Source organism: Phaseolus vulgaris, chromosome 7 (genome assembly GCF_051622355.1).
Source record: "Phaseolus vulgaris cultivar YP4 chromosome 7, ASM5162235v1, whole genome shotgun sequence".
In the NCBI taxonomy this organism is placed as follows: domain Eukaryota; kingdom Viridiplantae; phylum Streptophyta; class Magnoliopsida; order Fabales; family Fabaceae; genus Phaseolus; species Phaseolus vulgaris.
The window spans coordinates 56,051,031-56,193,353 of NC_143504.1; the positions used below are offsets into that span (position 1 = coordinate 56,051,031).

General features: G+C 31.0%; 16 protein-coding genes across 52 annotated transcripts in view; 9 read left to right on the forward strand and 7 right to left on the reverse strand.

Moving 5' to 3' along the window:
• FU (kinase family with ARM repeat domain-containing protein) overlaps positions 1 to 2,166 on the reverse strand; it is a 13,170-nt gene extending 11,004 nt beyond the window's left edge. The window contains exons 1-6 of the mRNA XM_068637785.2: positions 1,912 to 2,166; positions 1,755 to 1,829; positions 833 to 925; positions 593 to 667; positions 393 to 485; positions 1 to 25 (exon numbers count right to left, since the gene is read on the reverse strand). The exon at positions 1 to 25 is cut by the window's left edge and continues 39 nt beyond it. Of these exons, the coding sequence (XP_068493886.1) occupies positions 1 to 25; positions 393 to 485; positions 593 to 667; positions 833 to 925; positions 1,755 to 1,829; positions 1,912 to 2,001 (451 nt within the window). The 5' untranslated portion in view covers positions 2,002 to 2,166. The remainder of the gene's footprint in view (positions 26 to 392; positions 486 to 592; positions 668 to 832; positions 926 to 1,754; positions 1,830 to 1,911) is intronic.
• A 10,392-nt stretch (positions 2,167 to 12,558) lies between these two features.
• Positions 12,559 to 17,753, forward strand: LOC137828347 (polycomb group protein EMBRYONIC FLOWER 2). The gene is made up of 9 exons (XM_068634871.2): positions 12,559 to 12,692; positions 13,691 to 13,793; positions 13,986 to 14,041; positions 14,761 to 14,866; positions 14,987 to 15,152; positions 15,238 to 15,315; positions 17,038 to 17,171; positions 17,340 to 17,402; positions 17,525 to 17,753. The coding sequence occupies exons 2-9, from the start codon at positions 13,782 to 13,784 to the stop codon at positions 17,618 to 17,620; spliced, it is 711 nt and encodes a 236-aa protein (XP_068490972.1). The 5' UTR covers positions 12,559 to 12,692; positions 13,691 to 13,781; the 3' UTR covers positions 17,621 to 17,753.
• Positions 17,754 to 21,481: 3,728 nt separating this feature from the next.
• Positions 21,482 to 42,792, forward strand: EMF2 (VEFS-Box of polycomb protein). Of its 19 annotated transcripts, none has more exons than XM_068637803.2 (24): positions 21,522 to 21,679; positions 22,204 to 22,281; positions 22,464 to 22,590; positions 22,693 to 22,816; positions 22,983 to 23,038; positions 23,747 to 23,852; positions 23,964 to 24,129; positions 24,214 to 24,291; positions 26,249 to 26,382; positions 26,576 to 26,638; positions 26,767 to 26,888; positions 27,551 to 27,583; positions 27,842 to 27,873; positions 29,758 to 29,810; positions 29,899 to 29,952; positions 30,035 to 30,094; positions 31,013 to 31,059; positions 31,154 to 31,263; positions 32,329 to 32,458; positions 33,151 to 33,199; positions 39,210 to 39,293; positions 39,973 to 40,052; positions 40,221 to 40,310; positions 42,469 to 42,792. In XM_068637803.2, the coding sequence occupies exons 3-24, from the start codon at positions 22,556 to 22,558 to the stop codon at positions 42,587 to 42,589; spliced, it is 1,827 nt and encodes a 608-aa protein (XP_068493904.2). In that variant the 5' UTR covers positions 21,522 to 21,679; positions 22,204 to 22,281; positions 22,464 to 22,555; the 3' UTR covers positions 42,590 to 42,792. The 19 variants fall into 19 exon arrangements, 15 of the variants coding, with proteins under 15 accessions (XP_068493898.2, XP_068493900.2, XP_068493904.2 ...); XM_068637809.2 differs by having other exon boundaries at positions 33,154 to 33,199; XM_068637802.2 differs by having other exon boundaries at positions 21,537 to 21,756.
• A 1,605-nt stretch (positions 42,793 to 44,397) lies between these two features.
• On the forward strand, positions 44,398 to 45,868 carry LOC137830455 (Integrase-type DNA-binding superfamily protein). Its single transcript, XM_068637811.1, has one exon. The coding sequence runs from the start codon at positions 44,773 to 44,775 to the stop codon at positions 45,577 to 45,579; it is 807 nt and encodes a 268-aa protein (XP_068493912.1). The 5' UTR covers positions 44,398 to 44,772; the 3' UTR covers positions 45,580 to 45,868.
• A 7,577-nt stretch (positions 45,869 to 53,445) lies between these two features.
• LOC137829452 (uncharacterized) lies at positions 53,446 to 54,351 on the forward strand. Its single transcript, XM_068636256.1, has one exon. The coding sequence runs from the start codon at positions 53,446 to 53,448 to the stop codon at positions 54,349 to 54,351; it is 906 nt and encodes a 301-aa protein (XP_068492357.1).
• An 11,340-nt stretch (positions 54,352 to 65,691) lies between these two features.
• LOC137830456 (ethylene-responsive transcription factor ERF107) lies at positions 65,692 to 66,787 on the reverse strand. Its single transcript, XM_068637812.2, has one exon. The coding sequence runs from the start codon at positions 66,462 to 66,464 to the stop codon at positions 65,829 to 65,831; it is 636 nt and encodes a 211-aa protein (XP_068493913.1). The 5' UTR covers positions 66,465 to 66,787; the 3' UTR covers positions 65,692 to 65,828.
• A 5,860-nt stretch (positions 66,788 to 72,647) lies between these two features.
• Positions 72,648 to 78,493, reverse strand: LOC137830450 (alpha/beta-Hydrolases superfamily protein). 8 transcript variants are annotated; one of them, XM_068637789.2, is made up of 12 exons: positions 78,260 to 78,493; positions 77,815 to 78,170; positions 77,559 to 77,626; positions 76,847 to 76,917; positions 75,948 to 76,190; positions 74,530 to 74,693; positions 74,376 to 74,431; positions 74,235 to 74,287; positions 74,031 to 74,148; positions 73,129 to 73,226; positions 72,928 to 73,018; positions 72,648 to 72,812 (listed from the first exon to the last, which is right to left on the reverse strand). In XM_068637789.2, the coding sequence occupies exons 2-11, from the start codon at positions 77,940 to 77,942 to the stop codon at positions 72,947 to 72,949; spliced, it is 1,071 nt and encodes a 356-aa protein (XP_068493890.2). In that variant the 5' UTR covers positions 77,943 to 78,170; positions 78,260 to 78,493; the 3' UTR covers positions 72,648 to 72,812; positions 72,928 to 72,946. The 8 variants fall into 8 exon arrangements, with proteins under 8 accessions (XP_068493890.2, XP_068493888.2, XP_068493889.2 ...); XM_068637787.2 differs by having other exon boundaries at positions 72,892 to 73,018; XM_068637788.2 differs by having other exon boundaries at positions 72,892 to 73,018; positions 77,815 to 78,015; positions 78,260 to 78,426.
• Positions 78,494 to 82,044: 3,551 nt separating this feature from the next.
• LOC137829454 (mitogen-activated protein kinase kinase kinase 20) lies at positions 82,045 to 82,941 on the forward strand. The gene has a single exon (XM_068636257.1). The coding sequence runs from the start codon at positions 82,045 to 82,047 to the stop codon at positions 82,939 to 82,941; it is 897 nt and encodes a 298-aa protein (XP_068492358.1).
• A 610-nt stretch (positions 82,942 to 83,551) lies between these two features.
• LOC137830452 (cucumisin) lies at positions 83,552 to 89,812 on the reverse strand. Its single transcript, XM_068637793.2, has 10 exons — positions 89,694 to 89,812; positions 88,438 to 88,526; positions 87,381 to 87,475; positions 87,043 to 87,277; positions 85,785 to 86,304; positions 85,367 to 85,470; positions 85,055 to 85,276; positions 84,542 to 84,653; positions 84,243 to 84,456; positions 83,552 to 84,118 (listed from the first exon to the last, which is right to left on the reverse strand). Exons 1-10 carry the CDS (start codon positions 89,778 to 89,780, stop codon positions 83,595 to 83,597), a joined length of 2,202 nt encoding a protein of 733 aa, XP_068493894.1. The 5' UTR covers positions 89,781 to 89,812; the 3' UTR covers positions 83,552 to 83,594.
• Positions 89,813 to 92,113: 2,301 nt separating this feature from the next.
• On the reverse strand, positions 92,114 to 95,658 carry LOC137830457 (serine carboxypeptidase-like 45). Its single transcript, XM_068637813.2, has 10 exons — positions 95,133 to 95,658; positions 94,915 to 95,016; positions 94,732 to 94,827; positions 94,468 to 94,560; positions 94,318 to 94,388; positions 93,945 to 94,235; positions 93,558 to 93,682; positions 92,892 to 92,984; positions 92,529 to 92,646; positions 92,114 to 92,443 (listed from the first exon to the last, which is right to left on the reverse strand). Exons 1-10 carry the CDS (start codon positions 95,380 to 95,382, stop codon positions 92,285 to 92,287), a joined length of 1,398 nt encoding a protein of 465 aa, XP_068493914.1. The 5' UTR covers positions 95,383 to 95,658; the 3' UTR covers positions 92,114 to 92,284.
• Positions 95,659 to 102,271: 6,613 nt separating this feature from the next.
• On the forward strand, positions 102,272 to 104,126 carry LOC137830460 (protein RADIALIS-like 2). Of its 2 annotated transcripts, XM_068637817.2 has the most exons (3): positions 102,272 to 102,372; positions 103,325 to 103,570; positions 103,843 to 104,126. In XM_068637817.2, the coding sequence occupies exons 2-3, from the start codon at positions 103,329 to 103,331 to the stop codon at positions 103,865 to 103,867; spliced, it is 267 nt and encodes an 88-aa protein (XP_068493918.1). In that variant the 5' UTR covers positions 102,272 to 102,372; positions 103,325 to 103,328; the 3' UTR covers positions 103,868 to 104,126. The 2 variants fall into 2 exon arrangements, with proteins under 2 accessions (XP_068493918.1, XP_068493917.1); XM_068637816.2 differs by lacking the exon at positions 102,272 to 102,372 and having other exon boundaries at positions 103,190 to 103,570; positions 103,843 to 104,095.
• A 563-nt stretch (positions 104,127 to 104,689) lies between these two features.
• Positions 104,690 to 112,157, reverse strand: LOC137830458 (amino acid transporter AVT1C). 2 transcript variants are annotated; one of them, XM_068637814.2, is made up of 13 exons: positions 111,968 to 112,157; positions 111,287 to 111,487; positions 109,922 to 110,220; positions 109,262 to 109,476; positions 109,140 to 109,163; positions 108,522 to 108,702; positions 108,056 to 108,290; positions 107,311 to 107,446; positions 107,147 to 107,170; positions 106,703 to 106,844; positions 105,997 to 106,040; positions 105,846 to 105,908; positions 104,690 to 105,056 (listed from the first exon to the last, which is right to left on the reverse strand). In XM_068637814.2, the coding sequence occupies exons 2-13, from the start codon at positions 111,460 to 111,462 to the stop codon at positions 104,958 to 104,960; spliced, it is 1,638 nt and encodes a 545-aa protein (XP_068493915.1). In that variant the 5' UTR covers positions 111,463 to 111,487; positions 111,968 to 112,157; the 3' UTR covers positions 104,690 to 104,957. The 2 variants fall into 2 exon arrangements, with proteins under 2 accessions (XP_068493915.1, XP_068493916.1); XM_068637815.2 differs by lacking the exon at positions 111,968 to 112,157 and adding an exon at positions 111,607 to 111,852.
• A 7,462-nt stretch (positions 112,158 to 119,619) lies between these two features.
• Positions 119,620 to 125,071, forward strand: LOC137830464 (phosphopantetheinyl transferase). Of its 3 annotated transcripts, none has more exons than XM_068637823.2 (6): positions 119,620 to 119,796; positions 120,202 to 120,252; positions 120,942 to 121,180; positions 122,435 to 122,606; positions 123,113 to 123,288; positions 123,703 to 125,071. In XM_068637823.2, exons 1-5 carry the CDS (start codon positions 119,701 to 119,703, stop codon positions 123,284 to 123,286), a joined length of 732 nt encoding a protein of 243 aa, XP_068493924.1. In that variant the 5' UTR covers positions 119,620 to 119,700; the 3' UTR covers positions 123,287 to 123,288; positions 123,703 to 125,071. The 3 variants fall into 3 exon arrangements, with proteins under 3 accessions (XP_068493924.1, XP_068493925.1, XP_068493923.1); XM_068637822.2 differs by having other exon boundaries at positions 119,622 to 119,796; positions 120,202 to 120,334; XM_068637824.2 differs by lacking the exon at positions 120,202 to 120,252 and having other exon boundaries at positions 119,621 to 119,796.
• On the reverse strand, positions 123,835 to 130,311 carry URED (urease accessory protein D). Of its 6 annotated transcripts, none has more exons than XM_068637820.2 (9): positions 130,218 to 130,300; positions 129,894 to 130,057; positions 129,169 to 129,234; positions 128,994 to 129,068; positions 128,462 to 128,506; positions 127,943 to 128,176; positions 126,146 to 126,228; positions 125,891 to 126,062; positions 123,835 to 124,091 (listed from the first exon to the last, which is right to left on the reverse strand). In XM_068637820.2, exons 1-9 carry the CDS (start codon positions 130,297 to 130,299, stop codon positions 123,966 to 123,968), a joined length of 1,047 nt encoding a protein of 348 aa, XP_068493921.2. In that variant the 5' UTR covers position 130,300; the 3' UTR covers positions 123,835 to 123,965. The 6 variants fall into 6 exon arrangements, 4 of the variants coding, with proteins under 4 accessions (XP_068493921.2, XP_068493922.1, XP_090160995.1 ...); XM_068637821.2 differs by having other exon boundaries at positions 130,157 to 130,296; XM_090304869.1 differs by lacking the exon at positions 130,218 to 130,300 and adding an exon at positions 129,665 to 129,732 and having other exon boundaries at positions 129,894 to 130,034.
• Positions 130,312 to 131,756: 1,445 nt separating this feature from the next.
• LOC137830462 (protein trichome birefringence-like 36) lies at positions 131,757 to 135,120 on the forward strand. Its single transcript, XM_068637818.2, has 5 exons — positions 131,757 to 132,370; positions 133,206 to 133,377; positions 133,450 to 133,631; positions 133,899 to 134,057; positions 134,691 to 135,120. Exons 1-5 carry the CDS (start codon positions 132,042 to 132,044, stop codon positions 134,989 to 134,991), a joined length of 1,143 nt encoding a protein of 380 aa, XP_068493919.2. The 5' UTR covers positions 131,757 to 132,041; the 3' UTR covers positions 134,992 to 135,120.
• A 2,641-nt stretch (positions 135,121 to 137,761) lies between these two features.
• LOC137830465 (Ubiquitin-like superfamily protein) overlaps positions 137,762 to 142,323 on the forward strand; it is a 4,564-nt gene continuing 2 nt past the window's right edge. The window contains exons 1-6 of one of the 3 annotated variants that reach the window (XM_068637825.2): positions 137,762 to 137,897; positions 137,994 to 138,054; positions 139,346 to 139,531; positions 139,742 to 139,781; positions 141,890 to 141,996; positions 142,095 to 142,323. The exon at positions 142,095 to 142,323 is cut by the window's right edge and continues 2 nt beyond it. In XM_068637825.2, the coding sequence (XP_068493926.1) occupies positions 138,052 to 138,054; positions 139,346 to 139,531; positions 139,742 to 139,781; positions 141,890 to 141,972 (312 nt within the window). In that variant the 5' untranslated portion in view covers positions 137,762 to 137,897; positions 137,994 to 138,051 and the 3' untranslated portion in view covers positions 141,973 to 141,996; positions 142,095 to 142,323. Of the gene's footprint in view, positions 137,898 to 137,993; positions 138,055 to 138,226; positions 138,308 to 139,345; positions 139,532 to 139,741; positions 139,782 to 141,889 lie in introns of those variants that run through there. The other 2 variants (XM_090304872.1, XM_090304871.1) reach the window with 2 other exon arrangements.

A 142,323-nucleotide genomic window follows, 5' to 3' on the forward strand; every position in this document is an offset into this window, starting at 1 on the left:
CACGTGCAAACCCAAAATCACAAAGCTACAAGATATTCACCAAAAAAGAAAAAAAAAACAAATATTAGACCATTGTTGAATGTACTCATTTGCAGGAAAGTTGAACTAGCTTCTCATGTTTCTTTACAGCTTCCAAGGACAAATTTTGAAAACAGAAAACAAATATTTCCATGAAAAAGCTGAACCAAACATGCACAAAGTGCCGCCTAGGAGGGAAATGTGCTATTCAAAAGGTGTGCCGGACTATTGAATGAAACAAAGCTTTAACTCGGTTATAATGCATACCATAACAATAGATAGTGAATTAGTGGCAAAATTCTGCTACAGCTAGCTATAAGACAAAAATTTAAGTTTATGTTTCACCATGTGAACAAAGTAGCAGTTAAACCAACCTTGACAACAGATCCAGCACCAATCAGAATATTTTGGGGCTTCATATCGCGATGGATGATCCGATTGGAATGCAAATAATGCAAAGCTTTTACCTGCATAATCCAAACTAAAAATGAAATTCTGCTAAGATGATAATATATATATATAGCACACACATTCATACAAAAGACAGTAGAGATCACTGAATAAGAGGAAATACCAATTGCTTTGCAATTGCTTGAACTTGCTCTTCCGGAAGGCACTTATCATCCTCAAGAATCTCAAATAGCTCACCCTGCAAAATAAAATAATCAGCATGGCAACATTTATATTCAAAGTTCTGTCCCACAATCTTTTCACTCTCAGCTAGCTGAGTACGCTTAGATCAACAATTAATGCGTAAGTGTTAACTTTCAGATACTGAAGTATCAGTCTGGAAACTGAAAATACGGATGATTACTTGTGCAAATTCTGTAACGACACAAAATTCTTGCGGGCTTTCAAAGGAATCAAGCATTTGAATAATATTTCCATGCTTCAACTTTCTTAAGATCTGCAAAGTTTATTAATATCAAATGTCACCAGTCAGCAGTCAGCAGTCGGCAGTCGGCAGAAACATTTAAAGCAATCAATAATCATATCAATAAGTAGCAAGAACAATTACAAGAAAATCCTTATACTCTACAAGGTAAAGTCAGGTATATTCATCGATTAAGCAAATGGGCAGTACATCAACAAATCATTTAAAAAACTGTAATGATAGTTTCTACTAACGTTACCTCATGACTTAACTATAACATGACAACAGGCATGTAGAACATGGGTTACAAAAGAAATAAATCACAATTTTCCAGGGTACAGATTTGACATTCTCGATACCAGACCAAAAATAATAATGATAATAAAATTATTAATTTATACTAATCGATAAGTGATACTACTTTTCGTAAAGGCTTTTGCTATCCACAATTTCATACCATTTTACCTTGTTATGATAAGGGAATGGTAGTAACTATTACAGTAAGTGCCATAGTAACTATCTTTGATAACTTAATAAAAAAGCAGACACAGATGGGTCTTTTTGTCCGCGGATAATAATAATAATTACTGCAGATATTATACTTAAAATTGAAAAATAGTAAAAATTAACAACAAGCTTCTTAACAAGATATTCCTGATGATCATACCTCTAAGGCAACATGTTTGTTCCAAACTCATACATTAGACACTAAAGTGGGGACAAAAATAGAAATTCAAGCCACAAAACAGCAAGCTACACGAAATCCGTGACCAACGCTTCTCAAAATTCCTAACAACTAGAAATCCATAACAATGAGATTCAAATAGCGTAAAAACAATAAAGGAAGAAATGAATGAATCACCTCGATTTCCTGCCTTAAATTGTGAATGTCCTTCTCAGTTTTCCCGTGCTTCATTATGAATTTCATCGCAACGGTCTAATGATAGAAAATCGGAAGTAAGATAATAATCGTAAAAGATCGAGACTCTGAAGAAACCCTACTCAGAAGCGTAGCGTACCTGCCCCGTGTGCTTGCGCCTTCCCTTGTATACCTTCCCGAATGAACCTTCGCCTACCAGTTCAATCACGTGGTAGTTCTCAACGCCCATTGCTGAATCCGAAGAAGAAGAAGAAGAAGAGAAATGTTCAAGAGTGAAAGGGATTTGAAAAAGCTGTAGAAGAAGAGAAGAAGAAGAGAGAGAGAGAACAGAGCAGAGAAATTCGAATTTCTCTTCCCGCTCCACTCTTTCTAATATTTATTTTATCAAGAAAACGTAAAAAAAAAAAATAGTCTAACAAGTTTAGTAAAGTTAAATATGTGTTAGATTAGATCAATGGTAGATTAGTAGATGTTGTTATCAATTGATCTCTGATAATTTTATTTTATTTTAATCTTTTTCCCTAAAAAAATTTACATTATTTTTCCCAAAAAGAATAAATGAAATAGTATTTTCAAGTTATTTTAAGAACCAAAAATAAAATAAATAAAAAATTATCTATACCTATATTTAATGGGGATTTTCCATTATAATTGTTTTTTTTTACAAAAACATTTTCTAATTCTATCATTATTTAATATATCTCATTTTATTAGTATAATGAAATATTTTGTCATTTCTATGAATTACTTAAAAAATAAAATTATTGTTTAATTTTTAAAATTAATATTAATGTTCAGTTTTTATACACAAATTATCTTCTTCCCTCTTTCTCTAAATATTTATTTCAAGGCAACAACAGGAAGAAAGAGATAATATATTATCACTCGTTCTCACACCAAATCTCACATATCAAATAAAATAACTTCTATTTTTTCTTCACTACATTTCAAGCAATTATATTCTCTAGTAAGATCATTATTATTTTGTATCTACCATCAAGTCAATCTTAACCTTGAAGTGAATATCATCACACTTTTCGATCCCAAAACCAGAGAAAAAGAAAAAAGATATTGCTTAATCAACTCATCATTTTTTTTAATGTTACTTTTTGTTTTTCAATTTCAACTCATCCAAATTTATCTTTGTATGTATGTTAAATTATTATCATTGCAAAATATGAGTAAAAGAAAAAAAATATGGATACACCGACGTAATTGCACTTGTTCCGCTAGTAAGCATAAAAACAATTTGTTAAAAATAAGTAAATTATCAACAAAGTAAAATATATTTAACTTTGCTTATTTAGTAAAAAAAAACAACTAAAGACGTGATTTCTCTTATGCCTATTTGCGTGTTATAGTATTTCAAGTTTATTCGCAATTTATTTATAAAAAAACTAAAAATATTATTGATAAGAAATATTTATCGTATTAATTAATTAATAACCAATTAAGAAGATGAAACTTATGATGAGTTAAACACTCAATGTAACAGACCATCAACGGTAACACTAGTTAATTAATTAATTAATACTAAAATTAAGAAGATAAAACATTTGAAAGCAGGGAGCAAGTGAACAATCCTAGGCATAGAGTAATAGGGAAAAATTATTAATTAAAGTAAAATTTGGGAACAGATATAAAAACTTTTAAAAAATATTTTGATTCGTAACTAGAAAGAAAAAAAAAAAGTTATTAGCACGATCTATATTATTGATGGAAAAAATAAAGAATTAACAGAAATTTATTAAAAGTTACAAAATTTATAAAATTTATTTTTATTTTATAAAATTCATTTGTAATTTTATCATTTTTAATTCACATTAATGAATATATAGCTTATCACATTTCAATAAACTTCTTATCTTAGCAGACTCGTTTATGTTCTTGAATTCTACGTTTTGGTTCAACTTTATTTTTAATTTGAAAGGATTTCTAATTTAAAAGTTACAATTTTAAAAAATAAGTATAAGTTGTTTGTAAAATTTCATTATTTTCCTTTAGGCTTCGTTTGGATCCAGGGGTGTCACTGTTGTCGACGACGGAAGTCACAACAGCACCCGTTTGGATCCATGCATGCTTGCAGGTGAGTGTGGAAGGAAAGATCAAGTTGAGTGAATTCTCGTTTTGCGCAAAGATGAAGAGAAAGTTGCACTGTTGAGTGGGAGTGCCAAGTCATCCGAAGGAAGTTACAAAGTTGCCCTTACTTTCACTGGAGTCAAGAGCAACAGTGGCTCTGCATGCATGCCACATGAAGCCATGAGATTCCTGACTTGGCTCAGGAATCGTTTGACTCTGTGTGAAACTGTGAAAGGAGAGTGAATGCAGTGGGTGAGGTAGGTGGGCGTGAAGCTGGCTATATTAAGAGCACGAAGGTGGTTTCTCCATTCACAAAAAACCAAAGAAACCGAGCCATCAGAGAGTGTATTGTAGTGTGGTTGGAGAGATTCCTATAAGCCATCATAGTTTGTGTTAGGATACCTTGTTCATCTCACGTCCTGGGGTTGATCTGTGTGATTCATCTGGGTTCGTCTGAGGTGAGAGCTTTTTTTGGAATGGTGCATAATCGATTATGCCTCAATTAGAATCAGTCAGATAATCGATTATGGTGCAGATAATCGATTTTTCAAAGTTGGTAATCGATTATCTGGAGTGTTGAAAAAGGGCCATAATCGATTATTGAGTGCCATAATCGATTATGCTGTATTTTTGCCTACCTACATAATCGATTATCCATGGATAATCGATTATCCTCTGTGTATAACTGAGAGCATAATCGATTATGTTCTAAATTTTTTTGGAATTTTGTGTTTCTTAATTTTTTTTATGTGATTTTCAAGCACTGTTCTTCATCCTATCAGTCATCCTAAATTGTGGTGTTCTTGCTTATCTTTAGGTTTTTAATTTTTTTTATGTAAAGTTGTTTTTTATTTTTTTTTTATATTTATGTTTGGATGATTATGATTTTGTAATATAATTTCTTTAGAATTTAGTTTAGTTAATTATGGTAAGGAGTTAGTAAATTAATGTTATTATTTGATTTATTGTTTTAATTTTTGTAGATAGTTATAATTTTTGTAAGATTTTAAAAAAATATTTATTTGTATGAAATGAATGATTTCTAGAATGGAAACAAAAATTTAGTTAAATATTGTTTATAAGAGAATAGGTTTATTTATTTAAAATGATTGGACAAAAATTATTAATATTATCATTAAAAGTATTAAAAAAATTGTTTTAGTTATTTTTGTTATAAGATTTAATTGTTTATAAGAATAAAATTAATGTTTTTAAAATGAATATTTTTACAATTTGAAATAGGAATTTGTAATTAGTGGGTTTTTTAAAAAGTAATTGATATTTTTAGAAGTTGTATTTTTAATTCATATTTTACTAATAAATGTACAAATTTATTATTTATTTAAAAATGAATTGTTTATAAAAAAGATTTAAAAAATTTAATTTAAACAGAATAAAATTCAAAATTTTAAAAATATTTTTCTAGGGTTTTCATTTTTGTAGATTTAACATATTAATGTTATAATTAAATAAATAAATAAAAATGTTGTAGTAATTAAAAAAAACAGTCAAAGTATTAAGTAAAAATATGATTTTGACTTAATTTGTTTTAATTTGTATTTCACATTAATTATTGGTGTTAGAATTAAATGTTATAAAAAAAATGTTATAGTAATTTAAAAAGTCAGAAAAACATTACATAAGAAATATGAATTTTTAATAATAATTTTAGATGGTTATTAGTGTTTCAAAATTAATTTGTTTATAAGAAATAATATTTTTACAGAATGTTGTTGTAGTGATTAAAGAATAAAATTAATGATTAAGGTATAATGAATATTTTTACAATTTGAAATAGGAATTTGTAATTCGTAGGTTTTTTAAAAAGTAATTGATATTTTAGAAGTTGTATTTTAAATTCATATTTTAATAATAAATTTACAAAGTTATTATTTATTTAAAAATGAATGGTTCATAAAGAAGATTTACAAAATTTAATTTAAACAGAATAAAATTCAAAATTTTAAAAATATTTTTATAGGGTTTTCATTTTTTAGATTTAACATAATTTATTAATATTATAATTAAATAAATAAAAAAATGTTGTAGTAATTTAAAAAAACAGTAAAAGTGTTGAGTAAAAATATGATTTTAACTTTGTTTTAATTTGTATTTCACATTAATTATTGGTGTTAGAATTAAATGTTATAAAAAAAATGTTATAGTAATTTAAAAAGTCAGAAAAACATTACATAAGAAATATGAATTTTTAATAATAATTTTAGATAGTTATTAGTGTTTCAAAATTAAATTGTTTATAAGAAATAATATTTTTACATAATGTTGTAGTGATTAAAGAATAAAATTAATTATTAAGGTACAATGAATATTTTTACAATTTGAAATAGGAATTTTTAATTCGTAGGTTTTTTTTAAAATAATTGATATTTTAGAAGTTGTATTTTTAATTCATATTTTAATAATAAATTTACAAAATTATTATTTATTTAAAAATGAATTATTCATAAAGAAGATTTACAAAATTTAATTTAGACATAATGAAATTAAAAATTTTAAAATTATTTTTATAGGGTTTTCATTTTTGTAGATTTAACATAATTTATTAATGTTATAATTAAAAACATTAAAAAATATTTGTAGTAATTTAAAAAAACAGTCAAGTGTTAGTATATTTTTTGATATTGTACATAAATTATTTAGTTTGTTTATATTTATTTGTTGTTTGATTAAATTATGTTATTGAATGATATAGTACTTTTTATTAATTTTTTATTAAAATTAATTAAAAGCACGTTTTAGGATAATTGTATTGGTGTACTTTTACACCGATACGGTAACCGCATTCGGTATGAATTCGGAAAGAAATTATGACGAGGCAGAGATGGTACATTTTGAGGAAACAGTTGCAATTTATGACGATCTTGTTGCGGTGAACATGAATTTAATTTCACAAATCGAAGAACAAATAAAAAAAAGAATGAAGGTGCATCAGTCATGATTCTTTGTATGATTGCTTTTGGATTGAAATTGTTAAGCACGGTGCCTACTACAAGCAACTGTATTAGTGAGTCTCAACTAAGAGCGTCGCAAACAAGAATTGATGGAGTACTTGGTTCACACTGAACAATCTCGTCACATTATTCGCATGGGACCGGAAGCTTTCATTAAATTATGTGAACGAATACGGGGAACTGGACTTGTTAAATATGCATATCGATCAACCGTGGAAGAACAAGTAGCGAAATTTTTGCACATTATTGGGCATAATGTGAAGAATCGAAGTGTGTCATTCTTTTTTCATCGGTCTGGAGAAACAGTTTCCCGTCACTTTCATAATGTTTTGAGTGCAATTTTAAGGTTGGAGGGGGAATTCTTAATTTAACCAAATGGAACGGTTGTAGAACCACACATCCTTAACAAAAGTCGATTTTTCCCCTACTTTAAGGTTTGTTGATAAAAACATTACTTGAAATTATGTGTAATGTCTTCTTTAGTTTGTGGTTAATTAAAGTTATGAATTTTTGTTTACATTAGGATTGTTTAGGGGCCATAGATGGGAGTCATGTACGTGCTAAGGTTGCACGTGCTGATGCGCCTCGTTTTCGAGGGAGAAAAGATTGGCCAACCCAAAACATATTTGCAGCCTGTGACTTTGACCTGAAGTTCACATATGTCTTAGCCGGTTGGGAAGGAACTGCCTCCGATTCAAGGATATTGAAAGATGCTTTGGTACGAGGCGATCCTTTGGTTATTCCAGAAGGATATTGTGGACAATTTGCTGTTTTGAGAATAACGACAACACAAAAAAATGCTGGAAAAAAATTTTGGGGTTGTCCCAACTACAAGGTAAAATTTATTCAATTAGGTTTCAAACAAACTTAAGAATGTTATTTTAAACTTATTCATTGTTCAATTTTATTGTTTTCTTCAAAACAGATTAGAAGTGACATGGTTCTAGGCTGTAATTTTTTCAAATGGTGCATTGAAGACGTTGCCGATGAAAAAGATGAAATTATTATCATACAACGGAATAAGATATGTCTTCTAGAAAACCGTTTGAAGGTCCACACAAGAAGGATTCAAATGTTATTACTAAGAATGTCTTTTCTTTTTCTAATTAACATTATTATGTTCTTCATGTAATGACTTTATATTATATATTTTGACACCTACTTAATATTCATGTTATATTCTAAATTTCTATTTTCTTTTTAAAATATATTCATTTTGCTATTCATAATAATGAAAATTATTATTAAAATTAATTTTATATATATTTGTATATATATAACATAACATAATTTATAAAATCATTTATAATATTAAAATTATGTAAATAAATTAACTTAAATAAAAAATAATTCTTAATTAATAAAATGTTAAATAATATAATTATACTTTAATTTTAAATTATAATTAACTAAAATATGAAATAGGATTAATCATTATTTATTCTTTTTTTATATACAAGGGTAAAATTGTAATCTCACAAACTTTACTATTCAAATTAATTTATAATATTCTTACAACTATCACATCACTCACAATTTTCAATAAATTTTATCACATCACTTACAACTATCACATCCACTCTAACATACCCCAATCCAAACAACCTCAACTTTCTTCACACTTCCACTCCCACCCACCCTCAACTTTCCACTCCCCCACACCCTCTAATCCAAACACACCCTAAATGTTAGTCTATTCAATATTATTTTGTTGTCAGATAAAAAATATATTTATTAAAAGAATATTGTGTAAAATTAATTTAATTTACATAAATTAATTATACTAATAATAAAATCAAAATATTACAGTATAGTTTTGTTATGGATATTGATGTGTATTATCTTGAGATACATGCATACTTTGATGTCTGTGAGGTCGACTTAAGCCATTAAATAATGTTTATAAGCATTGAGATATGCACGTGATACGTTTGGTACTTGGGAATATACAACTTGCATTTAGGTTGTGTTTGGATTGGGGAGTGGACTTGTAGTGATTTGAGAGGAAAGTGTAAAGAAAGTGAGATTGTTTGGATTAGGATATATTATAGTGAATTTATGAGAAAAGTTTATTGAAGTTTGTGAGTGATATGATGGTTGTAAGAAATTTTTTATTTTTTTTAAATATGTAAAATATAAGTTTACAAATTTACCCTATCTTTAAAAAATATTTAAATAAAAAACTATGAGATATTTTTATGCTAATTTTAGTTAATTAAAATTTTATAAATACATATAAAAATTATTTTCATAAAATCAAATCAAAATTAAAATTAATTTTTATTATTGTTAATATTATTATTTAATAATTTTATTTTAATTATTATTAAGTATTAATTTATATTTATTTATATTTATTTTTTATTATTATTATTTTATTTACTGTTATTATTTATAATTTTTAATATATACTATTTCTATTTTAAATTTAAAAAATTAAGGGTAATTTAGACTTTTGTAATGGTGTGATGTATTTTTCTTAAGGTTTTCTTGCCTTTCTTCGCTTGGCAGAGAAGATAGCTTTCATCTCTCTCCCGCAAATCACCGCCCTCTATTTTGTGTAATTGAATGGAAACAAACAAAAGAAATTCGTGCATTTCAATCCAAATGAACAGTGTTCACTCGGATGCAAACAGAGCATGAGTGTGGTGGCTATGCTATTGCAGATTTAGTGAGATTATAGGTTCCACTAGTACCATTCAAGTAGAATAAGGTTTATGGTTTAGAGATTGTTTGAGGCTTTTCCTACGGCTACAGGGAGGTATGCTAGGACGGGTAGAGACGTCAATAGTTACACCATGTGGGTAGGGTATTCAAAGTGTTGTCATAGTTGGAGATACCAATATAGTAGTCGACTACAATGTTACCCACAAGTGTTAATTTATGAGTTTGGAAATAGCAACCTTACCTTTCGAAAAGATACCTTGATTTCATTATACATGGTATGGATGATTTGATTAATGTTGATGAGAATAATGTGATTATATATGAATGTGTAAATGACTACCATTAGTAAGTTATTGTTTTTGAATAATTAGCTTACTCTTTCATTGTCTGTTGTTAGACCCAATGATTGTGGTGTTTGCATGAGAACAAATATCTTAACAAATGATTCTAACGAGGATACTTCTATATGCCAAAACTAATCCAAAAGAGTTTTTGTTTTAATTTGTCTTTATATATGTATTTTGTATCTTTGGTAATCGAAATTCCATACTAGTGGAAATTCTTGATGTACAATGGATATATATATAATATGTGTATACATGTCCATTATATACATGTCCATTTCAGCTAATGTGAATCTACTACCAAGTCATGCATGTAAGTCTATGTGGAGGTGTCAAGCAATCTTTCGAGAGGAGTTGTTGGTGTATGTAAGCTTTAATACACTATTTGAGAGGTCTTTGATGATGAAGTTTTTAAGAGATCCTCTTAGCGATTAAATGAAAGAACATTTTTTTTCCGCATAAATACAGTATAAACATTTATAAGTTTTGAGATGCACTATGTAATACTGAAGAATGCATATATTTGTTTCATCAAGCACTTACCATTATATCAAAGTTATAACTAAAATTCAAGGTATAACTTTTTTTACTTAAACGCATAACAATCCAAATGTCATGATTTGAACATGACTTGACCCACCATGTGCCTCTTTCACGAAACAATTGTTGCAACATGCAATAATCTTATCATTTGTTTAGGCCAAGTTTTTTGGTGTTTGTGGATATTATACGAAAACATTTGTTGAAATCTAATACTTAAAAATACTAAAATAAAAACAATTTAATAAAAAATGAATATTAATTAGTGTTGTTTAATTTTATTTTTAATATAAATTATTATTATTATTAATGATTTATTTTTTATTAAATTATAATTTTATTATATTTCCTTAATATTTATATAATATATAACTTTTCCTTTCATATTATTATGTTATTTTTTTTAAATATGAATTTGGATTTAAAATCCAATCCAAATATTTAGATTGATAACAATCCAAATTATTTTTAGATTTAAAATTTTATCCAAATATTTGAATTTGTATTGAAATTTTCAAAATTCAATCGATGACTACAACCCTTAATTATCACAAATACCAATAAGGATGGTTCGATACATCTAACATAATCGAAGTCAATGACAATTTATATACTCCTTCCTCCCTTAACTCACAAAAACACCTTTTAATGTTGTGTTTGCATCGGAGAGGAGATTTGTGAGGAGGGGAGGGGAAGAGAGGGAGTGAATTTGTGAGGATGCATGTCTCAAACTTATATATGATCATGAAATTTTTTATTCAAATCTTAAGAAATACAAAAAGGCAGTTGATAAGTTAAATTACCTCACAGTGATTCGTCTTAACATTATCTTTGTAGTGAACATAGTAAAATAATTTGTAAACTCTCATCATTAAGATCATTGGAATGCATCTTAGGAATCATGCAATATATTAAGAAGGATATTAGGTTCTATTGAAAATTTAAACTCGTTTCCCTTACTTGAGTTTGAGTAGGTGCTCACTAATAGCTTCAAACCTACCAAAAGCTTTAAGAGTAGTTTAACTTGCACCACAAAGTCCTGATAACAAATCTAACTATATCACTAAGACTTTGAGCTAGCAAAGACTAATCCTATAGCCAAAAGAGTGACATGCATAAAATTAAATCGAGACAGACCTACAAGTTCAAAATTTGACTGAAAGAGAAGAGAAAAATTGAAACTGATGAGCGAGGAGGTTAGATAGAGGGCAGAGGAAAAGAAAATGAAACTTCTAGAGATGATGGTTATTTTAAAACAAGACCTCAATTGAAATTTGTATTTATATGATCTTTTCATTTTAATAATAAAATATTCAGGTATCATTTAAAATATATCACTACTACTCTAAGGTTATTTTCTGGATTCTTACATAGAAATTAATATAGATACAAATAATTTTGTAGTTTCTAAAATATTATTTAATTTAGTCAATATAGTGACTAATTATTTTTTGTCTTTAAATTTGATTTTTATTTAATAATTTTCTTGTAGTGTTATTTAGTTTGTAAGTTATCTTTAATAATTTATTTTTACTTATTATTAATATTTTTCAATTATATATTAAAATGTTATATAAATTATCATATTGTTTTTAGTATTTATTAGGTTTTTATTAATTTTTTGTGTGTAATTCAGATTAAAAAGAATATAACATTATTATAAATTGAAGTAACTAATTTTTTATTATATAATTTTATGTTAAGAGTACACTTATACAGAATTGTTAAAAAAACTTAAGTAATTTTCCAAATTCTCTTGAGTATTTTTATACTCAAAATTTAAAAAATATTTTAATTTATGTTTTAATATATACTATATTTATTTTAAAACTAATAACGTTAACTTTGACAGTGTCTTATAATAATACATAAACAAAGGACCAAGATAATTGTATATTAATGTTAAATCAAGTAACTATTAAGATTTAAACTAATATATTTATTATTTAAAACTAATATATTTATTACATCTGACGTATATTAATATTAATTCAAGTAACTATTAAAATTTATATTAATATATTTATTATATGTGATAAATTTAATTGTATATTAATGTTAGTTAAAGTAATTATTAAACTCTAAATTAATAAACTTATTAATGTTATATTTATTGCATTGATGATTTTTGTAAATTTTATTTAATTGTCAAAAGCGTTTCCCTGACTTTGCGTTTCTTTCTTACCTCACTTGCTTGCATTTCACACTTTCACTTCAACTCTGGTTTTATATTAACCAAAGAGAAAGAAAGACACAAAGAGGGAGAGACAGCAACATTGGTTTTTCAATCTCTGTTTCATTTTGAGTTCAATTCTGAGGTACTATAGTACATCAATGAATGATCACAAACTCCACACACTTCACTTTTGAACCATTCTTCTTTGGTTCTATATTCTTTCCCTCTCACTCTTCTCTTTTACATTCACTCCTACTTCTCTTCTCCATCTCTTTCACCCCTTTTAGTTCATTCAAAGTGAGAACCTTGCAGTTTTTTTCTTCTCCTGTCCATTTACTTTTTTTCTGTCAAGATTGTATTTTTCTGTTCAGGGTATTCTCTATTTGGTTGGTTTTGTCTGCTTTGATCCCTTTTATGTTTTTTATTTTCTAATTCTTTCTTTGTGATTGATGCTTGTATGATACTTTGTTATTCCATTCACCTAGATATACCAGTCTTGTTTCCCACAATTGGAGAAACCATTGATGTTTTGTTTTGTTTCCCACAATGGGAGAAAACTAGGCCTTGACTTGTGATTGACATTTTCTGCTTATGTGAGTTACTTTGATACTTTGATATCTTCTTGTGTATGCTTAAAACAATTTCAAAGATTAATGAGTATAGAAGCATGCACCTATACAATTTTATATGATGCTTTTTACTCCAATCACTGCCTTTATGCTATCATCACTTGGTATATCTCACTTGCTGTGATATAACTAGTTATATCAGCAATCTCAGTGGTTTTCAACTTTATACAAGCTATGAGTGTTTTTTTTTCACCTGTTGACACTCAGGCTGTGGCATAGTTACAGAGTCTAATCCATTTATGAGTACCATGTCTTCAAAATTTGAATAATTGAGGTTTTTATAAACTTTTGCATCATTATCAATTGCATTTGTCAATAGAGAAAATATCACATTTTTAAAGATTCAGAGTTTCAGATAAATCTCATATGAATACGAGACTTCTCTAATAATAAGTATGAATAAGCATTCCTGGTGCAACTTCCTATCTTTCCTTTCTGACTAGGCTCACATTTTACGTTTGACATAAGCATTCGTGACATAACCAGTGATTATATATGTTTTTCCCTGCAGAAGCCATCTAGAAGAGGAGCTCACAGCCAACAAGAGTCTTTCTATTAATTGCAGGCCTGTAGAACTCTGCAACATTATTCAGTGACGTACTATGATGGGAAATGTACTCTATCTTATTTGCTAAAATTATCTGCCATTGTCATAATATTCTGTCGTTGTTTCTATCATTTGATTTAGAATATGTGTGAGTTGTTTCTGTCATTTGATCTAGAATATGTATGAAGATATTGGGCTGCTGATAAACTATTATTTATGGCATGTTGTATTACTAACAGAATTGGTCTTTGTTATGCAGCCAATATTCCTTCGGAGATGCTTGCGCTACAAGATACTGGAGAAGCAGAGGAAGAGGTAAAAGTTATCATATATAGATTTCGTTCTCCAAATTGCTCTCTAACAGATTTACATCAGTTACATGCCTTATGTCCATGAGTTTATATATGCTATGTTCAATTTTAAATTAATTAGAATATTTTTTTAGTCAAGTTTCTGTGCGTTGACTGTTGAAATGAATATTTTGTGGTTCAGATAGACATATATTTACTATCACATGTGAAACTTGAGAGTGGAGAAACCAAAAAAATGTGTTTTCTTGCCATTATGACAAATTTAGAGGCAACTCAAGTCTCTGATACGAAGAAGAGGTGTACTTAGTTGAAAGATCAAGTTTCAAAACCTACACTTTGTTCTTTAGATTTTATGCGATTCCAAAATGAATTAGGATCATTCAGGAGTATTAAATCAAATTGTTCCATTAAGTGTATCTAAATGGTTTTAAGAGCATATGTAGTAATCATGTTCCTTTTGTCTTGATGGATTTCTTATTTATTGTTTAAAGAGAAGAAAAAATCTTCTTCTGTTTGAAATGATGAAGATAAATTATGTTTCTTATTTTTGTTCAAACTTTGCAATTCCTTTTTGTTGCTCTATTATGGTGTTTGCTTTTACTCTTTCAGATATGCTACAGTAATGAGACATTGTTTTTCATTCTGTTTTATCAGAATATAATTTACTAAATATAAATATTGATTTTGGTATATGCTAATGAGATGTTTTATTTGCATATGTAGAATACAAATGACAGTTACCGTAATGAGGAACATCACTAATAGGACAAATATCTTTCCTATGTATATCTGTCTTGGTAGGCAGATTTCTAAGAGTGGAGCTCCAATGGTAGGAATATTGCTTCTTAAAATCTCATTCAATTGCTTTTCCTTATGCTAACCAGTTTCTTACTTCTTAGTGTAAAACTGTATGATAATACCTTTTTTTAACTTTCCAAAAACAAAAAAGGATCGTATTGTTTATCAACTCGGTCGGATTTTCATCTTCCGAAGGTCCTCTGAAGTTGATATGAGTATTGAAGTCAAAGCAGAGTTTAAACTCCCAGAAATCAATAAGTTAGCAAAGGAAGCTAAATCTGGCAAAATTGATGTCTTGTTTGTCAGCACACCCACTGGTATATGTTTGTGCTAATGTGATTGAATTGTGATGGAAGTATCCACAATTTTGCCAAGTTCCTTATTATGACTATTTACATGCAGTTGAAGACTCATATTTCTCACAAGGAGTGAATTCAAACTCGTCGCCTCTGGATCTGAATCATCTGCCTTTTCCTGAATGTGAGATGTGCTTTAATTGCTAATTTTTTTGAGCCTACACCATGGTCATATTTTATATACTAATAATTAGGTAAAGTACTGCTATGGTTTCACTAACACTAGTATTGACAATATTCTCTGGTACATAACATGCAACCTGATGAAGTTTTGCTGTGATACCAATAGTGACATAGTGAAACTAGTTTTGTATTTTGAGAGGTTACTAGTATTGACAAGATTTCTACATTTCAAACCATCAAAGTGAATCTTGCTTCATATTTTGAGAGGTTACTTACTAGTTATTACAAAGTGGACTTTAAGCCTAGCTCAATCCCATAAAACCGGCTTATGGAGTAAGGTTTGCACTCACATATATAATGGAATATTTTCATATCTAGTCGATGTGAGATCTCTAACACACCCCTTCACGCCGAGAGTGACAACTCGTGCATAGGACAACATATTATGAGTGGTCCGATAACGGCCCGATAGGCCCAACAAGCACTCGCTAGGATAGGCTTTAAATGGTTCTGATACCATATTACAAAGTGGACTTTAAGCCTAACTCAACCCCATAAAACTGGCTCATGGGATGAGGTTTGCACCCACTTATATATAATGAAATATTTTCATATCTAGTCGATGTGAAATCTCCAACACTAGTATTGACATGGTTTTTACATTTCAAACCATCAAAGCGTGTACTAGGTTTGTCTACAATTTCATAGGGAATTTGTGAAAACCAAATCACAAAAGTACCATGAATTGGTATGCCAACACTAATTTGTGGTTTGCAAGGGTGAGTAGCAAATTATTTATCTATGCTCCTGACACCTTGAACAAGGTATTAAATTATGAAACACAATGATTAGGTAGGAAGTACCTCCTAGGATTGCTTCCCCAATTTTATGAACACTTTAGTCCACAATATATTATACAAATCAGATAAGATATCCTAAATTCTTAAATATTCAAACATAAAATAAAGATAATATGATCATTGTTTTGAAGTGCTAGTTGGCAATTTCCTGCCAAATGATTATACTCAACAAGAACTAAAACTTATCCAAATATGCTTCAAACGGCAAATAAACTTGGAAACTCAATAAACCTAGAATAAATTTAATGTTGGTGAGTCACAACCAACTTAACTCATCATTGGGATGATTGTTGGCGGTGAGAGAAGCTATGATTTGTTGAAAATTTCCACATTACATACATCAATTATTGGGGTGAAGTTTATATAATTGTTGGGCAACTTCACTTAATGTCATGTGGATTTAAGATAGAATCTAACATAGTATTGGATCCTATATTCAAATTTTGTTCCCTTTTCAGTTTCAAGGTAAATTCTAGCATGATATTAGAAATAGATATTATTATTGGCCCACCTTAACTACTATGGTGTCGTTTATATATCTGTTGGACTACTTAACTTTGTGTTAATTGGTATTAAAATGTAATCTAGCATCACAAGGTAACAAATTGATGAACGCTTCCTTGGAGGATTTGATAAGAACATGTGTAGGAAAAAGATCAGTAAGCAGGACACAATAGCACAGGGAATAATCTCTCAATTGGTTAACTAATTTATTCATTGTATTCTCTTCAAATTCTAAGATACTCAAATACACAATAAAGCTATTATAAAATATTTTGCTGATGAATGGTAGTTATAGATTAGTTTTCCCAAATGATTTTTTAGTGAATGATGGAATTTGTTCTACATTTTGTGCTTGACAGTGGGAGAATTCTGTCTTATGGGGAAAATGTCTTTAGAATCACTTTATAAGTCTTGGACTTATTTTCCTACTTTTCGTTTGGGAAAGCGTGCTGAGCTTTTCTCAACTGTGGGTATGCATCCATGTCTTCTGCAGGTATGCATCCATGTCTTCTGCTTCCTTTTATACAATTTATTTATAGTATATGATATGATATGATATGCATGTCACTATATATTTGGTCAAATAATCCATTTCAAGCTCCATTATCTATTCTCCATGGTTCCATAGATGTACTAGTTCATATCTTCCTTCATGTTGCAGTCGGTATTTGAAATTGACGATGCAAAATTCACCATTCATGTTCCACCAAATATTAAAAATATGGTTAGTACCAGCTTCAAAGTCATTTCCCACTGAGCAAGAAAATCACACACCTAAACTCCACAATCAGATATCAAATGTATTGACTGCTGTTTGTTTCTTTCCTTTTCTTTGTATTTCTAAAGAATGCATCAAGGGAGTTACATGTCAGAATTTCTGCTGAACAGTTTGGGTTCAAAGAAACATCTTCCGGGCCTCATCATTTCCTGCGCAGGATATGAAGTTTCGTTCTCATGATTTCTCAAATCGTTGGCTTTTTGACAAAAAAACTCAAAAAGGAAGCACAGTGATTTGGATATCATTGCAAATTTGAATTAGCTTTTATCTCAGTGTACTTTGGCTAAGCATAATTGATTGCATCCACCTTTGGTAGTTGTGCATGCAGTTACTCTTCAACTTGTTTCTTTTAGCAACTTTGGCTTTGTCTATTTTTCTATATGGATGGTTTAATATTGAAGATTCTGGATTATTAGCTTTCTTGGATTTTTCTATAAATATACTTTCTGAGATTCATAGCTGAATTGTATTCATAGTTATCAATCCCAAAAAGTGGTGGCATGGTTGCTATAACCGCATTATATTAGACTTATATAACTTCTTAATGGGAGTTTGTGTGAAAGAGCACTAAAAAATGAGTTTTAGCTGCTGTTGACAGATGTTGAAAGCCTTGAATATATGTGACTTCTGGTGCAGTAATGGGACTGACACCAAAGTGAAATGCTGTGACTGTATTTCTGGTCACTTCTCAATATATTGAATGCTTTTTGGATTCAAAATTCTATAAACATTTTGCAAAACTATACTTAGACTTCTGAAATGCACATTTCATAATTGATTTTTAACTATTCTGAAATATTGTATGATAAAAAAATTAATTATGGACTGATGTTTGTGAAATGATTTAAAATATATTTTGGAATGTTGATTTCCAAAATGTGAAATTTAAAACCTTTTGAAATGCTTCATCTGGAAAACTTTTTGAAACCTTTCGAAATGCTTCTATTCCAAAGTGTAAACTTGCCTAGGCTTACAAGTAGAGTTGTCAATTTGGTCAAGTATATAGGGTTTGGTCTTGACTTACACGAGCTACTGCCAAAAACGATTGTAAGACCAAAAGGCCAATAAGTAGAAGCCTACAAAGTCAAAATAGCCGCAAAAAATGTCATGTGTCTTTTTAAAGTAAAAGGTCTTCTTTAAAAATGGAGTGAAAAAAAAAATTACGTAAACAAATGTTTACTCACATGAAAAACATTTACTTACTAAGTCCAAATCCAAACCTAGGTTTAGTGAAGATATTATTGGGTTGGACTTAGATCAAGTTAGGCGAGGTTGAGTCAATGTCAAATTGAGTCGAGTTGGATACTTGTTAGGACAGGGCAACCAAGATTCAGGTTAGGCCGAGTTTGATTTGATTAAGTTAGGTTAGGTTAAGTCCAATTTGAGTCAAGTTAGGTTGGACCGACACAGACCCAATTCAAGTCTGGTTGGACTCACATTAGGTCAAGTCGAGTTAGGTTAACTCAGGCAAGGTTGGTTTGAGTCGGGCTTAAGAGAGGTCAGGTTGGACCCAAGTCAATATGGACAGGGTTAGGTTAGACTCATGTCAAGTTAGGTAAGGGTGAGACCATGTCAAAGTCAAGTCACATTGAGTCGGGCTATGTAAGGCTGAGACGAGCCAACTTTAGGTCAGGATGGGTTGGGTTGGTCCCAAGTCATACCAAGTCAGGTTCGGCCTAAAAAAAACGTGACAAAAAAAGGTGGAATTGCTACCAAACTCTATTTTAGTTGGATCAAGTTATTCTAAAACTTTATAATTATGAGTCTATTAAAGATCCAACCATGCATTTTTAGAAAAATTGAAAGTTCTATCAAAGTAATAAAAGTTTCAATGCCACTAGAGGCGCCATTAACGGCTAAATGTGATAATTTGACCTAAGAAATATATAACAATAAAGGTAAAAAGTGGGACATAGGTATGTTAGACATGTTCTCCTAAATGTAGACATTTTAGACATCCATCATGTAATTGTTAATAGATAATGTGATTTTTTTTTAAATTAGAATAAATTTTGAGTCACTCTCCGTGAATACCAACTTCTCATGAATTGTTTCAATATATTTAAAAAAATAGAAAGTAATAAAACATCCGTCAAAGAACTAATTTTATCTTTAAACTTCCATCATTAGTAGACAAATTGGGATCTCCATAAGTTGCATAATTTGTGTTGTACTTAACAAAACCAAAAACTTGCAATATTTACGAGCATGTATAAGATAAATTGACACATTGAAATTTTTCAATAACAAAATTCATTAATATCATTTAAAACATTATCTTTGGAAATACTACTTGTCAATGCATTGACTATTTCTCATATAACTCAATCTTAGATAATATGAACTACTACAAAGGAAGCAACATCATGCAATTTCCTACTATGTTTTGAAAGCATGTGTGAAATGGTTGATAAATCAATACAACATTGAGATATACATTGGAGACATGGAAATAAGAGTTGAGCTATTTGACAATTCAAGAATAAGCGCAAAGATGTTCAATTTTCTTCTACTAAACTACACATTGAAACAATAATGCAACCATATTTATGAAGATTTTCATTTGTAGTCATTTTTTTTATGAATAAGATCCCATAAAAAAAAAATACTAAAAAGGATAGAGGAATATGTTCCCTCTAAATCAAATATCAATGAATGCACTTTTCTAACATAGGAAAAAACTTATTTTGAATATAAAACTCCATCCCTAGTCAATCTCCATACAAGATAATTCTCTATATCATTATTTTATAAATGTTAGAGATTCCATATCAACTAGTAATAATGACATTTCTTAGTATATAAGTTGGTCAAACTTCACCTTATAAGCTGGTTGAGTTAGATTTAAAGTTCACTTCTTAATATGGTATTAGATCCATTTATAACCTATCATGGAGATCACACATCGACTAGAGATTATGACATTTCATTGTATATAAGTGGGTGCAAATCTCACCTCATAAGCCAGTTTTATGGGATTGAGTTAAACTTAAAATCCACTTCATAATATGGTATCAGAGCAACCTCATTCTTTGTTTCATGATAATTATTCTTTGTTTAGTATAAGGTTGATGGTTTTAAGGAATCTAGCACCTTAAAAAAAAAAAAAAAACTATGACTACTTTTCTTGTAATAATACCCCCAAATCATACAAAATTATACGTAACTACTAATTTAATTCCGTATGCAAATAGTAGGTCATTCCTATATGTGGAAGCTATACAAAAACATATCCAAAACTATTGAACTAACTAATTGAATCGCTAATAAATTAGATTCGTCATAAATTGTTGACAAAAATGTTTAGTGAATTTTTAGTTTATGTTTAATATAACTTGTTAGTAAAAAATCTAAACTATAAATCCTTTTTAAAGAAATAATTAGTTTTTCATATTCGTTTAAGTTAAGCAATTATTATTTAGTTTTCATATCTTAAGTTTTTGTTTAAGTTGAATAATTACTTATCATATTCTAACTTTCATTTCAATTGATGTTAGATAAGATGCTTAATTATTATTTGTTTATGTTATTCAATTTGGTCTTATTTGTTAACAAGCTAATAAAATGTTCAATAATTTTTTTTTTTAATTTTTAAAACTGCAACTCTTATTAGAATTGTTAACAAACAAATAATAATAATTTTCATTTTAATATTATATAATTTATAATAAACCCATAATAACAATTTGTAAAACTAATGATATTTATTTCATCATAAGAAAATGTATTAATTTTTAAAAATTAAGATACTGAATTGAATATTAAAAGAAAGGGTTTAATTTTTTTTTTAAATTTAAAAATGAATTCGATATTTTATTAATAAAAAAATAAATGGATTGGGATAAAAAATTAATAAAACTAAAAGGATAACTAAGTCTAGATAATATTACAATATTAATTCCTTATTTAGAATAAACTAATTTATATATGTTATTGAGTGTTGAAAATAAATTATTTTGTTTTTTAGTTATATTTTTTGATATTATTTTTAGGTTATAATGCTTTAATTATTTACATGAATTTTCAGTTGTTGTAATAATTTTTTGTGTTTCAAGTTTCTTACTTACCTCACTTAAGTTCGCCAAACTCTGCACAAAAATGTGTTTCTTTTTAGTAATCAGAGAGATAAAGAGAGAGAGAAACAGCAACTTTGTTAGATTTTAATAATTTCGAGAACATTCGATTTTCAATTTCGCGTCTTCAATTCTGGCTTCAATTCTGAGGTTCGATCACACTCTCATACTTCACTTTTGAAGCAAGTTTCTAATCAATTTTGGATTCAATTGCTGCCATTTGTTGGGTTCGTATCACACTGAGAACTTTGAGGTTTTTTTCTGTTACCCATTTGGTTTCTTGCTGGCAAGATTATTGTGTTTTTCGTTTCTTATCATTGTGCTTACCAGAAAACTTCTTCTGGGCATTATCTGTTTTTTTTTTTTGGTTCTTTGAACCCTTTACTTGTTTTGATGCTTTTGTTTTATGTTCTTTATTTGTTTTTCTTGTTTTGTGATCGATTTTTGTGCTGTACTTTGTTATTCCATGGAACTGGATGTGCCATCTTGTTTCACACAATGGGAGACACCTCTGAGGCTTCTGTTTCCCACAGTTGGAGAAAACAAGGAGTTGGCTTGTGGTTGGCATTCCCTGCACATGTGGAATATTACAAAAAAAGAAACCCGAGTTTGGGAAAAATTTGTGATTTTGATATCTTCACGTGGGTGATTAAACAATTTCATTAACTTTTCAGTCATCCGCAAGGACATCTAGCCCCTTTCAAGTCTTAATGAGCATAAAAGCAGGCACCCTACATTTTATGTTATATGGAGTATGTGTAATTTGGAGCATTTTTTCATTTATAGGCCCAGTGGTTTTCAACTTGATAAAAAAGAGTTATTTTTTTCTCACATTTTGATGTCCAGGCTTTGATGATTGAAGTCTAACCATTTATGTCTTTAATATTTGAATCATTAGGGTTTTGATGATTTGTTGTGCCATTTTCGATTACAGGTTTCTTACAAGCAAGAGAAAATATCATGTTCTTGAAGATTCAGAATTTCAGTTAAATATTATATGCATCTGAGACTTGTTTAATAAGAAGAATGCCAGGCATTCCTGTTGCCGCTCGTGCAACCTCGTATATTGTCTTTCTTACAAATACTACCTTTTGTTAACTTTTACTTTTTTTACAAAAGAATTTTGTAACATAACCAGTAATTATATCTGTTTTTCCCTGCAGAAGCCACCATGATGCTTGTGAACATTTATCTGCGGAAGAGGAGCTTGCAGCTGAAGAGAGTCTTTCAATTTATTGCAAGCCCGTAGAATTTTACAATATTCTCCAGCGACGTGCCATGAGAAATGTACTCTATCTGATTGGCTAAACTTATCTGCCTTTGTAAAAGTATTGTCATTATTTTTCAGGCATAGGGCAAACTGTATTCTTGTTGGCTCTATTCTCTCAATTTTATTTTACCTATAAACTACTGTCGCATGTTGTATTGCTAATATAATGTCTCTGCTATGCAGCCATCATTCCTTCAGAGATGTTTGCACTACCAGATAAAGGAAAAACACAAGAAGAGGTAAGAGTTTCATACACAATCTTCCTTCTCCAACTTGCTGTCTTTAACTGATTTACATCATTTGTCCATTTGTTCATACTTGCTTAGTTCAGTTTAAAATTAAATAGAAATAATTTTTTAGTCATATCTCTGTGTGTTGACTGCTGAAGTGAACATCTTGTGATTGTATTTAATAACACGTGAAACTTGGGAATGGAGAAAGATTAAATGTGTATTTGCTTGCTACTATAATAAAATATGGCAACTTAGGTCTTTGTATGAAGAAGATGAATGGACTCAATTGAATGAACAAGTTCTACATTTACACTAAGATTTTTGGCCTTTTTATGATTCTAAAATGAATTAAGATTAGGATTTTAAAATCAAGTAGTTCTTGCAGATTTATAGAATCTGTCCTCAACAATGTTTTGAGTAAACTTTTTCCTTTTGTCTTAATGAATTTCTTATTTCTTCTTTCAAGAAAAAAGATAAATCTTGTTCTGTTTGAGACTGTGAGGATTAGTTTTACGTCATCCTTGCAATTCCTTTTCTGTTGGTTCGCTGGAGTTTCTTTATTCTTTCATATAAGCTTGAACTTTCTGTAATTTCTAGTGATTTCATGTGAGACATTGTGTTCAGTCTGTTTTATCTGGAAATAATTTAGTAATATATCATATATACAAATATTAATTTTAATATGCTAATGATATATGATATTTGCATATTTAGAATACAAATGACAGTTTCCTTGATGCGAACTATTACGGAAAGCCAAAATGTGTTTCCTATGTCTATCTGTCTTGCAAGGCGGGTTTCTGATTATGGATCTTCAAGGGTAGGAATCCTGCTTCTAATAAGTTGATTCCATTATGATTCCTTAGTTAAAATGCTGTATATCTAATAATTATATAATGCCTTTTATTTTACTCACCAAAAACAAAAAAAGCAATCTGCCGTGTATCGAATCGGTCGAATTTTCATCTTTCGAAACTCCCCTGGAATTGATTTGAATACACAAGTCCAAGCAAATTTTACTCTTCCTGAAGTCAACAAGTTAGCTGACGAAGCTAGATCTTGCTCACTTGATATCTTGTTTGTCAGCACTGCCACTGGTATGTATATGCGAATGTTTTTCAACTGTGATGAAAATATCTATATTTTTTGCTGTGTTCCTCACTATGACTATTTACTTGCAGTGAAAAACTCGAATTTATCATCTGGAGTCAATTCAAACTCTATGCCTTCGGATATGAGTCATCTAGCTTTTTTTGAATGTGAGCTATGCTTTAATTGCTAATTACTGTCAGACAAAAAAATGGCTTTGATAACCTTGTTACGATGTTATTTGAGCCCCCTCTTGTTTTTTTTAAATATATTCACCTCAAGGGGTATTGGTTCTGATGCTTCTTCTATTGGGTTCAAACCCTTTACATTTGTTGTAAAGGCCCCTCACCTGGAGTTCTGTTAGTGTACTGAAGCACACCTCATGGTCAATTGATATACTTCTAATTTACACTTCTTTATGCTAATTTACTAGTGCTAATATGATTTCTTCATTTCTAATGATTAGGAGACTTCATAAAAGTCAACTCTTAACAATCATTATCATTTGTATGGTACATACCATCCAAAAGACTAAGATGTAGGGAGTTAAATCGACAATGAATACACCCTCTTCTCAAAATTTGAAGAGCTTAACAATCCCATCCCATCGAAAGCCAATAATGCTTCATGCCTAATCAAGTTCTAATCCAACAAGCTTGTCACTCTAATGAAGCTCGTACCAATGGGTTTTGTGATGGTTCCATTACCATCCAACAATAGGAGCACCTATTTGTTGACCTTGAGATCCTTGTTCCTCATCTTCATCAGGAACACATCATTCGCTAATTGCATGCAATAGAAATTTTGGAAAAGTACCACAAATTGGTATTCAACTACGAATTTGTGGTTTGCAGGGATGAGGAGTGAATTATGTTTCTATTCTACTAGCAACTTATTAAATACAGAAATAAATTAGGAAACATTGTGAATATGAAATAACAAGGATTACTTTTTGAATTTGATGGAACAGTTCATTCCACTAAAGATCACTTAAGATTCTAAAAACATAAATATTCAAGTGTACAATAAAAAATAATATGAAATATTTTATAGATATTTTACACTCCTTATGCTTCATTTTACTAAGCTTAAGATTGTTACAAACACTCTTAAATAAAATAGCATATGAAGTTGGCTCATCTACCCACCTAGGTAAACTATGTAGAGATGCTGGAGAAATTAGAGGGATCATACATTATTGAAAAGATAACATAGAAAGATAGGTGAATGAAATAATCATTGTTGTGAAGATTTGGTCTGAACTATGGAGACAAGGCATTGTTGTAGTGGAGTTATGTATTTTTGTGAACTAATGTAACCCCAACATACCCCAATGCCAAAGGAAGCTACATGTTATGGAGAGGTATGGGGGAGGGTCATTGTATGCAGTCTTATCCTTGCATTTATAATACCTGAAAAAGGGAACAAATTCAGCAAGGATGGAGATTTCTTAAGAACATACGAAGAAAAGAAAAAGATCACAAAGCAAAACATATTAATCATTCTCAAAAGTTAACTCTTTGGGGGATTGCTTATGTATTATAAGGACTATTTTGCCCATATGCCTAGCTGGCGGGGAACATTTTAACAATAGCTATGGAGAGTAGGCATTGTTGTAGTGGAGTTACATATTTTTTTGAACTGGGTGACATACTGATGACAGGAAGATGGTTTTGTTGTTCTGATATCATGTTGGAATTATTGGATTTAAGGAGTAAATTCTGAAAGGAGGAAAGTAAATAACAGAGTAATAATTAGATTGATATGCTGTCTTGACAATATTATGTAAAATACTGATCCAGCTTGTACTTGTACTGATAACTAGACCAAGTACTGGGATAGTATTACAATCCCACTAATAGAATAAAACTACGAACGCTCCCTCTTTAAATAAGGAGAATTTTTGGAAACATAATGAATAGTCCTAGGATTAATTTCTCATATAATTGATTTTATTGTATTTTCTACAAATTGTGTAAGATATTCTAAAATAGTCAAATATGCAATAAACTTTTTATGAAATATTTTATAGATATTGTGGCTCTAGTCATGGATTAATTTTTCCAAATGATTTTTTAGTGCATGGTGGAATCCATTTTTCAATTTTCTTCATTCTGTGGTTGACAGCTGGAGAGTACTGCCTTTGGGGTAAAGTGTCTTTAGAATCACTTTATATGGCCTGGGATTGTTTTCCGAATTTTCGCTTGGGACAGCGAGCAGAGATTATGTCAACTGTGGATTTGCTTCCATGTATTCTAAAGGTATAATGATTAACACAATTTTCTGTTTGGGTAGAAAACAGTGACGATTCTGCTTCCTTTTTGCACTATTTAAAGTTATGCTATGATGCATGAACACTTTAATTTTGTTCTAAGAATTCATTTAAAAAGTACTATTATCATTTCTTCATTGTTTGGTTGATTTACTAGTTCACAACTTCCTTTTATGTTGCAGTCAGATTTTAAAAATGAGGACACAAGAGTATCCATTCAAGTTCCTTCTAATTTCGAGAATATGGTCAGTTCTTGCTTCAAAGTCATTTCCTACTTAGGCAAGAAATTCACACAAACCTCAAAATAGTTAGATATAAAATGAGAATTTGTTTTAACTACTGTTTGTCTTACCTGTTCTTTGGGTTTCTAAAGAGTACATCAAAACAAGTACAAATCACAATTTCTGCCGAAGAGTTTGGGGCCAAAGAAAAATCTCCCTATATTTCATATGCAGGCAGTGAAGTACCGTCCTCATCATTGTCTCACTTGATCGGGTAAATTTTATTTTCTCATTTGGATATATTAGCCATTCAATCATTATAGTTGCAAAAGTGCCTATTCATTCTGGCTTGCAGTATTCAGTAATTTGCCTTAAATGCCAATTAACAATATGCTTTTTGATGTTTTTTCTTAATTTGGAAACATGCACATTTGTTTATATTTTTTAGCAGCGAGATACATATTTTTCGAGTTGTTGTTTTGGTTTTTAATGAATTTTGGATGTGCTCCCAGAGCTTGAGCAATTACTTGCTCCTAGTTTTACAAGTTTTGGAAGCAGTAAGCTAAAGCTTTTTGACAGTGCACCAATTATGTTGTCCTCTGGTGTCTTACTGAAGTAAAATGCTATCTGACCTCTGGTGTCTTTGAGATAAAATATTTTATATTCATTGTGCTCAGCTTCACAATATTTTTGAGTATCATTGGTGGGCATGTCTTTGAGATAGCTCTTTGTATTAGTTTAGTTGTTGTCTATCATTGTTTGTTATCCCCTGTTGCTTTGTTTAAGAGAATATCTTATACTCATTTTATTACCAGGAAAAAAAGAATACCGGGTGCTCATTTTAAAAATAACAAAGAGAATTAATGACACTATTATTTAATTTCTATTAAATAAATTTGGTGCACATTTTAACTACAAGCTGTTTGTGTTGTCCAGGTTGAGGGAAGGAAATGTCATGTTTAATTACAGGTATCACTTTTAACTTTTGAATACTCTTATTTGGTTTGTATGTGAGTTTTTTATGATCATGGACTTCCTCTACAGGGGGTTGTTTTGGTCAAGATATGCTGAGGGATTTGAGAACTATTTTTTTCTGATGATTTTTATTTTGTTCTGAACCCCATGTTTCCTTTGTTAGAAAAAATTGATTATTCATTGAATTCTTTCGTCTTAATGAGGTATTTATTTTCTTCTCAATGAGCCTTTTTTTAATTAAAAATATTTCAGGTATTACAATAATAAGTTGCAGAGGACAGAAGGTAATGTAAATATTGTTCTGTCTCTCATGTTACGATGTGATTGCTTTCTCTCTCTATGGATTAATTAACGTAATTTTTGTGAACATTTGAAAATTGTTGAAAGAGAGAAAAATAGACGGTAGAGATAAAAAGACTATGTCCACTTTATATAAGCTGATGATGTTAAATACAAATAATTATAGGACATTTTATTCCCATATGCATGATATGATATGCCTATAAATCATATTCTAATAAGATATTCCTATAATTATAAATATCCTAACTTAATAAGGAAATAAATCAAAATGTAAACTAAGAATGAACGCAAATAGATAATCTAATATACTGTAAAATATTCTAAGATATTTCTTACTTATATTTTAATACTTCCCCTCAAGCTGAAGGTTACAAATTTTAAGTTTGTTGCAAGAAAAATAATTTTCCACAAATTAAAAAAATAAAAATTACAATCCACTAAAAAAATAGTTGGGAGAGCAAGTTGGGAATGCTGAAGAAGTTGCAGAGAAAAATAGTTCAGCTAGATAGCTGAGATGATCATTAGCCTGAGAAAAGAATTCATGACAAGCAAAGTAGGTCAGTCCTTCTCAAAACCACATTTGGAAGCTTCAAACTAATGTTGGAGACCTTAACATTTTTGAACTTGAAAAGGGGTTTTTGATATAAAGCTTGAGGCTACTGCATATTAAAGGTGGCAAGCATAGGGTGTGTCAACATATAAGTTGTTGACTGGCTACAACTATGAATTAGAGTGGCTAACCAAATTAGGGCACAGTAGAAAAATGACAGTCATGCTGAAAATAGGAGACACAATGAAAGAGGTGACTAATTGGGGTTCTATTGATACTGAATAGCAGAATAGTGACAACAGTGCATGAAGGATGGTACTACTTTGAGACCATGTTGAAAAAATAGATGCAAGAGATGCTGGAAAGTATGTTTGATAATGACTTTTAGATATTCTAAAGTAATATCTTTAGATATTTGTTATATTTCCAACACATATTGCCTAGATCCTGTAAACACTATTTTTTGTGTTTCTTGTTTTTGAACAATATATATTATGCGATACCAAGGATTTGAGGATAACATCCAGTCAGATTTTATACTCGAAATATGAGGAAAGTGAATATTATTTGCTGATAATTTAAAGAGTATGACAAAGATCACTATTTATACAACTTTGATAATAATAAAAAAAACTATTTTAGTATTATGGATGACAAGTCAGACCATTTTTTGGTGGCTATGGTATTCATCGCAGGAAGTGATGACTAACTCTGTCTGGGATCGTGAGTGTACACAAGGTGTATATTTCCCCCAAATGTGGTTTATTCCATATGCGAAATGGTATTACCAAGATTTGAACACTGGACCACTTGATTAAGGGACACAAGTCACTACCAGGTACCAATCAATGATGATCAATAAGTCAGACCTGATTACTGCAACTAAGGAAACCTTGGCCAGTTAATTATAATGAAGGAATAAATGTAATTAAATAAGTACACAAAGAAATGATCCACAAGCTTCATATTTTGCACATTTTACAGCACTATACTTCAAGAAGATGAAAGGATATCTATCATTCCTAACTTGCTAGTAAGATTTCAGAGTCATTTCAGGGGTATCCCATTAGTTAGAACATCCCATACTATATTTATTATTAGTTTGGTTGTTATATGGCTTATTCTAGATGTAGTCATACTCAATGAAATATTTGTATAAAAATGAGTTCTAGGTTATGGTTTTGTATCATATTATATCTATTATTTTAGGTGTGACTAGTTGCAGTTCCTATTTATTGACCCATGCCTTGTTTTTGAATGTCTTATGGATTATTGTATCTTACAATATTTCTTGGCACATAATGTTTGATTGCAGTCACCGAAGATTTCACTTGTCCTTTCTGTTTGGTTAAATGTTCTTGTTTTAAGGTTAAAACTACTTTCTTCTTTTGAATCAATACTTTTCCAATATGATGTTGAAACATATTTCTAATGTTTCTGTCATGATATTTTCTAGGGTCTAAGATATCATTTGTCCTCATCACATGATCTCTTCAATTTTGAATTTTGGGTAAGTTGTCTTTAAATCTCTTGCTGACATTCTATTCAGTTATCTGTACTGAACCATCAGTAATCAAGTACATAATTTGTAGGTATCGGATGAGTGTCACGCCGTAAATGTGACTGTGAAGAATGATATCTCGAGATCAGAGGTGAGGATAGTTTGTGTTCAAGTCCTTTATTTATCAATATATTATTTTATTTTAGAAATATATTATATTTTATTTAATAATATCTAATTGGTTATGCCTTTTCTATTACAAATGAGGATTTATCTTTCATTGGGGACCTCTAATTTGTTCTTGGACATTATTGACGATATGATTTTGGGCCTTATTTATCTCTTATTCATCTTTTTTTATTCATATTCATATTTTTGCAATGTAGATCAATGGCAGCTTTAAGCTTTAAAAAGAATACTAGATTAATCCATTTGGAGTAGGTCTTGCTTTAATGGTTTTTCCTAGTCTTCTTTGGTTTTGCTTTCAATGGGGCTATATTTATTTGATTGATAGGAGGCCAGTGGTTATGAGAGTCTATTTGAAGCAATAGAGGGGAAACACAGCTGTAACCAAATAGTTTATAAATAGGAGAATGGGTGCTAGTTAGTTAGTTAAGAGCTAACTCGGAAGTTGTTAGGAGATGAGAGGACTCTCTCGAATACCTCATTCTGTTTCATGGTCACATTGATCAATAGAAGTTTAATAAAAATGCAGGCTCATTTCCTTGTTAATTTTTTCCAAAACCTATCTGTTCTTCTATCAGTTGAGTCCTATCAGATTCACTTTTTTGCAAGAAAAAAAGAAAAAACTAGATTTCAATTAATCCATTTGGGTTACTTTCAGTTTTCTCTTCACATGACAAAACCACTTTAGATTTCTGTTATCTTCTCTTAAAAAATCGATACACAACTTTCTTGTAGTTACCTTTATTTCTAAATTTATCTTACATTTGTGTGCATTCATCTCGACATTTGCTACCATAGTCACTGCCAGCTTATTGCTGTGAGCTAGAATTCCTCTTTCTGTTTAAGAGGCGCTCTATGATCTCATACACTATCTTTTGTTCAGATTGTTGTTGATAACGTTGATCCACGAGTGCAAACATTTTTCTATTGGTAAGCTATTTTATTTCTTCTATTCCTTTTTTGGCTCCGGATTGCTTTCATGATATGCTGTGAGATTCAGATGGCATACCATGTCTATATGCAGTGGAAAGCCCCTTAAGCGTAGGACACCAAAGGACCTATCTTCTAAAAATGCAGAAGGCTTAGAGTCTGCCTTTCCTGCAGGAGAAACTGATATTTTGGAGAAGGATGATGGTATGTGTTAAATTTTTGATTGTTATTGTATTGTATAGCTTGCTTAAAACTGTTGTTTGGGTGTATGTATCTAGTCTAAGGGTTTGAGTGTTATAGGATATAACTTTTCCCTGTATTGTACTCTTCTAAAATTTTCTTGCAGAACTGTTTCCTAAAATTTGTGCATTAATTAGCATTAATTAATGCTAATTAATTAATGGTCTCCCGTACAATCATGGTCTCCCTACAATCATTAATTTTAAAGCTAAAATTGTTGCCATTCCATTTTACATCCACCAAACTCTTTTTCCATTTCCATTCTTTCCTATAACTTTCTTGGTGTACCGTAAGTTTAAGTCTACTAGTGTCTAGCTCCTTTCTTGGCTGCTGAGGGCATGACACAACCCTCCTTTACATGGACCTGGGTTTGGGAATGGCTATGATGCCATATACAGTCTTTTATAACTAATCAGTAATTAAGAAAAAATGTTATGTTTGATATTTACTATCAAATATAATTGTGATATAAATTAAAATGTTAAGTATTAAAATTACTTAATATCCATTCTAAATATTAATTACTACGAAAAATAATTTACTATCATATATTATTAAAAGGTTAGCAAAATATAACTAAGATTGAATTACATTCTTAATAAAATCATAAAATAAAAGTACATGGAAGGAAAATCATATGATTTTTATATCACAAAAGGATTGTCATAATGTCCTAAAATAAATTGAAATGATTTACTCAATTTACATTAGTACTAAGTAATGTTAATAATCTTAAATTGAAAACACAAACAAATGTAAACTTTATATGATTATAAAATTTTGTTAAAATTAATTATATTTGTATTTTTTAAATATCTTCTATCAAAAGAGTTTTAGAATATTTTCAGTTTACTTCATAAAAAAAATAAGTCAAACTTATTCCTGCGAAATATGTATTAGTTAGTTAAAATTTTAATCGTCTTATTGTTCATATTTCTTGAGTTGTGGTTCTTACTCCAAGATGTTGCATTAGTGCTGCCAGCGTGTTACTGTGTTAGGAATATGTTACATGCTGCTGTGACATTGCAGGGATTTCTGCCACAATTATTCGATCACATCCTGACCGAGACTCTGTCCAGTCAATGTCAGACTGTGATCAAGCAGTGCTTCAGTTTGCCAAGACTAGGAAGTTGTCAATTGAGTGTTCTGACTCACGAAAGTATGTTCTACAATCTTGTTTCTCTATCCTTGGAAAACAAAAGGGGGGATATTACATTAGGAGACTTTTTAATGCACAATTATAAGGGATATCCCGTAACTGCAATGCTAAAATGTTCCTGAAATGAAAGCCTTCCAAACAAAAATGTTTTATCTTGCAAATAATAATGATATTTTTAAGCAATAACGTACCTACATATTAGTCTTAGATACAGTTGTAAACCTAATAGATCAATGAGGCTAAATGGTTGAATATAAATTTCTTGCTCAATGTTAGAATTATTTTGATCTATTAAATGATATAACAAATTTATAGGTTGGTTTAGCTTGTCAAAATGTCACATTTGGATGCTTATATGTGACAGGTTTATGATTTGATTATTTGGGTATACTTTTTATGTATTTGTGTCCATTACTAAGCAAGAGCTTGATTTTCTACTTTATTAATCCAACAACATTTGTAGGTTGAATGTAGTTGATATCGTTACAAATAGTCATGTTATTATGGTTTCAAAATGTTATTCTTATGTGATTCCTGGACTGGTTTAGAGATGAGTGACTTTCTTGAAATTTTTAGACAATCCTTGCATTAGTGTGTCTATGAAATATCGCTCTTTACATATGATTTTCATTTTTTAATATATATGTAATCTTTATGGACACTCATATGACATTATTTTGAAAACATTTCAGCAGTGCCCTCTTAAGGAAACGACAGTTTTTTCATTCTCACAAAGCACAGGTTGCATCTTCTATTTTTTATATTATGATTTTGTACTTTTTATCACTGTTTCTTGCTATATTAATTGCTGCAAAATATTGGACTTAGTTTAGAAAGGGGAGTTTATGGCCTTACTCTTCTCTTTAAATATATGAACTGACTCTTCTAGAGTGTTTTATCATTATTAAATATAATATATATATATATATATATTTATAGCATAATTATTAAATATAGTCAGGCTAATCACAAAATTCCTCTGATCAAGTGCTAAGTCACCATGTTACTTAATATTTTGTGGAAAAAGGTATTCAAGCGGTCACCATTAAAACTCTCCAATTCACTGGTTATTGGATGATTTTTTATTGTTTTACTGGTTCCATGACTGATTTTAGATTTAATGCTTCAAAGATGGCCCACATATTTGAATGGTGCTTAGTCCCACATCGCTTAGTAATGTGGTCTAAGTAGTTATAAGGCTTTGACAATCCTTATCTTACAAGTTGGGTTTTGTAGAGTTAAGTTAAACCATTTGTTAGGGAATATATAGGAGTACAATATTGTGAAGATCTTCATCAATGGATTATAAGCAAATCAGTTCAAGCTTAAACCTTAAGACAATTAGATATGTGAGTTTTTCACACTTTTATGTTTTTAAACTTGTTCACTCTTACCGGATGTGGACTTTATTTTTTCATTGACACTTGTCACTTGAACAATCTCTCCTTACATGCGAGTCTTTTCCTCATGGTATGCTCACGCTTAAACTTGTACAGCTATTTATGCACATCAATGGGTAAAAGATAATTTAAGAGAGAAAAGTTGAAAGCGAAATTCCTACACTAGCTCAAGAGGCGAAGTGAGGCAAGAGAATCATCCACTTTTAGCTTTTGAAACGAAAAGTAGTGAAGTAGGTGTGGGGAAAGAGCCTTGCTGAGAGCACCAGCACATTAGGCAGTGGCAGTGACATGCTGAACAAGATACTGGACAAAAGCAAGATCTAATTTCGTATGCTTGGTTTGAGCATGTAAAACAGGATTGTATGCAAGAGAAATGGGCTCATGTCTCAAAGAATGCAAGGAGTAAAGTGACTAACACCAGTTCAGATAAGATGGTCTGTAGCATGGAACAATTATTTGTTTCTTGCACCAAAAATAAATAAGGTTTGGGTCAAGAAAAACATGTGCACCAGAGGTAGAACAGCAATCATCCACATATGATGCTCAATCAGCATCACAATTTGTCTCATTTAAGACAGGAGAGTGAGGGAAAGCTTGTCGAAAGTGCAGACCGCAGGAGAGAGTGCCCTTCCGGTTCCAGTGAGCTTTAAGAGGGCTGGACATAAACGGACAGACTTTATTAACCATAAACTTTTCTCTGGATGATTAATTTTAGCACATTGAAGGACACCAACAATGGACCAGTATAGGTGACATCCTGAAGTGATGATTGTAATGATGATGTCGTCAACATACACAAACCCAGACTGTGGAAGCATGATAGTAAAGAAACAGTGATGGGTCACATTTGCTGAACTGAAACTTCAGTAGAGTAGATTTGAGATGATCAAACCAGGTCCGTTGGGGTTGCTTAAGGCCACAAATAGCCTCATTTAATTTGCTGACTAGAGTAATCCTGGGGAGCATCTCATGTACATTTTCTTTAGGAGGCCCATGGAGGAAGGCATTATTAACATCAAGTTGTTTGAGAGTTCACCAATATGTAAGTGCCAGAGTGAGTTAGCAACCCCAATATAATTTAAAAAAGAAGGTGGATGTTTATACCCAATCGCAATAAAAAAAATAAAATTACAAAAAGATCTTAGCAAACTGCAATAGGATTAATGACGGTAAAAATGTCTCCATGTACTTATAGAGAAACTGTTTCTGAAACCCTTTGATCATGAGGTGAGCCTTGCATTGCACCTATTGATAAAACTACTGGGATTTTCTTTCCCCAGAAAACCCATTTACAGCATTGGGTATTCAGCTAGGTGGTAAAGTGTGACAGTCCAAGTGTGATTGTGTTGCAGTGCATCAAATTCAGAGTGTGTTGCTTCCAGCCAGGTCTCATCAGCATATTCTTGTTTAGAGGATTTAGGTTCCGTGTGGGTGAGTAAAAAGGTTGGTGTAAACGAGGTTTAGCAATACCATATTTTTTGGTGTCTGCATGTTGGCTGGTCTAGGAGATGGGAGAGAACTAGGTTGAGTGGAAGAGGAGGAAGAATGTGTTGGTGAGGAGTTGAGGTTTGCTTGAGAATGAGGATTGGTATTGTTGGAGATGTTTGAAGGTCGAGGAAATAATTTGAGGTGTGGGGGAATTGGACATACATTACCAATTTTTGATGGAGTTGATGACTTGGTCACAGCTAAGGTGTTGATACCACTTCTTAAGGAATACACCGGGTAAAGGATTTAAGTTTGTGGGTCCTTTTCACTTATATTCTAACGAACTTGCTCATTGTTAATGTGGGACATAACTAGCTTTCCAATTCGACAAGATTAAATACTATGTTCATCTCCTCACTTTGGTTGTCACAAGTTTTTATTTTCTAGTTCATTAATGCAGTATCTCTGTGATGGTCCTCTAAAGATTTTTGACATCAGTTTAGTCCCTGCGTCTTTTATTTTTCATCAATTAAGATCCTTAACCATGTCAAATATAATCAAATTAGTCCCATATTAAGGTTATATCGTCATCATTTTGCTTAGTTTGACTAAAAGAGGATCAATTTAGTGAACTTGGTGTAATTTGAGGATTAAAATGATAACAATATATTGAAGGATTAAATCGATGCTGCCTCTAGAATATCACTCATAATAATTAATATTTAGTTTAGGAAATTGCATCCATTTATTCTTGGCATAGGAAATAGCTACCACCTTGTTTCTAGAATATTTATGTCTGTGCGTGCAGAAATATGTATTGCATAATCTATTCCGTTCAGAGGTTTTCTCTTTTAGTCATTCTGTTATCTACTCTAGTAACTCTATACTTGTAACTTTACAGGATGGAAGTAGGAGTTTACTCTTATATTTTGCTGTTTTAACCGTTACAGTATCCTACTTAAACTTGCCCTAAACAATACTCGTCTTCTGACCTATAAGTATGTGGGTTATGGGCACCTAAATACCTGAACCCATATCTATTGCCTGCATTTGTGATGAGGATGGTCCGTGAAGAACAATTGACAATCGCTCCATTAAGTTTATAATGAAGATGGCTGTGGATGAGACATGGTATCAGCCATGAAGACAGTGTTAGATGTCAGCAATTGCAGTGAGTAAGATGTTTGGTTTTCAATTTTGAGATGACAAAATTAAACATTAACATACAATTTGGGAGTGGAGTGCACATTATGACAGTTATTGGTGTAATTGGAGTTTTCTTTAAATTTAATATATTTTATAACAGATGGATATAGTCTGGGGTGGGCATTAAAGTACCTGAATTGCATTCATTAAATAATATATTTTCGATTAAATATCCAGTCCCAGACCCAATGTTTTGGTAAATTCACATGAAAGGGTAATTCCCCTCCCCATCTCGGCTCTTTTTTATGGGTGTCCCTTGACTTTAGGTCCAATTGTCATCCCTACTTTGGTGTTACTAAATTAATTAAATTTCTGCTTCCCGTGGTTGACTGAGAGAACTGTGTGAATTGTTGAGTTCCACCAAGAGGTGAATGGTATTGGAGAAGAACACCTACTCGTCCAATGCTGTTGACCACTGGAGAAACCAGATTCACAAACTCACATGGAGAAAAGTAGAAAGTCAGAAACCTAGATCTTGCACTTGTTAAGGTATCCATAATGGAGAAGTTGGAAAATCCCCTAAATGAAATCACCTACCTGTCCAATGTTGTTGTCCCACAGGAGAAACCAGATGCACAAATTCACATCGACAAAAGGAGAAAGGTGAGAAAACTAAATCCTGCAGTTGCAAAGGTATCTACGATGGAGAAGTTTGATGATCTCCAAAATGAGATAACCTACTCGTCCAATGTTGTTGTTCCACTGGAGAAACCAGGTTCACAAATTCACTTGGAGAAAAGGAGAAGCATGAGAAAACTAAATCCTGCAATTGCAAATGTATCCACAGTGGAGAAGTTGGGTGATCCCAAAAATGAGATGTCATGCTTGTCTATTGTTGTTGTCCCACTGGAGAAACAAAATTCACAAATTCACATGGAGAAAAGGAGAAAGGTCAGAAAACCAAATCCCGCGGTTGCAAAGATATCCATAGTGGAGAAGTTGGATGATCCCCAAAATGAGACCTCCTACTTGTCAAATATTGTGTTACCACTGGAGAAACCAAACTCACAAATTCACAGAGAGAAAAGGAGAAATGTTAGAAAAATAACTCCTGCAGTTGCCAAGGTATGCAGGGTGGAGAAGTTGGATGATTCTCAAAATGAGATGTCTTACTCGTCCATTGCTGTTGTTCCATTGGAGAAAACAGATTTGCAGATTCACATAGAGAAAAAGAAGAGAAAGGTCAGAAAACTAAATCCTAAGGGTACAAAGCCATCCATGGTGGAGAAGTTGGACAATCCCAAGAATGGTTCTGCTTTTTATGTTGACCATCCCAAAATGGAGGTATTGCAATTACATTGCTAGGATTTGATTTAGTGGAAAGAAATAGATGAAATATGTTTCTGAGATCTCTTACAAATGTGATTACAGTCTCTATTTATAGACTGTTTTACAACCTAATTAAGGAAAGAAATAATAGGTAATGAAAGCCAGAAATAATGAGTCCACTTCGTAATAGATTTCAAATTGGTGCCTCCATCAAAACGACCATAGTTTTGCGAATGACATTATCTTTTTGGTAATTTTTGTGACTCCTACTATAGGTTGTTACCTGATGTTAAAACAATTCAGTGGGGCCTCAATGCAATATGAGGATTGTTCTGGTGGTGGTTGTCATCTTGCTGAGGAATGATTAATAGTTTTTCTGACTTTTTTTTATGATAATAAAATAAGACAACCTATCATAGTGACCATGTTTTCCTTCTCTTGGAGAAAAGAATTTTTGTCAGAACTAGGAGTGAAAAAACATCTTGGAGGAGGATATGCAATCTTCTAAAATATAAAATTGGAAAGAAAACAGGAAGTCAAGTTTGCTTAAATATGTAGCAATTCTCATTTCTTTCCATTACAGAAATAAATTCTCATAAAACATCTTTGAGCAGAGCAGAATAGTAGGAAAAGATGGAACCTAGGGTGTGAGCATAGCTGAGATGTCTAGTTTTATTGTGATGCCTAACATAAGTTTTATTAAAAAAAAGAATAATAGGAAAATACCATAAGCACAGTTTTATACCATATTAGGCGTGTAAAAAAAACTGTTTGTTTTGATCAACATAACTTCAATTGGGCTGTAGAGGTGATTTCAGATTTCAATATTTTAAATTTGGTTACCTTTGCTTGACTTTCTGAAACACATCTTCACTTGACATTATCCATTAAAACAATGAAATTGGGAGATGCTTAAATTTCTGTAGTGGTTGAATTTGCGAAATCTAGGAAGTGATTTTTGTTATGATATTATTGCAACACAACAACGATACTTAATTATGAGCTCTATTGAATATTTGTATTGATAATTATACAGTCTTGCTTTGTGTATTAAAATTACTAACTTTAGCTTATTAGTTTATGCTTGGTTGTGTTTATTTGAAGGTCTCCTTTTTTGTGGTCTCTTTGGAGGCTTCCTTAATTATATCCTAGATGGTGTTAATACCTTGTCGTGTAGATAAATGACCAAAGTGGTGTTTATAAGGGTTGGGAAATTGTCATCTTATAATTAGGTTGTTGGGTAGAGTTAGATTATAATCTCAGATTCTGGGGGTGATGACTCTATGGTGGCTTGATGTCTGAAACGACTTTTGCTGTTGAAAGATTTTATTGTTTCTTAAGAAAGTTTCTTTTCTAGTATTATTCGACTAATTATATTTACTTTTTATTTCTATTGGCATCATATGCTCAATAGATTTGCTACTAATTTCTTTTACTTTTGCTTAAAGCCCATGACAATTGAACAAGTTCTATCAGATAAAGATAGTGAAGATGAAGTTGATGATGATGTTGCTGATTTTGAAGATAAAAGGGTATGTTTGGTTTTATAGAATTTTTATTTTATTTTCTAAAATTATTGAACAGCTGTCTATCAATTATTCATTGCAAGGAGTCTAAGAATGATTTCTAGTTTCCTTTCTGAAAACTTATCTGCATGACTTTATAATTGAGGCTTATTCCTCAGACATCTCCACATTGTTCAAACTTCAAATACACTAGCATTAGCTAGATTTTTCTAAACCCAACCAAATTATTTAATCTGTAAAGAAATTGATCCACATTTCAATGGTTAAACCGTGATTGTAATAGTAAGGGAAGCTACTTTTCATGGTGGATGAGACTGGTTTGGTACCATGCACTTGAGCAGAGGTAAAGGTAAACTAAAATATGTGAGATACAGGCCCAATATTTACTAGTTACTGAAACTGATTGTAATATACTAACTGATCTTATATTTGTTTATCTTAATACAATGTTTACATAGAGACACATACTCTTTACTTTGGATGTATTACAATTATACAGTTACTAACTGATAAGTCTTTCCTAATTACGACTTAACCTTAACCTCTTTGTTCTTTCTCATAAACTTTAGTTGTAAGCCCGACTGCCTTAGGCCCTGCAGACTTCAGCATAGGTTTAGGTTGAGGCATGACCTTGGATTATGAAATGTCTGTTGCAGCTCTTACTGTTGGTATTGATACCTTGCAGATGCTTGAAAATTTCGTTGACGTGAGCAAGGATGAGAAGAATTTCATGCACATGTGGAACTCCTTTGTTCGGAAGCAACAGTAAATCCTTCTTTTCTACTCTACTCTTTGCTGCAACTTTGTTGATTTCCTTAATTAATTACAGTAACGTGCTTTCGGATGGTTGATATTTTAAGCTGAATATACCTTTGAGCTTAAGCTGATATACATTTCTACTTTCTTGATTCAATTATTTTCTTCTCGTGGCAGTGTGATTGCAGATGGTCACATTTCATGGGCATGTGAGGCTTTCACGAAATTGCATGCACCTGAGTTTGTTCGGTCCCACTTACTGGCTGGGTAACTAGTTTCTCTCATGTTTGGAATTTATACCTTTGTTGTTTCTCTCGTCTTGTGATGTTTTTAATTAATCAATACAAGTTTCTAACTTGTTCATTATTCTTCTATGACTCCAAGAACAGTATGTAATAATACATGAGAGAGGAGTACATTATATCCTATAACACTCAACCCTTTGTCTAGGTACATACACCCAAAAAGCAGCTTTATGTAAGCTGTACAATACAATAACAATCATAATTTTAAGACTACTCCTCAAGTTGGAGCATATAAATTGTATGCACCAAGCTTGGAACATATAAGCTGAATTCTAAGCCTTCTCAAGGTCTTAGCGAGGATGTTTGGTAGCTGGTCATTAGAGCTAATAAGTGACAACAACTTCTCCTTGATAGAAAGACAATCAATATGTATTTGGTACTTTCATGGAACATAGGATTGGATGTAATGTGAAGAGTTGCTTGATTATTACAATACAACTTCATTTGCTCTACTTCACAAAATTTCAAATCTTCAAGAAGTTGTTTAATCCACACAAGTTCACATCTGGCCAGAGCCATATAGATCTATATTCAGAGTTTCTGCACTGGGATTGGGCAACAACATTTTGTTTCTTGTTCTTCTAGAAGACAATATTCCTTCCAATAAATACACAATATCCTGTGGTGGATCTTCTGTCAATGGGACAATCGGCCTAATTTGCATCACAACACCCTATAATTTGAGTATTTACTTTGTCCTCATACAACAATCCTTGTCCTAGAGCCTTTTTGATATATATGAGAATGTGAATTACAACCTTCCAATTATCAATGTAAGAATTCTGCATGAATTAACTAATAACTCCCACAACATAAGAAATATCCGGTCTTGTAATACTAAGATAAATGAGGTTTTCCACCACCTCTTACATCTTTCTGGATCTGAAAAAATTTCAGCTTGGTCCACCGTCCGTTTTTGACTTGGATCCATGGGACTACCAATAAACTTGCAATTTGCAATCTCCTCTATAATGTCAAGAGCATATTGTCTTTCTGAAATAAAAACACCTTCCTCTAATTGAGCCACTTTAATACCAAGAAAGTATTTAGAAAACCAAGATCTTTAGATTGAAGATGGTTGAACAGGTACTCCTATGATTGATTATATTAGTAACAAGTTGGGTAAATTCAATTTATATGCACCAACTTGAGGGGAAGTGTTAGATATTTCTAGATATGTTAATACTTCTAGATATTTCTGCATGTTTTTCTCTATATAAACATAACGTTATGTGTTCATTAGACACAAAATTTATCCTATTTCTTCTTTTGTTTTATTTTAATAATATACAAGAATTTATGGGTTGACTACTATAATACTTTCTCTCTTGTGGCCAAAATCAGCACAATTAGGCTTTCTCTTGCAATTGTTTTTTGTCACGGATCATTTCATCAGCTTAGCTTGACAATAAAAATGTTTTTCTTCATGGTGTCTTTGATGAGGAAATTGACGTAGAGTAACCTCCTGGATTTGTGGATCATAGGGAGTCTAATTTAGTGTGTAAATTACGTTGCTCTCTTTATGGATTGAAGCAGTAACCGTGAACTTGGTTTTGTAAAATCAGTCATACCATGCAGGTTTTTTTTCTTTATTGAAACAGAGTGAGGCAAATAATTTGGTTTTCTATTGTCATACTTCACCTGGAAAGTGTGGTCTATGTTGATGATATAGTTATTACAAGAAATTATACCAATTTTGAATGATAAAAATCAGTGATTTTTGTACTCAACTATTGTGTGTGCATGGGTTTTGTATGTGTGTGTGTGTATATATATTGGGGTACATTGGTTTGTTTTTATTTTAATTTCCTAGCTCAGTCTTCAGAGAACATGATTTCATGAACTAGGTGAAGAAAGATATTGGCTAATGCTTATATTATTGAAGTTTGTTTTGGAATATACCACTAGCAGCACTAGATTGTTGAAATGCAAGGCATGAATCATAACTGCAAAGCTGCAAGTCTTAAAGAACTCGGTTGTTTTTTATTATGCTTCTTCAGTGTTCCGAACTCAATAAAATGCTGTCTCTAAAGTTTTATCGTAATTTCAGAGTAAGCTACTTCATTGTCTTGCAAATTATATAAATCTGGTTATAAGTATCAAATTCTTCTTTTTGGCAGGTGTTGGAGAATTTTTATGGTCAAATTATACAATCATGGTCTTCTAGATGCTCGGACCATGAATGACTGTAATATTATTCTTGAGCAATACCATAAGCAGAATTCAGACCCCAATAGCTAAAAAAATTCCATTTTTGGTTTTGGATTTGGTTTTTCCCTTCACAAGGTACAAACAGTAAGGGTTTCATTTTTACATGTTGCTATTTTGGGGTTCTGTATGCTCGTAACCATGATTTTGTTCCCGGATAAAATTTTGCAACCCTCGGCAATAGAACCGAGGAAAATTTCAAGCAAACTTTAATTGCATTGACATGATTATTCCTATATTCTGGTTTCCTAATTTCTTTATTGACACCAAAATTCTGTTCATGAGACTGATCTCACTTTGCCCTTTAATTGTTTACTCACCATATTAAATGGTAACTTTTTAACCCATTAGATTCCAAAATATATTATGGATTCTGAAAATAGGTCATAAATTTCAGAGTCCTTAAGTTTAAATTACAATTCTCTAAGGTAGAAATTCTTCAATTGGAAATGTTTTCTTTGTTATATAATTCGGAATACAATAATCTATCTTTTTGAAGAAGCCCTTCTATAACTTCCATAGAAACATCTTCCTTAAGATCGTCATAGAGAAAAGCATCATGGTTAAAATCCAAATGATGGATGAACCAAAGCCTAAGCAAGTGACATGCATGCCAAGGTCCTTTTAGCAACTGGGGAAAAAATATCGAAGTAATCCACACACCCTTAGTAAAGTGTAGACACTAACCCAAATGGAATGTGTTCAAAGTTTTCTTCATTTGATTCAACATCAAGAAAAATAATAAAATTTGAATGATTTCATCCCATTCACTTTGTCCCCTGCACCTATCTGTTCACACCATCTCCTTCAAAAACAATAGAGTCCCACCACCACTCAGTCTCCCTTTTGTTCAACCAACTCACTTGCCAAAGATGGTTTGATGCTTCTTGTGGGAGCTGGCTGGATGCTCTTTTATGTTTCTAAACATCGTGACATTGAAACAATTGTTATCATAATAAAAGCCCATCTTGAAATGAGCGACTTTGGCAGTGTCAAAAACCTGTTCGATGAAATGCCAAAGAGGAGTCTTCTTATTGGAATTGAAAGGCAATGATTACGAGTCTTTGTTCATATTACTTAGGGTGCATTAAAGAAAGAGATGGAACTAACAAACTTTAAGAGATGTTCAAAGTTGGAACCATAATAATACAAAACATAAATTTACCACAAATAATAATAAACATTAAAGCAAGTGAAACTTCAATTTTAAAAGAATATATGTAAAAAAATATTTGTAAATTCGTGAATTTTTCTTCATAGTAAAATTCTGCTCCCAATTACAACATACTCAAATCCCTAATATTAATAAACTATATCAATTTTCAATCCTACATTCAAACTTCAACCAAATCGTCCAGCTGTTATCTTTATTTCAGATTTTTGACATTTTGCTCTTTACATTAAATCTGATGCTCATCCTTTTCTTTCCATGCTAAATATATAAAGTATTTAACCCACGTTTATCAAAATGATAACAACATTTTTTTGACTGAAAATGATAAAAACTTACTGAATAGTAATTTTGTGGGTTAATACATTTGAAGGCAAAAATTTCAATATTCTTACAAGCAATCTAAGAGTTCTTAAATTCTTGGCTGCATAGGTCATGGTGTCGTAAATATGAGTGTAACCAGGAATTGTTGGTATCCGATTGAGCAACTTATGAATTTAATAAGAAGAATTTTGAATGCATAACTTTACTTTTACATAATCTTTATCAGATGAGGATTCATAGTTCTTTGCACACTGGAAGCAGGAACTGTGGGAAATTGACACGCACTCAGATAAACACAACATTTAAGGTAAAATAATAAGCATGAAGAGACCAAAAGCTTCAACTTGAAATTAAATAAAGTTTATAGTTTATTGGCACTGTTAGGAAGAAGCATGGAAGAGTCATTTGGTGAAGTGAAGGTCCCACTTCCACACACATAAACATAACACAAGTCAAGTTGACATTTGAAAATTCCAAAAACGACAAATAACATAAGACGTGACATTTCTTCTAACCTCAATTATTGATATTATCAAAAGGATGCTTCCTCTCACCATCTTGGAACCCATCTAGAAACTCACTTCTTCATTCTTTGCTACCCTTCTTCACATTTATATGCCCCTCACTCCCCATTTTCCACTCAATCAATTCAATTCTCCACTCTCCCATTTCTCCAATTTTAGCACTTTGCTCCCTTTTCACTCACCTCAATTACAACACCATGCAAACCTTTGAACCCAACTTCACCTTTTGCATCCCAAACACCTTAGGGGCCTCAGTTTCACCATCTGATATTTGCATCACTGATTACTTGCTGCCCCAAGAACTTCAATTTCAAGTTCACATGAGCAATAACAACAACACACAAATGCCTCAAACCACATCTTTCTCCAAGCCTCCAAGATCCTCAAGTCTAAGCAACCGCAAACCCTCCTTGAAAAACATCAAAATCCCTTCCTTAACCTCTGGTCTTGTGATGCCACAGCACATGGAAACAACAGCAAAAACAACACTAGGTGCAACCATGTGTAACAACAGCAATCAAGTTTCTTCTTCTTCATCTTTGGATGATGGCAACAATAGCAGGGAGGATAAGCACTATAGAGGGGTTAGGAGAAGGCCGTGGGGGAAGTTTGCTGCAGAAATTCGGGACCCCAATAGAAAAGGGTCAAGGGTGTGGCTTGGAACCTTTGACACAGCCATAGAAGCTGCTAAGGCTTATGACAAAGCTGCTTTCAAGATGAGAGGGAGCAAAGCCATATTGAACTTCCCTTTGGAGGTTGGAGAGTGTGAAGAATCAGTTTCATGCTGCATCAAGGTTGGTGTGAAGAGAGAAAGAGAGGAAGAAAGTGAGTTAATTATTAGCAATAAGGATAGTAATAAGGTGATGAAGAAAGAAGAGCCCTCTCCCAAAGGGGTGTGCCCTTTGACTCCATCTTGTTGGAAAGGCTTTTGGGACACTGATCTTATGGGAACCATCTTTAGTGTGCCTCCTTTGTCACCATTATCTCCACTAATGGTTGTTTGAGATTATGGCCTTTTGATCTTTCAATCATGAGGAACTCCAAAAAAGAACTAATCAAGAGGGATGATGCTGGTGATTATCCTCTCTGATTTGGGTTGCCAAATTTGCATAAACCAAAATGGTAGTGCTGATAGATTGATCAAGATAAATGGGTTTGTTTAATGTAAATATAGGATAATATGAAGCAAGATTTCTCTTATCTTCTTCACCTTTTCATCCTTCCTTGGTAAAGGAATGTACTATACTAGAAGCAATATTGAAATTTGTTTATTCGTTTATTGAAAATTGAAAATGGTTGCTCACATTATTTATTCGATTTCAATTTGAAAAATGATACTTTTCTTTGGGTTGTATACAGCTATCTGATTTGATGGATATAAATTTAAGGTAAATTTATAATATATATATATAATAAAAAATAAATTTGTAATTAAAATATATAAAATAATATTATTAAGAGTTATAATGTTATTATATAAAAAATTGGAATTGTTTACCTTTTTAATTTGTTGTTTTGGCAGACAAAGATTTTGTAATCCTTTTGCTGCTATACATCTGTTCTTATGATTGTCATTTCAATAAAATTGTTGGCTTATCTGAGAAAAAAATAAGTTAAAGTTTTAAAAAGAGAAAAAAATTCATAACCTTTAGATTTATTTCAGTGCTCACTAGATTCTCATCAAATCTAATAGTAATTAATCTCCTTATGTAGATCAAATAATAAATTTACTTTAATTTCTAAAGAGTTTCAATAAAAAAATGTATAATGCAACACAAATAATGAACAAGTAAAAGGTTGAGAAACACAAATACTCCTTAAAGTGTGAAAGTTTAAATTCCATACATCACAACACAATTAAAAATTAAGTGAATAATAGGAGTATAAATAATAAAAACAATAAGTTATCTTAAATTTTGAAAATCACAATTAAATGAAAACAAAAATCTTTTAGAATATACCAAGAAGAAAGTGAGGGTATATTGCTAACAATTTTGGTGAAAAAAAAGTTGATGTTTGAATTTTGGTGAATTTTAGTGTTTGGTTTGAAAAGCATCCACTTGGTGAACAAAAGTCAAGTGCCATGCAACACTCCACCACCTTGTTTAGGTTATAATAAGAACACAAATTTTGAGGCACATGCCTTTTCTCCAATTTATTAATTAGTTCATCATTGATTTCAATTTCCAAAAACAATAATTGATTCTTTTTTCTCAATGTTAAACAGAATTTCATTAAAGGAATGTGTCAAAATCTGAAAAAAAAAGTTGTGTTGAACATATTCAAAGACAAGGAACAACATCTCCAAAAAAAATTCAGCAGCAGCAATTCAACCTAATGACTACTCTTTTACACAATAAAATCATTATATATTGAATTAAATATATTTTTAATTCTTTTTCTACAACATAAAATTAGTTTTTAATATTGATTCAAATTTCAAACTATCTAAACAATAAAATCATTATATATTGGATTAAATATATTTTTAATTTTTATATTATAACATAAAATTGGTTTTTGTTATCAATTTAAATTTAAATTATTTCAATAAAAATTATTTCAATTATTACAGACAAGTTGGATGACATAAAGTTTGAACCAAAAATAAAATTAATTTTACGAGTATAATGAAAAAATATTTAATTTTTAAATGTTTGGTTAATGATTCACTATTTTGTACCATGAATGTTATGTTACTGTTGCATAAGTTTCATCAGCAAGTGCTTGTTAAATTTCCTGAAAGCATAACCTTCATCCCTAGAAAATCAATAAATAAAAAATTAATTTTACAAAAAATAATAATTAATTACGATTAAATTAGATTATTAATATTTAAATTTTTAAATTAATATATAATTAGTAGGTAAAATATTGGTAACTAATGAGGTATCAATTTAAAAACTATATAGTAAAAAAATCATTAAATAATTATTTATAAATTTTATAATAATAAAAATTATTTTAAATAATAATAATATTTTTAAATAATATTTAATTTATTTAATATAATGATTAATTATTTTTTATTTTTAAAAATAATTTTATTGTAGTGATCATAGAAAATAAAATAAAATAAAAATTTAGTGAGTAAAGAAGATGAGTGTTGATGAGAAAGATAAATATAAATGAAGTTGATGGCTCTTGAACAGATAAAGAGATGTGTGTAGATGAAAATTTTAATAAAAAAAAATTATTATTGATATATACATAATTGTCTTAAAAGCATCAGAGTTTAGACTTGGTCATTATAAAAGTTTATGTTGAACTATAAAATCTGGTGTATTTGTAAAAAAAAACTTAACTTCAAAATTTTCACTTAAAATTTCTCTTTCAATAACATTATTTTATTTACAAAATTTGAACTCCACATCTTGATTATAAATACCATAAACTCATTAATAAATTAAAGACCAATTGATAATTAAGTAATAAATTAAAGCACGAACTGATTAGATGGTTTTTAATAAATAATTTGAATTTTGATATATAATTTTTGATGTTAAGGGTATAATAAATTGGAGGAGAATGTATGTGATTAGGTGTTATTTTCCCCATGCCAATTGCTTTCTCCGTCTCCTTCACAATTCAAAAAGAAGAAAATGACAGGGAAAGATTATAAAAAATAAAATAAAAAATATAAATTTACTTTAAAAAAGTGTTGGAGATTGAAATATAATTAAATTATAATATATAAATCTTATTTTATTATAAATTGATTTTATGAAATTGAATTATAAATTAATTTTATGAAATTGAATTAATATTTTTTAATTTAATTTGGTATTGTAGTTGATATGGTTCGTTCTATTTTGCAAGTATTAATTTGTAAAATATTTTAACAGACAAATATTTTAATGAGAGATCGTTTTCATTCTTTAATGATGAAACAAAATCGAGTGGTTAGAATTAAGTTTGATTGTAATTTGTAACGACCCATCACATTCATCATTCAAGTTTAATTTCATCATAGGATACATCAATCTTTCTAAAATTAACTAAATTTCGTCATAAACTACAATTTTTCTTTTATCGATAATAAAAAATAAATAAATATGAACCACTTCAGGGAGTGATTCAACCCTTATATAAATATAAAATATCTAAGACACTCCATCTCAACACTCACACCGCCAGACACCTAGAATTACTAAACAACCCTAACTCAACCCATACAATCTAAGCTAAAAAAAATTCAAGAAATCATCGTCATACCGACCAAAGGTTCGAGACACCACTCGGAAAAGGAGAACAAAACAGAGAGAGACTTGGACGTAATCCAAGACCAAGTCTTCACTTGAACCAAAGCAGCCACTTTTAAACCATCGACAACTCCCCCATTAAAGATTACATTGTTTCTATGCTTCCACAACTCACTTACCACTGCAATCCAAATCATTCCCCACATCTCACTTGCTAAAGCAGACGCATTACACAATCTAAACTGAGAAAAAATTTAGCAGTCGATCATTATGGGACACAAACTGCACTCCAAGCCATGCAAAACAACGACTCCACACTAGCCAAGCAAATCTGCACTCAAAAAACAAATGGTTAGTTGATTGCACCTCCACCCTACAAAGACTACATAAAGGACTTTCAATTGCAATCCCGCGCTTTTCCAAGTTAACCCTAGTAGCTAGCTTATTTTCCAACACCCTCCAGGCAGTAACAAGTGCAGAAGGCAGGGCTTTACATCTCCAAAGCTGTTTAAACACAATGGCATTCTCACCTTCCCGACCCCTCCTAAGACGATTATAGGCAGAATTAACTGTATATGATAACCCCTCCCCATCCTTCCAGACCCAACTATCCTCCTTTTCCAAGTCCAAACACACCTTGTACTACCTGTGAGAACTGGCACTCCAATTGCTTCTCCCATTCAAAAAGACTCCTTCTCCCGGCGAATGTCCAAGCCCATTGCCCATTATTCCACGCCCCAAACTCGGCCACCTTAGATTCTTTTGACAAACTCAAGGAAAACAACCTCGTGAAAACTTCCTTCAAAGCTCCGTTGCCCACCCAATTGTCTTCCCAGAAAACAATTTCCTTCCCTGTACCACTCCTCCACTTGATAGCATCTTCAAAATTCCGACCCCAACCCTCCGAACTCCAAACCTCCTTCAAATCTCTCCACCAAAGAGAGTCCTTACTACTTTTCCCTCCCTTTCTCAAAACTCTCCACCCCCGTACTTAGACTCAAGAATCTCCTTCCACAAACTACCCTTATCAGATCTCAATCGCCAAATCCATTTACCAAGCAACGCCAAATTAAAAACCCTTAAGTCAATGATGCCAAGACCACCGGTCTCATGTGGTTCACACACCTTTTTCCAAGAAGCCCGGACAACCTTTCTTCCATCATATCCCCACCCCCATAAAAAATCCCTTTGTAATCTCACTATCTCATTTGCTACCGCAGAGGGTATTTTGAATAAGGACATATAAAACAACGGAATAGAGGAAAGTACCGACTTAATCAGGCAAATTCTCCCTGCCATTGACAAGAACCTACCTTTCCACCTGCTTAATCTACTCCTCAGACTGTCAACCACCCCAACCCAAAACACCCGTCTCTTGTGGCACCCTCCTACCTGCATTCCCAAGTAAACAAAAGGAGTTACCATCACTTCACAATTTAGAAGAGTCGTAAAACGATGAATCATTATCTGATCGACCCCCACGCCACCAATCTTGCTCTTCGAGAAGTTCACCTTAAGGTCAGAAGAGAGTTCAAAACAATTTAAAGCCACTTTTATATTAAAGACACTTTTGATGTTTGCTTCACAAAAGAATATGGTATCATCGGCATATTGCAACATGTTTACCTTCACTTTTTTCCCTCCAATTTCCAAGCTATCAATCATATTCTTCTCAACTGTCATCCTTGACACTCCCGCCAAACCTTCAGCTGCAATAAGGAACAAAAACGGAGCTAGCGGGTCACCCTGCCTAAGTCCCTTCTTTGGCAAAAATTCCTTAGTCGGACTACCATTCACAAGAACTGACACTAAAGCCGATTCTAGACACCCCTTAATCCAATGAATCCATCTACTACAGAATCCGACCCTTTCTAACATATAGTAAATGAACTCCCACCTCATAGAGTCATATGCCTTTTCAAAATCCACCTTAAAGAAAATGCCCCTTTTCTTCTTTCTCTTCACCTCATCCAAAACTTCATTGGCTACTAACACGTTATCCAGCAAACCCCTTCCTTCAAGAAAAGCAGACTGTCTGACATCAATGACCTTACTAATTACCTTTTTCAACTGTAAAGACAACGCTTTTGAAATGATTTTATACAGACAATTAAGTTAACCATGTTAGAGAGAGAGGGGGAGTGGCACATCGTGAGGAAGAGGGGTTCTGGGATGAAGAACTCAAGCATTAATTTTTTCTTCACAAATTTTCCTCCTGAATACCAAAAGGAGGACATGTGGAGAGTGTTTCAGAGATGGGGAAGAGTGGTTGACGTGTTTATTTCTAGAAGAATGAATAACAAAAATCAGAGGTTTGGGTTTGTCAAATTTCAAGGTGTGGTGGATGTGGTAGACCTGGAAAGGAGATTGGATTCAGTTTGGATTGGTTATTGGAAAGTAAGGGTAAACCGACCAAAATTCGGCAGAGACAGGGAGCCAAGGTACGTTAGGAAGGTAGTTCCCAAACCAATAGTCAGTAGAGACAACGCACCAAGGAAGAAGTGGAACGTAGAGTCTAATGGTACTCGGAGTCTTAACGTTTGGAAGGAAAAGGAAAAGTTAACGTACCCTTCTACTGTGGAGAAAGGTGGTAAGGGGAAAAAAGGACGAAGAATCACATAGCGTTCAAGGCAGAGGTGCATCATTCAGAGTGGTTAGACAACTGCTTCATTGGGAAAACTGTCGAACCAAATTTGGCTAGGGATATGAAGGAAAGTTTTATCTTGGGTGGTTTTAAATTTATTCTAGTGCAGTTCATGGGAGGCAATTGCGTATTGTTGTCGGAAGAATATGTGAATTTGATTAAAAAGACCATAGAGGAAAATAAAGAGTGGTTTGAATCAATTACCCCTTGGGAGAAAGACTTTACGGTGTCAGAAAAATTTGTTTGGGCTAGAATTAGAGGGTAGCCCTTGAATCTGTGGAGTAGACATAGTTTGGAAAGTATTGTGGCTATGGTAGGAACTCTTGTAGAAATTGATAAGGATACATTGGAGATGGAAGAACTAGAATTTGCAAGAGTCTTAATTAAATTGCCTGTAGCAAGAGATGTTCGTTGGTCATTTTGCATGAAGATTAATGAGACTATTTGTCAAATAGCTATTGAAGAAGAACCTGTCAATAAAATTAGAAGAAGCCAATTTGGTGAACGGGAAATTAATTCTGATGACGAACTTGGTAGTTTCGCAGGGAGAGAGGGTGGTGAATCGGAAGAGTCAGAGTTCAGTAGTAATTTATTTTTCCATGGCGGTGTAGGGGAGGACAAGACGGTGGAGGAAGCGGAGCTCCGCCGCAAGGAGGTACAGAACCAGTATGCGACTGCAACAACTAGGTGTGATGACATGGAAGCTCAGGAATTAAGTGGAAAACAATATGATAAACAACTTAATGAGGTAATTAATGGGTTAGGTGGCCAAGATGGTTGCATTAATGAGGTAGAGAGGCTGTCTAGAGATTATAACGTTGCATTTAATGAGGTAGGTGGGCAGAGGCAAACCTTAATTGAGATTAAAAGTCTTTTTGTTGATATTGGGCCTCTTGAGTACGATTGGACCCAATTTCAATCTTTAGAGAGGGGGGTGTGCCTAGCTGGATCTGGCCCAAAACTTACTGAATCAGAACTATCTGGTGTGGGAAGTAGGGCAGACGTGGCCCTAGGTCAACCTTGCAGCGTCCATCACCCACCACTGGTTGCGGCCGCCGGCGACGATGGAGCTTCGGTAGCGACAGCGTACACACGGTGGGGCTCGTCTACACTCACGGCAACCATGGCAATGGCTCCGTTGGTCGTGCGATGTGGTCCACGAACGGAGGACGCCTCCGCCGGCCACGACGTCACGGGTCTGGCCTCCGCCGGCCACGACGACAAGGGCCTGGCCTCCGTTTGCGGTCTCAGGCGCGACGCCGTTACGGAGGCTCCCCTTGCCGTTGACGCGTCTTCCTCTACCCGTGGTTCTCCAATGGCCGCTGCATGTGTTTCGAAGGTCACTCCGGATTGCCTAGCCACGCCTACTCCACATGCCGGAGACACTGATTTGGTGGTGGCGGAAACGTCATCGGAGTCTGGTAGCAATCCTGCGTATTCTTTGGTGGTCCGTAGACCGTTGTGCATGGCTGCAACTTTTTCTGGGGGCACCTCCGTGAGCCCTATGGGGAACATGCTTCTTCACCATCAATGTATTGTGTTACCCAATCCCAGGCAAAGGGTGATGGAAGTTGGGGAATGTAGCAACAGTAAGTCATAAGAGGTGGGACCTACACGTTCCGATGTATTCATTTCTCACAAAACGAATGTAAGGTTAGTATCTAGTTCTACTGTTTTTACTAATAATGATACTAATAACTGTTTGGTCTGGTTGAATAACGAGAAGGTGGAAGCAGATAGAATATGGAATTCAGGAAAGAAGGTAGGATACTCTCGGTTTGGAAATGAGGTTGATATTTTAAACAAGTTAAAAAGTTTGGAAGAAAGGGACAACGGGAATGAGGGTTTAGGTTGGGTTGGGCAAAATGTCGTTAATGATGAAGCTGATTAGTATGAATATTAGGGGTTTGGGTGGAATGATAAAAAGGAAGTATATTAGTAAGCTCATTAAAGAACAACAAGTTGGTTTTATCTGCTTGCAGGAAACAAAATGCGAACATTTTAGTAAGGAAAAGTGTTATCAAATGTGGGGATCAAATGAAATCGACTGGATTGAGGTTGGAGCAGTTAATAATGGTGGAGGAATAATCACAATGTGGAAGAAAAATTGTTTTGAATTAAAAGGGTTCAGATGTGGGAACAACTATTCAATTATTGAAGGAATATGGAAGGTAGGAAAGCCATTGGAAGTAATAATAGTTAATATTTACTGTGGAGGCTCTTTAAGAGAAAAGAGAAGTACTTGGGATGAGATATGTGAGATAAGGAAAAATCACCGAATAAAAATATGGTGTGTAGCTGGAGATTTTAATTCTATTAGATGTGCTGGGGAGAGAAGAGGTCAAAATTATAATGCAAATTATGGAAGTGAAATACAAAGCTTTAATAAGTTCATTGAGGAGTCTAGTCTGGTTGATATTCCTTTGGTGGGTAGAAAGTTTACCTGGTACAAACCTAATGGGACAGTGAAGAGCATAATAGACAGAGTTCTAGTCTCCCTTGAATGGTTAGAGGAGTGGCCGGGAAGTAAATTGTATGCAGAAGGGAGATCGGTTTCAGATCATTGTGCTTTAGTGTTAAAGGAGATAAATATCGACTGGGGTCCAAAACCGTTTAGATGTCTTGATGTGTGGCAAAAAGACGGTCAGTTTAAGGAATTTGTAAGGTTTAAGTGGGTAAGCTACGATATCAGGGGAAACGGTTTGTACGTTTTAAAGGAGAAATTGAAAAGGTTAAAGTTTGATATAAGGAACTGGAACAAACACGTCTTTGGAGATGTGAATAAACAAAGAGTGGAATTGGAAAAGAGAGTCCAAGATCTGGATGGAAAAGATGACGAGGGGGACTTGAGTGTGGAAGATAGAGAAGAAAGGAGACAACTGTTAGCTGACCTGGGGCAAGTCCGAGTGAAACAAGAGGCGATTTTATAGCAAAAAGCAAGATTCAGTTGGTTAAGTCAGGGGGATTTGAATACAAAATTTTTTCATTCAAGCATTAAGTGGAGGAGGATGTTTAACGGGATTAATGGTCTCAAGGTCAGAGATCAGTGGTGCGAAGACCCAACCGAAGTAAAGGTTAGAGTGAAGGAATTTTTTGAGGGCAGATTTAGTGGGGGGGAAGTCCTCTGGTTAGATTGGATAATGTTCGGTTTAAGGGGATATCTAGGGAGGACAATGTAATGTTGGTTGGAAGTATTTCTGAAGAGGAAGTTAAGGAGGCAGTATGGAATTGTGACAACTCCAAAAGTCCTGGGCCGGATGGTTTTAATTTTGGCTTTATAAAATTCTGTTGGGATTTTTTAAAAGAAGATGTTGTGAATGCGGTACAAAGGTTTGCAGAGGGTGGAAGTTGGCCGAAAGGTTCTAATGCCTCATTTATTACCCTGGTTCCAAAGGTTGCAAATCCACAACAACTGAATGAGTTTAGACCGATCTCTTTGGTGGGTTGTGTGTATAAAATTATCTCTAAAATCCTTTCTTCAAGGTTAAAAAGGGTACTAAACAAAGTTATTGATCCCAGACAGTCTGCTTTCTTGAAAGGAAGAGGTTTGTTGGACAGTGTGTTAGTGGCTAACGAGACACTGGAGGAGGTAAAAAGGAAAAAGAAAGAATGTGTGGTGTTTAAGGTGGACTATGAAAAGGCATACGACTCAGTTAGTTGGGAGTTTCTTTACTACATGATGGGAAGATTGGGTTTTTGTGGTAAGTGGATTGATTGGATAAAAAATTGTTTAGAATCATCCTCAATATCTGTGTTAGTAAATGGAAGCCCTACAACTGAGTTTAAACCTTTGAAGGGCCTAAGACAAGGGGATCCTTTAGCACCGTTCCTTTTTCTAATTGCGGCTGAAGGTCTTGCAGGGGTAGTTAGGCAGGCGGAAGAAAAGAAGCTAGTAGAAGGTATTGAAGTCGGGGAAAAGCGAGTAAAAGTGTGCATGTTGCAATACGCAGACGACACTCTTTTCTTCTGTAAAGCCTCAACCCAAAATGTTCTGACACTAAAGGCTATTCTGAAATGCTTTGAACTTGCTTCTGGTCTTAAGGTTAACTACTCCAAGAGTAAGGTTGGGGGAGTGGGTGTGAATATAAATCAGACAATGACTTTCGCCTCAATCCTTAATTGTGACATTATGAAGGCACCTTTCAATTACTTGGGGGTGTTGGTAGGTGAGAATCATAAGAGGTGTGTTTTTTTGGGAAGGTGTGATCACTAAGTTATGGAATAGGCTGAGCACGTGGAAAGGGAAAACCCTCTCTTTGGCAGGCAGAGTATGTCTTATCAAATCGGTGCTTACGTCCCTACCGCTTTTCTATGTCTCCATTTTTTATATGCCGGTAACTGTGATGAGGGAAGTGAAAAGGTTACAAAAAAACTTTTTGTGGGAATGGGGGTCAGAGAACCGGAAAATTGCTTGGGTGGCGTGGGATAAGATTTGTCAATCGAAAGATAATGGCGGATTAGGGGTCATTGACATAGAAAAGTTTAACTTGGCTCTTCTAGGAAAATGGATATGGATACTTAAGTCTGAAGAGAGTGGGTTTTGGAAGGATATTATAGAGTCTAAGTACGGTGGGTGGAGGGGTTTAAGATCTCAAGATCAGTCTTGTAAGGAGTCGATGTGGTGGAGGGACCTCAGGAAAGTTTGGCACTTAGAGGGGTGTGGATTTGATTTTGAAGATAGAGGTCGGTGGGAAGTAGGAGATGGGAAAGAAATCAGATTATGGGAGGATAAGTGGTTGGAAAACATCCCTCTAATGCATAAATTCCCTAGATTATATTTAATCTCCTTGGATATTGGTTGTACTCTGTCACAAGTTGGGAGTTGGAGTAGTAATGGTTGGTCCTGGAAACTGCGTTGGAGAAAAAATCTTTTTGTGTGGGAATCCAGTCTACTTGATCTTCTAATGCGGAAGTTGGATACCAAAAGGTTAACAAGAGAAGGTGGAGTTAAACCTGATAAATGGCTATGGAGGGATGTGGATCATACGGATTTCTCTGTGAAGGTAGCATATAAGTGCCTCATGGGGGAGGAGTCAGTAGTGGGGGAGGATCTGTTCGCGAATTTCTGGACTTTAAAGACCTTACCTTCGACACATTTTTTGGCTTGGAGGGTGTTACGTAATGCTATTCCTACTAAGGACAATCTTTCAAGACGCGGTATACCTTTGATGTGCGATCGGTGCCCTCTGTGTGGTGTGGAAGAAGAGTCGGTAAGACATTTATTTTTTGAGTGTAAGATTTCTTGGAGAATTTGGGGTATGTGTCTCACGTGGTTGGGTTTCCCGTTGGTGCTAGATTGTGATGCACAAATGCACTTTAGGATGTTCAAACCTTTTGGTCTGAATCACGCAGTTACCAAGTGTTGGGGGGGTATTTGGGTAGGTTTTGTGAGTGAAATTTGGAATCATAGGAATAAGGTTGTGTTTGAGAATGGGCGGGTGGATCTAGTGGAGGTTTTTACCGTGGCACAAAGGAAGACTTGGTCTTGGGTCACAGTAAAAGAAAAATCGGCTGCATTCTCTTACTCAGACTGGTGTTTGGATCCTATTTGTTGTATGAGGTATTTGAAAGTCTGATTTTTTGTGTTTTTAACTAACGTTCTTTCCTAGTTTTGGTAGTTGTGGTGTGGTTTGCGCAGGTTCCTTTGGTAACTCTTATATGAATGGCTAGACTGAGGCTTGGAAAGCTTTAAGTGGTTGTGCAGGTTGTTTTGGTATTTCCTATCTGGCAGGGTCAGACTGATGATTCTGCTCTGTATTGCGGTTGTCTTGGACATTTTGTTTGGCAGGGCCAGACTGAGTTCTTTGCTCAGAACTGCGATTGGAAGCTGTTACGTTTTTCTTGCAGGCAATATTTGGTCTATGTACTATCCTCGAAGGATCGGTTTGTTGATGTTAGTTTTTTTATTTTTGGTACAGTTTGCCTGTTACAAAGATTTGGCTTAGTTGTTGGGTGATGTGTCTTTTATTATCGAGTTTGACACTTGGTTATGGTAATTCAGCCTGATGTCAAAAACCTCTTGTATATCTTTGTTTGAGGGTGTAACCTTTTTGGTGGGTTGATGTAACTGTGTTTGTTGGGTTCTTATATTTTGTACTGGGATTGTGTATTGTTGGATCATTAGTTGGTAGGGTACTAGATTACTTGTATTTGGGGTTTTGTATAAGGGTTGGGATACCCCTGAAGTGTCTCCTTTTTATTTTATTTATTCTTTGCTGATAAAAAAAAGAAAAAAAAGACAATTAAGTTACGTATAAAATCATTTATAAAATTGTGGTGTATAAAATCATTTATAAAAGTTCTTAAACGAAATTATGATGAATAAATTCCTCTTTTAAAATTACGAATGTTTTCAAAATCATAAATATATTCATTATAATTTTAAGGATAAATATGTGAACCTAAACACAAATGAATATAAGAATATTAAATATTAAACAATATTTTTTTAAAATTTTGTATTAAACATGTCTTATGTCTTATTAGAGATTAGTATTAGATATATTTTAAGCATTTCAATTTTGCGAACATCGGTTTCATAAATCAAAATAAATCAGAATGAGTTCATTGAAGTCATATTATAGTGATGCGATGGTTCGTTTTTAGCTTTTTTTTTTTGTTGTTGTTGGGAAATTAAAAGGAATATGAATAAAATGAATTAGAAAACATATTGATTATTGAGTTAATTCATTATCCTTTATCATTTGTCATATGATTATCATTCATCCAATTTTAGAACATAATTGAATTTAACCAAATACATATCAATTAAATTCAATAAAATCTAATTGAAGAAATAATTGTCTACCAATTCATTTGATACTTCACTCATCTCCAAACGTCTACTCCTAAATTTTTTAGTCTTTTACCTATTAAATTAAGCAAACAAGATATTATTTAAAAAAAAAACAAACTAAAAAAAATATAATTAAATAACATAATTGAATATCAACAAACAAATGTTTTAAAACAAAATTATAATAATAAAAATTAAAAATTAGTACATTTTGATTGGCAAAATATACTGCTCAAAACATTAATACAAGATTTTTTTAGAAAGAAAGAGTAATAATATTTTTAATGAAATTTTTACTTTTATTTGAGAAAGTTATTTTTTTAGTTTTTATGAAAACAATTTTGTGAAAAACTTGATTAAATTTCACAAAATAAGATAAGGTTCCATCTAACTTATATATGGAAATGATAGTTTTTAAGCTTAAAAGTTGTAAACCTTCTTACCAAGGGACACCTTCCAATTTAAATAAGGAACAACCAACTCAAACTCAAGAAAACATTAAACAACCAGCCTCATGCAATCCACTAGGTTCAAAACCCAGTTGGGATACGTAAAAGGATTACAACTTTTCAAAAATCCAAGACCAAACATTTACTTAACTAATACTTTGAGCGCATCTACCACGCCCCTGTCGAAGGTCACAGAGTTCCTATGTCTCTAAATTTCATTCACAACACCAACTCAAATCGTCCTCCAAACGCCATTAACTACATCAGAAGCCGAATACAACTTAAATTATTGGAAGTTTACCAAAGGGTCCTTGTGAATAACAAACGACACTCCTAGCCACTCAAAATAAAGACCCCACACCCATCAGGTAAACTTGCAAACTGAAAACAGATGACTGGACGACTCTCATCAAACCCTCTCGAATAATTAAAATTATAATTTAAATGTACAATAAAAATAGAATTTTAAATAAACATCTATGTTAAAGTAAAATCAAATCTTATATTATAAAAATGTAATAATAATAAGTATATAAAGTAAAATAAAATTTGATGAGATGAGTTATTTGTCGTTTTGTGCCCAAATTTCTTGTTTGGATAAACATAGTTTATTGTAATTGTGACTTGTTAAAGAGATTTTGTAATTATCTTTCACCCTTTTCTTCTTCAATTTGTAGAGTTTCCATATGCAACAAAGATAAGCAAACATGTGGCAAGCTCTTTGTTAGTTCAACTCTGATTTGACATTTGGGATTTTATTAATATTTTTTAGTATTTATTATTAACTATAGTTAATTTAGTACCAAAAATATAAAATATTAATTAAAATAATTAAATGATTTTAAGCGCATAATTCAATTAAGATATATACTCATTATACTTATAAATAAGACAATCACATATTGTTTTGTTTTATTTTTAATATATTAAGAAAAATATAATATTTTTATAGTTATAAGTTTACGGTTTTTAACGTAAAGGATAATAAAGAAATTGAAGAGAATATATTGAGTTTTGGGCCTTTCTAATTCTGTTCCTTGGGCTGAAGCCCAAACTATTGTATTTTGTATTTCGTATATATTGTACATAGCAAAAGTAATAAGACGAGACAGTTATTTTCCCCTTTTCCATAAGCAATTTCATCTTCCTTTATCTTCTTCCTTCATCTTTCTGATCCCAAGCGGTGGTTATCACCTCCTACCCTCCTTTGCACATCATGCAGAAATTCAAGATGGTATCAGAGCGGGTTTAAACCCGCTCTGCTCCGCTGCCATTATTGTTCTTCTTTTCCCCTGTTTTCTTGATCCTCGTCGTTTCTGCAACTCATGGCTGAAGAAAAACCCTCACAGCAAAATGATCAACAAAACCCAACCAGTGCGTATTATCTACACCCTGGGGAAAATCCAGGTATGGTCCTTGTAACTCCGCTGTTAGATGGTTCAAATTATCACTCATGGAGTAGGGCGATGAAACGTGCTCTGCTTTCGAAAAATAAATTCAAGTTCGTCAACGGGGATATTCCTGAGCCATCGCACGGTGAGAGTCAATACGAAGCATGGGAGAGATGCAACGTTATGGTTATCTCATGGATCACACGCAGCATCTCAACACAAATCGCACAAAGCATCGTTTACATTGATAATGCGAAGGAACTGTGGGAAGATCTCAAAGAAAGGTTCTCAAAAAGCAACCATTTCCGTTTATCTGACCTTTTGCAAGAAATAAATTCTATTAAGCAGGGAGAAAGAAGCATAACAGAGTATTATACCGACTCCAAAATCTTGTGGGAAGAATCGGATTCTTTGAGGCCATTACCGAGCTGTTCTTGTAAAATGAAATGTAGCTGCAATATGATGAAAATCATGGCAGGATACAGGGATTCAGAGCGCATTATGAGTTTCTTGAAGGGTTTGGGAGAAGCTTACAATGCTATCAAAACGCAGATCTTGCTAACAGAACCTCTGCCAGGTATTAACAAAGTTTTCTCTTTGGTTCTGCAACAAGAAAGGCACTTGAGTGAAAGTATAGGAATGGATACAAAGATTCTAGCAAATAGTACCGATCAACAACATCAAAAAATCAGTAAAACCAGTAACCATGGACAAGGCTGGCGCAACTACGGCAGAGGAAGGGGAAAAGGATATGGAAAACAGTGTTCCTTCTGTCACAAAATGAATCACACCGCAGACGAGTGCTACTCGAAGCACGGATACCCACCATGGATGAAGCATAAAGTCAACTACAATGCAGGCACTACTGAAGAAGATAGAGATCATGAGAACGAGAGAGGAAAACACATATTCAATGACGCTGTCAATGAGAAAAATTTTAAAGCTATCAATCCGGAGCAACTCCAACACCTTTTGGACATGATACAGAATTCAAAAGGAACAGAAAAGGTTGTTAACAACACCATAGGAGACTTCCCAACAGCTGACAACAACACAGGTAGAAAAGGTATGAATTGCTGGATTCTTGATACTGGAGCCACAGACCATGTGACCTGCTCTATTTCTGTTTACACAAATTACTACAAGATAAAACCAGTAATGGTTAAGCTTCCCAACAATCAAAGGGTCACTGCTTTTTTTGCTGGAACAGTTTACCTAACCAAAGATATTATATTGCATAACGTTTTGTACATACCTGAATTCATGCTAAATATTATATCTGTGCAAAGACTAACAAAATCCTTGAAGTGTCAATTTGTTTTCACACATGATGTTTGTCAGATACAGGAAAAGCTTACCTTGAAGACGATTGGTCAAGCTGAAATCAAGGATGGGCTTTATCACATGTATGCTGATAGGAAGGATAGTCTTGTTAACTCTGTACATAATGAAGTTGTTTTTAAAACTGCTGAAAAACTTGATATTTGGCATTGTAGGATGGGCCATGCTTCGAATAAGGTCTTAGAACACTTAGCCAAAACACACAATGATATACATTTCAATCATGATAATATCTGTTCTCCCTGTCATCTTGCAAAGCAACACAAATTACCTTTTCAGCTTAGTAAAAGTTTTAGTAAATCTGTTTTTGATCTTATTCACATTGACATATGGGGTCCTCTCGGTGTTCCTTCTATTCAAGGTCACAGGTACTTCTTAACCATTGTGGATGATTTTAGTAGACATACTTGGGTTCATCTTATGAAAAATAAGAGTGAAACTAGAAATCTTTTACAGCATTTTGTTATTCACATTAAGAACCAATTTGATAAGAGTATTAAAACCATTAGAACGGATAATGGCAAAGAATTCTGCTGGAATGATTTTTATGATAAAAATGGTATCATACATCAAAGTTCTTGCAATGAAACTCCACAACAAAATTCTATTGTGGAAAGAAAACACCAACACATTCTTAACGTTACTCGGTGCTTAATGTTTCAATCAAATCTACCTAATGCATACTGGTCTTTTGCTGTTTTGCACTCTGTTTATTTGATAAACCGCTTACCATCACCTGTAATTCAGAATAGAAGTCCCTATGAACTCTTGCACAAATGCATGCCTGTTTTAGCTGATATTAAAGTCTTTGGTTGCTTGTGTTTTGCCTCCACTTTGGAACAAAATAGGCACAAACTTGATCCTAGAGCACGTAAGTGCATTTTTCTTGGTTACAAACAAGGAGTGAAAGGTTATATTGTCATGGACATACACTCTAGAGAAATTTATGTATCTAGAAATGTTGTTTTCTATGAAACTAGTTTTTGTGATCTGAAAAATAGGAATAGTCAACCCAATCAACCCATTACTCAAGAAGGAAACGATTTTATGATGTATCTGAATGATGGTCTTGAACAACCCGAAGAGAGCCTTTTTGAACAAGAAGAACAGAGACAAAATGAGAACAATGTTGTTCATGATGATCTGAGGCGTTCCACACGAATTAGGAGACCACCCACTTATCTGGAAGATTATCATCACCAGATGATGGTTGCACCGTGCAATAAGAATCTGAACTCAAAGGTACGTTATCCTCTTGATTTTGTCATTTCATACCATAAATTATCTGATAAACAGCTAAAATACACTTTGTCCCTTTCATCACAAATCGAGCCCCGAAACTTTGAAGAAGCAAAGGGACACCCTGAGTGGTTGAAGGCTATGGAATCTGAAATAAAAGCGCTCGAATTCAACAGAACCTGGGAAATCACAGATCTTCCTCCAAACAAAACTCCCATTGGATGTAAATGGGTATACAAAATCAAGAGAAGAGCTGATGGGAAGATTGAGAGGTATAAGGCACGTCTTGTTGCGAAGGGATATACACAACGGGAAGGAATAGACTACATGGAGACCTATTCACCAGTTGCGAGACTCACCACTCTGCGATGCATCCTTGCAGTTGCTTCTATTATGGACTGGCACCTTGAGCAGCTAGATGTGGATAACGCTTTTCTGCATGGGGATTTACAAGAGGAAGTCTACATGGACATTCCTCCCGGGATCACCACTGAAAAAGAAAACCAGGTTTGTCGCTTGACTAAATCCTTATATGGTTTGAAGCAAGCAAGCAAGCAATGGTATGATAAACTTACTACCTTTCTTTACTCAATTAATTTCACTCATTCAAAAGCTGACAGCTCTCTGTTCATTAGAAAAACTGAGAACACTTTTACAGCACTTCTCATATATGTCGATGATATACTAATTGCTGGGAATAACATGAAAGAGATACAAGCTGTTAAGAGTTCTTTGAATGCAGTTTTTGCCATCAAAGACCTTGGGCAATTAAAATTTTTTTTAGGTTTGGAGATTGCTAGAACAAAGAAAGGGATCCACATTTGCCAGAGGAAATATGCTCTTGAAATACTAGCTGATGCAGGGATGGCTGGTGCGAAACCAGTTTCTACACCTATGGTCAAGAAAAATGAAAAGCTGTTTGAACAAGCTGCTGTGCATGATGTTTCCGCATATCGAAGGATCATTGGCCGCTTGCTTTACTTGGTGAACACAAGACCTGACATCAGTTTTGCTGTTCAATGCCTTAGTCAATTTGTTCAAGCACCCACAAAACAACACCATCAAGCTGCACAGAGAATTCTCCGGTATATCAAATCCTCCCCTGCTCAAGGAATTTTTTACCCGAAAAACACAGATATCCAAATCAAGGCGTTTAGTGACTCTGATTGGGCATCTTGCATCTTGACACGGCGATCAACCACTGGTTTCTGTATTTTCCTTGGAGAATCTCTAATATCATGGAAAACCAAGAAACAGAACACCGTATCAAGGTCTTCCTCTGAGGCAGAATACCGTGCGTTAGCTGCAACTTGTTGTGAAGTTCAGTGGGTTACTTTCTTGCTGGAGGATCTGGACATTACCACTCATAGCAGAACAAATTTGTATTGTGATAGTCAGTCTGCTAGACATATCGCTCAAAATCACAGCTTCCATGAAATGACAAAACACCTTGATATAGATTGTCATGTGGTAAGAGAAAGGCTTCAGCAAGGTCTCTTCAATCTGTTACCCATAAGTACTGAAAATCAACCTGCTGATCTTCTCACTAAACCAGTTGACAATGATGTTTTTCATAGACTCCTTCACAAGCTAGGCGTGTTGAATATCCACGCACCAGCTTGAGGGGGGATATTGAGTTTTGGGCCTTTCTAATTCTGTTCCTTGGGCTGAAGCCCAAACTATTGTATATTGTATTTCGTATATATTGTACATAGCAAAAGTAATAAGACGAGACAGTTATTTTCCCCTTTTCCATAAGCAATTTCATCTTCCTTTATCTTCTTCCTTCATCTTTCTGATCCCAAGCGGTGGTTATCACCTCCTACCCTCCTTTGCACATCATGCAGAAATTCAAGAGAATATGTAATAAGTGATTTTCTATGTTTATAATATTGGATACAAAAATATACCAAACTATAATGATTGAGTAAAAAGGTGTAACCACAACTTTCATTTTCATTAATAAAAAAATAATACTTTTTTATTGTTTTTTAAATACAAACAATTTTTTTTCTATTTTTAACTCATTTACATTATTTTTCTAAATACTATACTTTTAATTACTTATAAATTTTTTATTATATAATCATAATATATTTACTTTTTGTCTTTAAAAAATATTTTAAAAAAGAAAAAAGAAAATTAATTTCTTTCTGACAACTGCACTGACAAGGAGCAGAATGGTACAGACACAATTTATGAATCCTGTGGTTACTTTTTCATTTAGGTTTCTTCTATCAACTTAAATTCTTCCCTCCTTATGTTACATTATCAGTATAGATAATTATATCTTTTTAAAGGTTAAATATAAAATATTTTATTTTTTATAAATAGATACAAATTTTTTTTTTATAAGATAGTTTTATAATATTAAATTAAATTTAAAGTTTATTTTTTAATATGGTATTAAAATTGTTTAAAACTTATCATAACAAAATTTTATTAAACTTAGAATAGAGACAGAGAAAAAACAAATAATGGATATTTTATTAAAATTTTATTTTTTAATATGGTTATTTTTTCATTTAGGTTTTTTCTATCAACTTAAATTCCCCCTCCTTATCTATACAATATCAGTACAGATAATTATATCTTTTATAGGTTAAATATCACATTTAAATATTAGAGTATTTTATTTTTTATAAATAGATACAAATTTTATTTTTATAAAATAGTTTTATAATATTGAGTTAAACTTAAAGTTATTTTTTAATATGGTATGAAAATTGTTTAAAACTTAGAAAAAACATTCATTTTATTATGTGTATATGTACGTCCATGTAATGAATAGTTATGGATTATAACGTAAGTATTTCTGTAATGAAAACTAATGAACAATTTTTAATGAAGAAACAATCAGTTAACTAATGAACAGTTAAGTATTATAGAACTGAATAAGGAATGATACTGGTATGAGTCAACAGAAGTGAAGGTGAACTGAAAATAATTGATAAGCATCCCTCAAAAACAGCAAGAAAATGTGTTGGTTCAGTTTTTTCTGTGTATTTTCCAACAGAAATTGATTAATATTCTACTTTTTGAGGCTCCTCAAAGTTAGTAAAACTTTGATAACATAGATTCACATAGACATTTCACATTAGCATTGCTTCTATGTACAGATTAAGTAGGCAAGGCAATCTTATTTTTGAAGAAAACAAACTTATGCTATGAACTCTACTGTTCTCAGTTCTTCATGATACACCATGATGAACTTGGACCTGTGGCAGCTCCAATTCAAGGCTCTCTCTTCTTCTTTTCCTGCCACAACTGTTTGGCTTTGGATCAGACTCTCCAGCCTCAAGAGGAAAGTTCAGAATGGCCTTCTGACCCCTCATCTTGAAAGCAGCACAATCATAGGCCTTAGCAGCATCAATTTCAGTGTCAAAAGTCCCAAGCCAAACCCTTGTCCCTTTCCTTGAAGGGTCACGGATTTCAGCAGCAAACTTACCCCAAGGCCTTCTTCTAACTCCCCTATAACGCTTTGCCTCATCATATTCTGCCTTCTTTGCCTTCTCCTCTGATGACACCATTGGTTCAGGAGAATTGCATTTCTTTGGTTCCTTGGAGGAGATGGGGATGGTTGGTGTTGATGTGGAATTCATGGCCTTGTGATCAACAAACTCCATGTCTGCCACCAAGTCATAGCCTTCAAGGAAAGTGAAGAAACTGGTGTTTTCTGAAATATATGAGCTGAAATCAAACTCTGGTGATGAGGGGGCTTCAAGCTTGACAGGATTGAGGTTGGAGAAAAAGGAGTTTGAGATGTTTTCACCTAAGAGATGTTGGCTTATGAGATCCAAGTTTGAAGTTTCTTCTGCTGTTGTCATCTTTAAGGAGTGATGAAGCAATGTGAGGTGGATTATTGGATTGAAAAATGGTTAGTAGCTAAGGTAGATATTTATATTTGTTTGTCAATGGAAAAAGGGCCCCCCACAACACAAAGTCTTGTTTCAAATAGTTGTTTTCAATTAACAGGTCATCCAATGATGTAAACACAATCCTGTGTTCTAGCATATGTTCTAGCCTTGGAATTTGGGGAAACCTTCCAACTAGATATTTCTCAGAAATACTAGCAAGTTGGAAATTTTGACAGAACAAGGGTGTGTGTTGGAATACTTGTTCACTTCAGTTCAACATCCATGAGTGTTTGTATGCAAGTTTTCATACTTTATCAGAACTTAAGAGTAAAAGATAAAAATTATTGTGCTTTCTGAAATACCTTACAACAAAAACTATGTTTATAGTACCATTTCCAAGTCCTGAATCAGAATTATCACAGGTGGTTACCGAAACATGTGCCTTATTGGCACAATAAAGTGTTCTTAGTTTTATATCTTATTTAAAAATTACTTTTAATTGTATCAGATGAAGAGACTTAGAATTTGTTCCAACAAATGTAAAGTTGAATATAATTGAAACGTGGGAATGTAAAAAGTAGATTGGTGAAGATGGTTGATTTGGATATAGCAATTTGAAAGAAAATGATGAGAAAGTTGCATGCATTTGAACTAAGATTTAGGTGGAAGAGAAAGTGAGAATGTCTATTTCCTCTTTTACCCATCTTTAGACAAATATATCACATGCTAACATGCTAATGCTAATGTTGTGATGTACATTGATATGCATCCTGTTTCACATAATTGATTATGTGGACAACCAATTATACTCTGAAACATACTATAAAATTAATTATGTTGTTGGAAATAATGGCTGTGAGCATAATTAACTATGTCAAGCCACATGATCAATTCTGTTAACCTATTCTCATTCCCTATGCTGATTTTGAATAAATGTTTTGTTGTATTTTTCATAATACTACATCGTTTGGAATTTTATTTTTTTTACTTTTGAACATGTGTTTTTTTTTTAACTTGGATGACACTAATTTGATTATAAAATAGATAAGAAGTACCCTTAAATGGTTGACATAATTATTATGCTGAGTAAAATAACATGTTCACCATGTCCTTATTTGATTGTTAAGAATAATCAATTAAGTATAATCAAACTTGTAAAGAAACTGATATAGTAATTCTAAATATTCATTTTCTTCCGTCACACTCTCTTTCCTTCCACTTCCTCTCCTAGCATACAAACTTTGACTCTTAGTAGGAAGTACATTTGCAAAAGGTTTTTCGATGTTCAAGTAAGTATTCAGATCTAATAAATGTTGTAATAATGATGTATATTTGTTTTGGCTGTTGTGTCTATTTATATGGCATTGATGAGTCCTTCTACCATTGAGTCAAGATTAGCGTACGTACCATGATTAGAAGTATATTACCTAATCTTTTGTAGGTTTATCCTAAACTAATCATTAGTTTACCTTAATATATTTTTGTGTTGGTCAGTAACATTCTATCAGTACCGGATATCGATATGTCTTAGGACCATTCGATATCGATATGTCTTAGGACCATTCGATATCGATATGTCTTAGGACCATTCGATATCGATATGTCTTAGGACCATTCGATATCGATATGTCTTAGGACCATTCGATATCGATATGTCTTAGGACCATTCGATATCGATATGTCTTAGGACCATTCGATATCGATATGTCTTAGGACCATTCGATATCGATATGTCTTAGGACCATTCGATATCGATATGTCTTAGGACCATTCGATATCGATATGTCTTAGGACCATTCGATATCGATATGTCTTAGGACCATTCGATATCGATATGTCTTAGGACCATTCGATATCGATATGTCTTAGGACCATTCGATATCGATATGTCTTAGGACCATTCGATATCGATATGTCTTAGGACCATTCGATATCGATATGTCTTAGGACCATTCGATATCGATATGTCTTAGGACCATTCGATGTCTAATAGTACAATGTTAAAACTCAATGTCAAGGTATTTTTACTTCTAAGACTAAATATGTAGTGTGACTCAACTGTGTTACACAACTAATGTGTAATAATTGAAAGTAAAATTTTAAGTTTGATAAGCATTTTATGTTATTGTACACTGTTTTATCAACTTGTGTATATGATGGTAAAATAGGCTACACAATACTTTGTTAAAATATGGATTAAAATTTTTGTTGTTGACTTTAATATTTGAAACTAGAGATTACAAATTTTAAGGAGGGTTTTATATATGTAATAATATCACTACTTTTACGTGGTTCATTGTAATTATTATATGCATTTAAGTTTATTATTTAAAATAATATAATTATATTAACTTACTAAACATAAAATTTATTTATTTAAATTTAGGCAATTTGTGGAGAAACTTCTTTCAATTTATTTGTTTGAAATGTATTTTACTTTTATTCTGATTTTATAATGATATTTAATTTCTTTTTATAAAATTTACATTAACTTTAATTTAGAATTTTAAAAATTATTTTTTTTCATAAAATGGAAATCCTAAATTCTAAAAACTAATTTGACGTTAACAAAAAATATATTTAAACCTTTTACAAATAAGCATGGATTTCGTAGCAAAATAATATTGAAGTATTTCTTAATATTTAATTTTTGTATATATTATAAGGATAGTCTATATTTATGTAAAATTAGCTTTTTTATTCTGAATTCAGATTATTAATGGCCCTTAGTACGATTCAGCTGTGAGATGTTTGTGAAGAAGACTGCATCTTCTTATCCAAATTGTAATGTCACAGTCTTGGAGCTGTGCCCACAAACAAACAAACAATCTTTAATTGCATCTCCCAACTTGCTCCTTCGCATATTCTCTCTTCTTCTTTATAAACCAGAGCAATGGACAACTAAATTATGCAACTTGTACTACCATTTTCTACAATAATTCTTATTATTTTATACTACCCACTATTTGCAGATATTTTTTACTTTTTTTTTATATTTCAAAAAAAAATATTTTTAAAATATAAACTCAAATAAATTTATGTTTCCATTATGGATTTTATTTCAGTGGGGAGTTTTCTCCATATCTAGAACTCAAAAAGTTGGGTTTGGTTTTTGTCTAGAATCTATGTACAAGAAGGTGATTATGTCCATTAGAAGCTATAGAAAGTGTTTTTTACTAGTGTAGATGGGACCCTATTATTCCTCAACTTGCACCAAAACCATTGGCCATGAATTTTGATGCAATTAACGTTTCACATAAAATCAAAGCACCCTCATTAATAGGTAACACTACTTGCCCAAGTAGCTTACCAAACCCAACAATGCAAAATAGTTGTTGAAAAATAATATATTGCAAAATTAATATAAGTTGAACTTAATTATTTCCTGTGATGGCTTTTAATGATGATGGCTTTTAATGCTGATTGCTGAATCTGAATGTTGAATTCAGATAATTCTATTTGAAATTTGAATATGATCCTGAATCAAACATATACCATATCCACTTGTTTCTGATTGATTATTAGATTCATAGTTTTCATTAAGCATGCTGTCAAAACTCCATATCTATAGTATACTTGTTCTTGTAAGGTTGAGTTTAATTTTAGAGAATTAAGAACTCTTTTTAGATTTGTTGAGCTACTTGTATTTTTTGGTTTATCACATATTTATTTCATTTTCATAAAAGAAGAGTTATCCATTATAACATTATATTAGAAGAAAATAAAGATGGGAGATGATCCTTCTTTGATTTTAAGAAGCTGTTGTCAACAATGACAAGTTGTGATGATGATGATGACAAAAGGGTCGGTGGAAGTTAGAAGAAGAGATTATCATTTTCAATTATTTTTTAAATTATAGTTTCTCATTTAGGATCAAATTATACATTACAACAACATGATATGAAATAGAAACTAGGGTAAATAACCCCTTGTTCTCACACATGATCAATTTCTCTCTAGAAATGGCCATTGAAAAGTCTCTAGAATAAGCACGTGATCTTACAAAGGAAGACTTGGTTCTTTGATTTTTGAGATTGTTTTGCACGTAAGAAATTATCTTCAATCTTGATTTTGTATTCAATAAACATTTCCTGATGTTTTATATTCTCAAATTATTTCATTTTTAGTATATTATTTATTTTATTTTAAAAAAAAGACTAAGAAAAAAAACTTATGATTTTGAAATTATATTAAGTGTAGTTACGACTAATAATGACATGAGAGAATAATTACTTTATTTTATTTATTATTGTCACCAAGGATGTCCTTAAAGTAATTAAAAGTCTTCTTAATTAACATTCTTCATTTTAGTTATAGATACAGGCAAGTTTTTAATCATATTATTCTCTTTTGTATTTTCAACAAGTAAAAAAAAAAAAACAATAAGATAATTTTTTTCATTAATAAAAGTTATATACAAAATATAAACTTTTTACATGTTTAGACTGAAAAATCAGTAAAATGTTATATAGTATCACTAAAAAACAGTTATATTCAATAGAATAAAAATTCTTGTTGATTTTAACCGAAAAGTTTTTAATAGTATCAACCAATGTTAATTGGAATATATCATTACTAATATATTTGAACATTTAAATATAATTTAATATTAAAATACTTCTTTACTTGATGATAATGGAATATTTTATCTAAAAAATTAAAATTTGTATATAACTCAAGTTATAAGAAAAAGAGTGCATAAATGTAATATTAGGAAAAATTTAGAATTTGAAGACAATAAAGTCCATATTATTGTAATTGATAAAAAATGATAAATTGAATATAAAATATGAGTCGTAAAAAATACTAAGAAGTATCGGTTAAGAAGAAAATGAGTGAAAATTGAAAATTGACATGACATGCAAATGAGTTTGGAAGAAATAAGGGGAAGCCATTTTGAAAGAGCACTTACTTGTTATGATGCAACACCTTGTCTTGATGAATTGAAATGAAAGTTCTTGATATAACGTGATGTAGTACTTTCTTTGACTTAAGATGATCCATCAATTCAAGGAAAGATTCAGAGCCAAGAATTCTAATAGGAACACTCATATTGTGGAGAAGAACTTTATGAAACAAAGGCTAAAATAAAAAATAAAAGAAGAGATGGAGAAAATCAGTATTTGAATTTAGAGAACCCAAAAGAAGATATAAGAAGAGAGAAACTTATGGTTCAATTACTTATATAAGTTATAAAAGATGGAACTCTGTATGCATAAGAAACTTCAATTACTTAAAGCTTCTAAAGGAAGCTAAAATGTTGGACTAAGGTCGAGTTAGGAGGATAATGTTGAACTAACACTTTTCCTGCCTCACTTCAAATCTCTTCCAATTCACTGCCTGGCTTCAAAATCACTGCAGTTAATCTGATCACTGCTAAACTCTTCAATATATAATTAGCATAACCCTAAAAGCAGGGCTAATAAAAAAATTAACAATTATTAGATATTATATTATACACCAGCTGTATTTTATATGAATATTTTATTTATATATACACTGTTTGGAAATATTTATTTTTTATTACAGGGAAACCTTAATCATTTTGGTATGAACACGTAATTAAATCACATAAGTATTTTAATATTTAATGTTTACAAGACAATGGGCGAAAACTTTAAATTACATATATTCGTTAACTAAGTTACAAAATTAAATCTTTTAAGTATGAGATAACCCAGTTCATGTGAATTCATTTACCATGGCAACTTGGCGAAGTATTTAATCAACTTCTAATTGTCCTTTTATCATACACTGCAAAATATGTACAGTTTGGGCAATATAGTTATTTAATGAAGGAATATTAATAGTTAATTAAGCAGTGTAGCCGTGTCAAATATAATTTGGAGAATTGTTGCAAATATAAATGCTAAAGTGCAACATGCCTAAACTATGTTTTCTTCTGCTAAATCAAATTTCTAAAATCGAGAACGATGTGTGCGCTAAATGAAAAATAAATAAATAGTTGAATTTTAGTACAGTCAGTGTAAATTGTCAATTAATTAAAAACCATCACCCGACATTAAGTAATTATTATACGGTTGATAAATTTACTGTACATACTATATGTACATGATTAAATGACAGTGTAAAAAACATTTACACCGAGGTATATACAAATCAATTTCATAAATAAATAACCTAAAAAGCGAATAAACAAAAAAAAAGAATATAGATAGAAATTCTATTGTCCCCGTGCATTGCACGGTTTCTGACTAAGTTTATACAGTGTGATGGATCATGGATGAGATCCATAAACAAAAACTCATTTTCTTCTTCGCGTCAACTTCATCAGTCAGGAAACCAATTGTTTCCATCCTACAACGAATTCAATTTCAGAAATTTTTTATTATCAATTCTAGTTTACTTACAAATAGCGTAGTCCCTTTAGATTTACCTATAAGAAGTATATATTGTCAAGAAGGAAGCATACTTAAAGAGACACAAGGCTTCTAGAGAAGAAAATGATCAATCATATGTTGTATAACATCTGCACCTTCTATTTGTGTGATTTGGTCTTTGACCTGTAAAACATTGTAAAGGATGGAGGAAGAACATGTGCAGGTAAAACAATGCATTCAAAGGATGCAGACAAGCAAACATGGTGATCACAAGGGTATCGCAAGACACAAACCTGAATGATAGTATGAGAAGCAAATCTATTCTTGCTATTGCGGAAGCTAACATCTACTTTTTCCCATGACACACGAGATAAGCCTGTAACAAGCTCCTCTGCAGTTGTTCATTTGAGTTAGAAATCTTGCAAATTGAAGATAACGTAAAATAATAAAAACAGACCACCGTCATTCATGCCATGTTAGTTATCCAGGGCAAGATCAATGGCGCCTATAACAACCAAATCTTGCGATCAACAAAAATTGTTGGGGTCTACAAAATTTAGAACAAGTGTAGAGCCATCTAGCGTAAGGACCTTTTTATGATCTCTCTTAATGAAGTTGACCCAATAAGTATTTAGGTGATTCATAAAAAGAAATTTGTCATTGTTTATCAGGGTTGTTTTCCGGAAACTGTTTAGCATTTCTCATGGTTTGATTGTACTCCATGAAAGATACTCACCTTCATACGGGATTATTTAATGCTTAAAAGTTACTTGATGCACGAGATTATGGATTTCTTTTAAAACAAACAACTATGGATATTGTTAGAATATTCAAAAAGAGTAACTTCAGAGTAGTAATTTAGATGATCTCCGGAGTGGTTTACATATTTCATTATATTTCCTGATTTATTTCATTATTTGACTCCATTACCCACATTAAATAGAGGTTAGTGCATGGTCTTTTTTGTAACACATCATTACACACCATACTCTAAACCAAATTGCCATTGAAGAACAAAGAAAACATTTAGGGAACGACAGCATTAGGTTAATTTTAGGTAATAGTAAAACGTCTAGACCAGTTCTGTCTAGAGTGCCCCAACAATTAGAATAACTAAAACGTACAAAAGACAACTGTAAATAAGGTGAACATCAGTTTACATTAATAAAAAAATACTAAAGATAAAGACGCTAACCTTCTATCTTGTCAGAGTTGTTATCTTCCGATATGTCATACTGCTCAGAATCAGAACAAGCCTTGCAGTGCTCTTCATATACAACATGCGTATATTTTTCATTGACAGTATCCTTCCACTACCAACCAAATAGTTTTAGCTCATTATATGGTAACAATGATCCATTAAATCAGGCAACATAAAAAGATAAGTTAGTAAATATACATTTGCAAGTTCACTTTGACGTCTAATTGATGACGTTCTCCAGCCAACAATATCTAAGTTATTTTATAAAGGAAAACCAAATAAAAGAATATTCACTTAAATGCACCTATAATTAGTAGAAAGAAGAAGCAAATAGGATACGATCATAGTCCACATTTGAATATGCAAATCTCCGCTTAAAACTGTGCAATGCAGACCTACACAAAACAATAAGACATGAAGATCCTTCAAAGGAATCCATATCAGCAAATTACATTATATAAAAGGAAACTAATATATGAAGTAACAAACATACATGAAATACAAATCACCGCAGTCTTCAATCATGCGTTTAAGCAATGGAGGTTTTCCTTCATCATCATCAGTAAGGAAAAGATGCCGACCAGTTCTTCTAAAAATAAAATGAATAACACAACTGGCAACCTTCTCAAAAGCGGGTACCCCAAAAAGAAATGGAACCTGATTCAAAAACCATTGACATATTTAAATACCGAAGTAAGAATAGGAGAAGGAGATACAACTTTCTTTCATGAAAATATCCCCAGTCAAACATAAGAACTTTATGTCATCCCTCTGAAGGTATTGCAGCATAATTTATAAAATTATCATCATTACAACCTATCAAAGAAATCCATAAATAATCATTTTCTTCGGAAGACAAATTGATGGAGAAAGAAAGAGAAAACTCTTTAGAAGAAATTATTTATACTGAAAAAGTTTAGTTACACTCCAACAGCATCAGGTCAACTTTGGACCTTTTTAATTATCAATTAATACATTAATAATTTATTTAGGGTACTGTTCCTGGGACGTAAAGAGTACCTTCCAACACTTACTATTGGTTTAGTCAAATATTGGAACAAGTTGTAGGATGACAGTTCAAATTTGTATGAAATAGACAACACAAGCCAATAAATATAAGTTATCTGGCTGAGTGAACTGATTAATAGAAACCCGGTATCTTATTAGAAAGTCTAAGGGATTGCTCCCCTCAATACAGTGCCTAACTTGCGGAACTTAAACGATCTGCACCTCCCAATGCCTAATGGCCCTAATTCTCTCATAAACGAGCAGATATGTCTCTCTGGTCTTTTCAGCTCCTCTTTTATTTATAGGCAATATGCCTCATTTCTCTAATTATTCCAGTCCCAACTAACTCAGTCACTAACAACTAAGAAACCACTAACTAACATTATTGTAACTAACTAATAATGGGGTTAGTTAAAAGAAGTCTACATAGGTGTGTTCAAAAAATCCAAAGCAACCCTACCAATACTTAATTCCAAAGCCATATCGTTTAGTGCAGAAAAAAACAAGTCACTTCATAGAAAAGGTTTAGTTAACTAAACCCTAAAATGAAAGAACCATAAAGTGAACCATTTTATGAAGTGGTTTGGTTCGGTTTTTTCAAAATCCAAACCATACACAGGTCTATGTCTAGAGACATGGATAATTAATTTTAAAAAATAAAAATAGAAGAACGACAAATGATAAATAATGGAAATCTCTATCCTACTGATTAAAATCGATTTCCCTCTTCCATAAAATAGTATTATAGGTGATACATATGTGACGAATAGGCCTAAATTTCCCTGATGTGTATACATGAAGAATGAATATTGAAACTAAGCTAAGCTAGATTTATTACATTGCCAACAATTTCTTTAATCTCGATCATTACGTTTGGGAAACAAAAAATTAAGATATTCGTACCTGCTTATTGCCCCTTGATCCTAAATGAGGTGTGGCCACAGCAATGAAATTCATAGCCTCCAAGCCACCTATTGTGCCCACTGAGCCCTCCTTACTTTCTTCATTGCATGAGTCCTTCATAGATCCTTTTTCAGGTGGCCTATACAGCCTCCCAATTGCATATCGTGCAACTAGTCCTCCCACAGAGTGTGCAACAAAAGATATCCTACGCATATTTGGCTTGCTTCGAATCACTTCCAGCACCTACGTGTTAAAGTGTCTGTTAATAACCAATAATTATGGGTATCCAATACCATGAAATATCAAGAGAGTAAAGATCTTAAATTTACATTTATCTGATTAACAAACAGATTCATTTGAACCTAAAGCCACAGAAATTATCCATCTCCAACATACATCAGAAATTGACATATCTACTAGTGAACAAACTTTAAGTTTCCTTCTTCAAACATATAGACTCAGATTGTTGCCCATCCAAAACTTGGGAACATTATATCCTCCTAGAATTCTAGTGTGTAAGAACAGTTCTTTTGTTTTCCAATAAATTACAAACATTTTGTGAAAGATCAATGTAAAAACTTTCTACATGGTATGCTTCACCAGTGGCAGATAGGATATGTAAAAGACAAATGGGTGCAGCATACTTCATACGATTTGACACAGAACTTCAAAAATCAAAATAATACTAGGATTATACTAACATGTTAACTTATTTCTTTTCCTTTTTACATACTGAGGATAATCCTTGTTGTATATCATAAGAACAATAACATTTATGGTATAATGGCAAAGATAGGGTAATATAATCAACAGAACAGATCTAGTGAGATTAGATTAAAATGACTTTCACATGACATGCCAATTCATAAAACAGGTTTCCATTATAATCAGATACTGACCTCTTCTGCTAATCTCTCCCCCATTACATCCACACCATCTAGTGTGAGCGTAGACACATTTCGTTCGCTACCTGGGTGGAAAGATGGAGAAACGTAAAAGCAAGCGCAATATACAAAATTTATAGCCCATTCTAGTTTTGAGAAGAAATTAATATCCAAGAAGAATGTAGTAAACTAATACCACAAATAAATAAATAAATTATCCATTATAGTACCGTGAAATTTTTTCATTCAAACTCAATAAATTAATGATGAAGAATTAAGGATACATTATTTTGAACAATTTCTTAATGAAAGATATCTTCTCCACAGTTCACAGTCAAAGAATAAAAAAGGAAGTGCAGGAATAAACATATGATCAAAATACATTAAACATTCAAGAGGTCAAATCACAGTTCAGTCGGCCATAGCCATTACAACCACAACATAAAGGACAAAGAGTTCAACTTGCATAAACTGTTAATTGAAAAGTTATTAAATATCAACTAATCAGAAATCAACATTCATATGATTTTTAAGGCGACTATTTTAACAACTAATAAACTTACCGAGCATGAAACTTCATTTGTCATTAGACAACATTGTAAAAGACTTTTACCAGTGAATGCATTATTTATTCTTAACATAAATCAAACAATCCTATACAAAACACCAACAATCTCTTGTTTTAACCACACCAGTACAATCACCAAAGCTTTTCAAAGAGCCTTACAGTGAACAAACACTTTATCAGGCAACTCCTTGACAAATTGCTCCGCGGCATATTTCCAATCCGTTGTACTGCAGAAACAAACAATTAACACACGACCAGATAAATCAGTTAATTTCAAGAAACACGCACACTAAACTGAATCCACAAAGCAACAAGACTCAATTCAAACAAACACTCCGTAAAACCTCAACACCAAAACAAAACAACACAAATTACAGCATCTCATCAAAATCGAAGTGAAGCAACGATGATATACCGTCCGAGAATTCCATTCACCATCACTACGAGGTGATCCGCGGAGGACGCGAGCGAGGGTTCCGAACTCCAAACATCGCGGCTTCCATCAACCACCGACTCCGACGCGCACACTTTCTTCTCCTCCATAGGAAAAAAAAAAAAAAGCCAAAACCCTAGCGATTCGCGAGGCGAAATCGGAGTCCGAATCAGATAGCAATAGCTGCGCGAAAGCCGTAGAAACTCCAAAATTTTGCCGGGAAAATCGTAGAGAAAGCGGGAGAAAATAAAGCGAAAAAGTGAGAGTAGAGTTCTAAGATGATCCAGATGACGGTGCCGGAAAAGGAAACCCTACGATGATTCGATTTCGATTTGGTGCTATTTATACGAAGAAAAGTTAGCTAGATTTGGCGCTATTTATAAGAAGAAAAGTTAGGTACTGTTTGGGAGTGATCGGTGAGTGTTACCTGAGGAGGAAGGAAACAAATGCGGAAAACGATGGGACACGTGGCGGAACAACGAGAGTTGAGAGCGTTGGAAAGGAGAAGAAAATGTGAACGCCACTTCTGAATTGTGAAGAGAAATGAACGTGTTGATGATAGGACAGTGTTTGGTTTTGGATAACGGTGACAGAAGATCTGGGTTATTTTATTTCCGATAATCCAGCAAAAAGGAAGTGTTGTTATGGGTTAGTTGCTTCTGAAGAAAGAAAGAAAAGAGAAAACAAATAAATAAATGATCATATTTTCTAAACACACTTCTTTTAATATTTTTTTTTCTTGAAATTTTCCCAAAAATTAATTTTAATAATTTTTCCTTATTTTTAAAACTTTTTTTCTCCTTGATCCAATATAACTATGTTATTTTTTATTAATTATTTCATAGTAATACAGATAATTATATATTGAATAGGGACGTATAAATAATTTCGTAAAGATAATTTTATTAAAATTTATGTAGAGAAATGAAAATATTTGATAATATGAAAAATATTATATCCAATTTTAAATCTTTAGGTAGTTAATTTTGAGTATAAAGATTTTTTTTTTCAGCATGAGTATAAAGATTATCCAGTTACTTCTTCTGAATTAAATTAGAGGGTTATGTAGTTACATGATCTTATACAATTATATATTTATCAAATGATTAAACTAGTTTAGTTGATAAAGAATAAAATAGTCTAATTAAAAAATACACTAAAAATAATTATAAAAATTGTTTTTAATATATACTGTGATAAAAATAAAAAGTTATTTATATAAATGTATCTAATTAGGTTTGAGCAAATTCATCACTCTACCTAATTAAAAATCTTTACTTACTCTTAATAGGTTAATAGGTTGGATTACCTTTAGTTTATAGAATAATAATATAAATTAAAAAATAATTATATTATTATTCACAATCCTTGAAACAAAAATAATAAATTTTCACTAACCATCTCACTAATAATTTACTTCCCATTAACCATCATAATAACTCATTAAGTCCCATTAGTCATCATAATGACTTGGGAAGTCTTAAAAACACAAAAAAAAAAAACTTATTTGAACCAAACTAAAAGTAATATGAACATATTCCATCAAACTGAAAAGTTAAAATTACATAAAAGAAATAGGAAAAGAATTTACAACTTTTTTGGTCATGTGAGATTGCGGCAGTTTCTTCCTCCACCCTTACATTTTTCTTCATACATCCCAATTTTGTAAATTCCAAAACTGACCTACATATTCATCAATCCAAAAGTGAATTATGTTGCTTTTCGAATGAGAGGGTGTTAGAAGCAAAGTTTACATAAATTGTTGATTTCTGTATTGCTAAATCTAGAATGATTTTTTTTCAATTATGGATTTCTGAATCTAGAATGCATATTTTGAATTACGGATTGGTGGATCCGGAGTGGTTTTTTTAATTATGGATGTTTTGAATATTTTTTATTTTAGATTAACATTGTCATTCTTGTATTACCAGAAGCACCAATCCGGGAGATTACCGGATGCGCCAATCCAAAATTTTACCGGAAGCGTCAATCCGAAAATTTACCGGATTTCATAATTCGGAATTAAAAAAAAAGTACAATTTTATATAGGGACAGTTTTGTCATTGCGCAACCTTGTGGAGGTGCAGGAAGAAAAATATAGGGGTGCAGGAAGAAACTGCCTTGAGATTTTCATGTTGTGTTGGTCCTAGCATGTTCTAACTTAAAGAGGTTCCTAACTTCAGGCTGTGTCTTTCTGCACCTCCATATATTCTCCTCCCACCTCCATATATTTTCATATTTCCAAAAATACCTCTCTGTAATATTCTTAATTACGCAATCTGGAAGTCTTTTTTCAAATTCGTAATTAGCTTTGGATTACATAATCCAGAAGTCTTTTTTCAGATGCATGATCAGTTTCCGGATTATGTAATCTAAAAGTCTTCTTTAGCTTCCGGATTATGTAATCCATAAGTCTTTTTTCAAATGCATATCCGGATTACATGATCCGAAAGCTACTCTATGGGGGTGGCACAAGAAGGTTAAAAAGGTATTTTTCACGTTGTGTATAGGGTGACAAAAAAAACCTATGAAGGTGCTGGAAACTTCAAGGGTTTGGAACCAAAATTAAGGAATTGTCTAAGTCTAATTCGAGATCCATTAGTCAAAAAGATAAAAAGAAATTTTTAATTGTTTTAAATTTTATTTTACTTAAAAATTATAATAATAAGGTACAAATTTTTGACATTTTTTCCTTTGCACTCATGAAACTTGTGATCTCATCAAAATTTTGCTAGAGACATCTTAATGTTTTCTTAAGGATGATAATGTGGACCACTTTTTTTATAATTTATATAATAAATTAAATATTTAATTAATATTTTTCATGTTAATATAAATATAACTGAATAAATTATAAATATATTAATTATAAACAGATATAAAATACTATGATAATATATATATATATATATATATATATATAAAAGATAAAAAAAGATAATAAGGATAGATTGGATAACCAAACCAATAAACTAAAAACCAAATATAATATAAAAAAGATATAGGATATAATAAAGAAAAGATAATAAACATTATCATAAAATTTGACTCATTAAATCATCTATCCTATTATATTTTAGTTAACAGATGAAATGAATAAGCTATAAACCAAATCTAATATAAAAAATATAGGATATAATAAAGAAAAGATATGAATAAATAAAGATTATCATAAAATTTTACTTAGTAAATCATCTATCTTATTATCTTTTATTTAACAGATGAAATCTTATCTTTATCCTAAGAATAAAAGATAAAATTATAATCTAAAACATAAGATTTTTTATTTTTTTTTTACATTTTAAATATGGGATATTATCAATAATTTTAAATTATATTTTTTTCTAGACTCCTCGTAAATAAATCTATTTTGATTTACCATAAAACTACTTTTTTATTCTTATTTTTTCGTACATACATCTATATTAATTAGTTAGTTTGAAAGTTGTTTTGTATTAAATTTTGTTAAAAATAAATTGTAATATTTTTCAGTTATATTAAGTCATTTCAAATCTCACACACAAAGTCATGATTAAACTATATTCTTTCTTTTCTTAATGAAATAAACTATATTGTATTTCTCTAATATTTGGTACACATGATCACAAGTAAATATAATTTGTAATCTTTTTCAAAATGATAATTAATCTTTAAATTACCCAAATTATTATTTATGCACTAATAACATCATCAATAGAATAAATTAAATTCCCGGATAGAATATTAGGACCTCAATACTTAATAATTTCCTGCCATAACCGTATTATACATTCAATAATTTCCGAAATATATGTAAAATATTAATATAAAATAACACTTATTCTCATCATTATTTATGTTAATACTAGATTAAATTTTATATTCTTAATTTAAGATAAGAAATCTAATGATTTATCGTATAAATCATCCATAATCTTTTTTTTTTCTCATCAGATATATTTTTTTTAACTACTCAATTAGTTAAAATAAGGAATTACACAGTTTAACAATATCTTCAATTATCTTTTCACATCAACAAATATTTTCAAAGATAAGATGAAAATTTGGTTGTGATATATATATCATTGGATGTGAAATAGATGCATGCATTAAAGTTTCTTTTAGTTTCTTCTCTTTTTTATAATTCTTGTTTTGTTCTTAAATTTTTTTTGTATTGTTTTGTAAAATTAGAATAGAATTTGGTGTATGCAAGTGCCAGTGAAATCAGAATACATGGCAGAGTGGAAGAATTTGAGAGTTTTAGGGAAAGGTTCATATGCTGTGGTGTATCTTGCTGGTGTGATTCTTCCAAAAGAACACAAGTGGAGGTTTGCAGCAGTGAAAACTTCAAATCGTTATTCTTTTTCCTTTGATTCACTCCAAAAGGAGAAAAGGATATTGGAGTTATTCAAAGGTTGTCAAGAGATCATCCAATATTATTTTTGTCAGTACAGTTTGGAAGAAAGTTCTGTGATCTGCAATCTTTTTATGGAGTTTGCTCCTCATGGTTCTTTTGGTGATTTGATAAGAAAGAAGGCACTGGAAGAGAAGGAAGTGATAATCTATACTCATATGCTTCTCAAGGGACTTTGCTGCATTCATAGAGAAGGAGTTGTTCACTGTGATCTCAAACCAGACAACATTCTTCTCTTTCCTTCATCTGACGCTCATGCAAAGTATCAACTGAAGATTGCTGATTTTGGATTGTCCAAAACTAGAGGAGAGACAAATGATGACTTAGGGAAGATCAGATTTAGAGGCACACCCTTCTACATGTCACCTGAATCTGTTGTAGGTTTTATGGAAGCACCCTTAGATATATGGTCTCTTGGCTGCATTGTCATTGAGATGATCACTGGATCTCCAGCATGGTGTGATATACAAAGCCAGCAAAAGCTAATATGGAAGCTTGGATTCCTTCAAGAAGCACCAAAGATACCTAATGAACTTAATTGGGATTGCAAAAACTTCTTGAGCAAGTGTTTTGTGAAGGACCCTAAGGAGAGATGGACAGCCAAAATGCTTCTGGATCATCCTTTCATACAAAAGGAATATCCAACCTCATCTACTTTTAATCCTTCCTCTTTTTTCTCTTATGATATTGTTAGCTTTGTATCACATAAGAGATAGAATATCACTATCGAGTTCAATGCTTTGATGATTCTGTACATTTGATGATGATGCAGACATGTACATTTTTCCAATGTAAAAGTTTGAGTATAGTGCAGACATGTACATTTTTATGCAGACTCAATAAATAGTGTTTGTTGGTTGTTTGGTTTATAAATTTAGCAAAATTAGTAATTGTGTTGTTATTATAATGTTTCTGCAAGTGTAGTAGTAATAATTCATGCATGCAAATGCAAATGGTTCTTCTTTTTATTTCCAGTAAATAGTATAACATTGTGTAGTGTAGTTATCACCAAGGCTCGTTTTACCTTCAAAAATAAAGAAAAAAATGAATTTGATAATATTTAAAAAACAAGTGTTAAAATGATCAAGTTTATTCGGAACCAGTGAACCAAGAAAAATTAATTTTAGAACGTTGAGGGTAAATAATACCAAATGGAAATTACTTTTTCAAAATTTAGAATTCAATTTTTAAAACATTAATTTAAGAAAGATTGACATGTGTTAATAAGTTTTGAAAAAGTTAGTGATTATAGTTTTTATACAATACTACAACAGATATGTTTGAAAAATTCAGTTTTATAACAGTAAACAAAAGCATACATAAGAATAATATAAGGATTTTTTTTTTATTGCTTTAAGTATAAGCATTTTTATGCAGTGAACACAACAATAGGGCTCCTTACTTGAAAAGTTCCATCATCCCAAATCAAAGAAGAGGAAACTATCTCTGCATTAAGTGTCCCTTCAATCACAAGAGTGAAGGACTTCTTTTGACCCACAGATGAGAAGGAAATAACATCTGGTTCCACTTTGAATTTTAACAAAGATGGAGGTGCAGTTATTCTAGCTTTATATGTTGATGTGTTGGTTCCAACATTGGTAACCGTTCTATGAAAAGTGTGACTAAAAGGTGTTGAAGTGCTCATGGAAAGAGCAAAAGATGGGAGATTAAGATCCCAAACCATTCCATTTTTGGGTTGTGTGCAGCTACTATGATCGTTTGTAATAGTTCTTAGCTTTTTGGTATCATATCCTTGGCCGCATAAAAAGTTAACATAATCACTTTCATTTGCATCATAAACTAAACCAGGATTTAGTGCCTTCATAGGGTTGATTTGGCCAGCACCATAAGCAAATTCAGCTTCAGGATTAAGTAATGCACTCATTGGGGTAGCTGCAAAAGAACAACAATCATATCAAAATACATTCATGCATAACAATATTACATTTTTACTTTCTTTGTGAAAAATGTTCATCAGCAACATTCATGTGATTTAGAGGTTGAGAACAGTGATTACCAGTGGTCATCAGAGCTGATTTGATTGCTGCAGGGGACCAATCAGGATGAAATGATTTGACATAAACTGCAGCAGCAGTAGCATGAGGGCATGCCATTGAAGTGCCAGACAGTATATTATAGTCTGCAATTCTCGTATCTCCTTTGACATCAGAAACAGGAGAAACTGGAGACCATGCAGCTAAAATGTTAACCCCTGGAGCAGCTAAATCAGGCTACAAAATCAAGAAATAGTTAGAGTAGGCTAGCTATATCTTTGGAAATAGAAACTGTTATGTGTATTACATTGCATAAAGTTACCTTAAGAATGTTTGGAGTGATTGCATTTGGTCCTCTAGATGAGAATGAAACTATGTAAGGGGCTAATGAGTCTTTAAGTTCATTACTCTTAAATATAGTAGCAGTGGGATTACTGTAGTATGCAGTTAACACAATACAAATTAGTCATATGTAATGAAAATGGCATGCATTTTATCAGAAGAAAAAACAAATTTTAATCTTCTATTCTAACTTCAAAGTGTAGTAAAGATGGCTAAGAACATAAAGAGAGGTCCTGATATGAGATATGTGGTACCACATTGTTTTTAAGAACTTATTTGTGATATGGTGCACAAACTCTTAAGATATAATAAGAATTTCTCAGATGAGATGTCATAACTCAGAACCAGCAAGAGAAAATAGTAAAACTCAGAAGAAGAAAAATTAGTGTTCTGTTCTTGAGAAGAGAGGAAAAATGCATATTTACAGAAGAATCAAACTTGACCTACACAATCATATGGTACATGTGACAGAAAAAAAAAAGGTAAAATATACCTTGATAGATTTATGTAAGATTGTATGATTGCACCATCTACGAGGCCAATGACAACTGCTGGCAATGCATATATAAAAGCCACATCTTTTGGCACTGAACTTCTTAGTAAAATACCAGCCGCTCCCGACACCAATCCCAAAGATGAAGGTCCTTGAAAACCATCACACAAAACAATTTTTCCCTTCACCAAATTCTCGTCTAAGGAATTTTCTAGGCATAACCTATGTAGTGATAATGTTAGGATAAAGTATTGAAACTCACTAAGTGTAATTGTAAAATTGTTACTAGAGAGAAGGATTAGATTTTGGTACCTGGATATGGAACTATTGTATCCACCACTGATGTTTGGTGCATTTCTACCATAAATGAATGGATAGCTCTCGTTTTTTAGATCAAATGTATTAACAGAAACTCCCTGAATATTGAATAAAGTTTGTTGATTCGTTAAAACAAAGGAAGGCTTGCCATTGATCACAATATGAAGCCTCACTAGCATGGTTAACACAACTATCAATTTTTTAATTAATGAACATGTGAACTCTTAAGAGTTGTGAAATTTAGAGAAATTCATTAGTATGTAAACTCTGAAGTTTGAAAACACTATTCACAGCTCAAAAATGGAAAAATGCAGTAAAGAAGAGTAAATTGAAAAAAAAATATATAGAAAACAAAAGTGAGTTATAAGAATGTAAATATGATGTAAGAACAAACAGTTGTACTCTGAATTACCTGATAAACTGTGCCATCACCCAACTGAACACTGGTAAAAAACTTTCTGTCTATAGTGCTAGCAGCTACAGAAAGTGACCATGGTGCATTTTTTGATATTGTATATAACTCTGGACCCTTATTGCCAGCTGAAGTGGACGTTAATATGCCTTTCTTCATGGCATGGAAACTCCCTATGGCAAATGTATCATTGAAATAGCTGTTGTGTACTACTTCTGAAGGTCCTAATGAAATGGAAATGATGTCAACACCATCTTCAATGGCTTCATCGTAAGCTTGAAGGATGTCAGCATCTTCACAACCTGATGACCAGCAAGGTTTGTACACAGCAATGCGTGCTGAAGGAACTCCTCCTCTGGCTGTCCCAGAGGCAAGGCCAAAGAAACTTGTGGACTTAACTGAGTTTCCAGCAGCAGTGGATGCACAGTGAGTGCCATGCCCATCTGCATCCCTTGGAGATATGAAGTCATCTTTTTCATATGAATCCCTCATGTTAAAGTATTTTGCTCCAATTATTTTACTGCAAAAAGGGTTGTGAAAACATGCATAAATAGATTGCTAAAAGTAAATCTTTCTGCAAAACATTTTAGATACTTTTACTCTTGTCTTTTAAGTATTAACATTGTTTATTTTATCAGCAAGAAACAATATATACATATGAATTACTTCAGAGGCGATCCAATCCAAATAAAAAAAACTAAAACAACCATTCAGCACAGCACCTTCCAAACAACTACACACCTAACCCCGTCTAACAAATACAAACTCAAACAAGCTAAATCAAGAAAAGTCAAGTCAAAGGATAAGACACCAATCAGAATAAGACAAACAAACAGAGGAGAATTTAGAAGTAATTCAAGACCAAACTTTCAACTGAGTTAAAGAAAAATCTAAAAAGTATTAACATTCGTACTGTTATTCCATCTAAAAGTTATTCATTTGTAACATATCAAACTTTCAAGAGACTATAAGATGCTTCTAATGCAACCTGTGAGAGACCATGTTTAGTGATCAAAATCCATTTTTAACACGAAAATTCATCTGAAAACTATAATTTTCAACTGTTATGTCCATGATCTTTCTAGCTAAAATGTGCAAGGAGTTGGCTTTAAGCAACAAGAAAACATTGATTATGCTTTTCTACATTTCTTGTATAATAAAAACTTCTAATCTCACTTCTAGATGCTCAAAATCAGTTTTATGGTTTGGTGTTAACAAAGTGCTATAGATGTATATGAGTGTAAGGAATGTTATGTACTTGTTGCAGGTGAAGTTATGGCAACTGCCCTTCCATTTTTTTGGAGGTGGACCAAATCCTTGGTCATTAAAACTATCAGACTCTGGCCAAATTCCAGAATCTATCACTCCAATAATTATGTCGCTCTCTGTACTTGTTCTCTCTACAGACTGAGATAAGCCTATGAAATCCCAAGACCTTGTTGTATGCAGTTCATTCTTTTTGTTTGGGAATACAGAAACCACACCATCCAATCCTAAGAAAATATCAGAATCACAAGTATGATTCATTACATTGATACATAAAAAGCTAATTTGATATGAGATAGAGAGATTATGCATGTAATGTAATCAATATACCTGCCATTCTCACTGCTGCTTCTTCTGTTAGCTTTGCAACAAAACCATTAAAACTCTTCTTGTAGCTATGCAGCAAAGTATCTGCTGGAAATTTGCTGCATGGATGGCATTTGAAATGGTAAATATTTTAGTAAAACACTTTCTTACTTGATCATGATTTTCATAAAATAAAACCATTTTAAAAAATGTTTATGCTAATGCTTCATTGGAAATTGATATGCATGTAACTAATATATTAGTAGAAATTAGCATAGATAGTGCAATTATTTTTAAACTCTAAAACCTCAATAAATTATTTATGCCCTCAAACTATAGAATTGTTGGTTCTTTCATGCTGAAAAATTTAATATCAATATCCATGAGCAAACTAATATAATACCAATAAATCACAAGAAAACTCATATAAGATACTAGAACATCACTTTTTATCTAAAAAAAATTTATGACAATGTTCTTATCTAAGAAAACTTATGGCAATAAATTTACTAGTACTATTGAATTCCTTAATTATTCTAAAAATATATACTTAGTTAGTAACTGATAAAATTCTACTTTTTATCTAATTTTTCCTCGACTAATAAATTTGACTTGATTTTCGAAAATGACTAAGGAAACAAAATCATTGACTGTATTAAAATATAATATTATATATTTTAAATTAATAAACACTTAGAAAACAAACATAAATATATTATGTTTATAATTACAAAGTTATGTGATTTGTTAAACTACGAAACAATTGAAAATAATTAGCAGTTATATGAAAAAGTTTGACGATGAATCTTTTTATTTGACAAATCCAATTATAAAATATTTACAACTTTATAAGAAAATTTTAAAATTCGTACAAACCAAAATTATAAAACATGATTTGATTTGACTTATATTTTATATTAAGTTAAAATTAAACCAAATTTAGCATCATCTTATTTTATATTTAATTCCAATGGTTTTATAAAAAAAAATTTCAAATCAAATAAAAAAAATTGAACCAAATCCTATCACAAACAGTTAAAAAAATAATAGAAAAAACTAAAAAGAAAATTGAATTATTAACCTGCCAAGGATATTTTGGACCATACTGATGTGAAGTGATTCCGTAGATTCTACGCCCTTATGACAATCACCCATGTACACAATGTACGACTTCAAAATAAAATACAAAATAAAATACAGAAAATTGTTATTTACAATCTAAAAATTTATTTCCATGTTAAATTAATTCTTGTAAATAAAGAAACTTAAAAAAAAGTTCTTATAGTTTTATTGAAGTTTTCGAATTTATCAAGTAAAGACCGAAGAGAAAATAAAAACATGTATTTATTTAGGGATAAAAAAATGTTTAATTTAGGAACTTAAATAAATTTCATAATTTTATTTGAATTTCTTTGAATTGAATCACAAAATGTCCCCGACATAAAGAGATTAAAGTATAGTACATAAAATATTTTTATAATAAAAGTTATTATGTGAAATTTTAATTTGATTTTTTAAATCTTATCTTATATTTTTTTATGATTTTTTTATAATTTTTATTTCAAATATAAAAAATTGATAAGAATTATATTTTAATTCATTTTTTATTTTATTGTTAATAGAAATATATATATATAATGAAAAAATGTTTTAATTTTTATAATTTAAAGTATTAATTTTTTTTAATATATCAACATATTTAAAAGTGAGATTAAACTCAGATTTTAAATTTCTGATTATCTATCTATATATAATATAAACCAATCATTTTCAGACAATTAATATATCAGGGTAGGTAGAACGTAAGTTAATTAGACCTTAAAATTTATAGCAAAATTAATGTATGAACAAAGAGTTTTATATCATTATTCAATTTCTGAGATGCATAAAATATATTTTTATATTAATAGTTATTTCAAAATTCATATTTCATTATTATTATTATTATTTATATAGATTAATAATGTAAATTTTTCTGCAACTCGTATATAAAAAATACACTCAATTTCGATATTCATTTTTTACACATTTTGAAAATTTCCTCAACTTTCTAAAACATAATAGCTTGCCATAAAAGTAGGGTTCTCAAAATTGATAAAATTCAAATAACAATTAGAATATACATATTAAAGTCTTTTTATTCTCAAAAGATGCACAAATATATACATATTTCTTCAAGAGTGTGTAATTTAAATGTTTTTTTAGAAAATAATAATATCATTTTCTTAAAAACTATATTTTTACTAAAATCTCTTTCAAAGATGATAAAAAATACACTATATATAATTTCCTTAACTAAAAGTGCACCTAATAAACTTGAGATGAAAATTTATTTACCTTTCTTCCATCTTCAGAATATGTTTGAGTGAAAAGAAGAAAGAATGTAAGTGTGAGGAGAAGATAGCATAATCTAAGAGATATCATAATTTTTGGCAATGAAAATTTTGATGAAATGAAACCCTAATATCCAAATTCTTCTTAAGGGTATTTATAGGGAAGAATTTGATCTTTTAGAGACTTGGTCCTAGTAGTTACTTTACACATATTAATTCAGAAAACTTGTATAAACATGCAATTGGGTGAATTTTTTTTCTTCCTATTTCGTTTTCAATCACAATTATTAAGTATGAAACTAATAAAAGCAACCAATGGATTGATATTTAGAATAAAAGTAAGAATTTACACTATCAAACAATTAAATATAATAATAAAATATTTTGTGAAAAAAATAATCAAACAAAATTATTAAAATAATAAAATCACCTTATAAACTGATTTTTATAATACATTCACCCAAATATAATGAACTAAATAACTTGTTTACACCTCAAATACTTACATTCTCACTAAGTTAAAAATAATTTATCACCCTTTTAATCAATCAATACATCTCATTAATATGAAATCATGATATAGTAATTAAAATATAAATATCGTTAATATATAAAGTATTACTATGAAAAACATTGTAGAAATTTCAAATATTCTAAAACGTGTTTTCAAAGTAAAATTATAACCAAGTTAATAAACTTTAAAATGAAAAATATCTTCAATGAAGTCATCTAACTCATGTGGACATCTTTTTTATATATAAATTTTTACTTTTTTTATATTTTTTTATTTTTTTATATTTAATTATTTAGAAGAAGTGATAAGAAAGAACAATTCAAGGATGAGAAGGTGAGAAAAATTCTTTAAATCACAGCTTTCAACATTCATTTAAAGGTCAACCATGGAATTAGATTACAGAATATATCAAATTGGTGTTGACTGACTTTTTCTAAGTAACCATTAGATGAGATCTTGATATTTCTTGAACATTTCATTTGTAACTATGACATTTTTTATTCTGTCAAAGAAAATATTTGGATCACAAACATTATTTTAAAAAATTGAAGGTAAGATAATTTTAATTATCCAACTTAAAATGAGGAGCTGGATGATAAAGTTTATTTTCATTTTGAATTCAGAAAATTAATGATCAGATTATCACTAATTTTAGAGCTCATTATGTATGTAATTCATTCTTACCATAACTTCAATTGGTATTTTTTAAAATTAATGACACTTCAACATTTTAAGAGTAATTATTTTTGTATACCTGTACAACTTTTTACATTATATATTTAAATGAGTTAGAATTTTATAATAATAATTTTTTAAAATAACACAAAATATTAAACTCTTACTATTACTGAATCTTATAAAATCAGAAACTTGTACTTATTTATATATTATAAATAGAAAGCTTGTAGTTATTTATATATTATTTATATTTTATAACACACTCACGTGAAATGACTATTTTGTCCTAATAATTTTAAATTTTTGTCTTCCGGATATTTATATCTGTAAGTCAAATTACAAAGTTCCAGATATACAAATCTGGAACTACTAAGTCACTTTCAGATTATCTGAAAGCTTATTTGGACAGCATAAATGACCTTCTGGATGTCAAGATCCGTAAGCAAGCATAAATGAGTTCCAGATCTCAATCCTCAGCACCATTTACAACACACCATTCCGAATATAAAAATCCGAAACTCGTTACTCACTTTTAGATATGACCATCTAGAAGCTTAAATGAAATATGAAAATGACCTTCCAGATTTCGAAATCCAAAATGTATAAAAATGGCTTCCGGATATTGAAATCCGTAAGCAAATGTGTAAAAAGGGCAGAATGAGATTTTAAAATTTTCATTAGGTGCAAGTCAAAATTGATTGGGTGCAGAAAGCAATTGCCTTGATTTTATCTCTAATCGAGGTCTTTAGTTAGTCTATATGAGATCTTCAATCCTATTTATTAAGATAGTAAACAATCCTATCTATAAAGATAGTAAAAGATTTGAGCAACCTTTAACTTCCTTAGTCATATTACTCTCTATTTGGAATGTCATGCCTTTTGTTCTAAGGCTATCATCATGCTTGTTCAATAATGTTTTACAGACTTATGCATAGTAATCTTTCTACAGATAATAAACTCATTACATGGGGTTGTACTCTGCTGTCAATTTACAGCTTTCCTGGGAATGATGAGCAAAATTTTCACCATTTGTTTGTTTGGATGTGATACAACTTGTGGTTTATGGAATTGGAAATTGCAGAGTTTTCTTCTATATATGTCCAGTGAATGTCCTTCCTTCAGAAGAATGTTATCTTGTTTATCTCCCTTGGTGTTGCAAGCAACAAATTACTGAATTTCAAATTATATCTTTTGGGTCACTTGGGGAAGATAATTCTAAATCTGGAGAAGAGTTTAAGAAAATATGGAGAACATCCATGTAACATGCACTCTAAAAGGAAACAAATATGGAGAAAGATAGAAGGAATGTTGATAACAATTGAAAGATGATCCATTAAGAATAATGAGTTTATGTTTGAGGATTTTGAATGGTTTTCTTATTGAGTTAGGAACACCTCTGTTATTCACATTTGAAAGAATGGTTCTGGAAGTGGTTTTCCTTCCAAAAATGCTTTCAGTAGCACCAGTGACCTCTCTGGCTGGGAAAATGGAGCTTCATGAGCCGCTCCTCTTACAGTGGCAAATGATAAGATGTCTCCATATTCTTGTGTCCAACCAGCCACCTGAAAGTTGTCAGAAAAGATTTGAGTTGAATGGTGCCATTAAAAAGTGGTGAAACTTTTCAGGTCTTCATGCATTATGTCTTACTTGTTTTCCTTCAAACCAGGTTCTGTAGGACACTGTTGTGTTAAGTCCAAAGTCCTTGGCCAATCCATTTACCAGGGATCTTGTCCCAATTAATGGGATAACTGAATCTTGATCTCCACTGCAGTAAGAGAAGAAATTGCCTTGCTTTGCTTAAGAAAATGTTATCTGAAATAGTTGACAGGAATGTAGTGCATAGACATAATAAAAGTGAACATTTGATTTCATGTTAGATTAACTCAAACACAGATTCATGATCTGCAACCAAATTAAAGTTACTCTGAATATCTTTCATGAAATGTGAATTTGAAAATACAAATATGTACTAAAATATCAGTAATAGAAAGAAACAAAAAACTCATTTACCTGTATACCAGAACCCTGATACCAGACTTAGCAAGTGCACCAAGGATAGGAATAGTTGGAATCTCCAGGTTCTGCAAGTCATATCCAAGAGTACTGTGACAGAAGGAAAAATATTAGTAGCTAGCCAAAAGTTTCACAGAAAAGGAGAACATTTATTGTATTGTATTAACAAGAACCCGGATGTTGAAAGTTTGGTGCAAGATGAAATAGGGTGGAACTTATGCTTTGTCCCTCTCTTTTTCATTACACTATTTTTGTGAAATTAGAATGCTCTAATCTTTGGAACTTGAGGTCAAATCTTAGAGGGAAGAATTGTTCTTTCACAGTGAATGTTAAAGCCTTTTTAAATTTTGAGGGGCCATGACTGCCTCTATATACTCACACCTGCTACCTTCCCTGCTCATATCCTTTTATATTTGGACATCTATCCATTTTTAGCACTCTCAATCTTTTGCTTGTTTCTTTGTAAAAGTAGAATCCATATGTTATATTTGGTCATATCCTAACCAAACACTCCATAAATGGCATTTGGATTGAGTTCAAAATCGTGATATGATCAAATTATAGTATATAAGTAGGTACAAATCTCACTGGTTTTGTAAAGTTGTGTTAAGCTAAAAAAGGTTGTAACTAGTGGTACGCCATCTTTCAGGCAACAAAACTTACTCGCTGCAAACTGACCAAGAAGTGATCCCTTCGAGCTTAGCATGGAGAGCTTCCTGCACGTCTTTCCTATTCAAATATGCAGTAGTTTCATCTTCCACACAAACATCTATCTTTCCTCCCTCTTGCTGCATAAGAGATGAAAGCATGCAAATAAATAAGCAGGAAAACAACTTATGACATGTTTGGACAAGTATTTCTAGAAGAGAAATTTTTAAAAAATTAAACTCTCTTTTCCTTAAATTTTTGTTTATAGTCTTTGTATAAGTTAATTTTAGTTTATAGAAGAGCTCATGTATTTTTTTCTTATTTTCCTTTCCTAGAAATAGTTCACATAGGCCCTTGAGTAAAAGCCAATGAAGATGGACACAAAATGGATGAAGCACATACCAGTTGAGTGAGTTGATTCAGCACATAAGCCTGTTGATCTACTGATGAAAGACACACATCAAGTGTAACATCATATGTATCAACATATCTACTAACTTCCGTTGACACTAGCTTATTTACTCCTGAACAAATGGGGGTAAGTTTCCCACTTTGATGTTGTCTCCTAATTTGGGAATAGTTGCATACTTTGGTGAAGATTTCGTAAGTTGAATCTGATATTAGGCCATGGGACCAGAAAAACTCAGCTCTAGAGTTGAAATCCGTGTTAAATTCTAGAAGAGGATTCCCTAGCTGCAAACATCTTATGTATCAAGTTAAGAAAAAAGTGCTTCTTATGCATCAATTACTAAAAACATCTCATGTGTGTACTCACTGCTATTCCCTTGAGATTGAACTTGGTCTTGGTTTGAACAATGAGTTGTGCAAGTTGGGGTACATAGTGACCTGAAAACTAGTGTGCATTACCTCACAGAAACTACAAAATGAAACATTATTCATTTACCACATAGATATATATTAATACCTGCATAGCTTTCCCCTGTGATAAAGAAATCACTGTTCTTGAACTCTGGGAATTTAGTGAACCATCGCTGTAGGAAAACAAGATTGTCCCTTGCTGTAAGGAAGTGGAACCACACATCAGATTTTGAGAAATGTGACATCATAGTTCTTCCCTATATGGTTATAGTCATGCAATTCAATTCAGCTTTTTAGCAGCTAAACCGTGACTCATTTAGTACTATTTACATGCTATTTTGCACAAAATGAAATGGAAGAAGAGAAGAACCTGTCATTTCATCATTCACATAGTCATAGAAAGATTTGTTGGCAGAGTAGGAGAAACCAACACCAGCTGGTGATTCCAAGTACAGCATATTTGCCTCTGCAACATGGACAAAATCAAATCAGTAAGCAATTTTGATTAAACCTAAAAGGTCACTTTACAAGATTTACTGGGTTGTTGGATTACCTTTGTTCCAACTAAATTCGTTTTTCAGAAGACCATTTTCACTTGGTTTGAAAGGGCCATGCTCAACAAAAGCTCCAGCTCCAACAGAAGAACAACCAGGCCCTTCAAAACCCCAAAAGCATCTTAATTGTTTCTTCCACTGAATCTAAAGGGTTGGGTTAAGATTCCAAAACCAAAAAAAAAAAAAGAAACCCTGCCATTTACACTACAGCATATACCTCCATTTAACCATAGAACTAGTGGCTTTGAAGCTGGTTCCACTTCTGCTTCAACAAAGTAGTAAAACAAAGCTCTCTTCTGCTTCTCATCCACTGTAATATAACCAGCATATTGCTGGAACTTCACTGGTGGCTGCCCTGGCAAAGTGGTTATCTTATCAGCTTGTGAAGCTGAATTCACTCCCACAACACTTTGTGCTATAACAAATAACAGTGATGCTGCAATCATAACACATGACTGAGACATCATTGTAAGATCTGAGAAGGTGTTGCTGGTTTGAGGATGTTTTTGTGTGTGTCTCTTCTTCAAAGTTTGAATTAAAGTAAGGAATATAGCAAGGGCCTATGTGAATGTGCATATTGGGTCCATGAGTCTGAAACAAATTTTGGTGGTGACCCCAATGTCTTGAGTCTTGGAGCTTCATTATTACCACTATATTGCACATTCAGAGTTCATTTGGTGCATTCTGCAATTATTTTCAGAAATGTCACATCATAGTTCATCCCTAAAAATATACTTTCTTTCTTCAAATTAATAACAAAAAAGTTATAATAATGGTACATAACATAGATAGTAAATGAAACTTCATTTATTAAAGTTAAAATTTAATTTATTAATTAAAACAATATACACAGAAACACATATTATTACATTAACCTTAATGAAAAAAAAATTATAATTATTTTCAAAGGCAAACAAATATCTGAAAATCTGGTCATGCTTATTTTCTTTCTGATCATGATTAGTATTTTCACTTTTGAGTTGTGTGGAATTTTGAGTTTGAAAATTGTGGCATAGTTAGTCACGGGATATTATTAGAGAAGGATGGAGAAAGATGATAGCAATAAGACAAATTTGAAGCAAATTTGGAGAAAAATGGTTGGTGATGAATCAATCACTTCCCTCTTGTTCAAATCTTCCACTTTCTATATATTTCTGTAAAGAAAGTAAACACAAATTTTGTTTACCACTTATCATATATCACATCAAAGTGCTTAGTGAAATAATTTTTTTTCTTAATTACTTTTTATGTTTAATTGCTTCATAAACTCTTTTAAAAAAATAGTTTTTTTTTATTAAGAATTGCTTCCTGCACCATATCAATGTCACCCAATCACAAACAAAGGAAAAAACAAAAATACCCTTAAAAAGATGGGGTACATATAAAATTATATTCCAGACCCCCTTTTCCGAAACACAATAATCTTTTCTAGATAAATTTTTCCAGAATGTATTATTTTTAGTTCTGGATTTTTTTATCTGGAATGGGATTTTGATTTTTTTTTCTGAACTTTTATATCCGAAACACAAAAATCTCTTACGAATTTATTTTTCCAGAATGCATTATTTTCAATCCGGATTTTCATTTTCGAAATAAATGGTATTTTTGGAATTTTTGAAATTATGTTGGGTGCAGGTTCAAAAGTGTTGGGTGCAGGGAGCATTTGCCTAAAACTGGTTCATGAGATGAGATTTGCACCCACTTATATATCATGACCCGATAGCGAGTGACCTGATAAGGTCAATAAACACTCGCTAGGATAGGTTCGAAATGACTTTGATACCATATTACGAAGTGGGTTTTAAGCCTAACTCAACCCCATAAAACCGACTCAAAAGGTGAGGTTTGCACCCATTTATATATAATGAAATATTCTAATTTCTAGTCGATGTGGATCTCCAATAAGTTTTTTCATGAATTATAATTAACTTATACCTAAGTTGATTTATATAAACTCTAAATGTGATTTTTTTTTTCTTTTAGCTTGTGCATATTGTTTAAGACTAAATTTTAATATTAGAAATCTTTATATTTTTTTATATAAATAAATCTTATACCCAAATCAACACAGTGACTTAATCATTTTCGTCTTATTATTTATTTATTTAGTCTTTTTTAATACAATGTTTAATTAAATCTTTTAATTTTTATATTTCGGATGTTGAAATTGACGTCATTAGATTTAAAAATTGTAACCTAAAATGATTATAAATTGTCATTATACTTAAATTAAATTAACAATACTTATTTGTTAACCATGTTATGTAATATTTTCATTAAAAGAGGCTAAGTTGAATAAAATAGATTAATAATGAAATAAAGAAGTCTAAAGTATAAGAATATAACTGATTATATCAAATAATTTATTGATATTTATAATATTCACAAATGCATAATGAATTATGTTTTTAACTTAATTAATTAATTATGATGTTTATTTTTATTTTTATTTTTTATGCTTTTATTAAAATAAAATAAATTAAAATATTAAATTAAAATGTTAATAATAAATAGATATATTTAACTTTTTTTATATTTTTATTCATATGTCCCTCGATCTAAATAACTCTACATTTTTTTTATAATTATTTATTATTATTTTTAAATAACTCTACAGTTCGAAGAAAACATTAGGAAAAGATAAGTGTATTTGGCATACTATATATGTATTTGTTATACATTTACTTACTTATCCCCTACTTTCTTTGTAAACTATAAATACGTATGTTTTTCCGTATGCCTTCAGTAATCAAAATGAAAAATTTGTATAATTTAGTTTAAATTATAATTTTTTAACTATAAAAAAATAAATTTATTTTTTGAAAATTTTATAAAATGTTAACAAATTTTTTTTTATTCGATATTGGTGTCCTCTAAATATTCTTTAAATTAAAATTTATCCTTTACTTATATTATATCCTATATAATTTTTTAATCAATTTTTATAAGCTTCTCTATGTAATTATTTTTTAATCTCTCATTTTGCCACGTTTAGTAATAGAAATGATTCTATGTTTGTGGACTTGAAAGTTCCTAGGAATAAACTTTAGGTAATTGCTTTTTTCTTCTTGGGACATGAAAAGTTTAAAATGTTTATACTTTTAAATTTCTGGATTATAGAATTTAAAAATATGTTTAAAATTATATAATTGAGAATATATTTATAAATTAGAAGGAAATGATACATAATCTGAAAATGGATTTTACCTCACATAATTCGATATGATTTCTAGATTCAAAAATATATTTTAAATTTTTAAACTATGTAACTTTAAAACATATTTTATATCATACAATTTATAATATATTTTCATATTACATATATTTCAAATTATATATTACACGATCTAAAAACACAATCATATATTCTATATTTTCAAATTATATTTTTAGATCTAAAAATATTTAAGAAGGTGCATTTATATATATTTTGATGGGTTAAATATGTTTTTCATCCCTGCGAAATTAATTTTTCTTCCTAGTCCAAATTTTAAATTTTTTTGGGTAGTTATAATAAGAAAACTATTGAAATTAATCATTGTCAGTATTTTTTTTACGTAACACACAGTTAAAGTATTTCATGTTGACTCTTCGCTGAAAAAAATTTATTTGTTACGTAAAAAAAAATACTAGCAATAATCGATTCCAATAGTTTTCTTTATACATGTATTTGGGAGGTCTAAAATTTGAATTAGAAACAAAAATCAATTTCACATCATACGTTTAGGGTATAAGACAAAAAAAAATATATTCAATCCAATTTTGAGATAACATAGTTTATGATACGTTTTAATTTTTTTTTATCAGCAAAGAATGAAATTAAATTAAGAGGGATACAAAAGGGGTATCCCACCCCTTTTACATAAACCAAACCACATAAGAATCTCCAAGAATAAAGAGATGAACAAGCACCACAAAAACAATAGATAGATAATGTTTGCTGCATAAGCTAGACATCCTATTCCAGTTAGCATCGTGCTCGTATTGGAACCAAAACACCACAAAAAACACAGTTTTTGTTTCTTCCTTAAAGAACCCTGAACCAACATCCACCTGGTCTCTATTGGTCTATTATAAGACACATCAAAACAGAATCATTCATCATGTCCTTAATATTCCTTTTGACTCCCTTGCATACAAGCACATATGTCATTTCTATCTTGCACCAGCTGCAGGTCGTGACAAACCCACCAACACCTCCAACCATCTATAAATCAAGTATAGGTCGTAGTCTTGAAACTCTTGCCATTTGGGAGTCCTAATTATAACTTCTAGTTTTAAAAATTATATAAATTTAGAATACATTTTTAAATTTGAATTACACCATTTAAAATAAAATTTTAGATTACATAATAACAAAAAGAAAATTAATCTATAAATAATTTCAACTTTTCCCAAAAATGTATGATAGTAGAGAAATAAAGTATGAAAATACTAAAAGTAATTTTTAATTTGAGTCAACTCATTTGAAACCTTAAAAGACATTGCGTGATTTAAGGATCCAATTAGCAAATTGAGGAAAGTGTAGGCTCTGGTCCAACCAACTTGTTAACCGGTCAATAACACGCCTTCACTTTTCAAATTATTACAATAAACTACTTTTTTTTTATTCTAATGATTCCAACTATTTATTACTTTTTTTATTCATTAATTTCATTAATTAACTTTAATTCAGATTTTTTTTTAATCAAAATTAAGGTTAATGAATTTGTCACAAAATTAATCACTTCAAAGCAACATCTTTCATTCGTTATTTTTGGACTTTGGTTTCCCGTGCTTCTTTTAAGCTTACTTTTATCAAAAATCAATTTTCTACTTGTCAGGATCCATCTTGCACGTAGATTGGTTGGAGTTTACAACTTCAACTTACAACCCCCTAGTCTAAATCTTCACCACAACCTCTAATGCTAACATGTTTTAGTTTCTGTTCAGTTTCTTTTTGTGTTTAGTATAAACTATAAAATATAAGTAAAGTTTCACAACCTTGGAAGAAGTTGATTTGCCATATATTTGAATCCAATATGAAGGAAATAGCAGAGAGAGAGAAAGGAATGTTGCAGCAAAACAATGGTGGAGGAATCTATATGTTACTTTATACGGTGATGAAGATTCTAGTCTAGTTATAGGTGATGATGAGGCAAATAATCCACCATTTCTTTTCATTTTCTCTCAAAGATTCCTTGAATCCTGTAACTGTCAACCAATCATCATGCCCAACCCATTACCTACCATGGACCAAATTTAACAATTTCTAAAATTAAATTCTTTTCAAATCTTCTCAATACAACAACCTCACAACTTTTCATAACAATTCAAGGAAAGAAATACAACTTTTTTTTTTTAAATTAATCTTATAAAATCGACTTATAAATAAAATTTACATTTACTTATATATTATGAAAAATCTTTATTTACTAAAAAAATTATGAAATAAAACTAATTTTAGAGAAAAAAAATAATTAGTTGCTATAGTGACTAAATTAGAAATTATTTTAAAGACTAAAAAATGTTATCTTTTATATTAATTTCTATTATTGTTAAATAGTTTCTAAATTGGTATCTAATTAGCTACCAATTATTAACATCCTAAATTTGGTAGCAATAACCTTGATAGCTAATTAGATATCAATATAGAAATCATTTAATAATAATAGAAACTAATTTAAAAACTAAATTTTTTTTAGTTTCTAAAATGGTTTCTAATTTAGTCACTGAAACAACTAATTATTTTTTGTTTCTAAAATTGGTTTCTATTTCATAATTTTCTTGTAGTGTCTACTTAACGTAAAATTTTAAAAAATATAAGTCTGAATTACTCATTTTGAATTCAAACGGTTAAAAAACCAAAAAACACAAAAATTAAGAGATATGAATTGAGAGTTGTAATGTGTTGGTAAATTGAGAGTTTAGGGTTTGAAGAATGAGTTGTAAAAGATTTGGGGTGATAAATGTTGTTGATGCGAAAATCCTTGGAGCATCATAAAGATTTGATGGATGAATAAAGATTGGAATTATTGGTAGAGAAACAGTAATAGTATATATAGGTCGGGGACACTCTAGAATCAAGTTGCAACATAGCCCTAGTATCATTATATTCACCTCACACTCACAACTATAATAATACCTTTTCTATCTCTTATATTTATATGCAAAGGAAACTATTCTTTCTAATTCATGCACCAAAACAATGTGTTCATTCTAACATATATATATCGTGTAAATATTTGTGTTTTTTTGGATTGTGCAAATATTTTGTATTTTTTTTTGTTTTTATTATGTTTGTGATTTGTTAAGTTGTTATGCTTTTTTATAGGAGATTTAAAAAACGGTTGAAGGTTATTTTTTGGTGAGTTATTTACATTTGTATGTATTTTTTATGTAATGATATACTCTGACTGCTACTAAAGACAGTCTTTTCAGTTGTTTTTTTGGAGGTAAGGATTTCTTGATAGTTTTTGTTAGGAGTTTGGGATAGACTCTAGAGTGAAGTCCTATATTCTTTTTTTTTTATAAGGATTGAGTCATCCCTTAAGTGATTCATATTTATTTATTTTTTGACTGATAAAAAAAATTGGAGTTTTATGTTAAACACTGAAACATTTTTCAGATGTATTCTTTACAAATTTGAACATGATCTACGAAAGTTAATTATGTTGTATAATTAGAAATCTGTTTAAACAAATTTATTTAAGTGATGTATAAAAAAAATATTAATTGAATGAAAGTAAGAAACAAGAATCTTTGTACGGACAAAACTGGGCATGTAGAGAATGTTTTTAGAGAATGTTGGACATTGTTGAAGACAAAGTAGAAGATCTGCAGCAAAGGAAGGTTGTTTTTTTTGAAGAAAATATTGTTGTTGGTTGTGTAGCCATTGAAGATCCTTGAAGCAAGAGAATCAAATAAAGTTAGGCATCACACCTACTTGATAGGGGGCAAACCTCACTACCACAACAAACACACCTTATGTATTTTTTTTTTCAAATGTAAAAAAAAAAACATAATTTCAATCCATTTTTAAAAGTTCATTTTAAAAAAAATATTTTAAATTGATTTTCAAGATAATAGATAGAAAAAGTATTTGCTTTTAAAATTGGTTCGAATTAAAATCTATTTTATAAAAATTTAAATAAATTTTTTTAACCAATTTAAAAAAATGTTTGTTGTAGTTTCATTTTATAAATTCTAATTAGTCCTAGACAAAATTTTCAACCATGGTAAATAGTATTATCCATTACTTTATAGTGAAAATTACTTTACCAACTCATTAAATTAAATTAAATTAAAAAATATTTTCTAATGAAACATTAACTGAAGTGAAGCAAGGTTGATCAAAGTCTTTCATCTATAAATAAGGGCTTCGATCATCTAAATATGATATTTGAAATGAAATGAAATAAGTTTTTCTGAGAATTTTGACTATCTTCATTGCACTTATTTTTGGACAACAATATAAGGTGACTTTCTCATATCTTCCTCTTTGGTTTTTTTCAACTTTATTTGTTATTTGCTTTTTATATCTTGACTAAGAGTTTTAATTGCTGTATATGAAAGTTGTTTTACTTCAAAGTTTGTTTTTCAAGATTATACACATATTTTAAAAAATGACTACAATATGTTTGATAATATTATTGAAAGAAACAATATGCTGGGATAATATCAGATATGTGTTTTTTTTATTTAATTTGTAATAGGGTTGGAATATTTTGAATACTCTTATTTATTAATTTTTTTACTTGATAAACAATAACATTTAAAAAATCAAGTAAACAACTATCTATAGCTAATGATTACCAAAATCAAACTAAAATAGCAATGTTAAGCTTATTTCAATGGAATGTTCTTCTATTGTGTGACAACTTTGTTGTTTTTTTCAAGTCCTACATAATATACTTTCATTTACTTAAACATCATAGTGACATGCACAATTGCAAAAGAAATACCAATAATTAGTGTAATTGCAAAATTATCAATCATAGTTTTCTGTGGTGCACAAATAGAATAATTTCACAATAGCAGCAGCTGCAATGTCCTCAACCATGATTCAGAAAGACAGTTTAAACCTTTGAAGATACTTATTCTCTCATATTACTCTTCAACTTCTTGGTCCTGATCTATTCTGTGGTTCCTGATGAAACAAATCATTCAAATTCTGCTTTGTTTTGGCAAAGTTGCAAGAGAAGACAACTTGCACCTTGCATGGTCACACCCTCCATTTCTGCATATAAAAGGAGCATGCATAGTGCTTCCTTTCTGCACATATCATCAAGACTCTTCAACCTTTCTTAGTTAATGCCATCTCTCTGTTGAACTTGAGCACTACCATATACCAGTAGTTCACTAAATTCCACCACATTTGAATATCTATATATCTAGTTACCTTAACTAACTATCAGAAATGGCATCAAGCTCAATGTCAGCTACAGGATCATGGAGTGCTAAGGACAACAAGGCCTTTGAAAGGGCTCTAGCAGTTTATGACAAGGACACCCCTGACCGTTGGAACAATGTTGCCCTTGCTGTTGGTGGGAAAACCCCTGATGAAGTCAAAAGGCACTATGAGCTCCTCCTCCAAGACATTACTCAAATTGAATCAGGCCAAGTTCCATTCCCAAAGTACAAGAAAACTGTTGAGTCTGAGGAAGAGGAGAAAAGGTACAACATTTTTCAACATCATTTATGCAGTGTATATATTTGAATTCCCATAGGCATGCAGCTACTTAAACAAGTGCAATCTTCAATTCTCTTTAAATCCAATATCTTTAGATGTACTTAAAGCTCTTCTACATGTTCATGGTTCTCCCAAAAGTTCACAAGTTATTGTTGCAATAGTTAGTCATATATCTATCAACCCTGCAAATATTTCCCTTTTAACTTGCCTTATGAACTCAATTTTTGTGGTTAATTCTTGAAACTCTTATTTGCAGGCTGAAAAACCTGGAGCTGCAGTGACCAGCCAATAGGAATCAACAACAAATAACTTGTGATTTTCACCATCCACCTATTTTTCTAGAATCCTCATTGTGTAACCTATTGTTACATGCATACTGATATGTAGCACCATTGCCGAATAGTATTACTTTTACTTCATAAGAATCACATCCCATGATTCCATGTTGTACAATGTCTTGTCCTTGAGTTCAATCTGTTTAGAAGAATAAATGACTCTGTTGTAGTCCCCATCCATAATAAAATTTTAATTTAATGTTCTTATCGTTCTTCAAAGTCAAAATGTGTCGGTTATGTAGTCTCAAAGAACAAAGAAAAAAATCAAAATGTTGCATTACTCTCTAGTCTTCTTACCCTTATGGCAAATTATCCACCATCTCCTTTAACCTTCTGATAAAGATTCCTTTGAGTCCAGTTATTCTCAACCATTGTTCATTGATCAGGCCAACCCCATATCACGAAGTATTAGTACGTGAATATAAATTTGTTAGAGCATAACATATTTTATATTGAATCGTGTAATTATATAACCATAGCTAGTAAAAATCATATCATACTCAATATATAAACTAAAATGGTAGTTAAGAGCTTAAAAAGATAGAGTATGAAATTTCATTATCTTTTTTTCTTTTTGGGTAATCCAAAAAGGTTCTACATTGTTTATAACTAGATGTCAAAAGGAGTTTATATATACTTTTTTTTTCTCTTAATCCACTCACGTTTTTTAAGGATAAAATAGTTTTAAAGTAGACAATACTTCAAATACATTCTAAACAATATAAGAGGACTTGACTTCAGAACATTAACACTATCTGTGGAGAAAAATGCAGTCTAAACCAGCCTTTGACCATTTGAATCTTCCACTGTGATTCACTATGTCCATACAACAAACATGAGCAAAATTTCCTTTTACAGTGTGGAAGCAAAACCAGAATAATTAACCACAATTACAACATCAAAATGTGAAATCATCTTCTAATGAAAAATGACTGGACATTTGGGGCGAGAAATAAAAAAAAAGGATGTAGAATAACAAGTGCACTAGACCTTGGTTGCTACATGTCTCATTGTTTAGGATTTATGCTTCAAAACTTTATCCAAACAATTTCTCCATGATCTCAGAGAGGGCTGAGTATGATCCAAAACAGCATGATGCAAGACCTACTAGAATAATTGTAACACAAAGTACTACCTGTAGAATAAGGAGGAAAAGTTGAGTCACATTAGAGGTAATCATAAATAGACAACAAGCGAAAAAAGTTTTAAAAGATTTGGTCATGTAACAAAAATATCTCATGGTCTAGCATTGCTACATAATCAAAGTTGTACTGATATCAACACAGCATATTACAATTCAAATTTCCCTTTTCATTTCTTTATTTTCCAATTAGGTTTTATTGAATCAACATCTTCTATTTGAAAATCCTTGAGCAGTTCACATAAATATGATGAGACGATAAATGCTCCCACTTTGAGTAGTTCATGGAAAAGTTTTGCCATTCATCTCTATTGTTAAAAAACAGAATTGAACATAAAAGAGGTAGAAGAAATGAGAAAAACTGATTTCTTGATATATAATATTCCTCAGATTTAGTATACTTTGTAATTTTATATCAGAAGTTTAAATGGAAAAATTATGAAACTCTCAATTGAACATAACAGACAACAAACTATGACCAAATTAAAAGAAGACATCATGAATCTACACCTACAACTCTTTTTCTGAACATAAGAAAACTTTAACCAAACTTAAAAGCAAAATAGAACATTAGAAAAACATTAAATACTTTAATATAACATCTAAAAACAATCTCAATTGCCAACATATACAAACTAAATGTCTATAGTATAACACTACAAGGATGTTTTGTTTGTATTCTAGCCATTTGGCTGAGGAAAGCTATTCTCATTAAATAACAAAAATGTGATTGTATTTCTGTTTTCATTTAGCATTACTATTATGAAGAGGTAATCATCATACCTGAAAGCGTGAGGTTCTGCGACCCCTTATGCTTAGAAAACAAGCAGCAGGAAGAATCAATGACTGCATAAAAAGGTTGAACATATTAAAATGAATGTTATGGCTAGCAGTACCTCTTGGAGAGAAAAGAGAAGAACTTGAGGGCACTTACAACAAACATAGTGAGTAAAGATCCAGTTAATGACATCACCAAACCTGCAACAAAAGTATATGCAGTTCATAGTAAAACATAATCCAACTAGGCAATAGTAAAATAATTTGGCTAGTAGTACATGAGATTTTAACTAATATGGTTCCTTCTTCAACTATTTTGAAGTCATTGAATCCATTTCATACTTCGGTTTGAGAATCTCTCTCCTTCTACATTCCATTCCGAAGATTAATTAGGACCAATTCTGTTATGTTTTAATGTTCAGAATGAGCACTCTTTACTATTCATTTCCTTTCTTTTTTTATAAACATAAGTGGAACAAATCAGGGTCTCATAATGAGAACCATAGTATTTGGCAATTCTTTGCCTCATTCTTCAATGATAAAAAGGATTCTTTTCAATCAAATATAACTTTTCATTTGGAATCAAGACTCTTTTCCTGCACTTTTGATTACTTTTCATTTATTTTCTTCCATGTCTTCAACTTCCACAAGGCTAATAAATTTTGTAACTGGATAGTAACTGACCATAAAAAAGGATCAGGGATAGAACCCTTGGTTCAATAAATTTACATAAAATCAATCCTTACCATATTTCCTTCATATCTGTTTGATTTATGTACTAGTTCTTGAGTTAATTGACAAAATGTTGTTACACTTGGCTCTAAAACTGATAAAAGTATAAGGAAGGAAGAATAATAGCTTACCAAAAAAGGGAACTGAAAGACCAACAAGCAGTGTAGAAATTACTAGAGCTGTTCTAATGAGCTTCGAATATATGTTGAAGTTGGGATTGTTTGGTGGTATCAACTCCTCTAGACACATTGCTACTGGAGATAGACTCAATGCATATGTGGTGCTAATTAAGAAAAACATTTATCTTTATCTTCACAGTGTAGGTACATAGATTGAAATAAATTGATTCTATCTTACCTCTTTTTTCAAGAATAAAAGGGCAATGATTTGTTTCCAAAATTATCCAATCAATGTATGTATATATCATATGTATGTAATGAAAATTATTATCTTCTAAACTTGAGAAATATTTATATTTAAACATCCAATTGCTGTTAAGAACTTATATTAGTTGCTGAGCACACTATTTTGGTAAGCAAGAACAAATGTATTTATTTATATGGCACATATGAAGGATATTTGGTAAAAGGATTAACCACCTGCAAAATAAAATCACATTATACTAAGATTAGCAATTTTATCTGACTGATAGAATATCAATAATATGGTGAAATATATATATATATATATATATATAAAATGAAACATGGAAGAAGGTCAGAATCTAGAATGAGCATACCGTAGTCCACACAGCTATCTTGGCAGCTACTAAGTGTTGGGGCAAGTTAAGAGTGAATTGAGAGAGTGTTGCTTCTCCAAATGCTGAGTAACCCATAACAGCTACTGCACAATACATAGTTGTACAAATAACAAAACTGCATGGAAAAATAATTGCACATTGAATTAGACAAACACTTAAACATAAATTCTACAAAATTTGTTTTTTTTAGAAATTGAGACTTTTCTAGATACTTTAAGATCTTATTTTCTGTTTGCTCTGTCTTGTTAGTTTGAAATTAGTGATAAATCTTATTTTTGTGGAAGAGTTAGTCGTATGGTCAGTGGTTAAGTGAAAAGGAGTGTTGGTACTTATTTTGTGGAGATTTACATCTCTCTTTTGTGTATTAACCAAAGAGAATCCCTTTGTAACATATGAACTATTGCATTAAAAAGACTCTTAAGTTAGCCATTTCATACAGAGACATACATATATCTATCGATATCTATCTATCTATATATATTATGGATTACTTGTTAGCAAAATGTTGTTAACCAACACTTCTTCTTTTTTGCATACATGTGCTTCACTTACCAAAAACTAGCATTCTTATACAGAATTAAGGGATTGAATAGCCTAAGAATTAGATGGTATGGTTGGTTTAAGTTAGCTTTGATTTTGACCTTTAACTTCTCAATGTTTATAAGAGAGAATTTCTCTAGCTAAGAGTGTGAATAACTAATGTAGAAGTTTTTTATTTGTTTACCATACTAAGAGCACTCCAGGAAATTGATTCCGATTTCCCATGGCAGTGTAGAGGTTTGGAAACACAGCATGTCCTGCGTAGCAGTAACCATAGAGACCAATTGCAACAGGAAATGTTGCAAGATTGAATGTTGATGTGGTTGTTGTTCCTTTGGTATAATCAATAGCAGCTTTGTCTACGAAGCAAACCCAGATCAAGCATATAACCACTAGAAACGTTGCAATAACTCCACAAGCTGCAACAACATCTTAAAGGGTTACAATGGTGCTTCCAAATTTTCATTTCTAAACATTTCATGTGACAATTTACATCATAAGTTCACTAAAACCACTTTCAATAAGGGTACTTAAAATGATTGATTAATGTTGGTACTTGAATATATGTGCTGACATTGTTTATAAAAGCACTTTTGTTAACATTTGCTTGCAAAAGAAAAGGAAAGAAAGAGAAAGGATAAAGCTTGTACCTGAGACGTAACTGAGAATACGTAGATCACGAAGCCAAACAGTAGGAAGAAGAGCCACTGCTGTCAATATTGCAAACAAAATGTGTGCATTCACTTCAATTCCACCCAAACTAATGTGTGCATTTGGAAATAATGTAGATAAGTTGTCACTCTCTACGATTATGTACTCAATGCAACAAGCCTACATAAAATTAATAAACATTCAATTGATTAAGATATTCTCATCAAAATCTTAATTAGAGAAGGGAGAAAAATCAAATCAAACCAGAAGTTTTAAGTTACATGTAAACATTTATGCCTTTCTGTTTGGAAAAGTAAAGGAGGAAGTATCATTAATGTCTTTTCAATTTTGAGATTTTGTTGTGATTCAAGTTGGTGATGAAAAGTTACTAATGGATATATAAGCAAGGATAAGCTTGTTTAACTACAGAAAGGTTATAATGATTCATCTTTTGAATCATTTTAAGGGTCCAAATGTAAACACCTAAATAGTTCAGAAATCAAAGTGAGAATTTGTTCAAATAAGATTTTCTTTAGCTTTATATAATCCATATTTTCTTGACATGACAAATAACAACTGAGATTTCAAAAGCAAGAAAGAGTGAAGGAAGTACTTACATATAGTTCCATGTACAATATTATCTGCATGCAAAAAATATAGATTAAAAAGCAGTGGCTGGAGATTAGAGACTAATTAATGCTTTGAAATTAACCATTGATGAAAAAAATTTAAAACTCACAGAAATTATGATACGTCCAGTAGTTCCAAAAGCTGCTTGGCCAATGTCAGGGTATGTCTCAAGACCAGGTGCACTATCCAAGCAGTAACGCAGAAGCAAACCAGTATAGAAGGAAAAAAGTGCATACAATAACAATATAGAAAGACTAACCCATCCACCTTCTTTAACTGCATAAGCTGTTGAAAGGATTCCTATTCCACAAAGGGCATTTATGCCTGCAAAATCCAGAACAATTAAGCCAACACTTGGACTAATTCTTTTCAAGAGTACACATTCTAGCAAAATTTTAAAAGCCAAATATTTTAATTCAACAATTTTGTTATATCTACAAGCTACATCTACAATTTTTGTTATCTACAAGCTATATTGAGTACAAGCCAAACCTTAGAAAACATAAGCATAATATGCAGAGTAGTGCAGTATAGTTTTTGTCTCTCAGATTTAGTTTCAGAGAAATGCAACATCTTGAAACTAAATAATAATATACTCACATCTATAAACGTGTAGTTAAAACAGAACAAACAGAGTGTCAAGGTTTCCTAAGTCTTTGTATGAAGGAATGAAATCATGGGCAGTGTCTTCACTTAATATGGCTTCACCATAATTGCTTTCATTTTTTTTAATATTTTGCATTGAAGAAGCAGTTATCAGTATAGTTACCATTAAGCACAGCTTGTCCAAAAGTGCATTGGCCTGGTATGTGAACTTCATGAGAAACCTTGGAAGGGTCTTTCCTAATGGAAGACTTTCTAGATACTTGTGAAGGAAGCAAGGTATGATGCACTTTCTCCTCTTCTGTGGGTTGCAAGAGTGGTTTTTTCTCTTGTTGAAGTATTTCAAGAGTTTGCCTCCTTGTCAAAGATGAAGAAATAAAAGAACTTCCTAATCTTGATAGTGATGTGGTCCCCAGAAATCCAATATTTGGTGATGGTACACTACCATATAGATCAATGGATTGCCTGAAACATTATTAATTGCATCAAAATAAGTACTTCAACTTGAAGCATTTCAGATTCATTAAGCAAAATGCTAAAATGAGAGATGAAGAAACAGATATTCAACCAGCAAGGGTGATGAACAAAAGTCTGATTCTGTAATCACTTTTTATTACTTCTGAAAGTAAAATGATTAACACAAAACTGATTTGTTCAAAACAATGTTTTAAGTTTTGTCTCTCCTTGGTATACCAAAAGGGCTTTTGTTACAGAAGTTATTATTTTTTAAGGGTAGAAAATTGAAGCAATCTATTTCTAATAAGGTGTGTGTGCTTGCACTTTTGCCAAGGATAATGATATATGGAGAGACTCATAGTGCATACACCCATCAGCAATTGGCCAAAAAGAATAAGTGTTTTCTAGTCTTTTAAAAACACTTTGTTTGATAAAGAGAAAATTTTAGGGGAAAAGAAATAATAAAAAAGGGTTACACAGCTTTCATTTCTCTGTAAATATTCACTTTTAAACACAATAAAAGATTAATTTGGCTGATATATAGTCAATTACCACAAACATTTTGTGAAACACATAATCAATGTCAAAAAAACTATAATTGATTATCAAAAATCTATTGTGATATGTTTAATTGGATGACAAGGGGTTTTATTATTTTCTATACTTTTATACTACTTTTTTATTTTTCTCAAAACCAAAAACAAATCTTTTTTGCTATATTAGTTACTCATTTGTTTTCTTCCATTATTTTTTTCATTTTTCATCTATCTTAATTATCTCTCACTTTTTTTTTTCTTAGAATAATGTAATGCCATAACTATTTTCAGTAACTGTTTTTTTTTTTCACTCTAGAGCTAATAAACACCAGTGAGAAGCATAGACATTCTGAATTTTCATTCCAACATCTTACTTTTCTTCTTTTTCCAACCATTAATTAGTCAATATTCCTTGAAAGAAAAGCCTTGTTTTGGCCTTAAGAAATGAGAAATTAAAAAAGAAAAGTCAAATGAATAGCCTGAAACACACTCATTCATGGCAGATCAAAACACAGTGAGCACACACAGGTGAAGCTAACCTGTAACTTTGAGGCCATGCCATGCTGTAGCTGCTGGGTTTCCTCATTGAATTGTTTTCATTGGAATAATTCGAATAATCCGAATCGTTTCCATCATTCTCATCTTTATGCAGATCCTTCTCCATATCTTCATCACTGTCAATGAACATACCACTTTCCATACCAGAGTTCTTCATCTCCCTTCAATCTTCACAGCACTTTCTGTCATTTTTCCAACCAATAATATATTAATCAACTTATAGCAAAAAAAAAAAAACTCAACGACCCAGAATCAGAAAACACAAATCAAATCACAAAAGAAAGAAAGATCAAAACAAAACCTCTCCCAGAAGATAGCACATGCAGAAAGAGATATATTCTGAGGCTTCAGATTGGTTATCTCAGCCTAACTTTGTCCCAGTTGGTCAAACAAAACTCAGAAATAAGAAATGCAGAAAAACTTAACGTGGGTAGGACCCTAATAGGTTAAAATTTCATAACCTTCCTTATGAAGAAACGTGATCACATGTGACATGGATCCGAGTCAGACACAGATGTATATATGTGAAGCTAGCTAGGTTAGTTTTGTGAAGCAGAGTCATTATTGTGCATTCTTATCTGCACTTTCTTTAGTTTAATGTGAATAAAACAAACAATAGAGAACCAAATCACGCAAAAGGGTTTTCAGATCAATCAACAAACCTTTTGAATATGTTCTTCTTTTTATCTTCTTCTCCAATGTTCTTGCATTGGATCACTCTCTCTGCTTAATGCAAAAGCTTTTTGGTTCTCTGCAGTGTTGAATGTGAATGCTGATGCAGAAAAGCTTGCATTGTATGGTAGTTTTTTATAGCTCAAAATCTGGTGAAACATGGGAGAATAAGAATAGTATGCATTATTCCATGTCCATAGCTATTATGGATAGTGTTTGTGTTTTGCATGTGAGAAGCACGTGCACACATTTGTCCCATTGCATGTGACAAAATTCTTGAGAAATTATGCATGGACAAACTCATTTTGTTCTCATAACAAGTCAAAATAAAAAACTTCATTCATTTATTCTTATTATTATATTATTATTATTAAAAATATTAAATAACAAGAGTTTGTGTATTGTTTTTCAATTCGTTGTTGAAATTGATTTTTATCCTTAATTCAAATTTTAGATTTTTTAAAATTATAACAATAAAACTATTTAAATGAATCATTGTCACTTATCAAATAAATTTCCAACATTGTAGATTTGTTTGTTATTTATTAAAATAATGGATAAATTTGTTACAATAATTTTGGACTAGATACAACAAACAATAATATTTATTATACCAATAGGTAAAATAAATAAAAAAATGATTATTAAAATTATATTAAAATATGAAAAAGTATGTATAAAAATAAATTTGCAAAAATAAATATTTTTTATTAATTAATATTGTAATTATACAATTGAATTAGTTTATTCTAAATAGTTTGATTGTGGCTGTAAGAGTAAAAACAGTAAGAATGTGTGAAAAAAATTGTTAGATTTGAAAATTTATATACTATTTGAATTATTTTTTAGAGATAGAATTGTTAAAGGCAATTTATCAACAAAAATTTATTTATAATTAAAAAAAATATTTGTGCAATGATTATTTTCTTGACTCTTATAAAATTATTTGAGACAGTGAGTTATTCTAACATTAAAAAAAGTTGTGAATATATAGGAATAAATAAGCAAAGAAAAATTAAAGTCTCCTTCAATTTTTAATTAAATGTTCTGAGTTTTATTATTTAAATTTTATTAACTACACATCACAATTTTTTTTTGAAAATACATAATTAATTGGTGAAAGTGTGCATTATTTTTCTGATTTTATTAGTTGGAATTTGATGAAGTTTATGAATTTGAGAAGACATGTGTAGTAGTGTGGGGTGGACCCCACAACCAATCTAATGATTCTGGATTCTGACAAAAAGCATTGATGTTGCCACAAATTCTACACAATAATAATTAATTAAAATGTGTCAAATTATTCTTTTCTGCATTAATATATTTGGTTTGTCTGCATATTCAAAGGGGTAGGAATTTAATTTCATTAATTATATAATTAGATATAATTATTCTACATACTCAATATTGTCAGAACTATATGAGATTTTGAAAGTTGATAATTAAGTATTTATTAATAATTTAATATATTTTTTATTTTTTATTGTGGGTTTTGAAAGTTTATAAATTTATGTTAATATTAAATGAAGTATTCATTTAATCTTATACTTATTTATTTATTCATTTATTATTATTATTATCTCTTCAAGTTTCAAAATGATTTGAATTATTATAATTTATTACTACTTCAAATTTTAAATGATTTGAATGTTAGAGAATGTTTTATAGGTGAATTTATTGGTTATTGATATTTATTTGGTTGGAACTCTTCCTTAAAAAGTTCACTTGGAACAAAACTTACAATTTTTTATATATATTATCTAATCACACTTATTATAAAAACATTTAACATCTACTCCAAAATTTGTGTAAAATTTTATCCCAAATCCTTATCTTTTTATCTAAAAGTCATACTACTTAACAAATAGTTAGAGGAATATCATAATAGTGAATAATCTAAAATTATATATAATTTTTTTTCTAAAAAATGATAAAATCATGTAAAATAAAATTACCAATATATAACAATAACACATTCAAGAAAATATCCAAATTCAGTAAATTTTGGAACTTACTTAACGATATAATCAAATTAAATTATAAAGTTTATTAACTAACTCAAACTATTTGTTTATGATCGATAAATACAAAACATCAAGAAAACTCATTAAAATCATAATCATCGATCAATCAAACAAATAAGTTATTGAATATCAAATCTAAGAAAAAATTTGAACACGAAAATAAATTATGAAGTATGTTATAGTAAAAAAGAATTTCAAACAAATTAAAATAACCTTAAACTCTAAATCCTAAACATTAAAAAAAACATCAAATATTAATATCTTTTACCATGTGGTTACAAATTTCAGAATATAAATTTTAAAAAAGAAAATTTGACTTACGAATTGGATTTCCATATAAGACTTTTAAAAACTTATCAAAGTATTTTTTATTTTTTTTTTACTTTTGTGATATATAATATAGATTAAAAAAATGATATAGTGAAGAAATAAAAGAAGGAAAAGCATGCCTTCGATCTCATGTATTAGTCTTTAGTAATGGTGTTTTTGAATCTCATAAGAAAATAGTGTTAATACAATTAATTAATAGTTAAAGAAAATATTAAATATTAAACACAAAATATTTAATAACAGATAGAAAAATATTTATTGATAACGTTAGTTACATAAATTCATTTCTATTTATTTGACTTTTTTTCCGAAGAGTTATTTATCTTTAATTAATAACATGTTCTTTCGTAAAGAAAAAAAAATGATAAATATTAAGATTAATTATGTAAGAATTTTTCTTGATATGAGAATAAGGGTAGTTACCGAAATCTCCTTCGGCTATTTTTAAAATAGCAATTCAAATTATTAACAAATTTAATATTATTTACTAAATTAATTAATTTTTTAAAAGGTTCTGAATTACTACTTCTTTCTTTCTTTTTATATATATGTCGTTTCTAATTTCAAGAACGTATTTATTATTATTATTATTATTATTATTATTATTATATCCTTACATATTTTCTAATATGCATTTATCTCTTAGAGGAAAAACAAAAAAGTAAAATAAGAAACTACATAACTAGTTATTATAGTCAAGAAAAAATATTTAATTTATAATTCAAATTAAAAGACAATTAAAAAGATTGAAAGATAATAGTCCAAAAAGATTAAAAAAAAAAAACATGACCTATAAATAATATTAAATTATATATTTTTAGAAGAGATGTTAATAACAAGTTCAAACAAAAATATTATTAAAGTAGAAATCTTGTAATATCTTATATAATAACAATAAAAACAATAAAAAAAATCATTCAATAAAAACCAATTTTAGAGAATAAAAATAATTAATTATTATTGACTAAATTAAATATAGAAACTAAAAAAATTATTAGTTTATAAATTAGTTTCTATTATTTAGATTTTAAATTTAGTAACGAAATAATTAGATACCAATTTAAAAACTATTTATCAATAGAAACTACTTTAGAAACCAATAATTTTTTATCTTTAAAATATATTTAATTTAGTCAATATAACAATTAATTATTTTTATCTATAAAATTGATTTTTATTTAATTATTTTTTTTAGTATAACAATAATATTTTATATAAAACAATAAAATATTAGGAATGAGGTGGTATAATAAAACTTAAAAAATAAATTAAAATATTATATTGTTTAATGTAACAATCTGAAAATAACTTAATGATATAATATAAGATAAGATTCATATAGAGATAAAAGATTTTAAGAAAACATTTATTGATAAGATCGCATACTAAAATTTTTTTAATTGAATTGTTCCCTCTTTGGAATATTTAGTTCTATAAATAAGAAAGTTGTGAAGTAACAGAAGCAGAGTAACGAAGATGGCAGAAGAAAAATCAAAAGATGAATTGGTAAGAGAGAAGTTGAAGAAGTCTTATTTTCTAATCCTTTCACACCCCTACTCATCCTCCTTATGCCATGGTATACTCAATTTCTTTTTTTTTTATTTAAGAAAAATATTAAGAAATAAATTTTAAATTTAACTTAACTTTACAACATAGGTTGAAGATGATTAGTCGATTTTATAAAGTTGAATTAGATTTAAACTTCATTTCTTAATATGTATCAGAATCATTCTGAAGGTATTTTAGTTGAACAAGCGTGTGTTGATAAGTTGGCTAATTTATGATTTATTCATATAGAATCATTTCATTGGTATAATAGACTTCCATCTAGTATGTTCTTAGAATTCTTTATGAATATGTATAGTCTACCTATGTATCGTTTTTGTTAACATATGGGTTTTGGTCTAGTCTCCCCATATTTTTGTATTTTCTTTCTTTTTTTCATGTGATGACAGATGATTGTTATTACTTTAGATGTCAGCTTTGTTGAGATATCAAGTTGCATAGTGATGTCTAACATGAAAACTTTTTATTAAAAAAAATGTATTTTAGTAGAAGTTTATTGGATTAATCAGGTCACCTTCTATCGAACCAAACTATAAAAAAAATCATTAAATAAAAAATAATCTTAGAGTAAAAAAAAATCAGTTGTTATATTGACTAAATTAAATACTAGTTTAGAGACTAAAAAAATTAGATATCAATCTATAAACTATTTATCAATGATAAAAACTAATTTAGATACCAATATTTTTTTTTAATCTCTAAAATAGTATATAATTTAGTCGGTATAATAATTAATTAATTATTTTTTGTCTCTCTAAAATTTAATTTCTATTTAATAATATTTTAGTAGTAATTCATTATATAGTCTCATAGACAATCTATAAAGTTTGCATTCGCTTAATATAAGATGATTTTTTCTCTTAGTTAAATAATGATATTTCAACCTTAACTATTCCAATAAAAAGATATTTTGAAAAAGAGAAATTCATTTTAAATTTGTTGTTTGGTGATGTTGCAGATGATAAGAAGGGCAATAAAGGAGTTAAATGAGAAAAGTGGATGATTTACATCTTGTCTGTGATGAAAATAGGAGGTATATGCTTCTTATGTGAAGGGGACAAATAAATAATAACTCTAGGTAGGAGAGAAAGAGAAACTTGTAGTTTTTAGATAAAAATTGAAACTTGCAAATAATTCTATAAATCTTAAATCATGGAACTCATTAATACAATTCTTTCAATAATTTATGTTCAGGTATTTTTTTTTTATAATTTATTCATTTCAATAATTTATTTTAGACACTATATTTCTTTCTCTTGTTTTCTTCCATCATTTAATTTATGCATTTTGTCTTTTTTTTTTACTTTTTTTGTAAATCTTGAAAAAATAAAATCTTATTTAACTAATATCTTTATTTATATATATATATGTAATAATTTAGATATAAGATATAATAATTTAACATAACATTGTTGGAAATACCACGTTAAATAGCGATAAAAAATATTTTATAATATATAAGTGGATGAAAAATTTTATTTTATATATTAATTTTATAAAATTGAGTTAAATTTAAAGTTTATTACTTAATATGGTATCAAGTCATTTAAAGTTTATCCTAATAGATCATCCACTGTCAAGACGTTATCGTCATCCATAAATATGTAATCTCACATACAAGTTGACATACCTTACCTTATACACTCATTTAATGTCCATTTTCTAATAAATATGTTATAAAAGATGAAATATTAAAAGAAAGTACTATTTTTTTTTCTTTTATCAACAAAGTTCGTTTAAAAACGTTTTTATGCATAGTATAGTTATATTGTATGCTTGAAATTAAATTAAAAACATTTTGCCAAAGCTTTTTATAAAAAAAATAAAATTAAAAACACTTACTATTTTTTTCTTTTATCAACAAAGTTCATTAAAAACATTTTTATGCATAGTATAGTTATATTGTATGGTTGATTAAAATAAAAACAATCACGTGATTTTTTGGCTTTGCTCTTTTTTCAACCATTATGCTTGCTCTGGTTGGTCTCAAACTTTGATTAGTTTATGCCATTGTAATAGTAATTTATATTACAACAAAATTATTAAATAAAAATTGATTTTAAAAATAAAAATAATTCATTATTATATTAAATAAATTAGTTAACATTACAGAGACTAAAACAATTATTTAGTTTATATTATTAGTAAATAGTTTTAAATGAATATCTAAATAGTTACTAAAGTTTTTAACTTGGTAGTTAAAATGTCCGTAACTAATTTGATACTAATTTAGAAACTTATTTATCAATAATAAAAATTAATTTAGATATTAATTTTTTTAGTCTATAGAATAATATCTAATTCAGTCAATATAATAATTAATTATTTTTATTTTTAAAATTAATTTTTATTTAATGATTTTTTAGCAGTGAAATTTATATAAATTTATATTTAATTGATGATTTATTTCTTATTATGAAGATCTAATTAAGAGAAATAATTTGACTCTGATAGGAAAACTGTTTAGAAAATTCGAGTTCAAAATATAAAATTTTGTCTCGCAAGTTACCTTATTGTGTATGAATTTAGATATAGAATGATAAATATGAAAACTATATTAATGAATTATATTTTGAAAATACAAAATATGTTTCATAAATTCAAAGAGGGAGTGGTTGATAATGTGAAAATATTTGATGTGGTTCAGTTAAAGGTATGGTCTTGGCTAATTTATAAGTTGAAATATGCTATTTTCTCTTATTCTGATCGGTGTCTTGACTTTTTGGTTTTCACGAGGATGGTCTGATCTTCATGAGTTCTTTTGTTGGTAGGTCTGAGGTTTGGTAGGAGATCTATGTGTTGTTTGTTAGGAGATACATGTCTTTTTTTAGAGGTCAATGTTTTCTTTCTATATAAGAATTGAATTACTCTTAAAGTGATACACATTTATTTTATTTATTTTTTATTGTTGATAAAAAAAATTTAATTAAATTTTAAAATCATAATATTTTGAATATCATAATCTTATGTATGCCTATTAAAACAGAATAATAAAGAGGAATATATGCAAAGTTTCATCACATCACATGCACACCAGTTTTTAATACATTAATAAAGAGGAGACATAATTATAATGGTTTTTATGAGAGAGGTTACTTCTTTTCATATATGAGACTATTAATGTGAATCTATCATTCCATTAAAATAAATTGTTGATTTAAATTAAGATGAAATGTTAAAATTGAAAGTAATTCATCTTACTTACTTTTGTAACAAGTGGATCCCCACTCATTACTAAAATAAATTACATTTATTTTCTTATCTTTTTTTGTTACCACATTTTGAAAAAAAATAAAAACTTACTTAAGCTAAATTTTTGGATTAGCACAATTAAAACATTAACATCAATTACTGAATAAAAAATAATTTTTTTCTTAATTAAACTGATGTATTTGTTCGAAAACTTACTTACAAAATATATTAAATATAATCACTACTCATATGATTAAGAAGTGCAACTTTGTGATAAAGATTGAGTTAATTTAGAGTTAGATGGATTATGTACTTGTGTTTTTTTTTTTAAATAGAGTAAGTCAATTACTTTAATTTAATATATTATTTATTATTTAAATCTTCATTTTCATTTTTAAAATAATATTTCATGTCTTTCACAAATTTTATAATATTTTATATTTTAGTATCTAAAAATTAAAAAAAAATACTAAATGATCTAATAAACCTTAACATAGTAAATGATCTAATAAAAACCAAAACTTAGGATTAGCAAGTAAAACATCATAGTATGTAGTGGTGTGTGCTGTTGTTGAGTGTGTTGGTGAAATTATGGAAGAAGGAGTGAAGAGATGGGTGGTGAACTTATCAAAGTGGGAGCCACACCCCTCTCACTTCTCCTTCGCTCTCTCCCTCCTTCCCTCCCACGAACACTCCTCCGTTACCAGGTTCTCTAATTCACTCTAATTTCTTCCACTCTGTTTCAAATTTCAACATTTTGTTAATTAAATGGTCATAACCACTTTTTGTTATATGGGCAATCTAGAGATTAAGGCTTGTTTCTGCTCTAAAGACTAAGTTTGGGAATTGAGATTTAGAGATGCAAATTGAAAAATAAAATATTTGTGTTTCCCTTTAATCTCATTTTCAAATATATCCAGAAGGGTCTCCTAAATTGAAGGAAAATTTTGTTTTTTTCGCCTTTTACTGTAAACAATGATGAAGTTTTGGCACTCACTTTAAGTGAAATCAAGTGATTTTGACTTTTTACGTAGCTTTTTGTGTAGTTCAGAAACTTGTACAAATGGGTTTGAATGGATTCATTGAGTGATGTAGTTGTTGTGTATTGGTAGGTTTGTGAAATTGGAAGACAGAAAACGTGCACTTGTCAGCCGCATGCTTCAGTATGTTCTTGTCCATGATGTGTTACAAATCCCATTTCCTGACATTGTCATAAAACGAACTTTGGAAGGCAAACCCTATTTGGTATGAGCATTTCCTAGAACAATCAAAGATGAGTAGTGATATGTTATGGACCTAGCCAATGTAGATGAATGATGCAGATCACTTTAAGGGTAGAATTACAGTTAGAGATTGTTACGGTTTATTGTAGGAATATAATAGAATCCCAAAATTGCAGGAACTTGTTATGCATAGAGAGTGGTTTAGTTGCAAGCAATGTTTGTTATATGTATACATATATATGTTTGGACTATTTTTTCATGAGATTTCTTTTGGAGAAAGAAATACAAAGAAAAACTGAGAAGGGTTTCTCCATAAACTAAAATTAGCTTGTGTACAAGTTAAAAATAGAAATTTAGATAGAAACTTTGCTTATGCATATAACTAAGATTTTGTTAAGAGATGGAAAACCCACGCCATTGATTTGTATAAAGGAATTACTTTTCAATTGTTGATGGGAGATATGTTTGGTGGATATATGAAGAAAAAAGATGAATAGTAGTTAAACTAAGGAAATTTGTGATATTTTTGTGTTGAATAACAAACTCAATTTTGTTCCCTAAATCATGTATTCATGTTATCTTGTTATTGTGATAGCTTATTTATTTGTTTATATCCTCTCTCCTTTCAGGATTATGATGGGCTTAGATTCCCAAATTTTAATTTCAATGTATCCCATCATGGTGACTATGTGGCCATAGCATCTGAACCTGTATGTCTTGTGGGGATAGACATTGTCTCCTATGATGTCCCACAGGGAGAAACAATTACAGAATTCATTCAGCCCTTCTCTTCATACTTTTCATGTTTGGAATGGGATAACATAGTCATGGCTGGCACTTCTGATGATGTATTAGTTGAATTTTACAGGTATGGTATGTTATAGTTTACCTGTCCATTTTTGTCAACTTTCCAGGAGTAGTTCAATTGGAAATATTTATTGTAATTTGGATTTATTGTTGTTCTGGTACATCACTTAAAAGTTTTAAGTCAAAAGTAGTTTATAAAACACCTTGCTCTCTCACTGAAGCATCTTTTTTAGGACAAAACCATCAAATGTCAAAGCAAACAATACTCCAGATACAGTGCCTGGGTTACTCTTGCTCCTTGGTTTTTTTGTTCTACTACATTCAAAAGTCTCACATTATTTAGAAATCAAGATCAAGAGTAACCTATAAACACCCTCCCCTAGCCTACAGAGACGTCTTTCCACAACAGAATCTTAAACTCTCCTTAATGTTATATGTTCCAGCATTCAAAGAGTGGGCAGCTTTGTTTCGCTGTTGAAATTTCCTTGCTTCAAGCTGTTTTTTGTATTGACTGTAATAAAATGTATCTAATCCTCTCTGTAGTGGTAATTTTCCGTTTATCCCTTCTAATAAAACTTCCTTTTCTATCAGATAAATAAAATTAATTCATCTGTCAAAATTTTCCTTATTCAACTTCCCTGAAAGTTAACACGCTTGTGGAAAGCCAAAAAAAGCCTTGTATTATCATTTCTTAGGAAAAAAACCAATGTTGGGTTGTAAGCATTGGGAAATCTCCATCAACAGGCCAACAAGAGAAACCATACAACATAGGTGGACTAGACACGCATGAAACCAATACCTAAGGAATTTTATGTGTAGAAGTCCTTGTTAGTTAAATAATTCTAAACTTACCTTTTCTAATCCAATGTAGGATTTTCACTTACACTTAATACTCCAACAACCAAATAGAAATATATGAATAATAAATTGCATGCTAGAAACTTTTAAGAATATCACTGCACTCCTTAAGGCATCTCAACAAATTACATCAGTTAGCCTACTGTGCTTGCCTAGCATCATTGCAGATAGCTTTCAATGCAAAACGTCCAACAACTTTAACCTGTGACTTTATGCTCCTGTACAATTTATTATCAGTATAACACAATTTGGCAAAGAAAGGATCTGAAGATTATGTTTCTATATAGCACAGCATAATATGGTCTCTGAAATTGTTTAATTTATATATTAATGCGATAGTATCAGATCCGATCATGTGATTTTATCTGTCAAACTAGTGGAATTCTTTGTGATGTAACATGGTTCTTTGAACTGAAGACAGGCTATATTGAAAGTCAAATGTGTATTTACTTTGCAGGTATTGGAGCCTAAAAGAAGCATATGTTAAAGCTATAGGGAGTGGACTGACTGAAGGGTTGAATAAAGTGGAGTTTTCTCACACGAGATGGACTAATATATCAGCAAAAGTGAATGGGAAGGTTATGACACAGTGGAGATTTTGGCTGTTTGAACTGGAGGATAGACATTGTGTAAGTTCCTCTGCAACTTCAAACACACTTTGACTATAATGACTAAAAATCCTCGATTGTACCCTTTATTGCACCAAAAAACTTAAGAATACCAGATTTGAACTATATGATGCTAAAGGAATGAAGGTGTTGAGGGATATTGACCAAATAATAAATGTATTATTCTTAAAATCTGGTATTTTCTTACATTTTACTAGTATTGAAATTTCATCTCATTTCATTTCCCTTGAGTGAACTTAAGAGGACCTAATATAGTATGTCTAAAGGATGGATCATTTAGTTTTAGAGTAATATTTTAGATTTATACTCTAAAGATACCCATTTTACTGAAATTTAATTATTTAATTGCTGAACAATACAAAATTTAGTACAAAAAAGGTCACTATTATTTTCAACATATATGATATATGTAATTGATATCTAAGTGGTTTTATAACTTGTGGATCTTTCTCTCACCATTATGAATTCATGCATCTACTTTTTAACTTAGTTTTCTTGTTCTACAGGTTTCAATTGCCAGAGTTCACCCAGTATCAGCTGCTACGAGTTACAAAAGAACATTGAAGAAAGTAGAGTTTACTGAAGAGGAATATACTCTAGGTCTTCATCTTCCAAATGTAGACTTTGTTCAACTAGGAATAGAACAACTTATTTCAATTATACAGAAAGCTTCTGATTAGAGGTAATGGAAATCTATGTAAAAAGATTTGTACAAAAATATTGTTATTTTAAAGACTGTATTCAGTACATCGATATAAAAACATACCCCAATTTTCTCAATCCAATTAAGCTTTTCTCTATTGTATATAAACTTCTTAAAAGAGTCAACAACATTTTATATTGGTCAACTCCTTTATGATATGGTTTAATTAAATTTTAATTACTTTATAAATCTATCTATATTTTTAATTGGATTTTTATTAAAAATTAAATTATTTATTCAATATTTATAGTATTTTTAATTTCATTTAAGTATCTCATCCTTTGATTCTTGTTGCTAATGAGATAATGTGATTATTATTTCTGATTTCTCATCTCTAATTCATTGTTAAGATTCATTGATTAACTGGTTCTTTTTCTCTCCAATCTTTTTTAGCTCATCGGTCAATCCGTTCCTTCTCTTTCTTCAAGAATTGACTTGCAAATTGTAGGAGATTGGAAAAAGAAGATATAAAGCAAGCTTCCCAAAATTGCATGACACCAAGGCAAGAGAAGTTTGATCCTCAAGTGAAATTAAAGATCTGTTTCCTTAATATATGGAAGAGTGATAACTGAAAATATAAATATACATAAATGAAAGGAATGGTATAGTAGTACATTATTACATGTAACTCTGAAATTAAAACTAAAATGATTCTTTCATATAACACTTGTCTTGTATGGTGGCACCCCTATCATTGCCTCCATAGGAGCCAGTTGAAGTCGTAGAAACTTATAAACTGATTCAGTTGTCTCAGCAGCCACTCGAACAACAAGACCAATTTTCTGCACATCAATGAAGTTTCAGACAGCAGCATTTTATTATGTGAAACTCATGAAATTTATCCAATAATATAAGTGTTTGAAACTTGACTTCTCTATGTTGAGACAAGAGAAGTCAATCCTACAGCTTGATGAATCACAAAGTTACTAAATGATTAAGGATGTCAAGTGCTAATGTGTTTACTGTAAGTGTGCAATAATCAAAAAGTGATAATCTACCAAACTACAAGATACATGGTTTCAGGAGAATTGTCCTAAGGCTCAAATATAATTTGAAGACAATTCGTCCAAAGACAATCTGACAAGTCTACAAAGGCTAATTCATCATCGAATCTTGACTCTCCTCTATGATCAAACAAAATGAGACAAGGACACTTTGAATAGCAATCTTGACCAGAGCACAAGTCTACAAGGTATATGAGGCCAGCATATACAAGCTACCAAGGGAAATGAAGGTCATTACAGGCTTTTACACCAATGAAACCGTACTGTAACAAAAGATTTACAATCTCTATTGCTCACAGTCCTGTTTTACTTGACAAAGCCAAGCATGTGGAAGTTGACATGACAAACACTTTGTTAAACAGGAGATAGAGAATGAGCAGATTTTTTGTGTTTCTTATCTTCCAACAGTTCAGTATACAGATATGCTGACCAAAGGATCGCCTAAGAAGAGCTTGTCAGTATTGTTGACTGTCCAAGGAAGATATATTGAAACCACCTTCAGGGGGAGTGATGAAAGTGTGAATCTGACTAGTTTATGCATATCTCCTTCAATTTATTGTAACTATTCTATAACGAGGGTAAATAGACAGCTCCTTTGTACGGTAATATGGAATAATTTGTTAACAATTTCCTAACTTGATTTGTTTTTACAATTTTCTTTTATTTTTCATTTATGTTTTCCATAAGAATATAAGTTTGTCCTTTGCACATTTTTGTAATCATATCAATAAAATCAAATACCTTTTCAAGTCTTTCAATTTATGTGCTTTTGAATTTTCCTTTCTTTCCTTATCCTTGCACAGCTACACTTGCTCACCAGGTTAACATTTTACAATTTTCGGTAAACAATAACTGTTTGTATTTTGTTTCAACTTTTAACATGTCTTTTGTTCCCTGCATTAGTTAATACTCCTTTTGTCACAACAGATTATATATCTCATTATGATTATTATCAACATGCATTACAAGTTAATACATATACAGCGATGATAGCTGTAAGAAAACTTCACACAGAGACACATTGAGACAGGAGCTTCCCCTAGCATCCTACCAAAGCATCTTAGTCCTTTCACCATGTACGTCGACACAATCTTACCAAGAACTTCCCAGCAGAGTCAAAGTGGAGAAAACCCTTTTACCACAACTGGAACAGAAGTTCCCTAAAAAATATATTCAAGACTAGCAATATGCACTGTACTTGAAACAAATGAACACACTGGAAAAGAGGAATCAAAATCACACAAAAAATCATTTTTTCATGCTTCACTACTATAGGCACTCCCTTAAAAATGCCCCTAATTAGATCTGGTACTAGTGTTATTCATTCATACAATCATAACTAACACAGAAAAAATCTTATTTCATTCTACTTTCCAGTAATGTTATCTCTAATGAGATATAGAAATGACCAACATATCCAGGATCTATGACCAGAAAATGATTTGAGTTCAAGAAGAACTGGGATTGTATGCCACATCAAACAAACTCAATTCAAAGCACTCTATAAACATCGACATCACACTAGCATTTAGACATTATATTCTGGTTAGTTGAATTTGAAATAATTTAAGTCATACCTTGGGACCAAAGGCACTGCAGGAAGCTATGAAGCTTGGTTTCGTAATGAAATGATCAGTCTTGGTTCTTTGGTGATGGTGACTCAAAGCAGCAGAAGGATGCAGTAATTGCTTAGACATTATATTTTTCACTTGTTCTTGCACGAGATTCTGAATATACTGCATTTTTGGCCTAAAAAATCACATAGTACATGAATAATGAATTCATAATACAATAGGTATTAATCCAAAAGTAAGACGAAATAAGCCACTCACCCCAAGAGTACAATCATTGCAATTACTTGGTAATTGTGCATGTGCTCTTGTATGTGTCCATTTTTTTCTTTCTCTAATAACGTCTATTTGTAACAAGAAGCAATTTGAGAATAATATGGGAGGAAAGGACATTAATCTCAAAATAGAAGATAGTCCAAATTGCCTTTCCAAAGATATCACTTTAAAATTTTGATGCTCAAATTTTGCACCAAACAAGATATATTTTGCACCAAACAAGATATATTGCCATTTTAGAAAGCTAGCAAGCACAACATCCTGTACAGAGGACAGAAAAATGCAAAAGCAATATATTCTGCTAAGATTTGGATCTTCTCAATTATATATGATGTTTCAAATAAGATGAGAAGAACCAATTATAGCCATTAGAGAAGATTAAAAATAATAAAAGGCTGAAATCAAAACCCAATTATAGTATATAACGTGTTTTTCTTCATTCCATCTTTCTCTCCTTTATCACCATTATATGCATTCTCGTACTTGGTTTTACAATGCAAAATCAGTGATTCAATTCTCATTCTTCTCATTCAATTTTGAATATCATAGCCTGGCACATTGCAATTTTGTTAGGACAAACTTCTAAAAACAAGTGAAATAGATAAAAAGAAGGAATAAAAGTTGAATCAAAACTGAATCACTAATTTTAGGCAAAAATAAATAAATTGGGATGAAAAGGAGATAAAAGAAACAAGGGAACCCAACAAAATTGTATATGTCCAAAACTGAATACGAGAATGAATCTTAATTTAAGAGTTATAATTGTTTGTTCTCTTCTCATTTCTCATTTTAAGACTTGTTCTCATTTAAAATGTCACTCACCCATATATATATATATATATGGGAAGAGATCAACACATCCCATAACTTTTACTAAATATTACATTCTTCGGTATCTCTCTATAAATCATTTTTTTAACTCAAAGAGTACCTTTCACATAAATCATATACACAAAATTTTATATTAATTAAAATTATTTATGACTCGTTTATATAGATCAAAACCAACATAATATATACTTTTCAAAATATATTAAAATATAAATAATTTGATCACCTTGTTATTTTCGTTCAATTTTAACAAAAATTATGATTGATAGAACTAGGATCAGATATGAATCTAGAATAGTAACCAAAGAAACAGGAATGTCTTGATTGCTCTTAAGAACTCTCCAAAGAGAAACACTTCTTAATTGAATTAGTCCAACCCTCCCACACAAACAATTTTTTTTCTACCAACTTCTAACAAACTAATTGACAACTGACGCAATTAACTATTACACATTAAAAAATTTCTTATTCTTTCTCTTATACACATTATAATTTGTCTTGTTCTATCCATACCACCTTCAAGTAAGACCTTGTCCTTAAGGTGGAATTGAGAGAACACTTGTTGAATCTGTTTCCACAATAAACCACTTGGAAAAATCTAGAAAAACCACTACAGGTAGTGAGGTCATGCCAGATTTTAACTTCTCAAATGCCACTTGAACAACTATATTCCATTCAAAAGCATCTTCCTTTTAATAAGGTAGTCAATAATTGTCCTCAAGGTGAAAATACTGAAGAAAATGTTCAAGAACAAATTATTATTTGAAAGTAATAATTCTACCAAGGGAGAGAAGCCCCTTTTGCAACTGAATGATCATATATTTACAAATTCATCTATGTTTCCCTATCCCTTAACCCTCTACCATCTATATGTCACCACACAAGCATTTTTGTCTAACAAACAAACTATACATATTATAAGCATAACAAGGGCAGCAGTAAAACAATTACCGTATCCAGAAATAATGGTTGACCATCTTCTAAGAAAATGTTATTGGTGCTTTTATATAGATCAAAATCCCATTTCTCTCCACTTTCATGGCGCCCACTTGTAATCCAATCAACCATGACCAAATTTGAGTCTGAAGACACATTGAAGACTTGTTTCTGATAGTATCTTGCAGTTGAAAAACATGTCACTGGATCTGGAATGATGGCTAAAAGTGCATTGCTTCCAACTCTAGCCTACTACACAACGATTTCAAATGTTAACCACGAAAAATTAAGTTTGTTAAGGCATTTCTGTTGAAAAGTAGAAGCGTGTTATGCAGTAAAAATGTCCATTTATTAGACTTCTGCTATAAGTATAATAATACTCTTGTCATGGCCATAAATCTTGTCATTGACATTGGAATTGTATAGTGAAAAAAATCAATCCGAAGCCTTTATCTCCATCAGTAATATGACTCCTCTAACTCAATAATGATGAGCATAAATGCAAAACCAGCAAAAGAAATACTCTGTTTTTACCTCTAATATTTGCTGAGAACACTTAGATCCCACGGATTTGTAGACCTAAATAAGGAGAACAAAATTATCAATAATATAAACATAAGCCAAGTCAAAGGACCAGAATTCACTCGAACAAAAAGCAACAAATTTAAGAGATAATATATATCATGATTGTTATAAGTAGTAAGGAGCTAATCTTCTATAATCAGGAACATTTTTATTTATTTCTGTATCATATCTTTGTATTAGAGGATATCAAATCTACCCTATTTACTGTAGTGATTCTTTTTTCTCAATGTAAATAAAGGATTTGTATTGTCTCAAAAACATCCATATGCTCCATTTATTGTAGTGACCCCCTTTTCTCAATATAAATAAAGACTCGTGTTATCTAAAAACACAGTTTTAGCTCAATGTTTCTCTCTTTCCTAGGGTTCAACAATGATCATAAGCACCCCACCCAAAAGCCAGCTCAAATAGAGGGAAAAACAAACTTGAAGGATGAAAACCAAAAAAAAAATCAATAAGAGAAAACAAGAAATTGGTCAACCTTGGTGGAACCTTGGGTTGTTAACACCATGGTACAAGAATCTCCCACACAAAACTTGCATGAAATGTGATCACCCTACACATCACAAGGTAAGCACAAATCCACCAACATATGCAAATAAAAACATAATACCAAGACAATGAAAAGAGGCTATGAAAAAAAATACAAAACTTACAGATACAATTCCTCCCCCATAATTGAGAGCATAAACCCATACGGCATCAGTTTTGGAAGAACCCACCTAAGCAAACAGTGAAAGAAACAATTTTAGCATTCCAAGCTAAGATTTTTAAAGGGGAAAATGTATTTTTTTAGTTCTTTCATACTGTTCAATTTAGTTTCCAAACTTTAAAAAAAAAATGTAGATTTATTTTTTAACTTTAAAAAAAAAAACATTAACGATTTTAAACTTAGGGGTATAAATTATATAAACATGACAAACATAAAGATGTCATACCACAAACATGAAAATCTGTGTAGCTTAATCAAAACATGACTGAGAGTCTAAGAAGAATTTAATTTAGATTTAGTATTGAAGTATGCCAGTATTACAATGTCAAACTAATAAAAAATTATTATACAAAGTAATTATTACAAACAAAATTCAACAATTTTCAGTTATACAATAATATAAAAGAGTTACTTATAATGCTCCAGTAAAAAAAGCTTACACTGGCAAATAATAATCAGATATCATCCTTGAATCAAAAGCTTTAGATAAGAACTTAATGATCATATTCTGCAAAAGATATTTGCATAATGAACCAACTAAAATTGAAATAATTTTCAAAACAACTAATATAAAATTCATGCCCAACATAATCAGATGACAGTTTACAGTATATTTTAATATAAAAGAAACAATTTTCAACCAAAGATTAGTGAAATTAAAGAAAAAACCTTTTTGGGTATGAAGAACTTGAGGGGATATCTCGAGAAACAACTTGTCGCAGATGATCTGCCTCCCACTTTTTCAACCACCACTGAACCCATTTCCCCTTCTCTGCTTCCTTCATCACTTCTCATCGTTCTGCATCTACCTTCAACAGATGGCAGTGCCTTGGCTGGATTCAAATTGAAAAAAAAAAACATGAATTCAATATTCTCCTTCGCATGGTTGAATAGAAATTTCAAAAACACAGAGAAACAGTAACAAGCTTTACATTTTCACTAGATTGAATTCAAAGTTATGAAGAAAAAGAAAGAAAAGTAAGAGATTGAAACTTGATTTGGTTGAAGGAGCGAGGAACAGAGTAGGTATATATTCGACATGCAATTTGGAAATTTTTAGGGCGGAGAAACCCATAATTTTCACCATTAAACTATTAGTCTAGAGTAAAAACTACTTAAATAATTTTAAATTGTTAAAAAATGTATTAGGTAGTTCTTAAATATTACAAATATTATTTAAATTTTATTAGAATGCATCAATTAAAGAATTAAATTGTTAATTATTTAACATTCTCAAAATTACTTAAATAAGATTGTTATTAAAATGGTCATTTAGAGCTAAAGCACTTTAAGTAGAAGCAAACATACCAATATGCAAACCAGAAAATAAAAACATTGGAATCATAGTATAATATAAGTAATCTTTGACATAAAATTTAGTAGGTAACAAAGTCTTCTATAATTTAACATAATAATATTTATAGTAATGTGAAGGTGATATAATATTAATACATCTAAGCAAAATATTATCTATTTTGAAATATTATTCCCTTTAGAATAGGTGTTTTGTTACGGTTTTGTATCTGAAAGATACCTCGGTAAATTGAAGAAAAAATAAGTATATAAATTTTCTCTAACCTCAACCTATGAAACTCAGACACTCCTTTTAAATGACGTGTCGGTGTCGGATACTCGTATTGGACACTGATACTCGTATGACACTTGTAGGACATGTATCCGGAAAGTGTCCAATTCAAAAAATATTTGTTGGATTAATGACAATTCTAGTACAGTTCTAACACAGTTTTATAAAGAAAAAATACATTAATTTTCTAAAAACTCAAATTTATTGTATAATTTTTTCTTATAATTATAAAAATAAGAAACAAATCATTTTGAACCAGTCACAAAAAACATTTTTCAACTCCAAAAATATAATCTGGAACATACTTGTGCACATAAATCTTTATTGTCAATTTATATAATTCATAATTATATAATATATAGATCCATGTCCCTGTGTCCTACATTTTAGAAATTATATTATACGTATCTCTATGTCCGTGTCTGTATCGTACTAGTCTCTGTGCTACATTGACCTCAACTATAAATTACGTGAGACTATATTAAATATATCGAAACAGATGTATTAAAAAATATACTATATCTCTTTATATTTTTTAACCCTCCCTTCCTCTTATCACCTTAAAAAAAAAAACATTTTCTAATTCAACAAAATTTTGATTGGATATTTAAAACACCAAAACAGATTTGCTAATTCAACAAAAGGGAAAAAAACTATGCAAAGGGAAAACAAAAAGATATCAAGAAACAACTGAAGGCAAAGCTGTTGGTAATGACATAGTCTATTATGGCTTCCTAGTAAAGGAAAAGGTGAAAAGAATAGCATTCATCACTGAAACCACTTAAATATCACTGACAATAACAAATGCACATGCCCACCTGTCTCAACCAAATACAAGTACTTATTCAATTCCAAACATCACTTCACTCATTAAAGAAGAGAAAAGGTAACCACAAATAGATGAAAGAAAAAAAAGGATAAACTTCATAAACAATGACATTGTTGATATGTTTACAAATTTCTTTCTATGCAAAAATGAAAATTTGAGGAAATTATCCTAGAAAAACCTTTATAACTTACTTTAAACAACTTTTATCTCACAAAGAGACTCATTTTGTTTTTTCAATGGAAGATATATACCAATTACAAGTAATGCAGCTCCATGGTCCACACCTTCAAACCACCGCAAGTCATGCCTTGATCAAACACTTTACCTCCAAACACTAGCTCCTTACAATCTACATAAACCCTTCACACTTTAACTCTATGCTCTCTCACACTTTTGTTCTTCCATGGCAGCACCAAAGATCCACTTGTTGTCCTCTTTCTTATTGTGCAGCACCTTTCTGTGCTTCCTCCACTGCACATTGTCCCTGCTGGACCCGGAGGATGAGGTTGGCATTCTGGTTCAAGCTGATGATGTTGAGATGGTCCAAAGCAACAGAGATTCTAGGAAGATATGTGACTTTTCAGTTGGAAAATGGGTTTATGATGACTCTTACCCTCTCTATGACTCTAACTGTCCATATCTAAGCTCTGTAGTCACTTGTCAAAAGAATGGTAGGCCAGATTCTGACTATGAGAAGTGGAAGTGGAAGCCAACTGGTTGTACCTTGCCAAGGTATATATATAAGAGTTGTTGATGTTTTTGGTATGAAAAGGCTTCAAATTTTGGTTTTAGATTCTAACTTTTAAACACTAGCCTTAGTTTTTTGGAGAAAATCAACATACTGATATATAAGTTACCTCTTAGAGTAATATGAAATGCATTTAATAAACTGTAAATTATTGAAGTCAAACTTTAAATTTATTGGATAACAACACCAACCTTACTTATAGTGTTGTTGGTAAGTTTTGTCCTAATTTTTCTATTATTTGAAATATACAAATTTTATTTTTTGTACAGTGTACTAACTTTATAGTTTGTATATTTTTAAAAATACAGAACCAAAACTATTGGTTCTATGAGTTAGGGGTTAAACTAAAATTTGGAAATTTTTTTCAGTGACAAAAATAAAGTCACCATTAATTCTATATTTTTTTGTGCTGTATTCTGTTTTGTATATCTAAGAATGTAGAATCCAACACTTATGTTTTCTGTTTTACACTCAATGAGTTTACTGCACTGTGTCTGTTTTTCTGAATTTATTTCATGATTCACTTGTCAGTTGTCAAAAAGACATTACATTTCTGATGTATTTATGTAAATTTTCTGAAAGCAAGTTTTTTCAACTTTAAGTCAGAGTGGTGGAATGTTACTATGCTAGTGATGGTGAGCCATTGCAAAAGGGTACATAGAACTTGCTAATTCCAACCCTTCATTGATCTTGATTCTTTTTCCCCTGATAGTTACAATTAACATGGATATGTAAATCTTGTGAAGCAGTGAGTTTGTAAATGAGTTCAATACTTGGTCATGGTTTGATGAAAATCTAACTTCTTGATGACATGTGCAGGTTTGATGCACTGAGGTTTCTTGGAAGAATGAGAAGAAAGAGAATAATGTTGGTGGGTGATTCAATGATAAGAAATCAGTGGGAATCTCTAGTTTGCTTAGTGCAAGGAGTTATTCCAACTGATCGAAAAAGGGTGACTTATAAAGGACCTGCAATGGCTTTCCATGCCATGGTGAGATATTTATCATAACATCTTTTCTTTTGCTTTTGTGAAAATTATTGACCATGTAGTCTTCACCTGAAGGATTTTGAGACTTCAATTGAGTTTTTCTGGGCACCCCTCTTGGTAGAAGTGAAGAAAGGTTCAGAAAATAAGAGAATTGTACATTTGGATTTGATTGAAGAAAATGCAAGGTATTGGAGAGGAGTTGATATCCTTGTATTTCACTCAGCCCATTGGTGGACTCACTCTGATCAAACCAGCTCGTAAGAAAGATCTCTCTCACTATCTAATTTTTCCATTCCCTCAATTTAAGCTAAACTTCGCAGTAAATGTTACTCTGCTAGTGATGTATTTCTCTACAACTAATAATGTAAAAGAAAAATAAGAATAAAAAATTAAATTAGTTTCTGCATAAACTCCCTAGAAGTTCTCTTATAGCTGAATTTACTTTTTATCTTTTAACTCCAGAATTTTTTATGAAAAACTTCATCCTTAAGATATGTGAATAAGTTCTACCATGATCATACCAGGTGGGATTACTACATGGAGGGAAATAATCTCATAAGAAACATGAGTGCAATGGCTGCTTATCAAAGAGGACTCAGCACATGGGCAAGATGGGTGGATCAAAATCTAGACCCTCTGAGAACCCAAGTCATTTTTAGAAGCATGTCATCTAGACATAACAGGTACTGTCTGTTTCTATTTGCCTAAAACTCGGCCTTTATCTTTTTTTCTAATGAAGAAAAAAAATGTGTTATGACCCTATGGTAAGGTATGGAACTTTAGTGTCATATTGAAAGTATAGGACTCTAGTGTAAGGTTTTTAAGGCCTTGTCTTGAGGTTTTCAACCATAATGTAATGACTACCTTCATGCTGTGGTTTTTCCAATGTCCTTATTATTTAGTATCAGGTCATACTAAGACTATGATTAGCTCGGACCTATCACTCGCTGTTAAGATTGATTCTAGATGACTTTAATACCATTTAATACCATATTAAAAAGTAGACTTTAAATCTAACTCAATTTTATAAAATCGATTTATAAGATGATGTATCGATTTATAAGATGAAGTTTACATCCACTTATATATCATGTATTGTTCTATTTCTAGTAGATGTAGAATCTTTAACATTGTCCAACTACTGTGGCTAACTTTTATGGTATTTGTTCTCCCAAAGTTCTTATCAATTAGTATCAGATTTTATCACCAAATGTGCAAGCCCTCACCTTGTGTGTTTCTTTGGTGGTTGTCATTAGAATGTAATTACCATTCTTGATTATTGTTACATATGCTGGTTCCTTTATCTTTGTATGCAGGGAAAATGGTTGGAAATGCTACAATCAGAAGCAACCTCTTCCATTTTTCAGCCACCTACAGGTTCCTGAACCTCTGGTGGTGCTACAAGGAGTGCTGAAGAGAATGAGGTTTCCAGTATATCTGCAAGATATCACAACAATGACAGAGTTGCGCAGAGACGGACACCCTTCAGTGTATATGAGGGCAATAGGCCAAAATGAGAGGCAGAAACAAGGAAAAGGCCTTTCTTCTGATTGCAGCCATTGGTGCCTCCCTGGGGTGCCTGATATTTGGAATGAGATGCTCAGTGCATTGCTTTGACTACAATAATGGAGTGTGTTTTGGGAAATGCAAACACTGTACAACAACTGAACCTTTCATGGTTACTCTTGCATGGACATGGTTGGTTGTTGTTGGTGTTCTATCTATGAATATGTCATTTGATGGAAATATTGCACTGCACTTGGATTTTTCACCATGATTTTCACAAACCAGGTTTCACCTGTCATCTTAAAGAAAAAGCATAACATGAAATAAGTTAGGAGAGGAATGTGGAAAAGTAAACACTTAACAATTTTATTTTTTTAAACCTTATCTTCCATCAGTTTATAATTTAAGATTTAAGATTTTAAAAGAAATTAAAAAAAAAGGAATGAGAAAAAAATCTATTATTTTATTTAAAAAAAGTGAAAAAAACCTAGGACTTACATTCGTTTTTACATTATAATTTGACCATATTTATGAAAAATCTTCAAGAGAACGTCATATATGAAATATGAAAATAGGAGATCAAGAACGGATGACATCGTAAGTCTAATTATAAACTTTAAATTACTTTGATATAATTTAAAAAATAAATAAATTTTGTTGGAGATCCCACATTAACTAGAGATTAAGATATTTTATAGTTTATAAGATGAGGTTTGCACTCATTTATATAGTATGAAATGTTCTAATCTTTACTCGATGTGAGATTCCAACACACAATAACGGTTCGATGGTGAATAATACGATAGGTCCAACAAACTCTCATTAAGATAAATTTGAAATAACCCTGATATTATATTGAGAAATGAACTTTTAACAAAGTCGATTTATTATTAAAATTTATATCTAGTTATATATTATAATTGGGTCAAATTTATAGAATTTTTAATAGTTATTTATACAAAATTTATAATAAAGAGGAGAGGAAAGAGATAAATGTTGTAAGTGAAGGTTTAATAAAAGGAACTTGAGCATTGTGAAATGAATGCAACAAGAGAATCATTGAATTGAACCTTTCTTACAGCTTTGAAATGATGGTGTTAGATAAAAGTATTATAGCAAAAACAAAACACCATTGAATGATAAAAAAGAAAAGAAAAGCAGATATACCAAACATCCTCCATCTCCTCCTTTGATTTCGTGATTTTGTTAAAAACTTGTTGATTGAACCAAATCTTCTTTTAAGGAGATGATTGAACCAAATCTTGAAGTGCTTTAACAGAAACTTGGAAAGTTCTTGGCACTTGAAAATCAAAATACTTTTTTTTTTCTTTTAAAGAAGAGGTGTAAAACATTAACCTATTGGATTTTTTGAATTGGTGAAAATAGAGAAAAAAAAGGAAATAGAACTTGGAAATCCTTACACTATAAAAAAAAATCATTAAATAAAAATTAATTTTAGATACCAAAATAATTAATTATTATTTGAGTTTATAAACTAAAAAAATTGTTAGTATCTAAATTAGTTTACATTATTAATAAAAATTTATAAATTAGTATGTAACATGTTCTTACAACAAGGACCAAGAACACTAGAATCAGGTTGACAAGATTAACTTTTGTACAAATCTTCCAATCTTGGGCTGGACTCTCTTGGTTTCTTCTTAGGCTAGACCCTCTCGGGTTCAACTAGGGCTGGATGCTCTCGGCTTCTCCTCAAGCTGGATGCTCTCGGCTTCTCCTTCTCACAGATGGGGGGTGTACCTGCAAGGCGCTCTGATGCCAAAGTCAGAAATAGATTTATGTTCATCAGACAAAAATCACTCTTACCTGACGCTTATGTTGACCTCTTATTTATACAGTTTCCTTAATGGGCTTATGTTTTTACTTTGGACTTTCTTTCTACACCGTTTTATCATTTGCGCACCCCTAATGCAGGCTTTTATTTAATTGGGCCTTATTATAGTAATATTTATATTTTGTTTTATTCTTTTATACATAACCTCTCGATTATGTCTTGTATCTAGCTCTCGGTTTAACCTCTCGGTTTTAGCCTACCAGTACATAACCCTTAGCTACTTACTACTTTATATTTTAAATTAGTATTCATTAGTCTTTTAGAGACCAATTTAAAATCTAAAATATTAGTAACTAAAACCTAAGTAACTAATTTAGATACCAATTTAGAAACTATTTTATGAATAATAAAAACTACTTTAGATACCAATAATTTTTTAATCTTTAAATTAGTATATAATTTAATTAATATAGTGATTAATTATTTTTTATCTCCAAATTTAATTATTATTTATTAATTTTCTTGTAATCTTATTATCATTATATTTGATTTGTAAATTCATGGTTTGGTTTTAGATAAGATTAGATAGATTGAAATATCACATGTATAGGTATTAATATTGGTAGGTAAAAGTATTCTTAATTTATATATCTTAATTAAGTAATGTAGGTTTAGGGTTTAGAATTTAAATCTTTGACGAAATAGAAGTTTTTAAAATAAAATTAGATACAGTTAAAAATAACCAAGTAAAGAATTAAAATTAAAAAAATAAAAAAAAATTGTGAATTTTATAAAAAATTGAATACAATTATAAATAATTAAAAAATAAGGAATTAAAATAGTTGATAAAAGTAAATTGAAAAGCAGATTTTATAAATATAAAGACTAAATTGTGAGAAGGATAAACTATGGATTTTAGACAATACTGTAACAAAATAAGATAAAAAAAATGGAACAAAACACATGTTCATAACACATAAACAACTGTTTTTATTAATTTTTTATTAGGTAATTTAATTTATATTTTAATTAAATATGTGAATTTAATATTTTATTATCGAAGATGAATTCTCAACTAATTTGAATATTTTTGAAAAAATTGATTTGAATCCATCTTCTTCCTTCAAAATATCACAACACGTGAACAACTAACTAATCGATCACCCTTTTGTGAGCGATTAAGAAAACCTCTTTGAAATCTCACACTACACAATTTTCACAGGTTTAGGGTTACACCAACTTTTACCACTTTGCTTGCTTCAAATCAATTACTGTTTCTTGTTACCTTTGTTCTCCTTTTTTACATTTTTTTCTTCAGTTTTGGGAACTGGGAACTGCAATTTCGTTACCAGAGAGAAGCATCGGAAAGTAATACAATGGTATGTGGCCCTTGTGTGCCCTTTAGTTTCTAATCGTTCTTTACTGTGTTGAACCATTTATTATGGCTTCAAATTGAAAGTTAAGAATTGGGTTTTGCGTGTTTCTTTTGAAGTCATTCCAAGTGAAGTGTGGGACCTGGAACCAAATGGTATTTTCTATTTGCTTTTAGGTTGTGGAAAATAATAAAAGGGAAAATGAATTGGTAAAACCAATTGTCTCTGCTGTGCTTTCATGAGAAAGGAAATAGGACATGTATGTCTGTAAATTAATCTCCTTTGTTCCAAGAGTGCGATAGGACTATCCTTGTGAAAATATTAGCTGTGATGTTAGAATTTTGGAGATCATGAAGATGTTCATAGCTTGTTTGATTTTTGTTTCCTTTAAAACTGCATATTGTGTTACTGAGGTTGAATCTTGCTATATGATAGTTATTTTGGTTTGTGTCTGGAATTGAATAGGTTACTCCCTGTTTTCTTTCTATTTCATTATCAATTATAGAGGCCTCAACCAGGTGTGCTTTAGCATCATTCAGTTATAGAACAGATACTCATAGCTATGATAAGGCATCAGGGCTATAATGTTAAATGCTAATCTTACACATAGCATAGATGGGGATTTGTTTGGTAATTATTGTTGGATATCTTTTTTGCATTATGGTCAGATGTTGATAGGAAAATAAGAGAAGGGAAAACCTTTGCAGGTCTGTTATAGCAAAAGAAAAGAAAGAGTGTTAAATTGTAATTAGTGTATGACCGGTAGTTACTTATCTCAGTTAGTGAGTGAGGACATTATAAATAGGTTCTCAGTTGTGAGTAGGAGTTAGCTTTTGAGAAATTAAACATTGCAACTGTATATGGTCAGTGTGAAAAGGAGACTGCTCCTTTTGGGGTAATTGTTGTTTACCTTGGTGTCTGTTTTTGTTATAATCATAGAAATAAGGAGTTGATAGAATATAATCAAGAATATCTAGATTGTATATGTATTATTAGGAATATTTTTATTTATTCTATATCATATCTTTGTTATTAGAGGGTATGAAATCTCCTCTATTTATTGTATTGATTTTCTCAATACAATTAAAGCATCCGTGCTGTCTCAGAACATAGTTTCAGCTCAACGTTTCTCACTTTTTTAAAGTATAACAGTTTTCATGAAGTGTGAAATGACACAGAAGTATTTTAGTCACAATGCTATTGCAGCAGAGAGTGTGTTAGGATTTCTAGTTCTGTTTTGTTGTCAATCAAAAGGAATTCCTAACATATATCATGCTAAACTTTTGTTTATTGACAGGATATGTACATTCGTGTTAAACGTAGTAAGACAACCTACTTCATCCGGTGCAAGGCATCTGATAAAATTATTGACATAAAGCAGAAGTTGCAAGAACTTGTTGATCAGCCAACTAATAATCAACGGTTAATTCTTCCTGGTACAGGGGAAGTATTAGAAGACTCTAAGACTTTGGCAGATCAAAAGGTAATGTAATATTACATTTTCTATGGTGTATACTTTTTTATATATTCTTCATAATGTTTGCATATATGTTAGGTTATATCTAAGTCCTGGGTATTTTAGCATGTCAATTTTTAATCTGTAGCTGGGCAAAATGTTCTGTTTGCCCCGTGTACCACTTACACCTGCATCTCATAGGTGTTGACAATTTCCTATATTTTTTTTACTATTCAGGTAGAAAATGATGCCGTTGTAGCTCTGACCTTGAGAAAAGGTAATGTATTTTATTATCCTTTCCCTGGGTACCAATTCAGTTTCCTTTCTTCCTTCACTTATTGTGTGAAGCATCCTATTTCCTGTTGTCTTTGTTGTTCTTTGAAATATCCTTGAATTTGGATATAAATATATTCAGTTCATCCTTGACATTAGTTGGGTTAATTTCGGACAGTATAATTTTTTCTAGGGAATTGATGTAACTTGGAACTGTTTCGGAAATCCAGCAAATTGTAATAATAATAGTCTTAAAAAAATTGGGCCAAATCTCAAGTATTCATGGACTACTTTTGGAACTTGTAGATGTATTTTAGGCGTACAAAAATACACTTTAAATTCCTTTTGGCATTCATCAAAGATGCATAGGATTTCTGTGCATTTGGGTACTTTAGTGGCTTAGCTCCTTTACTTATCTATAATTTTAATCATTTGGTAATTTTCTTTTGAAAAATACACGTGTTTGTTCAATTTATAGAATCTTGAAACTAATCACAGCGAGTTCTTGTTTGATAAGAAAATGTATCTTCTACCGTATTGCTAGACCATGTTCATATTCCTGTTATTCAAGAATAGGAGTGAATTGAAATCTATATTGTACAGCCAAGCCAATCCCACTATTTTAAACTTATTTAGTATTGTGAATTGTGACAGTGAAATAGATGTGGGGGCAACCTTGCAAAGCACATGACTCTTAAGTAAAATTTAGATGTAGTATAGGAAATGAAAGCTTATCAAGAGGTGCCTCGATTATAGAGGAGAAAATTAGAGACCATATCTTATAATCTCATGGTTTAAGCGTCCTGGGTCCATCAGACAAAAAACAGAAATCAGGGGCAGTGTGAATGTTAAACTGGCACCAACACTTAAAGAGAAATTTTTGCACTGAAAAATGTTGATCCCGCGTCCTGACTAAGGTGAGAAATTTTTACAATGTTATTTTAGAAATAGAATGGCCAATTCCCTTGATTATGTCTCCCTCTATGCTGTGTAATATACACCTTTTGAACTAATGGGTGACTAGGATTCAAGTGGGATGGATGAAACGAAGGAGGTGCCCCGAGGGTCTTCTGTGACCATATCCCTCAGGCTTTGTGGAAAGTTTCATCACACAACTATACACTTGTAGTGCTGTGTTGTATGAAACTGGGTGTTGAGTAGCGAAAAGCCATTAAGAAAATAAAGTCAACGTATCATAGATGAGAATGTTATGTTGGATATTAGACAAGATAGAATTTAAAAGGAATGCAGTAGAAAGAAAGATGAGATAGCATCTGCTGTAGAAAAAATAGTAGAATCTCACCTCAGGTGGTTTAGACATGTATATAGAAGGGAACTTGGGACCCAAGTCCTGTAGCCCTATTACTAATGGTAAAAAGAGACTCAAAAAATCATTGAGAAGGATTCAGAGGTCAATGGTTTCTCCATGGACATAATTTGTCGTAAAACTTTGTGACAGCATTTAATCCATGTAGCTAACCTCATGTAGTGGGAAAAGGCTTGTTCGTTATATTGTGAATTGTTGCTCCATAGTTCATTGCCTTTTTAGGCTTCAATGGGACTTTTTGTTTGGCAATGGCTACTGGACACGTCTGACAATAGTCCTTTTGGGTTTTCTTTTGTTTACCAAATAGAATATTATTCAAATGCATTATTCTGCTTGACTTTCTGAAAATGGCCGTCACAATATGTTCTTGTCAATTCTAGTGGTGGAACCGAAGTCTCAGTTTTTGCTGTATTGTTATTCCCAACAGAAAACTTCTTTTTTCAAATTTCTCTAATGTGCTTTTTAACTGGAGTTTACTGTGGTTTGAAAACCAAAGAGGCCAAGATGGCAAAGGAAAACAAAATTCTTTTGAATCCAAAAGTTAACTTGAGCTGCAGTTGTCAAATGATGGATTGGACTTAGATTGTTCCTGGAATTAAAGAGTCTCGTCCAAGTGTTAATTCACGTATTGAGTGTTAACTTACATGTTGCTTATATTCTCTTATCCCCCTATCTAGTTGTTGCAGATATACCTTTGACCACATTGTCTGTTAAAGAATCATTAGGCATGTGCCTACACAGCACCTTTAATTTTCAGTAACACTTACCCTTCTGTTCTTTTTCAGATGATAATGAGTTTGAGGAGGTCGACATTGTTCGGCCTAACGATTTCTACCAAGCTCGGGATGCAGATGGTGCCAGTTGGTAAAACCATGGCTAACTCTCACTACCGGTACCCTGCTCATGGAATAATTGATAAATATTCCTTGTAACACTTTAAATGAAATTTCCATGTTATGTGCTAATAGTACTGTTTCATTAATTTATCAGTTGGCATGATGAAATCTAATGGCTCAGGAAACATTTCCCCAAATGATTGGTCAATTGTAAGGATAATTATGTACTTATTATATAATACTGAATGTATTGCCCGAAGAGAATATGGCACGTTCTGAATCTTTTGAACCAAATTAGATTGGCTTTATACAAATGTAAATGTAATGCTGAAGAACTGGCATATTAAGCTCTCAGTCATATAGAAGACATGAATCATTTGCAT

Excerpts from the sequence above, each read along its gene's own strand:
- URED (XM_068637820.2), bottom strand. The coding sequence starts at position 130,299 with ATGGGTTTCTCCGCCCTAAAAATTTCCAAATTGCATGTCGAATATATA. Across the intron at positions 128,507-128,993 it reads CAACCCAAGGTTCCACCAAG|GTCTACAAATCCGTGGGATC; the intron begins GTTGACCAATTT and ends CTCCTTATTTAG. Across the intron at positions 128,177-128,461 it reads GTTCTCAGCAAATATTAGAG|GCTAGAGTTGGAAGCAATGC; the intron begins GTAAAAACAGAG and ends GTTGTGTAGTAG.
- LOC137830460 (XM_068637816.2), top strand. The coding sequence starts at position 103,314 with ATGGCATCAAGCTCAATGTCAGCTACAGGATCATGGAGTGCTAAGGAC. Across the intron at positions 103,571-103,842 it reads TCTGAGGAAGAGGAGAAAAG|GCTGAAAAACCTGGAGCTGC; the intron begins GTACAACATTTT and ends TCTTATTTGCAG.
- LOC137830457 (XM_068637813.2), bottom strand. The coding sequence starts at position 95,382 with ATGATGTCTCAGTCATGTGTTATGATTGCAGCATCACTGTTATTTGTT. Across the intron at positions 94,828-94,914 it reads CGAATTTAGTTGGAACAAAG|AGGCAAATATGCTGTACTTG; the intron begins GTAATCCAACAA and ends TCCATGTTGCAG. Across the intron at positions 94,236-94,317 it reads TCAATCTCAAGGGAATAGCA|CTAGGGAATCCTCTTCTAGA; the intron begins GTGAGTACACAC and ends AGATGTTTGCAG.
- LOC137829452 (XM_068636256.1), top strand. The coding sequence starts at position 53,446 with ATGTGGGGATCAAATGAAATCGACTGGATTGAGGTTGGAGCAGTTAAT.
- LOC137828347 (XM_068634871.2), top strand. Across the intron at positions 14,867-14,986 it reads CTAAGAGTGGAGCTCCAATG|GATCGTATTGTTTATCAACT; the intron begins GTAGGAATATTG and ends AAAACAAAAAAG. Across the intron at positions 17,172-17,339 it reads TGCATCCATGTCTTCTGCAG|TCGGTATTTGAAATTGACGA; the intron begins GTATGCATCCAT and ends TTCATGTTGCAG.
- EMF2 (XM_068637797.2), top strand. The coding sequence starts at position 22,556 with ATGCCAGGCATTCCTGTTGCCGCTCGTGCAACCTC. Across the intron at positions 26,383-26,575 it reads TGCTTCCATGTATTCTAAAG|TCAGATTTTAAAAATGAGGA; the intron begins GTATAATGATTA and ends TTTATGTTGCAG. Across the intron at positions 33,200-39,209 it reads TTCATTCTCACAAAGCACAG|CCCATGACAATTGAACAAGT; the intron begins GTTGCATCTTCT and ends TTTTGCTTAAAG.
- LOC137830464 (XM_068637822.2), top strand. The coding sequence starts at position 119,681 with ATGGAAGAAGGAGTGAAGAGATGGGTGGTGAACTTATCAAAGTGGGAG. Across the intron at positions 120,335-120,941 it reads TGGAAGGCAAACCCTATTTG|GATTATGATGGGCTTAGATT; the intron begins GTATGAGCATTT and ends CTCTCCTTTCAG. Across the intron at positions 122,607-123,112 it reads AACTGGAGGATAGACATTGT|GTTTCAATTGCCAGAGTTCA; the intron begins GTAAGTTCCTCT and ends CTTGTTCTACAG.
- LOC137830452 (XM_068637793.2), bottom strand. The coding sequence starts at position 89,780 with ATGATATCTCTTAGATTATGCTATCTTCTCCTCACACTTACATTCTTT. Across the intron at positions 87,476-88,437 it reads GTCCAAAATATCCTTGGCAG|CAAATTTCCAGCAGATACTT; the intron begins GTTAATAATTCA and ends CCATCCATGCAG. Across the intron at positions 84,457-84,541 it reads TCACTCCAAACATTCTTAAG|CCTGATTTAGCTGCTCCAGG; the intron begins GTAACTTTATGC and ends TTGATTTTGTAG.
- LOC137830462 (XM_068637818.2), top strand. The coding sequence starts at position 132,042 with ATGGCAGCACCAAAGATCCACTTGTTGTCCTCTTTCTTATTGTGCAGC. Across the intron at positions 133,378-133,449 it reads CAATGGCTTTCCATGCCATG|GATTTTGAGACTTCAATTGA; the intron begins GTGAGATATTTA and ends CTTCACCTGAAG. Across the intron at positions 134,058-134,690 it reads ATGTCATCTAGACATAACAG|GGAAAATGGTTGGAAATGCT; the intron begins GTACTGTCTGTT and ends CTTTGTATGCAG.
- LOC137830456 (XM_068637812.2), bottom strand. The coding sequence starts at position 66,464 with ATGACAACAGCAGAAGAAACTTCAAACTTGGATCTCATAAGCCAACAT.
- LOC137829454 (XM_068636257.1), top strand. The coding sequence starts at position 82,045 with ATGGCAGAGTGGAAGAATTTGAGAGTTTTAGGGAAAGGTTCATATGCT.
- LOC137830450 (XM_068637789.2), bottom strand. The coding sequence starts at position 77,942 with ATGGAGGAGAAGAAAGTGTGCGCGTCGGAGTCGGTGGTTGATGGAAGC. Across the intron at positions 76,191-76,846 it reads GGGAGAGATTAGCAGAAGAG|GTGCTGGAAGTGATTCGAAG; the intron begins GTCAGTATCTGA and ends TTTAACACGTAG. Across the intron at positions 74,149-74,234 it reads GTCAAAGTGAACTTGCAAAT|TGGAAGGATACTGTCAATGA; the intron begins GTATATTTACTA and ends TTTGGTTGGTAG.
- LOC137830455 (XM_068637811.1), top strand. The coding sequence starts at position 44,773 with ATGCAAACCTTTGAACCCAACTTCACCTTTTGCATCCCAAACACCTTA.
- LOC137830458 (XM_068637814.2), bottom strand. The coding sequence starts at position 111,462 with ATGAAGAACTCTGGTATGGAAAGTGGTATGTTCATTGACAGTGATGAA. Across the intron at positions 108,291-108,521 it reads TATTCTCAGTTACGTCTCAG|CTTGTGGAGTTATTGCAACG; the intron begins GTACAAGCTTTA and ends ATGTTGTTGCAG. Across the intron at positions 105,057-105,845 it reads GCAGAACCTCACGCTTTCAG|GTAGTACTTTGTGTTACAAT; the intron begins GTATGATGATTA and ends CTTATTCTACAG.